The sequence below is a fragment of the Mytilus galloprovincialis genome, chromosome 4 (assembly GCF_965363235.1).
Source record: "Mytilus galloprovincialis chromosome 4, xbMytGall1.hap1.1, whole genome shotgun sequence".
NCBI classification, from domain to species: domain Eukaryota; kingdom Metazoa; phylum Mollusca; class Bivalvia; order Mytilida; family Mytilidae; genus Mytilus; species Mytilus galloprovincialis.
Window position 1 is genome coordinate 14,900,707 of NC_134841.1, and position 125,653 is coordinate 15,026,359.

A 125,653-nucleotide genomic window follows, 5' to 3' on the forward strand; every position below is an offset into this window, starting at 1 on the left:
ACAAAATTTTTAAGAAAAACTTGGAATTGAAGAATATTTTAATATTTTGGACTTCAAAGACGTTGTTGTTTTTTGTCGATTTCAAACGACTAATACTAAGTTGCCGATTTAAACAGGAAGATGGCAAAACGTAATCAGAGAAAACCGCTTTTGCAGTCTATGTAACAATCGACAAATAGGTGACGAATATCATTTTATATTTGAATGCAAATTTTTCAATCAAAAACGAAAAGAGTTTTTAACTGCATATTTTACAAAACGGCAAAATACAGTTAAATTCTCTGAACTTATGTCAAGTACAAGAAAACCAGTTCTGAAGAAGCTTTTTTTTTTTTTATAGAAAATATAAATACTTGTGTTTGTCGGCCCGTGATGTACTCCTGGCTTGTAACTTTTGTAACCTCTCTCGCTTGTTTTGTACATATTGTAAATATTTATTGTTGTATTTGTTATCTCTGTACCGATGTAATGCATTTGCTTTATAAGAATAAAGATATATATAGAAACTTCTTTAAATATACACAAGTCATAATTACATTGGCCAGAGGGTAACTTGATAATTAGAGGATCAAAGGATTTAATTAAGACAATCCAAGACTGCTACCTCTATATTTTATTATACATATCATTATTAGCCTCACTTAGGGTGATACAGCAGTTGCAAAACGGGTAGATACGATCTGTAATCAAATAATTAAACTAACCAAAAGTTTATTTAGAGTAACCAAGGATTTGTATAGTTAACTATACAAATCCTTGGAGTAACCATATGCCGGATGAACAAAAAGTTTGCCATTTATTGAAAAAACATATGGTTTTATATAACAAGAAAACTTCTCTAGTATTCTAAACATTTATCACGTACCCCCTCCCCCAAACCTCCGCTTCAAGCTCTAGATTCGCGCCTGCACATTGTGAATTATATTTCTTACATCAAGATGCTTATTACATTATAAAATAAAATGGTATTCATCTTCAATTGTTGAAATAAAGATGAATTGTTAAAAAAAAAGCATTGACATCAGTTTTAAAGTTATTGTTCATAGGAGACAGTTATGATTTATAGTCTCTTTTTTAAAAAACGTAATATAATTTTACCTCTTGGAGTTTTTCTATATTACTTCTGTAATCGGATTTTGAAGAACCCCACGGACACCACATACACTCATGCATATGTCTTTCATTCAAGGTATAATGATAATATATATGTAAACTCTTGTGTTGTTAACAAGGAAACGAAATCTCAAAAGCATTTTTGTTTCAATTTGTATCTAAAAATAGGGTTCTTTAATTTTAATAAAAGCTTGCATAGCAATTTCCTTAAAAACAAAATATAACAAAGGCAAAGTTTTAAAACACAAAATTCTTTTTTTTTTATTTTTCTTTCATAAACTTGAAATTTAACCACGCTAAACCGTTAGGTTTATTCAACAACAACCATTAATTACTCAATAAGTAACGATAAAAAGACAATTGTGTATTGGATTAGGTTGATTGAACATGATGATTAGTGAATTTGCAATAAGCCGTTGGTCACGTGCCGAGTGGCACGCGTTGATTAAAAAGTCATTTAACTTCAAAATTACAATATCTATTGATACCTAACTTTACAGATATGAGGTATTTAATCATATCCTCCTATATATCCATATTCTCTGTGATCTTAAAACATCGTTTTAGTGTCCTTATTAATGCAAAAACTTTCTTCTTAGTCAGCGCCATTAAGAATTCCTTTGCGGTATTTCTACACACCGAAATATATGGCCTTACTATTGGTAAAATACCACAGTACTTATAGTGTCACTAATAGTCAAAATTTTGTGCCGTGAAAACTGGAAATGAAGTTTAGCGGGACATAGGAAATTACAAAAATATTAGAATTGTTTACTTACATAGTGTAAGCGGGATGCGGGAATCTAAAAAAAAAATAAATAGTAACTATAAAGCGAGACCCAGATCCGTGAACAGAACCCCCAAATGAGACCCCATTAGTTGTGGCTTATTTTTGGTCTTTTTAGCTAGTTTCCTTCCCCTACATTACTTGTAAGTTGATCGTTTTTGTAAAGCAGCACTCGAGGTCTGACAGTATATTACCAAGAAATGCACAAAATATTGAAAAAGGTTTAGAAAATTTAAATAATGGTATGCACACACACTCCCCTGTCAGCACAGACAATTGTATTTTTGTAAACGCGCCAAACTCATTTCTTCCACAGTGAGACAAGCTTTACAATGTTGATGGTGGTGAAAATCTAGTCCAAATAATTATGACGTCTTGCAAGGCTATTTTATTTCTGGAACGCTTTCCTCTGACGAAGCAGAAATGTGAAACCAAATCAACAAGAAGTCTAACATTTATAATAGAACTGAATATAAAATCGAAATGTAAATGGGGAATGTATCAAAAGACCAAAGAGCAGATAACAGCCAAAGGACACCAATGGGTCTTCAATGCAACGAGAATATCCCACAACCCGAGGAGGGGTTCCTAACCAAAGACAAATGGGGGGGGGGGGTCCAACTACATGTCCCCATTCAATACAATACAATACAATCTGCTTTATTTGAAAAACACTCCGTCACATTGACAGGTGAAACAATTAAGAGGTAAATTACAAAATACAATCACATACAATTAAAAAAAATAAATAAAATAACTTAGAAATAAAATATATGGAAAATTAATTTATATTATAATATTTTAACATTATAATATTTTAGTTAACTTTGAAATGAATTATATATAGACACATTTTTAAGTAATAAGTTAATATTTGTCAATGACAGTTAGTCCTTTCATTTTTGCTTAATTCTGATATTTCACATAGTACTCTGGAATATGCTGATTTCTGATATTTTTTAACTAATAAAGAATTGCATTCAAATAAATAATGGAATTCATTGCCAATTGCAGTTAAACACAGATTGCATGTCCTTTCTTCTTTTGGAATATGACTTATACCATCTTCCCAGCTCTACTGGGATTTTACATTGCAGCGTCTTAATTTTGAAATATATTTACGTTCGAATGGTGTCAATTTTAAAATTCAAATGCATTGATCGTTCAATAAAGAACAATGAAGAAAGGGGGTTCCAACATGTCCAACCCTCAGACCGTCCTGGATCCCTGCCTGTGAGGCATGCTTTAGCTTGCCATTAAACAAAAATGTATACTAGTTGAGTGATAATGGACGTCATATTAAACTCTTCGATATAAAAAAAGAAACTAAAATAAAAATCATACAAAGGTCACAAAGGCCATAACTTCTGGCTCCTGACTTGGGAAAAGTGCAAAATGCAGTGGGGATGGAAGCCTTTACTGTAAATCCCTGAAATTACAATTATATAAATCATCTCACATCTTTGCGCATTTCTTGAAATTGGTCATATTAATAAATGCATGCAATATTTTCAGAAAATTTCAATATATAGGCTTTTTTAAAAAAGTCAATCTTGTGCATGATTTATCAATGATTATACTTACACAATTAACGCATGTTGTTCTCAAAACTAAGAGGTGTCTATGCTATTTATGACAATTTTCATGGTTCAGTGGTTATAGTTAAGTTTTTGTGTTTTGGTCTGTTTTTCTCATACTTTATGCAATAGGTCTACTATATTTGTTGTATGAAATGATTGTAAGGTGTACATGTCTAGTGGGATGATGTCATCTGACCTTGACCTCATTTTCATGGTTCAGTGGTCAAAGTTAAGTTTTTGAGTTTTGGTCTTTATCTATTAAATACTATAAGCCATAGGTCAACTGTATTTGGTGTATAGAAATATTTTATGATCTATATGTCAGCATGGTCAGTGGCGCAGGTTTTATTTGACCTTGATCTCATTTTCACGGTTCATTGATCAGTGTTTTTGTGATTTGGTCTATTTTTCTTAAACTATAAGTAATAGGTCAACTATAATTGTTGCATTGAAGCATTGTTAGCTGTATATGTCTGCCTGGCATGGTTCATCTGACATTGACCTCATTCTCATGGTTCATTAGTCTTTATTTATTTATCTTGGTTAATGTTAAGTTTATGTGACAGTTGTGATAAAGCTTTATACTTAGGACTATCAACATATTATCAATGATTAGTAAAAGAAGGCGAGACATTTCAGCGTGTGCACTCTTCTTATTAAACACACATTAATATACATCATGTACATTAAACAGCAAAAAAAATATTGATGCAAGATGCCATTCAATAATAACTTTTACTCTTTTATGTATAGGACAAGAACTATAGAAGATACAGAGAAATTATAAACAGCAGAAATGATAGGCAATTTAAAATTTGCAGAAGCAAACTAAACCTAAATGGTAAGGCCACTTTTATTTTTTTTTTAAAGTTGTTGAACTTGAAAGATGATAATCATGATTACTATAAAAATTAAAAGATGTGGTATATTAAATATGAAAACTATCATGGCTTTAAGAAAGCAATTGTAGGCCTGTGACGACCTTCAATAATGAGAAAATCCATACCCTATAGTCAAAGTAGGCAGCTATAAAAGACCCAAAGATGAAAAATTGAAACAATCCAACATGTCCAAACTGTAAAACTAATTGCCTAGTTTATTACAAAATAAATTACAAAAAATAAATATAACCGGTATGAAACAACAACAACAACCACTAAATTTTAGTGTCAGACTAAACTTACAAAAACTACAGGCTCTGAACTTTGGACAGGCACAATAGGAATATGGCAACCTATGATGTAAATTTCCTGCAAACACAGACTGAACTAATGTAAATCAACTAATTTTTCGCGAATACTTTATTTTGCGTTTTATACTTTCTAGTCTACATCACAGCTAATTATTTTTCCCAAGGTTCAAGTTTACTTTTAAAATGAATTTTAATAAAGAAAGATACATATGAAAAACATTTATTGCTGTTTCTCTCTCCATTTATAACATTTTATTTGTTTATTTTGTGTATTTATAGGTGAACAGACATCTTGGTTTTCATGATCAATAGGTCATTACTGAAGAGGAAACTTAAAGTTGAAATTTATTTACAAAGTGCATAATTGGATTAATTTGAACTGGAATGTGTGCTTTCCTGCAAAAAAGAAACAGGAAATTTCATCATTATCACATGATAATGCCCATAAACAAAATGGAGTTCTATCATAGATACACAAAAACACTATTGCATAAAAGCAACAACATATTATATATATTATTCGAAAGAAAGGAGAATGCAGAACAAATACTATTTTGTTGTTGAAAAAACGAACACCAGTTTTATCCACTCATTTACATCGCTCCCTCATATCAAATATACGGAAGAAGATCATTGAAGAACAATTTGCAAAAATGTTTTCTCTTAGAAGTGAAGGAAAATGTTAAGTGAATGGAATAATGTATTCACTGAATTCTTACTTAGTGGATTGAATAACTGTACACAAGCTGAAACAGAAGACAATTTTAATTTAAAATAACATGAAAAGTGTATATTTTATTATTTAATCTGCAAATATATAAACAAATTCTTTAGAACACCTCAAATGGTATGACATTCAAATTGGTTGCTTATTAATGTATTGCATTGAAACAATTACAAAGAAAACAGAATCATTTGCTACAATTTTTTTTTATAAATCATAGTTAAATTTTATAAAAGTATGAACATGATGAACAATACCTAGATCTAAACAGTCAGACTTTATCAATTTTCAATGTCATTAAAATGTTGAGTCAAACATTTATGAAAGTTTTTAATATCATTTGCATCAACTATATAGTCTTGTAATAATTATATTCATACTGTTTGTATACATGGTATAGCGAAGAAATGTTTAACAAGAACAAATAAGGGAAATTTGATGTTCAGAAATTTCCTTAGAGGAAATTTGAAGAACAATGATTTCCTTAGAGGAAATTTGTTGTCTTGAAGGAAATCTTTTTCCCTTGAATAAACAATTTCCCTTGAGGAAAAAACAATTTCCCTTTGAGGAAAAATCTTTTTCCTTTAGGGAAATTTGATTTCCCTTGAGGAAAACAACTATTCCTCTAAGGAAATTGTTGAAAAAAGGGGCATAACTTTTTTTAACAGTGGTGCTAGAGCCAAAAAATTTTAGGACAAATATCAGGGAACCAATACCAACCAAGTTATCAACTTCATTTTGACGTAACTCCAAAAATTAAGCTGAACAACTTTTGCACTCAGCGGAATTACAAACTTGTCCTGGAGACAAATCTGCTTTTCTGAGATGTTTTACAAGGTTCCAAAAATGTGTTATGCCCTAAAGCTTTCCATCCAGCTAAGGCAGAAGTATATTCTCTTTTAATCTCATATATCCAGTATTTGCAACAAATTGTAATTTTTCTGAAGAAAAAAATTCAAATGGAAAATAATGTTTGTATTGTAATATAGTATGTTCCCATGGGAAGAAAAATTGTTCCTATGTGAAAAAAAATTGTTCCCATGGGAAGAAGATTTGTTCCCATGGTAAGAAAAATTGTTCCCATGGGAAGAAAATTTGTTCCCATGGGAAGAATTAATTCCCATGGGAACTTTTTGTATTCATCTTTTCCCATGGGAACTTTAAAGTTCCTATGGGAACTCTAAACTTCCCATGGGAAAAGTATTTTTTCCCATGGGAACTTCCAATGTTCCCATGGGAAATTCTAATATTCCCATGGGAATTATCAAATTTCCCATGGGAAATGTACTTTTAATCAGCTGCAGTGACAAGAGTGACAACAGTGACAAGTTGGGACATATGGCATTTTTTCAGTTTTTCAATAATCTATCACTGGGCAAATTTTTTTTTTGATATCTTGTAAACCGACAAAGTCAGATTTGCCGATACCGGAATGGCAAATTTGTCCCGCACAGTGTTTGTTTATGCCACTAAAAAACTTCATGTAATAATTTCTGAAAAATAAGGATTTTTTGGGGTTATTTCACTGAATACTTATACAGAGGTACCAAACTATCCGCATCACCTTCTTTGTGTATATATTTAATTTATTACAAAAAATCAAAATCACAAAGAATGAGTAGGCAAGGAGAAAACAAAAATGAAGACCAAAAACAGTTCTCAACAAATTTTTGACAAGGAAAACGAAATCTCTTAAATTTCTCTCTTAAAAATCAACATATCACAAAACTCTACAGAGAAACCAAATCTCTTAAAAATAATCAAATGATCCCCTATAACGTTTTTTTTTTCTAAAATAACACAGTATCTTTCTCATATCTTAATTACAATTGACTACTTGTTGCTCAAATTATAATTGCTGTAATAAGAGTTTATATTAAAGTAGGGTTGTTTAATAAATCTAATGAATTCAAATCTCCATCATACAATAATGATAATAATGATTCATTTCGACAGACAACAACAATATTAATACAAAATTTAGATACATGTAGTTCAGAGGAAACTATAGAAATGATTTGAAATCATTTAGTTTTAACTAAGTACAGGAAAATACTCAAAAGGACTTAAAAACACTGACAACCTGACAACCTTCTGTTCCAATATCACGAAAGTGCTATTATAAGTTTCATAATATATACATATTCCAAAAAAAAAATTAACAAAATAAAAACAATTGTTTGGAATTTACGGTTGTGCGTTTTTTTATTGAGACTACTTATATCTCAAATTTGACACTAACGAAATGTTGATTAAATTATTTCCATTTATCAGAGTATGAAATTGATACATTTTCGTGCAGTATGCTTTACCATGATTTATCGACTTCATATTAGGCTGGAATAAATAATTAATATTCTTTGCATACCAAATGCAGAAAAGAATATATGATCTTTTTGAAATAGGAAGGAAATATTTTACACAAATAATTGATATAACAAAACTGACATAGAAAACACTGGATCACATATTAAATCAGATATGGTTAACATATATTCCTAAATAGATTAGGAGAAACAAAACCTGTAACATTATAAAACGAATCAAGGATAATAAATCATACGTAATAAACAAAATATTCATTTAAATAAGTTACAAACTGTACAATTTGCAATTTCTTTGCAAGATTTGTTATTAAACAGATGTGTTGTCCCCTAGTACTTTATATTTATTATTATATATATATTTTTTTGTATTATTCAAAATTAACTTGTTCAAGATTAACCAATGTTCTATTAAAAAGGCTCAATAATATATTATTCATAGTGTAAAAACAAAATATGTAGATAAAACATTTCAAAATCAAATATGTAGACACTGCTAATTTCACCAAAATCAAAAGTAAATACTTTGTATAAACACATTGAAATAATAACAGATTCAAATAAAAAAATTGAAATAGTAAAAAAATAGCCTATCATAATTGCATGAAATAAAGGTTACTGTTATTCAATATGTACATTTACAGACATTCTTGTTAATTTTTTCCCTAACACTCCAAACTAGTGATAACGTTATGTTCAATGTTCACTGAAAATATAATGCAAACTCAATTTGTCAAAGTCGTCAAACATCAGCCGGATAATTTTCAGTCTTGTATCCTTTTATCTGAAAAGAAATGACAATAAAAACAATTTATCAATATTACACATTTCTGAAGTCTATCAATACAACTACTGATGTGACCATTAATATATTTATTTGGTTACATCAGCTTACAACATACACGTAAGATTAATAATAAACATAGACTTGTCCATTCATGAGGACGGACGCGATTCTTACTAAAACTTTATAATATTTTTGTACTATAATGTACAATGTAGAACTTGGATACGAGACTGAATTTTCTGATTTGTCGGATATGCAACCTGTTTAAAATTGATAACGTGCTTATCAACGAATTTTTACTTGCCACCCGACCGATGTAACATTTGAAAGTGACTCTACATAATCTTTTGGAGCACCGGAGTACCTCATCGTTTTAAGGTTGGATTAAAGTTGCTTGCTGTTCATTTTTTGTGCTCTTCATTGATGTTTTGTATTTTCGTCGTTTCTTTTGGCCAGGACTTATCTGCATTTCTTGCTTTTGAATACCTCATAAGTTCCTTCTCTCCTTTTTATGTCTTAGAAATGTTCAGCTTTGTAAAGCAAACCTCTTTTAAAATATATAAGAAATATGTGTCACTTAAAAATATATGCTTTAAATATTTCAGGGTTTAGAAACAGCAAGTTACTTACTGAAAAAAATCCAATATTGATTAAAAACCACCATCCCCATCCTTTGACATCAAGCCAAACACAATAGTTTTGGTACAAAAAAGATTAAAATGACATTTGTAAACTAAGTAACTATACGAAATGGAGCGAAATATTTACCTCTACAGCAACAGATTATGTCTGCACCGTTATATATGCAAATACCAAAATAACAAGCCTCAAAGTATAATTTACCTGTGAATCAACTTAAAGTTCTATCTGATATAAAGTCCAAAATAGTCTTGGTGACCTCCACGGCTCTTGTAGCAGTATCTTCACTGTACATCTGAGAAGGAATCATGGGTATATTCAGCTTGTCTGGATAAATCATTCTTTCAGGTTTACCGACCAATGTTGCTAGTTTTTCAACAAGTGTTTTTAGATCTCCATCTAGCCTCGCTACAAGTTCACTGATGTTCTTTGTTTCAGGTATATTGTTAGCATCTGTCCGGTAATATACGGCTTTTAGTGCAATTTCAACGGACTGTAATATATACAGAACTCATTGAATATGAATAGAGAACATATAGAGAAAACAATCATGACAAAGAACATAACAACAAGTTGAATGAAGTTAACGGATTCATATTTCCAAACTTCGTATAGCATGATTTTACTCATCGTGTTTCAAGAACACATTAACCTGAGAAGATCAAATACAACTAAATTATTACGTGATACTGCAGCATTATTATCAGCATTGTATGCGCACATACATGGGGTCAATTCAGTTTTCAGCGTTCTCCCGTACCATGAATATAAAAAATAATAGGAAATAGGGTTATACACAGTTGATATCGGATATGTTCCTTATGATGTAGCTATCCAATTCGTTTTTCACGAATATACCCTACCGAATTAGACCAATTACCGGGTTTGTAATAACATGAGCAACACTATGGGTGTCTCATAAAGAGCAAAATCTTCTTACCTTTGCGTAGCACCAGAGATCACCTCCAGTTTTATGGTGGGGTTCGTTTTGCTTAGTCTTTGGTTTTTTATGTTGTGTCGTTTGTACTATTATGTGTCACTTTGTCCTTTTCGTTTTTGGCCATGACAGAGCGTCAGAATATTTTATCTCTAATGAGTTTGAATTTCCCTCTCGTATCTTTCGCCTCTTTTATACCGATGAAACGGATGTAAATCTCTCTTCGAATAGATGAAGCTTTTATCAAGGTCATATACTATAAGAATGCCAAGTTCACTACATCTAACAATTAAAGTCTCGTCAATGAGCTAGATGTCAAACTATTTTAAATCAAAATCCGATAGAATATAGAAGAGTTGATAAAACCCAAATTACCAAAAATATTGCAAAACACAAAGAAAAAATTTCAGCTGTGCTTCTTTCTTTATTTAAAAAGTTTAATAAACGTTTACTTACTTGGTAACATATCATGCATATTGAATTGAAGTTTGGTCCGATGTCAGCTTTAGGCAGGAATTTCATGGCACCAGTAAGGTGAACTTTTGCCTGTCTTATCCATTGCCTTGATTCATGACAGGATGGTACAGGTTCTGATGGTTGTCGTCTGGAATGTCCGGAACCGCCACCGCGTCTACCACGTCGTCGTTTATTTCTGTTTGAATCATGTTTGGCATCTCGATCCCACGTTCTAAAATGTGAGTAGAAATTTGAACCTGTTGATGGTTCAAAGGTGCTAGAACTCTCAGAATCAATGTCTTGTCCACTTTCCAATTTAAACACGATTTGCTGTAAGAATTGACATACCTTCTTTGCAAAATCTTCATTACCAATATTTTTATCAGGATGCCATTTTTTATACAAACGTCTTACAACTTTTCTTCTCTCGTCCTCTGGAAGTGTCCATGCTGCCTTTAATATTTCTTTTACTTCCTTCAAAACGTCATCTAGATTCCTATCATCTTTTGGTGAATCTGCTATATTTAAGAATGGGGCTAATTCTGTTGAGCTCTCTGGAGTGGAACGGTTGAACTTGTAAAGATCATACGCTCTTTTTCTCTCTATTCTCTCACCCACGTCTACCTCATACATACATAGTGTATTGTCGAGCAGGGAAGATGGAGAAGCTTCTTCGATTTTTTTAACAATAATAGCATATATGTACAAAGCGGGTATAAATGTGTCATTCTCCATGGTCTCTTCATTCAAAAGCAAAGCAACATATTCTCCCACTTCAAAATTAGAAAAGCTATTGTCAAGGTAGCAGTGCCAATCTGAATGAACATATGTACCAGCAGGCGGGAAAATTGACGTTCTGCATCTTTGTGTTATTGAATACTGAGAAATTCCTTCTTTATCTAAAGCTTTCGATATGCTATCTGGGTTTTTCAAATGATGTAATACAACAAATAAAAGACCGTCGGTGTCAGTGAACTCGTTGTTGCTACAACTTTGCAGTGCTCTACTTATTGTCCTTGAATTTTCAACGACCCATTTTGTTATTTTCTTATCCTTAAAACAGCACAATAAAATATGTTCTATTTCGTCTTCCATATCGTTTTTTGTGTAATAATAACACGATTCCTCACTGTAACCAACAATTTTGCTTCCAAAAACCAGCTTTAATTGGACCATATCAACCTGCACTATTTGTAACTTTTCAATACTTGTTATTATCTTATCAACATCTATTTCCGTCTCTTTAGCTTGATATGCTCTCTTATCCCTGCAATGGACGGCTATTCTTACTGCAGCTTCTAAAAATTGAGGTGTGACTATGAAATCACGAAATAACCGTCCTTTCTCGTCAAATCGGACGTTCAGCGATTCTGCATTTAGTTCTTTTTCTATCATGTCCGATAAAATATTTGGCTGCAGTTTTAATGGCAATTTTTTGAAATCTAAAACAATGTTTCCAACACCGAATACTTTTAAATCATTTAAATTGATCATGTATGGCATGCCAATATCATTTCCTATTTTCTCCTCATAATCCTTATTGTTCGATAAAACAATGTTTCTCGCATTGGCCAGAAATTTATCCCTTGTTGGCAAAAACAATGTGTCTATATTGGTTAGATCAGTTTTCAGTTCATCATTAAGCGAAGGAAGATGATTGCAGATTCCTTGCATGGCTTTTTTCACAGTTTGTAGTTCGTTAACATGGAGCACATTGTTTCCAATATCTATGTGCAGATTACCTAGGACTTTGACAAAATTACAAATATTTTCACGTGTGTTCATGCCTAAAAGTTCAAATAACTTAAAATAGGCACCATATTGTTCCGGTACTTCCATCAAATATGGCCTGATTTCCTCAATTTGTAAACTTTTCACTACTCGATCGCAGGTGACAAACAACTTTGATTTTGGAAGGAAAATTATCGGTTTCTGCGCAAGGGATGTCTTTAACTTTTCGGAGTTGGAATCTTTATACTTAAGAAGCCATGCGTATACATGAATCAAGACTTGCTCAATCCAAATTACATGTGTAACGTTGATTCCATTTTGATTTGCCAACAACTTCAAAGAATCACAAACATTCTGTGTATGATGAATAACATTGTCCAAAGAAGGTTCTTTCTGCACTTGTAATTGTTGAAGCATCTCATTTTGAATTTTGCGTGATTTTAAATGAAGATTTTGGGGATTGGCAAAATATGGTAGAATTGAACATGTAGTCCAACAAATATCGGAATAATCTTCAGGAACCGAATTTTGAAAGCATATGAGCTTCGACTCTGGTTGTTTAAATATATGACTTTTCCAATCTTCTACAGTATGTGGTACAATGAATTTGATACCTCTTATTTCTCTCAGTACACTTTCTTCTTGTACTTCATTTCTATTTACGATGTACTCAATTAACTTGGCAGATTTGTTTTTTACTTCGTCTGTTACTTGTATTCGACCTAAATGTTCTACAATGTGTGCAAAATCCAATATTAATTCTCTTGTGATTTCGTTCTTGATTCCTGCTGTTTCTAGTAAGTATTTCCAGTATCGTTTGTCAAATGGTTCACCCGGAAAATCATCCCGACCACACATCAGTTTCATCAAATCGTTGAAAGGATTCTTGAAATGAGATGCTTTAAAGAGTACGTTTTGATTGTCTGGCACAAAAGCAACATTTTGTAGAACAGTTATAAGATCTTTTTGATGTTCATCAAATTCAAAAGATTTTGCCAACAGACTCTTTTGAATGTATTCTAGATGCTTCAAATGAACCCGCCTTGGCAAAAATTGAAATTTTGGTAGCAAGTAATTAGTATAAACGTCAATAGGTTTTACATTTTCGTTAGTTAAACCCATCCTAGCGTACAGCTTTTTCAGCTTAGACGATGTTTTAAGCAAGATTGTGCCTGACGAAATAGCCCATTCTTCGATTCCGTCAACAACAATGTCTCGACTTACAGATTCGTCGAGAACTAGTATGCTCGAATGTCCATTAATACTAATGTTATGTCCGTTTACATTCGAATGTAATGGGATTGCCTTTATCTTGTCTATTTTGATTTCTGCATCACTGTTTTCTAGTATTTTGTCCAGATTTTCGCATATGAATCCCATTATCTCATAACAATTTCTAACACTTATGCGTCTATTATAAATATCGGTTTTGTGCTGATAAAGAAAATCTAAAAGGGCTCCAGCATTGCTGTAATTGACAATTATATGATTTAAAATCAGTCTATCACTCGGGGCAACCAAACTGTCAATGCACGGTAGGTTAAGACTCTCTAGAGCTTTCCTAAGGTATCCCGAATAGCTTTCGTTGTTCAATACACACATCGATTTGTCGATTGGAGTCAAAATTGGCTTGTAGTTGTCAAACTTCTCATTTACTGGTTCCTCAATGCAAGGCATAAGACACCATGGAAGTACTGGTCTTAACAATGTTAATATAGTTTCCGATGTGATGACGGGGGCGTCTTGCTTGCAGTTATTTGTATATTCTTTGACTTCGGAGTTCAAAAACATCCAAACCGACTCAATCCAAGATTTATTTGGGATTTGTCCTATTTGTGGATTCCATTTTACATCTTGGTTATGTGTTCTGTACATTTCGGCGGTCAATGTGTTATACAGTAATTCAGAAAAAGAATCAATTGTAAATGATTTTATTCCAGTCGATGTTCTTGAAATAAAATTAACCAATTCCGAGTGTAGAAACAAACTTGAAGATTCGTTTAATATGTAGCAAAACTTTGAACTAAACACTGGATAGTCTGTGCTGAAAACTCACAAGATACAATCGTTGGTCAGACATAGTGGTAAACCTTCAATTTCATCCTCAAAGGTCTGACTCTGTTGGCAATACTTGATACATGTCACAAGATTTTCGACTGATCTTAATGTAGTCCGTTCAATTGCTTCGCGAATATTACCAATATGACATTTGTCTGCATTTTCAGAATCGAAAGATTTCAAAAAATATATGAGAAAATCTGGAGATATTTCGGTTATTTTCACTTCAGATGCCTTCAAACTGTTCAAAATAGCTTTGGGTGAATCGAGAAGTTTAATGCCCAAGTCCTTTAGGAGGCGAACCAAAGTATGCATGCTGGTTTGTCTTTTCGTTTCATCTTCTAATTTCTGAACATTTCTCTGTAGACTAACGACACGTTCCCCTATATTTTGACTGACGTTGGAAATCAATTCTATTGATGCACTGGGCATTGTTCCTTCTGTTAGTGTGTTGAATACACATGGGAAAACCATTTCGCTACATATGAGAGGATAAAACTTTACTTCTACTTCAGCTTCTTTCATATATTTATAACTTAAGAAAAGTGATTCTTCATTTTGAAAGATCCATTGATAAATACTTTCAGCTAGAAATTTAAAGTATTCATTACTGGCTTTGCAAACCTCAGGCCAAAATGTGTGATATACATCGTTCAGTTTTGTCACCTCTTTTTCGGTCATCAATGTCCCTTCTTGTAGGCCTAGGTTATCTTTAACCAAATGTAGAGCACTAGCATAAGCTGGTGCTATTACGTTTTTCAGTAATGTTTTATTCCATGCAGATCGATAACCTTCTTTTTCCTCTGTCCACAAGTTTCGCCTCGCTTCATGATCTAGTACAAAATGTCCATTGATATGAACTGGCATTCCTGTGTCCAATGGGAGAGGTAAAAAGCAGAAAGCACGTCCTTTTGAAGGTATAACTTTGTCCTCGATTGGCAACAGAACAGCCACGCCACCTCTTGGAAGTACTCCTAATTCGTCTTGTCTGTATGCTTCCAGAACACTTTCTGGTGAATGCGTCGGGAATCCTATACGTCGAACAATCATCCAATTCTTCTTTTCCCCAAATGTATCATTTACACTTATTTTGTACTTAACCTCTGACATTTCAATGCAATCGGGATCTTTTGTTTGTCCTATCTTGTAAGAGCAAGAGTGCAGTTCCTTATAAAATCGGCGTCTGTTTGCCTCGTCGGATTCCGTCATTTCTACAGTAACAGCACATTTTTCTTTTAACTTGCCATCAACGATTTCTGATAATCTAACAGTTTTTACGTAATTTACAAACAATAAGATTTCTGACATTTCCTCTTGAAAATTTTCAATTAAATGACGAATAAAACTTTCATTTATGTCTTTTGCAGATATTTTTGACGTTGCAGCAAGTGTACTAGTTCTCAGTGGAAGTCTAAAAATAGTTCCATGTTCTTTCATAATCAAGTCCTCGTAGTAACATTTGAATACATTTGGGTAATCCGTTTTCAATATTTCTGTTTGAAAATATTGCCTTCCAGGACTTTCGGGTGTAGCTTTTGGAACAAATTGACAATGAGGATCCATCATACAAAGGATTTCACCGGTTTCAACATTGTCTCCCTTAGTTAAAAAAGATGGAACATCAGTTAGATGATAAACTGCATTAAACCCAACGCCATATTGTCCCGTTTTCGTTGGATCCTCTCCTTTACTTCCTATGCCAAGTTTCTGTATACCTCTGATGTCAGCTTCCGAGAATGAACTGTCATTATAAATAAGTATGGCTGGGCCTTGTAAGGGCTTCCAAGAATCGGAAAACAAGTTGTCTGTTTCATGATTATTATAGTCTATAACAATATGTACCTCTGATGCTTTAGCGTCATCAGCATTCTGTAGTAACTCTTTGAGAACTCCAGCATCACATGGATATCCAGATAAAATGCGCTTGATCCTTGTTATAAGTTCTTCGTGCTGACCAAAATCTTTCGAAAACATCTCAATTGGTCTTGAGCATTCTTCAATCTTTTGTTCGCGCTTTGAGTTTATTCCTAAGGCAAATGCAATATCAAATGATATACTCGGATGAGTAAACTTCATTCTTCCTAACGATGTGATATTAACCTCATCGACACATAGTTTGCTTACATGAGTCAGGACTCCTTTTGTGTCTGGAATATATAAGCTTTGGAAATGTTGTTTAGGCAGTTGTTCTCGTACGTTCGCTTGAACTAAAACTCTGAGAAGCTTAACATAAACCCTAACTGCATCTTCTGACATGTCGTTTGACTCATTTCGCTCCTGAACTGATGACAACACTTGCATTGTCGCCTCAACAGAGCACTGTTCGTGTATTCCCAGCAAAGTCATAAATCCTTTCAAAGTTCTCAAGTGAACTGCCGTGTTCAAACCATACAAATAAGGACTGCAATCCTCTGATAGGTCAAGGAAAAGCTGACAAGGTTGGATGAATTGTCCATTCAGTAATATAAGTTTCTCTCCGGAATATGCAGCCGCAACTTGCAAAATTTCTTCAAGCTGTTCATCATCGTATGCATTCTGCTTAAATGTTTTATCTAAGTATTTGTATATTTTCATGGTAGTTTTATCGAGAATGTCTAGTTCATCTGCAACTGGACCTTTCTCATCAAAACATTGACAAATAGTCTTCAGATTTTCTAAAATAGTTTTAAGATCTACCCCATCCTCCTCTATAACACCTAATTCTTTAATAAATTTGTTATCTATGCCATATGGAAGACTTGATCTATCTAAAACTGGCTCTAATGAACAAACAAGTTCCAGGATAGACTCTGCATGTAAATTTGTTGGACATTCAAATAGTAAAGGAATGCATTCATTTTCATTTTTAGAACATCCTTGCTCTGTGGAATCAAGTTTTTCCCCTCCCCAGATTATATTCCAGTGTCTCGGCCTTCTCTTGACAGGGAGAAACTTTATTGCTTGAAGTTCGGTCAAAAGTTTTTCATTTGTCATGATGTTTTCACGGTGTTTGTAGATGTAAGAAACAAACTTTCTACTTCGATCTAATGCACGAGTCAAATCTGTATTTGCGAGTGACTGGATTGAATGTGCTCTGTCAATTACCATTTTGTCTGAAAGTTCGCCTGTAATCATACCTAGCTTGTACAATGCATCTAACCGCTCTTGTGTGTCGTATCGCACATATGTTAAATCAACAAATCGTTCATCGTTCACTTCAAATAAAGGCCCTAATAATCCGTGTTTATCAATTGTTTCATTAGGACATCTAAAACGTCTGTTTGGAGCTGTAGGAATGCAACAAGTTGATTTCATTAAGTGAAATAGATCTTCGGATCTTCTACAAACATCTAATGCAAAAAGAATCAACTGGTCATTCGTAGATGAATCCCTGTTACTGGATGTCAGAAATGGAAAAACAACAACAGAATAAAACGAAACTACGCTTAAAATTCGTTCCTTAAATGCACTATCACATCCATAATTCTTGAAACAGTTTCCAATATTTTTTTGTAAACGTATAATTGTAATTTCGTCATTTTCAAAATGTTCAATGCACATTTGAAACGCCTTTTCGGAAAACTCAGCTTCCATCAAAACTGGATCTAAAAATTTAGAGCGATTAAGGCAAACAGATTTGTCGCCTCGTCTGAAAACAACAGGTTGTTTTAATGTATCTGATATGGTTCTATAAAATGATTCCTTAAGTAGTGCAAAAATTCCTTGTTCCATGTCTTCCACAGGCCACTGTTTAAAGTAATGCTCATTAGGATCAATAGTCAGGTTAGGCAAATGTTCCAGGAATGTAATATAAGCACGACAAATAGCATCAGATATAAGTGCTTCATTCCATTCACTGTCGAATGAATCCTTGTCGTCTGTCGTTTTACAAGACAGACGTCGGCGATCTGAACTGACAGCAAATGATCCATTAATATGTACAGGGAATTTACTTTCTACCGGTAATGGAAGGTAACAGAAGAGATGGCTGTTCTGATAAAATCCAAATGGAGATTTCTCCAATGAAGAGGTGCTGTATGTATCTTCATCTTGTTTTTCCAAAAGACAAGCAACACTACCAAGTGGCAATACACCTTTTTTTCTAGAATTCAATGCCATCATTTTGCTCCTTTCAACGCCTGAGGCCCAGGTTACCAGCCATGTTGATTTCGAAGAATAACCAGTTATATCTAATTCTTTTAAATTGTTGTCTGCATTTATAAGTATTTCTTGCAAAATACTCTTTGATATTGTCATTAACTCATGATGTCTGTTTCTTTTGGCTACTCGCAGACTTTCAGCCATGTCTCGTAACACTGTTATTTCATTTCCAGTATATATGCTTTTTCCAAACGGCTTCTCAATCGTATGTTTCAGCTGCCGATGCGCAGAATACAGTAGAACTGCTTCTCTCGGGTCGGTTTTGGTGGCAGGTAAGTGATAAAATTCAATTTCATTTACATTTTGGGTAAACAACAACAAATTTCCACATGCCTTTACAAATATTTCAATAAGCTCCACCATCTCCTTACGATTGTAAACTTTGTCACTTATCTCACTTGGCGCCCTGGCTTGTTCCTCTGTTCTCAACGGAAACCTAAACAAAGTTCCGTTCAACTGCATGTTTCCTTTTTCGGGGTTGAGATTACAACCAAATACCTCATTATATGGTTCAAACTGTGATTTCATTCTTTTTAAAACTGACTGATTTGTCCTTGTGTCAATTTTAATCCCCGGTTGATTCTTATTCCTAAGGGCAGAACCTAGGTATGTGGTATGTGGATCAAATATCACTATCTGGTTACCAGACACAAAGCTTGGTACCTCTGTTAAGTTGTAGACAGAACAAAATCCCAATCCAAATTTTCCTATTTTTGAGCTATCGTCTTCTTTTGTTGCTCCACTTAATTTAGTGATGTTTTCAAAGTCCTTTTGGGAAAAAGTAGCGTCGTTGTATGCCCATAAGGCTGGTCCTTGACATTTTGCCATATTGCAGTCAAGTAGTTTTGTTCTAAATTGTTTATTTTCACGTTCGTCATACATGAAAGTGACCTTCGTAGCACCTGCGTCATCGGCATTTTGCACAATTTCTTTTGGTACTGATAGTCCATCTTTGTAATCCTTTATCAGATTTTTTATCCTTCTTGTTAGAGGTTCAGTTTGTCCCCACTCTTCAATGCCTTCTGTATCCTCAAGTAATTTATCTGTAAGCGACGGTACACCAAGCTTCACTGCCGTGTCATGAGATATATCAGGGTGTACATAATATATCTCGTCGCCATCTTCTTCTGCTGCTCCCTTAAGCCAGTCGTCGTTGCAATAGTTGCATTCGTTTGCTGGTTTTAGTATAACCCTTCCTGCAGTATAAGTATGTACTGGAATCAGGACTTTTTCATCAATATCATCACATTCTTTCAAACTGTTCAATATTTTCATACATAGATGAAGATCACTTTTTGATTCTCGTTCATTCTGGTATCCGCCTTCGTATTTGTCTTGAATCATCTGTAGAACTCTCAATAACAGATCTGTATCTTGACAATTCACACAGTTCATTCGACTGAAAAACTGTATCAGCTTTGGTGTCCTGAATTCTGGAGGCAATGAAAATAGATAAGGTTGTAACAAGATGTCGGAGTCTTTGATTTCTATAACTATATTGCATGATGGTTCAAAGCCGAATCCAGTCCAAATCCATTTTTCTGATTTAAGAGGTGTAACCTCGCTGGCTCTACTATAATTTACAGATAAGAAGTTGTAAATTTGATTAATTAATGGTAGAAGGTGGGGTTTGTACTTGTCCTCGTATAGCCGAATGATGATAAACAGCTGTTCTATTACACTTTTGATGGTTGGTGTTTTTTTCCAACTGAATACTCTACACAATTCAGGTGTGACATCTTTTTGTATTACAGGCTGAACGCTTCCGATGAGAAGAACGAATTGGTGATGGATTAGTTCTGATGGCTTACAAAATGAGAATGAAGATTCAAACCAGGGTAACATATCAGGAAAGTTTTCCATTCTACAGCTCGGTTTTATGAAATGCACGTTCATGAGCTTTTCTGATAGATTAGTCTGTCCTGTAATGCTTCGCAAAAGCTGTGGATTTTTCTGGAGAAAATCAAACAATTGCGACGATCTTCGATCTTGGGCGTCTTCATTTGGTTTTGACTCTATGTATTTTGCACATTCTAAGATGTCATTAGCATTCACCTCACAGCCTGTTTTGAGTCCCAATTTTCGTACTTGTTTCAGAGTGATAGGACATTTTGTCATATTTGGAAAACGGGCTTGATCTATTATGATCCATTTCAAATCAGCATCTTCTGGATCAAACAGTTCTTTAGCTTTTTTCATTTCTCCACGGCCATTTGTAACGAACTTTATGTTTCTTGCGATGTCTAAAATTTGTAGTTGGTTTTCAAATGTTTTAAACTTATTCATTACAAATTTCATCATCAAGTTCATCTCATTGTGAGAATAAATGCTTCCTCTTTGTAAGCGATCCATTATGTCGATAACTACCTCTTCCATACCTCTAGTAGGCACTTGCAGGTTTAACAAAGCTTTGTGAAAATGTCCAGAGTAAACCAACGATTCTTTTTGATATTTGATCGGCAATTCTTCTGTCTCTGCCATGACGTTTACTTCACTTGAGGACACGCTTCGTCCACTATTCTTTTCTTTGAAAATTTGTAGTTTTGATATAAACTTTGTTACATTGGAACTAAAATACGAACTTGTCGCGATGTACTTTGCAAATTCTGTTCGCTCTTTTTCTGTACAGGTTTTATTAAATTTTTGTATAGCTTGGCCGCTATTACGTTGTAGGGTGACATCTTCTAACATGTTGAAAACATTTTCAACTGTTGGAAAATATATAATCTTGTTTATGTCGTCATGGTTTATAATTGACTTTGGTAGTGTGTCCACTGTTACGATGCTAAGGTAACTCAATGCTTTACAAACTGCGTCAGGTAAATCTGTGTAGCCATGATAAGTCTTCAGTAGAACTTTAGTTGATAGTTTGTACAGAAAGTCTTTGCCTTGTGAACAGCTTGGTAGAAGATGTAAATTACAGAAATCGTCTATATCATAAGATTGTAAAAACTTCCAAACATTCGTCAACCATTTCTTACCAGCAACTGTGCTTGTGGATGTTTTCCAGGGTAAAGCATGATCAGTTGTTTTGCCATTGTATTTTCTGATAGTGCCAAGAAGAAGAGTTGCTATGTCATCAGTTGACAGGTCTTGCATTGTACAAAGCTGGTACTCATCTTAAGAAAAGAAAATGAAATCTTGTGACTTTAAGGAAATTATCAAAAAAAAATATGTGTTTTATTCACTTTTGTTCATTTAACTTTGTCTTCCTTGGTGTAATACATTTATTCTGTAATGGTATAGGTTTAAAATGATTGAGAAGAAACAATAATCAAAGCTACTTTTAAACTACTTTCAAAACATATACTCACTATTCTCTGCCATTTGTACGAGTAGTCTGTACAACTCTGTTTGAAGCCCATGTTTGCAGAAAACATCTTCTTGTCCTGGAAAGAGTTCCATTTCTTCTTGACATACTATAATCCGTTTGTCCCGTCCTCTATTTCCAAATAATGTAAAACTGCCATTCTGTAAAGGAAGCAGTTCAAGACCAACTAGACTGAGGCTTTTCCTTGCTGAGAGAATGAAATGAAGTATATCAAGTTTTTCATTAATGGTCATTTTCTTGTATTTAGCATCAGTCTTCAGGAAATTAAGGATAAACTTTGGCGTCAACTTCTGTACTGAGTGATCCCTGTGTCTGATCATAGACGTCACATGTTCTGGTACGTTGACAAGATTGATGTTATATCGGTCAACAAGTCGTACAATTGTTTCCTCCACATCTGTAATGTATATTTAAAATTAGTTTGGTTTGAGAGTTTTGGTTTCACAGAGTGTCATTATACCATGAAATCGTTTTACATTGTACATTTTGGAATCGAATTTATAAAATAATAAAATAATGTTCTGGTACGCTGAGTATCCATTTTAAAAATTTAGATTATCTTTTATATAATTTTTTTTTTAATCATATGTTACTAGTATCTTATTGTGGAATTAACAGTAAATGTTGAAACTCGTACATGTATATGGTTTTTCATCAAATGTTAAGATTTCAGTGTTACTGATGAAGATTAATCTAGAAAAGAAAATGAAATATCATAGTGATTTTGTTAAGTATCATAGTGTGTTTGTTAAGTAATTTATTACAGTAAAGTTCCTATCATTTATTGCGTGTGTAGACATGCTTAGAATTTTGAAGCTACAAACCTTCCGGTGTGTCCTCATTAAAAATGTTATAAACGGCATCTTCTGATTTTATCCAGTTACCGCCATTGTTCTCTGTATACAAGAACGCTGTTTGTAAAAGTCGGCTATATAAGGGATTGAGAATGATTGCCCAGTCGTTGGTTATTCTTCTGTGATCTGGTATACATATGTAAGTAATTTGAAGTTTATCTCTTACATTGTTATTGCTGTTGCTCATTTTTATTGTTTCGTTGATTAACATTTGGTATGCCTCTGCCAACACTTCAATGACTAAGCATTTGTTCCATCTGATCGTTTTATCCATGTGAGCTTTGTTTTTGGTTTGATCTGCAGTTGGCCATTTCACATGACGCCTGTTTTGAGTAAGTGCAAAATATCCATTCACATGTACCGGAAACCCGGTCAAACTTTCATTTTGTAATGGAAGTGGCATCAGGCAAAATACATGACCTTTGAACTCTGGGTCGTGAAATAAAGGCAGACCCAAACTCACGTAAGGGCTATAGGATAACGTCTCGTCTTGGGATAATGTCTTCAATTCTTTTGACATGTCGCCACCTTTATAGAAGTGCATTACGTACCATTCGTTCTCAGTGTGTTGTTCATTTAGTTCTTTCATTTTTATTTTCATATTATAAGAAGTCATGAAACTTTTTTCTGCCAAACTATTCCCAACAGATTTCATAAACTCGTACAATTGTTTTCTCTTCTTGCGGACATCATGTATATAACTGTCCGATATGTTTACCGTGAATATTGGCAAATCTTCACCTGAAGGTAACTCACTGACATTCTTTGTATATAGCTCTATTCTTTCTAAACACTTAAGGAACAATAGTTCAACTGACGCCTCTGATTGAAATGCTCTGAAAAGGTCACCAATCTTCGCTTCATCATAAACATTGTCTGACAACAAAGTTGGCTTTGAACGCAATGGAAACCGAAAAAATGTACCAGTAAACTTCCCAGACTTCAATGTATCTTTTGAAAACCCGAATATTCCCTCTAAAGCTGAAAGGCAGTCTAATATGTCCATCTCTGTATACCTATCTAGCTTTTTCAATTTCATCAGAATACATACACGTTCAGGTGTAGTTTGGTGTGGATCTAATATCAGCATCTTGTTTTTACTAATAATCATTGGATAATCTAATAATAATAAAATACATTAACGTTGTTTATATGAGGCTATATTTTTCACAACAATTTTTTTTAAATGATATACATGTAATTTATAACCTAGGTAATACACGTCTGTTAGTAATATATTTTATTTGCGTGATTGATCAGTGAGTAGTTTGTATCCTTTGCTTGACTTTTATGTGGAATAATTTAAGTCCTTAACTTGATGTTTACCCTTATCATGTATAAATATAAAAAATAAGAAGAGGTGGTATTATTGTCAATGAAACAACTATACGCCAGAGACCAAATAATGTAGAAGTAAGCAAATACAAGTCACCGTACATGCCGTACGGCCTATCGCAATGAGCAAAACCAACACTGCATTCTAGTAGTAAATGGTAACTTTGTATAAAGATCATTAACTTTACAATACACTAAGTATGCTATAAAATGTGATATATAAGCAAAGGTTTGAGTATATATCTAGAAGGCGTTTATAAATTTTCCCTTAATTCTATATTTATTAATTCCGGTGTTTAATTAATAATGACGAGGAACGATGTGGTCTGGACTACTATGTCATATATACCGAATATATATATAATTCGTCTAAATAGCCCAACATGTACAATGTAAGTTCTGTAAATTCTTTCCCTGTCTGGGATTCGAACTCTATCTACTGATATATCGTGGCACCCTTGCACTATGCCGGACGCGCTAGACCACTCGACCACCTAGGCTCTACACACTATATTAACATCTACAATATGACTTTTTCGTTTTCAACTATTCTTTTCACTTTAAATTGACGGATCAATGTACCATTGAGATTCGTCATCAGTCTTTTATTCTACATTCTAACGGGAAAATATACACTTCATTATGACTAAATTTTACATTTGTTTTATATAACGTCATCAGTAAATGATATCCTACCCGTTATATGAAACACAGACTTGAATCCCAGTCCATATCGTCCAATCTTTACTGAATCGAATTCTTTAACACTGCTGTTAATCATCTGAATACCTTCCCAATCTTCCTTGGTAAACTGAGCATTGTTGTACACACATAGGGCTGGACCCTGTAAAAGTAAAGTTGTAGAGAGGATCACAGGAAATGATTTAAAATTTTCATTTCTTCAATTTTGTTATTTCACAAACTGGCGATTCATATTCAAAAAAAAATAATTTTTAAATGAAAAAAAATATATGTCCCAAAATTCATGGTATGATTTTAAAGTCAGTTCATTTATATGTTTTGGAGTTAAGTATGGCCTCCATTATCACTGAACTAGTATACATTATTATTTAGGGGCCAGCTGAAACAAGTATTCGGGTGCGAGATATTTTCGTTACGTTGAAGACCGATTTCAAGCCTTCGGTTGTGGTTTGGTTTTTTTGCTTTTAATAAAAACATTAAAGATCAATTGTACGAACATAGTTATAGTGAATAAGCTCAGCACAAAGAAACGGGATATATTACAAAAGCCGAAACTTTTTTTAGGATAAATCACTACTTTAAGAATCTAGACTGATTGATTGATTGATGTGGTTGCTTTACGCCACATCAGTGAATATATATCATCAGAGAAATACTAGTTTTACCGTTTAAATAACCAGGTTCAAAAAACATGTTACTTAAATATAGATTCTTGCACCATCAACACATGCTTTATCAAAGATTCAGCAGTAGAAATCTCAATGACGTTTATCTCCGATCTGTGGTATTTCAGAAATGTACAAAAAAACAGAGTTTGCGTTCATCTTTTCCGGAAATCGCTTTTTAAAGCTTTAAGTTAGTATATAACTACAGATTCTATGTTACATTTCACTAGGATTAGCTTTACCATTTATTAAATCATTTTACCTTGAAGTATTTGGTGAAGGGTTTTTGTTCTACACTATCATCATTCACAGATCGTCCATCGAACAAAACCTTCATCTCCGATGCTTCGGCGTCCTCCGCATTTTGGATTATTTCCTGAAAATTTAGTTGCTTTAGATCTTATTATCAATATGATGTTACCACAGTTATCTGTCCTATTTATTACTTAATAGAAAATTTAATATGCTTTTATTTTGTATGATTTAAATGATAAATTTGCATTACAAATATTCCTTTTTAGAATTGTATTACCATGGCTACTAAACTAACAATAAGATAGCCAAATATCTTGCACGTAAAAGACGCCCGTGTAGATTTCGAAAAAAAGAGCAGGCTAATGCCGCTACAAGGTATAGCTCGCACGCGCAAGGTGTAAAGGGATTAATATAAGTTTAAATAACTTGTTTCCTAATCCACTTTAAACGAATATGTTTAAATTAAATTAACAATGAATCAGTTTTCTAGTGAAAGTTTATCTTGAATGGTTTGGGCTATACTGTTTCAATAGTTTTAGTTTACATGTCAGCTATATTTTATGATTTTGGGTCCAAATCTTTTGTTCTTGCGTGATCTTGATGGATCTTTTTGGGGTTGAATATAAGTTGTAGTTTGAAAAACATGTATTAATGTAGTTTGTCCTTTATTAAAAAAAGAAAGGAAATAAAACATTTTGTTTTATACCTTGAGTATCTGGCCATCATCAGGATATTCATCAAGAATTTTCTTCAGTTGTTTTATTAGAGGTGGTTGTTTCATTGATGAGTAAATAGGTCCATCATCACCTGACCCGTCACTGCTGTCGTCATCGTCATTCGGTTCCATCTTAATATCTTCTTGTGCCGCCTATAAATGCAAAATAAGAAGATTAAATTATTCATGTAATTATTGTTCTGTGGTTGTTGTTTTTTTGTCTTTCGATGATGTGTTCGAGGCTGCTTAAATTCACCAAGAACGAACGCCTTGTCGCATTCCAATGCTCTTTATTCAAAGTATTGGAAAACAAAGTAGGCGTTTGACAGATCCTAAAAGTAATATTTATTGACAAACAAGAAGCAGGATGCAGGTGTCCTGTAGCTCGGTCAAGACTCTAAAAATGCTTTGCATCAATTAAGCGGCGAGACGAAATGCTAATCTGACTGACATCGATGAATATCAGTTTAAAATCCTGCGTACAAAGAAATCTCTATTAAGCATATACTAGTATGAATCGATTAAAATTATGCCGAAATTAGGTCTTAAAACATCAATAAATTGCAGAACAATGTATTTGCTTGGATCGAAGTACAACATTTAAACATCAAATGTCATTATCAAAAGTATAAATCAATAATACACTGATAATTTCTATATATCGTATGATATGAAAATGAAAGTATGTCTGCATGTACCTCATGATTAATATAAAACTGCTTTTATTTGATAGTGAGTGAAAGGGTTCACTTTCTAAACCTATTTATTTCTAAAAAGTAAATGTCATTTTTTCCCAAATAGCAAAAAGTAAAATCTACAATTTAAATTTTGAAAGAGTTTTAACTGTTTCAGAACTTCATTGTGCAATATTTTTATCTACTCCAATGTTTAAATGTTACTATACATGGGTATGTAAACATAGACAAGTAAACGATCATTTATTTTCTAAATTTAATTTGTTCAATAAATAAAACTATTCTGTATGCCAAAAAAAGAACAGACAAGTAAAATACACTACCCTAGTGCATTAAGGTCTCTCATTTGTTTGTGTCATATGTGAACTCTCATTGCATATTGTTTTTCACACAATTTATGTTTTGGTATCTGTTATAGTGTTTTGAATTTTCCTCGGAGTTCAGTATTTTTGTGATTTTACTTTTGAAATTTCCTATACGTTTAGACTCTGTTTTGCAAAAATGAATTTTAAAAAATGGCCAACCTCCATTGCGAAATCATATATGCAAACTTTTCAAAACCTACATGAAAAGGGGGAGGGGTAGTAATACATGTTTTAAACATGTCTTACGTATATCTAACGAAATAAAGTGTGATTTTTAAAGAGTGTTTGTGTGCTTAGTGCCATTAAACTCGTGTATATCATATAATTACTAATCCACTATTTCTATTAAATGCCTGTACCAAGTTAGGAATATGACAGTTATTATCCATCCGTTTGATGTGTTTGGTCTTTTGATTTAAACATTTGATTACGGACTTTTCGTTTTGAATTTCCTCAGAGTTCTGTGTATTTATCATTTTACTTTTTAATACATAATCATGTATCGCAATCCATTCATTTACATTCGCAGTCTTGTCAATACGCGTTTAACAAGGTCTTACATTTTCGGACTGGTTATAACGTCTTTACATTCGGACCGTTCGTGTTGTACCGATTGAGATTCTAAACTGGGAGTATGATAGGTTATTAAGTCTCCCAAACAAAGTTTGGAGACTTATTGTTTTTGCTTTCTTCTTCTTCTTCTTCTTCTTCTTCTTCTTCTTCTTCCGCCACTTTAAAAAATGAACTTTTCCGCAGCGTTTCCCAAAAACCGCTTGTCAGAATGACTTAGGATTCCATAAAATGGTAGACTAATACGACTAGGTGAGCCATCAATCTTTCGTTTGTGCATTGGGATCTCTTAAGGGGAATTTTGGGGGGGTAGAAAGGAGGGAGGGGTTTACTATAGAACCCTATGGGATTTTATTTTCAAAAATTTTCAAATGAATATAACTTAAAAACTGTAAGTGATAGATACATGCAGTCTTCAGAAATGATTATAGGACAATAAAACAAATCACATGAAATATAGGGGGAATCCCTGGGGAGTCATACCCACCCTTTCAATTTGAGAATATGCTTTTGTCTTGTAAACGGTCCAGATCCCGACCCCTAAACCATATATATTCTTGAATGGGACCATAAAACAAATCAAATGAAATTAAAAGGAGGCCCGGGGGGTCATCCCCACCCCGTTCAATTTGAAAATGTGCTAATATCTTGTAAACGGTCCAGATCCCCACCCCTAAACCATATATATTCTTGTAGGGGACAATAAAACAAATGAAATAAAATAAAAGGGAAGTCCCTAGGGGGTCACCCCACCTCCTCTTGTTTGAAACGTTTTGTAAACGGTCCAGATCCCCACCCTAAACCATAAATATTCTTGAATTGGACCATAAAACAAATCAAATAAAATTAAAAGGAGGTCCCCGGTGGTCATCCCCACCCCGTTCAATTTGAAAATGTGCTATTATCTTGTAAACGGTCCAGATCCCCACCCCTAAACCATATATATTCGTGTATGGGACCATAAAACTATCACATGAAATTAAATGGAAGTTCCTGGGGGTCACCCCCATCCCGTTCAATTTGAGAATGTACTATTATCTTGTAAACAGTCCAAATCCCCACCCCTAAACCATATATATTCTTGTAGGGGACAATAAAACAAATGAAATGAAATAAAAGGGAAGTCCCTAGGGGGTCACCCCACCCCCTCTTGTTTGAAAACTTATAAACGATCAACATCCCCACCCCTAAACTATATATATTCTTGTATGGGACAATAATGCTAATCAAATGAAATTAAAGGGAAGTGCCTGGGGTCGTCCCCACCCCGTTCAATTTTAGAATGTGCTATAATCTTGTAAAGCCATATATATTCTTGTATGGGACAAAAAATCAAATCAAATGAACATGGGACCATATGAATTGGGAGTTATTGGAGCTTTGTTTGGGACACTTCGTAACAGCATCCTGTTACAATTACTTCTTGTTATTAGTTGATATTAAGCTTTTAAATAGCTTTCAGTTACTGTTAGTACTCTCAGATCATCATACTTCGTCTCAAATACATTGTTATTTGATTTTGTCCTCAAAACCATTCTGAAACCTTTTGTGGCTTACTGAGCAGTATGGTATATATATAGATATGAATTTTTCTAGTTATTAAAGGCGAAGACGGACCATTTTGATGATCAACTCTTTGTCCTTAAACTTTGTCTAAATGAATGATTTCCTTATTTGAAATCGTATCAAATTTCCATACTTTAAACTACAATGTTTTTTTGTTTATATCAGTTAATGTCTGACATAAGTATCTACTTTTACATAAAAGATAATAAAAAAATATACAGTTCACAACACAACGAAGGACCTCAAGTGCCCCCTGTTAGAGAAGTTATTTATACTTTTCAGTTAGTGTGTCTAGAATGTAAATGTTAGCGTAAAGAGACAACGGGTCGAGGTAGTTCGCAAAACAAGCTTCGGACTATCATCTGAATCTTTGTGTTGTGTATTTATTCTGGTATAAAATTAAATCGAAAAATTGTAATTAGTTATCTATAAAACCGAAATATATAATTTGTTTTAAATGTTTCTAATTTTATACTTACTTTTTATATAATAGATTCCGTCATTTATCATGCTGCTTACAGCTCTGAAGTCCATAACATAGTACAAATGTATATTTAAATGTCATGCGTATTATCCATTGTGTCATTGTTACACGATAATACTGTGCAGTAATCTAAATATCTGCCAACGCTGCACAATTTCCATGTATACTGAAAATCCCCAGATCAATAATTAACCGCGTAATTTCCCGAAATTTATCAAAGTGAAAGTAAAACTAGAATTCTTAGATGACTTAGATATTTTTTATCATTTGAATGAATTTGATATGACATCATTAAACTTTGCTTATGCAACTTTAATTAATATGATAAATAATAAATGAGACAGGTGTTTCCTGTAACATAATATACGTAGTCCCTTTTATGCTTTTGTATTCCAACATAAAAGTCTCCTTCAAAAAGTAAAATAAAAAAGATATCGAATTCCGAGGAAAATTCAAAACGAAAAGTTCCTTATAAATGAATAAATATCAAAAGCTCAAACACATCAAACGAATGGGTAACAACTGTCATATTCCTGAGTTGACTTGGTTGGAGGACATCTACAAAGTTGAAGAACATTAAAAAAAAAAAAAAGTCTGAAAATTTGTTCGAATTACTGCTAAGGCCGTCAACAGAATAATTCGTAAGCGCGAAGTTTGTATAGATCTAAAAAAAACAAAAAACAAAAAAAACAACAACAAAAAATTTGTAATTCACAAGAATATCGATGCGTATATTAATATCTATATCATTGACGGGAAGCTTAATACTAAAAATCTAAATTTATGATAAAAGAGATGATTTTTCATTTCCTATCGTAAATTATCCATTTTTAGATGGTGACGTTCCCTTGTCACCATCTTACGGTGTTTATATATCCCAACTTGTACGATTCGCTCGTGTATGTAACAACGTTTTAGATTTTAACGAGAGAAATTTATGTATTACTGAAAAATTATTACACCAGGGTTTTCGATATCACAAACTAGTCAAAACATTTACTAAATTTTATCATCGGTACAAGGACATCATTCGTAAATATAACTCTACATGCAGACTTCTTATACGTTCAGGTATTTCACATCCAATCTTTTATGGTAATATTCTTTAAAAATCACAAAAATGTCAGTATTCACCTCAGAAGTTAACAAAACCTTTAAATAGACTTATTAAGAAGGGATATAGTTACAATGCTGATGTCAGGTCATTAAAGATTGCATATTTTGGCTTTAATATTTGTTCACTTATAGGGTCTTTGCATCGGAACTAAACACATTTATTTAAAAACCAGTTGCTGGCATGACACGGGTTGTGTTCTTCTCATATATGTTATCATGATGGTGTGATACTAAACCTCTAACTGGATGGATTGTGCCTGCTATTCATATGATCAAGATATAATCTTTCAATCAGTGTTATTGAAGTTTAGAGCTGGCATGTTAGTTAACTGCTAGTAGTCTGTTGTTATTTATGTATTATTGTCATTTTGTTTAGTTTCTTTTGTTACATCTTCTGATATTAGACTCGGACTTCTCTGAACTGAATTTTAATGTGCGTATTGTTATGCGTTTATTTTTCTACATTGGCTAGAGGTACATTATAGGGGGAGTGTTGAGATATCATAAACATGCTTAACCCCGCCGCATTTTTGCGCCTGTCCCAAGTCCCAAGCCTCTTGCCTTTGTTAATCTTGTATTATTTTCAACTTTAGTTTCTTGTGTATAATTTGGAGTTTAGTATGGCGTTCATTATCACTGAACTAGTACTTACTAGATATATATGTATTTAGGGGCCAGATGAAGGACGTCTCCGGGTGCGGGAATTTCTCGCTGCATTGAAGACCTATTGGTGACCTTCTGCTGTTGTCTGTTATATGGTCGGGTTGTTGTCTTTTTAACACATTCCCCATTTCTAAAGCGTTTTTAAAGCATGAACAGAAATGCAAAATAAATTTAAACCAAAAAATGAAGAATATTTTTATAAGATTCACTTTGGAATAATGGAAATATTAAAAAAGGTAGCAGATCTGTGTTCTATAAAGACTGGGCTGATAACGGTATTTTGTTGATTAATGATCTGGTAGAAAATGAGGGTAAATTAATGTCTTTTGATCAATGCAAAAATATTTATGAAATTAAATCCAACTTTCTAGTTTATAATGGAGTTATATAAGCAATAAAATCATATCAAAATTCTCTTAAACATAATATCTCTATAAAAAATCTTTATAAAGTTCATGGACCACCAATTCTACCAAATAATATTAGAACATTTTTTTTGTCAAATGAAGGGTCAAATGATATGTTTAATGTTTTCTTATAAAAAAGTAGTACAAGGCCTAGTTGTGAAGATAAATGGTGTCTAAGATTAAAAAAAAATTGATTGGAAAAAAGTGCATATGTCTTTCTACACCACAAAAAGCTGTAAATTTCATTGGTTCCAGTACAGAATAGTGCACAGAATCATAGGCACAAATGAATTTTTATTTAATTTAAGATATTGGCCATATGAAAAGGGTTTCTTTTAAAATATATATACATCTGGAAAAAAAATTCATCTGAATAAGAATAAGCTGATTCACTATAAATTGACTGAAACAAGTCTATGACGTATATATATGTAGCGCTATACTACTTAGATCCTTTACTCACAAAGCCCGTCTGCTTTAAACTATAAAGAAACTTACTTGTATATTTATACTCCTTGCATAAAAACTTTCTGTTTCTTCGTTTTTAAGTGGCTGATTTGTTTCTTCACTTTTTTGTAATGCATTTGAACATTGGTCAACTGATTCAGAGGGACCTGGAATTAAAAAGGAATTGTTAATCCAAAGTGAAAATCTTTTCCTGATAATATTTTAAAAATCACAACGTATTTAAGTTAGTTTGGTGAAGGATCATTATTATATAACAGCTTATTCTATAAGGTATATGATGTTTTATCAGCAATTATATTATTCTGCATGCAAATGGAGATTTTAACATAATATTTCTATTTAGTTTAATTCACTTTCAGATTGGACCTCCCTGTGTTTATACATCCGATACGAAGTCCAATCTTGCGCCACAGTCTCTAAACGAGACCTAGAATAGATATCCTCTAACCAACGTTCAATCAATCGTCAAAACAATTATGAAATTTGTTTTTCTCTGGCTGTTTATGACGTCTTGACACTAAATCCATTGGATGTTGGATGTGTACGGATTGAGAGTTAAGTCTTAGATGCATGGTTTTTTTATTAGTTGTTAGTGGCTTTGAACTAGCTGTCAGATAACTGCGAGTATTCTCAGATCTGTTCATTGCTTCTTTTTGTGTCGGGATGTATAAGTACCCGGTCACGTTCACTTGTATGTTTGTCCATCTGATGAGTTAAGCCTTTTTCAACTTATTTTTATAGTTCGTTCTTATGTTATACTGTTATACAACTGTCCCAGGTTAGGGGGAGGGTTAGGATCCCGCTAACATGTTTTACCCCGCCACATATTTTATGTATGTGCCTGTCCCAAGTCAGGAGCCTGTAATTCAGCGGTTGTCGTTTGTTTATGTGTTGTATATTTGTTTTTCGTTCATTTTTTTTTTACATAAATAAGGCCGTTAGTTTTCTCGTTTGAATTGTTTTACATTGTCTTATCGGGGCCTATTATAGCTTACTATGCAGTATGGGTTTTGCTCATTGTTGAAGGCCGTACGGTGACCTATAGTTGTTAATGTCTGTGTCATTTTGGTCTTTTGTGGATAGTTGTCTCATTGGCAATCATACCACATCTTTTTTATATTTGAGATGAAAAACATCAATAAAAACAATGTTCCTCTGCATTTAGTGTTTTTTGCTGTACATATACTGATCGCGTGTTATGGATGGATACCTCGTATCCTTTCTTTTCTTTTACATGAAAATGTACATTTTACAACTGTTATGAAGATAATCATGAGCATGGACGATTGAATAACGGTTGCATGATTACAAAGTGCCGAATAAAAAGAGACGGAGCCAATGTGACAACCAAAACTCAGTCGAAGTTTTGATGCAAAAAAAATCATGGCAAAAAAACGAAAAACGACCAAAAGACAAACATCAGTCCATAAAACACAACATAGAAAAGATTGACAACACGGACCCCACCAAAACCGGGGATGATATCAATGCTCGGCATGTTTATAATAAGATTTTGTGAATTATAAATTTTTATTTACCTTGATTAAATAATGTGAAATTTTTCAGTTTTCTTATGAAATCCATATTAATGATACAAATTCGTGTGTTTTAATTAGACATTTCCGGAAGACATTACCCTTGCAGGCTTCATAGCTTTCTTTAAAAAGTATTATATTATAATTCATTGTTCGTTAGTTTTTTTAAATTTCGATATCTTTTGTGCGATCTGCTAATTTAACTGTCAAATTTGTATACTTGTATATGTGACACTTGAATATTAATATAGTATACACGTATAAAAATTATATTTATTAATTCTATACAAAAATGTAATCGATAATACTCTGATAATTTCACTGTCATGAAAATAACAAACATGGCGGACAAAAAAAACACAACAATAAAAATGGATAAGAACAAGTTTTTAAGGAGACATTCATCTGTAAAAGTTACATCCAAAACATCAAAAAGAAACCTGAAATATGCAAATTATCCAATTTTAAAGAAGCTATCCTTTTCCTCAAAAAATGTTTATCGATCACGGGCTTCTTTCAACATCATAGATATCACATCCCTTAACCTTTTTGCGGCGTAAATCGCATATAACCGAATTATCCATCGCAACAAACGGCATGAACTTCGGTACGAAGAAAGACATTTAAAAAAAGCAATATTCGACACGATTTATTTTCACAGTACTGTTCTCAACCAACTTATCAGTTACACAATATTATAAGAATATGGCATTGTATCTTTTAAAAGTCCATCTTATGATTATTTGTACATGTTATTGTACATGTATAGCTTTTGTTACATCGACTGTTTCAACATATCGATAAAGAAGATGATAATATAACATTTTTCCATAAATTATTCGTTACCTATTCGTTACCTATTCCCTATTCCCTATTCGTTCCCTATTCGTTACCTATTCCCTATTCCCTATTCGTTACCTATTCGTTACCTATATCCTATTCCCTATTCGTTACCTATTCGTTACCTATTCCCTATTCCCTATTCCCTATTCGTTACCTATTCGTTACTTATTCCCTATTCCCTATCGTTACCTATTCGTTACTTATTGCCTATTCCTTATTCGTTACTTATTCGATTTTTATATCCTTCTCCCTTTTTAATTGTTTATACTCTTATGTCTGGTAATAGTTCTAAATTTGTTGAGGTAAAATGATCTTTTTATGACCTATTTATATGTGTTTGTGCTCAACCGATCCTTTTACTTTATGTTCGATACTCATTTGTTCCTTATTTGATTTTTATACGTTCTACCTTTTAACTGCTTTATGTCCGTATGTTTGAAGATGGATCTTGGTTCGAAGCGATGCAATCACCGTGTTAGCGCTTGTATAAAAAAGAAGATGTGGTATGATTGCCAATGAGACAACACCCCACAATAGACCAAAATGACACAGAAATTATCAACTATAGGTCACTGTACGGCCTTCAACAATGAGCATAGCCCAAACCGTGTAGTCACCTATAAAAGGTCCAGACATGACAATCTCAAACAATTCAAACAACAAAACTAACGGCCGCATTTCATATACAAAAAAATAAACGGAAAACAAATATGTAACACAAAAACAAACAATAACTACTTAATTTCAGGCTCTTGTCTAGGGACAGGCACATACTAACATAATGTGGTGGGGTTAAACATGTTAGCAGGGTGTACATCGTTTCGGAGCATGCTATTACCTTGTTTAATTCGTTCCATCACTCGCTAATAATTCGCTTATAATACGTGTATCATACGTTGCACCTTTTAAAACATGATTTTCAATTGTTTTGTTGTCTCTGGTGGTAGATTTGGGTTCTTAGAGGTGATATAACTCTATAAGCGCATATGTACCCGTTCCAGCGCTCGGATAATACCCTGTCAAATATTCGTTACTTATTCGCTTTTAATACGTTTGTTGTACGTTGCACCTTGAAATAAATCGTTTTTTAATTGTGTTCATGTCTCTGGTGGTAACAATGTGTTCTTAGAGATGAAATGACCCTATCAGCGCGCATGCATGTACCCGTTCCAGCGCTCGGTTAATACCCTGTTACCTATTCGTTACCTATTCGTTACCTATTCACTTATAATACGTTTGTTGTACGTTGCACCTTTTAGAAAAGGATTTTCAATTGTGTCCATGTCTCTGATGGTAACAATGAGTTCTACGAGATTAAATGACCCTATTAGCGCGCATGTACCTGTTCCAACGCTCGGTTTATACCCTGTTACCTATTCGTTACCTATTCGTTACTTATTCGCTTTTAATATGTTTGTTGTACGTTGCATCTTTTAGAAAAGGATTTTCAATTGTGTTCATATCTCTGGTGGTAATAATGTGTTCTCATAGATGAAATACCCATATTAGCGCGTATGTACCCGTTCCAGCTCTCGGATAATACCCGGTTACTTTTTCGTTCCTTATTCGCTTTTAATGAGCAGGGTATACGTTGCACCTTGAAATAAATCGTTTTTTAATTGTGTTCATGTCTCTGGTGGTAACAATGTGTTCTTAGAGATGAAATGACCCTATCAGCGCGCATGTACCCGTTACAGCGCTCGGTTTATATCCTGTTACCTATTCGTTACCTATTCGTTACCTGTTCACTTATAATACGTTTGTTGTACATTGCACCTTTTAGAAAAGGATTTTCAATTGTGTCCATGTCTCTGGTGGTAACAATGTGTTCTACGAGATTAAATGACCCTATTAGCGTGCATGTACCTGTTCCAACGCTCAGTTTATACCCTGTTACATATTCGTTACCTATTCGTTACTTATTCGCTTTTCATATGTTTGTTGTACGTTGCACCTTTTAGAAAAGGATTTTCAATTGTGTTCATATCTCTGGTGGTAATAATGTGTTCTCATAGATGAAATACCCCTATTAGCGCGTATGTACCCGTTCCAGCGCTCGGATAATACCCGGTTACTTTTTCGTTCCTTATTCGCTTTTAATGAGCAGGGTATACGTTGCACCTTGAAATAAATCGTTTTTTAATTGTGTTCATGTCTCTGGTGGTAACAATGTGTTCTTAGAGATGAAATGACCCTATTAGCGCGCATGTACCCGTTACAGCGCTCGGTTTATACCCTGTTACCTATTCGTTACCTATTCGTTACCTGTTCACTTATAATACGTTTGTTGTACATTGCACCTTTTAGAAAAGAATTTTCAATTGTGTCCATGTCTCTGGTGGTAACAATGTGTTCTTAGAGATGAAATGACCCTATTAGCGCGCATGTACCCGTTCCAGCGCTCGGTTAATACCCTGTTACCTATTCGTTACCTATTCGTTACCTATTCGTTACTTATTCGCTTTTAATATGTTTGTTGTACGTTGCACCTTTAAGAAAAGGATTTTCAATTGTGTTCATATCTCTGGTGGTAATAATGTGTTCTTATAGATGAAATATCAGCGCGTATGTACCCGTTCCAGCGCTCGGATAATACCCTGTTACTTATTAGTTCCTTATTCGCTTTTAATAAGCGGGGTATACGTTGCACCTTGAAATAAATCGTTTTTAATTGTGTTCATGTCTCTGGTGGTAACAATGTGTTCTAAGAGAAGGAATGACCCTATTAGAGCGCATGTACCCGTTCCAGCGCTCGGTTAATACCCTGTTACCTATTCGTTACCTATTCACTTATAATACGTTTGTTGTACATTGCACCTTTTAGAAAGGGATTTTCAATTGTCCCCATGTCTCTGGTGGTAACAATGTGTTCTTAGACGAATAGGTAACAGGGTATTAACCGAGCACTGGAATGGTTACATGCGCGCTAATAGGGTAATTTCATCTCTAAGAACACATTGTTACCACCAAAGACATGGACACAATTCAAAATCCTTTTCTAAAAGGTGCAACGTACAACAAACGTATTATAAGTGAATAGGTAGCGAATAGGTAACAGGGTATTAACCGAGCGCTGGAACGGGTACATGCACGCTAATATGGTAATTTCATCTCTTAGAACACATTGTTACCACCAGAGACATGGACACAATTTGAAATCCTTTTCTAAAAGATGCAACGTACAACAAACGTATGATAAGTGAATAGGTAACGAATATGTAACGAATAGGTAACAAGGTATCAACCGAGCGCTGGAACGAGTACATGCACGCTAATAGGGTCATTTCATCTCTAAGAACACATTGTTACCACCAGAGACATGGACACAATTGAAAATCCTTTTCTAAAAGGTGCATCGTACAACAAGCGTATTATAAGTGAATATGTAACGAATAGGTAACAAATAGGTAACGAATAGGTAACAGTTTATTAACCGAGCGCTGGAACGGTTACATGCGCGCTAATAGGGTCATTTCATCTCTAAGAACACATTGTTACCACCAGAGACATGGACACAATTGAAAATCCTTTTCTAAAAGATGCAACGTACAACAAACGTATGATAAGTGAATAGGTAACGAATAGGTAACGAATAGGTAACAAGGTATTAACCGAGCGCTGGAACGGGTACATGCACGCTAATAGGGTCATTTCATCTCTAAGAACACATTGTTACCACCAGAGACATGGACACAATTGAAAATCCTTTTCTAAAAGGTGCACCGTACAACAAACGTATTATAAGTGAATAGGTAACGAATAGGTTATAGGGTATTAACCGAGCGCTGGAACGGGTACATGCACGCTGATAGGGTCATTTTATCTCTAAGAACATATTGTTACCACCAGAGACATGGACACAATTGAAAATCCTTTTCTAAAAGGTGCAACGTACAACAAACGTATGATAAGTGAATAGGTAACGAATAGGTAACGAATAGGTAACAGGGTATTAACCGAGCGCTGGAACGGGTAACGCTAATAGGGTCATTTCCTCTCTAAGAACACATTGTTACCACCAGAGACATGGACACAATTGAAAATCCTTTTCTAAAAGGTGCTACGTACAACAAACGTATTATAAGTAAATAGGTAACGAATAGGTAACAGGGTATTAACCGAGCGCTGGAACGGCTACATGCACGCTACTAGGGTCATTTCATCTCTAAGAACACATTGTTACCACCAGAGACATGGACACAATTGAAAATCCTTTTCTAAAAGGTGTATCGTACAACAAACGTATTATAAGTGAACAGGTAACGAATAGGTAACGAATAGGTAACAGGGTATTAACCGAGCGCTGGAACGGGTACATGCACGCTAATAGGGTAATTTCATCTCTAAGAACACATTGTTACCACCAGAGACATGAACACAATTAAAAAACGATTTATTTCAAGGTGCAACGTATACCCCGCTTATTAAAAGCGAATAAGGAACTAATAAGTAAAAGGGTATTATCCGAGGGCTGGAACGGGTATATACGCGATAATAGGGGTATTTCATCTATAAGAACATTATTACCAACAGAGATATTAACACAATTGAAAATCCTTATCTAAAAGGTGAAACGTACAACAAACGTATTAAAAGCGAATAAGTAACAAATATTTAACAGGGTATTATCCGAGCGTTGGAACGGGTACATATGCGCTTATAGAGTTATATCACCTCTAAGAACCCAAATCTACCACCAGAGGCAACAAAACAATTGAAAATCATGTTTTAAAAGGTGCAACGTATGATACACGTATTATAAGCGAATTATAAGCGAGTGATGGAACGAATTAAACAAGGTAATAGCATGCTCCGAAACGATGTACACCCTGCTAACATGCTTAACCCCACCACATTATGTTAGTATGTGCCTGTCCCTAGACAAGAGCCTGAAATTAAGTAGTTATTGTTTGTTTTTGTGTTACATATTTGTTTTCCGTTTATTTTTTTGTATATGAAATACGGCCGTTAGTTTTGTTGTTTGAATTGTTTGAGATTGTAATGTCTGGACCTTTTATATGTGACTACACGGTTTGGGCTATGTTTGGGCTCATTGTTGAAGGCCGTACAGTGACCTATAGTTGATCATTTCTGTGTCATTTTGGTCTAGTGTGGGGTGTTGTCTCATTGGCAATCATACCACATCTTCTTCTTTTTTTATACAAGCGCTAACACGGTGATTTCATCGCTTCGAACCAAGATCCATCTTCAAACATACGGACATAAAGCAGTTAAAAGGTAGAACGTATAAAAATCAAATAAGGAACAAATGAGTATCGAACATAAAGTAAAAGGATCGGTTGAGCACAAACACATATAAATAGGTCATAAAAAGATAATTTTACCTCAACAAATTTAGAACTATTACCAGATATAAGAGTGTAAACAATTAAAAAGGTGGAAGGATATTAAAAATCGAATAAGTAACGAATAAGGAATAGGGAATAAGTAACGAATAGGTAACGATAGGGAATAAGTAACGAATAGGTAACGATAGGGAATAGGGAATAAGTAACGAATAGGTAACGAATAGGGAACAGGGAATAGGTAACGAATAGGTAACAAATAGGGAATAGGGAATAGGTAACGAATAGGTAACGAATATGGAATAGGGAATAGGGAATAGGTAACGAATAGGTAACGAATATGGAATAGGGAATAGGTAACGAATAGGGAATAGGGAATAGGTAACGAATAGGTAACGAATAGGGAATAGGGAATAGGTAACGAATAGGGAATAGGGAATAAGTAACCAACTTGACGTCCATTTTTTCGAACTATTAGTTTCATAAGTTTTCTACTTGTGCTAATATTTGATATTTACGTCATTTTACACCACAAAATCGGCAGACAACATTGAAACATAAAAACTGAGTAATCAGAACCCCACTGAAAGACCGGAGTTGATTGCATGTGTCCGAGAAGGGTAAGCAGATCCTTTTTCGCACGTGAATTGTGGTTATAACGATAATTAATACCCATACAGTCATCTGTGATTCAGATATTCCTATATGGTCAACCAACTCGGGATAGCGTCCGTAATGTTTAAGAAGGGACGGCATTAATTTTTTAAATCATTATAGGAAACGCAAGCTCTAAATTATGGCACAAACTGGGTGATATATACTCTTTATGCTGACACTAAATGAATATTGCTACATATAAATTGGAAGAAAAAACAAAAAATATTGAAGGGTCTAAGTGGTCCATCTACTGTATCACTAGCCTGTCAACACTGATGTTGCGCAATACTATTTATAATTGACTAGAATCCGTTTTCCAGCCGAATGTCGATGTTTCTTTCCGGGTAGTCTGGCTCCTCCACCAATAAAAAACTGAACGCATCGAAATTGAACAAAAATACTAAAAGTGGCGATCAACACCAATTAATCATCAATCAATCAACAAATGAAAATGCGGTGTTGTTCCATTTAGTTGCCTCTTTTTTATATCATGATTTGCATCTTCCTAATTTATTTACAGATTTGAACGTCAGTATAATTCGTGTGCCGTTGACAGTTTGACTAGAATGATAAAGTAGAGTTGTATGTATCTTTGTCAACTTTTCTGAGTTTAAACATTTCTTACTTAGTGTATTTCGAAAAGTAACATTGTTAGTAATTAATCATCACGTAAAAACCTATAAGATTTGTTTAAAATATTACTACAAGCTCCTGTTGGTTATAATTCGTTATATAATTATGATCAAATTACAATAAATACCTGTTGTTCCCTATTCTTGAATCATTAGGTACATATATGTTTTGTTCAGCCTTCGGCTTCTTAAAAAATGGATTTCCTGATCCTGATGAATTATAGCTACCATTATACCCTCTTTTAGATCTGTCAAAATACCAACAATTTGAGAGCTGAGATTCCATATCATTACATTCTATAACATCAATGAAATGAGGAAAGAAAGACACAATATTTATTGTTCAGTTAGAGTAATTTTCAAAAACTTTTATATTCTTCACAATAGGAACACTTTTATACAGGCATAACTCACACGCAATATGAATTTACTGGAAAATATTTATAAACCATTTTCTGTTATACCGAAAATATAAGAAGAGTTCTCCTTTACTGTGCATTCATGAAATAAAGTTAAAATCGGTGTTTGCGGGATTCTTTTTCTTGCTTGACAACAAAATAGGTGAATACAAATTACTATCCTTTAAAAACAATACATGATCTGAGTTCTCTTCTTCTTCTTCTTCCAGTTAAACGGCCGCAATCAACTGTCTGGTTATTCTGCCACTGTGTGTTGCGCATGAAAATCTAAAGAAAAATTTAATTACATCTACATTTTGTGAAAGTTAAAATCCTATATACAGGTGCTCTTTAAAAACAAGTGTTTATGTCTATTTTGTTAGCCAAGCCTTGAAGCATTCCTGTATGGTTTTGGATAGAATGACATTTCTCCATCCTTTTACGGCTGAGTTAAGAAAAACAAGATATTTGCTGTTATTATAACAGTACTAGACGGATTTATAAACCTTTTACAAACATTGGTTTCCTTCATAATTTGGTACTAATGACAGATAGATCTTGTCCGTGTAAAGTTTATTCGTTATTTGTCTAGATTAGGGGTGATACATATGACGAGAAAGACGTATAGATCTCCTTTTCGGGCATTATTTCCATCAACATGAGCACCTAGGCCTAGGGCATGGTTTTCGAACGTATCTTATGACTAAGACATGTCTTATAATGGTCTTAGGACATGCCATAGTCGTAAGATATGTTTTCGAAAGTGTCCCAAGTTACGATTTGTCATAACGTTTGTCGTAAACTTAAAACCCCTCGCGACATGATGGTCTTGTGATTGTCAACTAAAATTTTAATTTCTTTTCATGTATGATTTTGTGTTAATTGCAATAAAAATATTTGTTATGTTTCTCAGTTTAGTTAAAGATTTTATTTTTCTCAACTACGTGAATTGAAATTTGAATCTCTTGCGACATACAATTTGGAATTATTTTCTATCTCATGGTTTTGTATAATAAATATACATATCATTTCGCTCATGGTATATTTAATAACGTATGTGCACGAGCATTTCCTTAAGCGGGTACTCGGTGTTCCGAATCTAAAAAGTATTCACAGTTGAATAACAATGCATGTATGATAATACACGAAAGCGAAGTTCAAAATTTACTATATATATTACAAGTTATATATATAGCAAGCCTTTTATGAATTAACTTATTTAATTCACGAAAAGCGGAGCTTTGAGTGGATTAAATATGTTAATGAGGAAGGCGTGCAGGGGCGTAGCTAGAAAGAAACGATGTGGAAGCAACTAATTTTTTTGGGACCCTATTATGCAGAATTTTTTTTTTCGGTTTTCGGTCATATAGGACGGTTAAAAGAGGAGCTATATGTAGATAAAAATTTAGGAATGTAAAACTATTAATAAATCTTCTGAATATAGTAATACTTAAACAACACATATTTGTGATACAGAATTTACTCAAAATTGTCTAAAATCTGCTCTTCGGGGATGGGCATAAACAAACTTCTCTATTACTTTGTCAACATTCACACTGAAATCCCGATGAATATGCAGTAATGCTATGTAACTTTCGTTGTTTATTGTTGATCGTACATTTTTTTTTTTTCAATTACATACGTAGTACCGTGACTGATAGATCTCAGGGTCATCATGGCATGGTAGCACTCGCGAGATGTTATAAACCAGCGTACGTGTTCGGCATCGAACGACCTCCCAATTGAATTCGTCAAAATTACATGCTAGGTCAGTTTCGTATGTTCAGACAATATTGAGATTTGTTTGTTTGTGATATTCCTACAACACGATGAGCAAAGCAGATACAGCACAAAGAAGCGATTTTCTGATAACTTGACGCGACTCCACTCTCCAGTTGCCTTATCATATGGTCTATGAACGCAAAAAATAATGAGACTTTCCAATACTGTTTTGGCGAGGTTGCAGGGTGATTGGCTCCGGTATAGTCTGTCAACCACATCGCCTCGGCATATTTTCAACGATATCGAAGGGATCTGATAATTCTAATGCCGATTGGTACATCTCATTCCAAACTGATGAACTGTACACTGTAAAATGTGCTCCAAAACTACATATCTTAGACTGAGTATTACAAATTCAAAAGTAAATATCTTGTAAAAGATACAAGTAACCTTCCGATTTTGTCATAATCTCCAAAAAAATTATAATTTTGAAACCAAATGTCGTTATTAATGATATTTCATCAATTAAAAAAAGTGACAATATAGGTGTTTCCTTTAACATTCAATTTATAAAGGAGAAGGTCCGGTAAGACCCCTTTTTGGCCCCAAAATATAGCATTTTTACCAAATTGTTAAAATGTAAACTTTTAGTTATTTATTGGACAGTAGAATGCTTCTGCTACATAAATATGGACTGTTTTTGACAATACAATGCACATATATTGAGTACTAGCACCACTAAGTCATGCAAAATTACTGAAATCTTCACAATTCTATCATTTTAGTTAAATTTTAGACGGTTTTCGCTTAAAACGAAAGTGGCCGCATTCGTGTTCATCCTTAATATTGGAATGAGAGTTATATTTTATGATAATACATATATATAAAGGATTAGGATGAACACGGAAAAGTTACATTTTTTAACAAATTTGGTAGATTTTTCATTTTGAGCTTGAATCGGATCGTTTTTAATGACTAAATCAGTTAAAATCTTTCACAAAAACTAACTGAATCAAATGAAATAGACACTAAAGTGTATAAAAAGAGGTCAAAATCTTTCGTCAGATGAACCTGAAATTTGAGGCCAAAATCGGTCCTGACCGGACCTACTCCTTTTTATTTTGCCATTTCTTTTCAAGTTTGCTTGCCGAATCAATGTGCACGCAACTTCGGAGCTACGATCTTTTTCTGAATGAACAGCTTCATCAACACTTGTAACTAGGTTGTCAAACAAATATCCGGGATAGACGGAAAAGACACCAACAGTTCTTTTTTTTGTGAAAACGACGTGGATGCACGTGCTGTCGTGCCTCCGGGTAGCTACGCCCCTGGCGTGTCTATATATCTTTTGTAACATTAATGGGCTATGACACATGTTAAAGGTTAAACCCTAACCAATAAAACTTTTCTGTACTTTTAGATATGTCAATCAAATAGTGGCGGGATGCTATATCTGATTTCAGAAAATTAATGTCAGTTGGATTTGTTTGTCCGACAAGGGTACGTTTAAAATTCAAAGAATTGTTGCCGTTTGATTCATACTCGATAGTCATTTATTTTTTCTTCCCAAAAATTCTTGAAAAAGGGGGTGTGGTGGGGAGAGAAAAGGGGGAGGCGGGGGTAATGCAAACATTTATTCTATGATTATTTGCCATCAAAACATACATAAAGACTTGTAGTTTCAACGGACGTTGTGATAAAAAGGAAACATATCGCTAATACCAATTATGAAGGTAAATCAAATGTTTTTCATTCCCCAAAACTGGGGAAGATCGGTTAAATGATTGCGTTTTGAATGCATAAATGGTCTCGGGACAAATGTTTGAAGCTTGTTCAATACACGAAAATAGAACTTTATGTGGGGGGGGGGGTATGTTTTCTATTCTTCTAAAGAGATATTCTGATCCCCAATTTGATGAAAAGTTTTTTTTTTTATTCTGGTCAAGCATCAAAAATAAATTCCGAATCCAGATTTTCCCCATACCTTATAGTGTTAAATATTGAAAAAAAAGTAATTTTATTTGATAACGTTGAAAAACTAATTTTTTGAAATTAGATTGATCGTGCTTTGTGCGAAAACAAATTTCCGACTGAGATAAAAAAAAAAAAAACAACAAAAAAACATAGCCATTACTACACCAAGAAGGTGTTAACAACTTTTGATATGGAAGATAATGCACTGGTTTAAGCTCCTCCCATTCTTTGCTTTTTAAAACGAGAAGTTCTCTACGGCGGGATTGGAGAGTGGAATAACTAAAAAAATCATTCAGTAAACGCACTCTACTAAAAATAACCGAGTTAACTCACCAGAAGATCAAAGCAAAAGTTACCATTCATGTTACAAACAAAATTTAAACAAATTATCAACTCATATTTCAATTCCCTTTTGTCTAAAATTTCATGTTCATTATAATAAAAAAAAATATTCGTAAATATTAAGAATGGTAATAATTATTATGTTCATACTTTCCATTTTCATATTTGTATTTATCAATTTTAAATCATTATTTAGAATAATAGAAAATAATGTTCACTTATGACATCATAAGAGCATCATAGCTATGACTTACTTAAGACAGCTTTGATTTACATCCTATGACATATCATATGATAGTCATAAGATGATAATAAAATATGTCCTAAGATATATCTTATGACATATCTTATGATACTTTCGAAAACCAGTCCCATACTTTTCATGCAAAATTTCATGTTCATTACAAAACAAAATAATAGTTGTAATGCTCAGTCCGCTAAATAGGGGGAGAGATCCGTTTGCGCCAAAAATTCGTCCTTTTGCGCCACAACTTTTTTCTCCAATGCTACGTTTGCGCCACCTGTTTTTAAATTACATGGTATCATTTGCGCCAAAAATAAAACATACGATTGCACCAATTAGAAGAATGTACTGGGGATTCATTATTATTCGTTGGATACACATTTTCGTGGATTTCGTGGGTACAAGTGAACCACGAATCAAATGAAATACTACTAGTAAGCAGTATTGACTCTCTTGTAAATGTTTACATTAACATTACTCTGCATTGTACAACATTCATTCGAATGCCCATCTTCGCTAGCCAAGTGTACAGCAGTGTATATAAAAGAATGGCAGCCAGTGCTAATGACCAGGCAATAAAGGCTGATATGATTGCTCAGTCAAGGTATTAATAAAAATCATGTAAAATATGAGCTACCTTTATGTTTTAAAAAATGTATTGTCTCTGCACAGAAAGATTTATACTTCTCCACTTCGCAATTAAAACTTGAATCTCCTGCGACGTAAAATGGACTTCCTTTGATACTCCTGATTTTGAAAAGTAATTATACAGTGTCATGACCAGACACAAGTTGGTTCCTTTTTCCTTTTTCCTTTTTCGATATTCAAATTTTGAAAAATATTACAAGTCCAAACTGAATTTTTTTTTCCTTCAAAATTTTTTTTCCTTCAAAATTTTTTTTCCTTCAAAATTTTTTTTCCTAAAAAATTTTTTTTTCCCTCAAATTTTTTTTTCCTCAAAATTTTTTTTTTCCTCAAAATTTTGTTTCCTCAAAAAAAAATTGTCCTTATTCGATTTTCATTTCCTTATTCGATTTTCTTTTCCTTATTCGGTTTCTTTTTCCTTTTTCAATATTCATTTCCTTTTTCGGTTTCTATTTCCTTATTCGGTTTCTTTTTCCTTATTGGATTTTCATTTCCTTATTCGATTTTCATTTCCTTATTAAATTTTCATTTCCTTATTCGGTTTCTTTTTCCTTTTTCAATATTCATTTCCTTATTCGGTTTCTATTTCCTTATTCAGTTTCTATTTCCTTATTGGATTTTCATTTTCTTATTTGATTTCCATTTCCTTATTCGATTTTCATTTCCTTATTCGGTTTCTTTTTCCTTTTTCAATATTCATTTCCTTATTCGGTTTCTATTTCCTTATTCAGTTTCTATTTCCTTATTGGATTTTCATTTCCTTATTCGATTTTCATTTCCTTATTAAATTTTCATTTCCTTATTCGGTTTCTTTTTCCTTTTTCAATATTCATTTCCTTATTCGGTTTCTATTTCCTTATTCAGTTTCTATTTCCTTATTGGATTTTCATTTTCTTATTTGATTTCCATTTCCTTATTCGATTTTCATTTCCTTATTCGGTTTCTTTTTCCTTTTTCAATATTCATTTCCTTATTCGGTTTCTATTTCCTTATTCAGTTTCTATTTCCTTATTGGATTTTCATTTTCTTATTTGATTTCCATTTCCTTATTCGATTTTCATTTCCTTATTCGGTTTCTTTTTCCTTTTTCAATATTCATTTCCTTTTTCGGTTTCTATTTCCTTATTCAGTTTCTATTTCCTAATTGGATTTTCGTTTCCTTATTCGATTTCCATTTCCTTATTCGATTTTAATTTCCTAATTCGGTTTCTTTTTCCTTTTTCAATATTCATTTCCTTTTTCGGTTTCTAGTTCCTTATTCGGTTTCTAGTTCCTTATTGGATTTTCATTTCCTTATTCAATTTCCATTTCCTTATTCGGTTTCTTTTTCCTTATTCGGTTCCTTTTTCCTTATTCGGTTTCTTTTTCCTTTTTCAATATTCATTACCTTTTTCGGTTTCTATTTCCTTATGCGGTTTCTATTTCCTTTTTCGATTTTCATTTCCTTATTCGGTTTCCATTTCCTTTTTCGATATTCAAATTTTGAAAAATATTACAAGTCCAAACTGAATTTTTTTTTTGCTTCAAATTGTTTTTCCTCAAAAAATTTTTTTCCTCAAAATTTTTTTTCCTCAAATTTTTTTTTTTCCTCAAAATTTTTTTTTCCTCAAAATTTTTTTTCCTCAAAATTTTTTTTTCCTCAAAATTTTTTTTCCTCAAAATTTTTTTTCCTCAATTTTTTTTTCCTCAAAATTTTTTTTCCTCAAATTTTTTTTTTTCCTCAAAATATTTTTCCTCAAAAAGTTTTTCTTCTAATTTTTTTTTCATTTCCTTATTCGTTTTCTTTTTCCTTTTTCGATTATCATCCTTATTCGATTTCCATTTCCTTATTCGATTTTCATTTCCTTATTCGATTTTCTTTTCCTTATTCGGTTTCTTCTTCCTTTTTCAATATTCATTTCCTTTTTCAGTTTCTATTTCCTTATTCGGTTTCTTTTTCCTTATTGGATTTTCATTTCCTTATTCGATTTTCATTTCCTTATTCAATTTTCATTTCCTTATTCGGTTTCTTTTTCCTTTTTCAATATTCATTTCCTTATTCGGTTTCTATTTCCTTATTCAGTTTCTATTTCCTTATTGGATTTTCATTTTCTTATTCGATTTCCATTTCCTTATTCGATTTTCATTTCCTTATTCGGTTTCTTTTTCCTTTTTCAATATTCATTACCTTTTTCAGTTTCTATTTCCTTATTCAGTTTCTATTTCCTAATTGGATTTTCGTTTCCTTATTCGATTTCCATTTCCTTATTCGATTTTAATTTCCTAATTCGGTTTCTTTTTCTTTTTTCAATATTCATTTCCTTTTTCGGTTTCTAGTTCCTTATTCAGTTTCTATTTCCTTATTGGATTTTCATTTCCTTATTCAATTTCCATTTCCTTATTCGGTTTCTTTTTCCTTATTCGGTTCCTTTTTCCTTATTCGGTTTCTTTTTCCTTTTTCAATATTCATTACCTTTTTCGGTTTCTATTTCCTTATGCGGTTTCTATTTCCTTTTTCGATTTTCATTTCCTTATTCGGTTTCCATTTCCTTTTTCGATATTCAAATTTTGAAAAATATTACAAGTCCAAACTGAACTTTTTTTTGCTTCAAATTGTTTTTCCTCAAAAAAAATTTTTCCTCAAAATTTTTTTTCCTCAAATTTTTTTTTTTGCTCAAAATTTTTTTTTCCTCAATTTTTTTTTCCTCAAAATTTTTTTTCCTCAAATTTTTTTTTTCCTCAAAATATTTTTCCTCAAAAAGTTTTTCTTCTAATTTTTTTTTCATTTCCTTATTCGTTTTCTTTTTCCTTTTTCGATTATCATCCTTATTCGATTTCCATTTCCTTATTCGATTTTCATTTCCTTATTCGATTTTCTTTTCCTTATTCGGTTTCTTCTTCCTTTTTCAATATTCATTTCCTTTTTCGGTTTCTATTTCCTTATTCGGTTTCTATTTCCATATTGGATTTTCATTTCCTTATTCGATTTTCATTTCCTTATTCAATTTTCATTTCCTTATTTGGTTTCTTTTTCCTTTTTCAATATTCATTTCCTTATTCGGTTTCTATTTCCTTATTCAGTTTCTATTTCCTTATTGGATTTTCATTTCCTTATTGGATTTCCATTTCCTTATTCGATTTTCATTTCCTTATTCGGTTTCTTTTTCCTTTTTCAATATTCATTTCCTTTTTCGGTTTCTATTTCCTTATTCAGTTTCTATTTCTTAATTGGATTTTCGTTTCCTTATTCGATTTCCATTTCCTTATTCGATTTTCATTTCCTAATTCGGTTTCTTTTGCCTTTTTCAATATTCATTTCCTTTTTTCGGTTTCTTTTTCCTTTTTCAATATTCATTTCCTTTTTCGGTTTCTAGTTCCTTATTCGGTTTCTATTTCCTTATTGGATTTTCATTTCCTTATTCAATTTCCATTTCCTCATTCGGTTTCTTTTTCCTTATTCGGTTCCTTTTTCCTTATTCGGTTTCTTTTTCCTTATTCGGTTCCTTTTTCCTTATTCGGTTTCTTTTTCCTTTTTCAATATTCATTACCTTTTTCGGTTTCTATTTCCTTATTCGGTTTCTATTTCCTTTTTCGATTTTCATTTCCTTATTCGGTTTCCATTTCCTTTTTCGATATTCAAATTTTGAAAAATATTACAAGTCCAAACTGAATTTTTTTTTTCCTTCAAAATTTTTTTCCTCAAATTTTTTTTTTTCCTCAAAATTTTTTTTTCCTCAAATTTTTTTTTCCTCATTTTTTTTTTCCTCAAAATTTTTTTTCCCTCAAAAAGTTTTTCTTCAAAATTTTTTTTCGTTTCCTTATTCGTTTTCTTTTTCCATTTTCGATTATCATTCCTTATTCGGTTTCTTTTTCCTTATTCGATTTTCATTTCCTTATTCGGTTTCTATTTCCTTATTCAGTTTCCTTTTCCTTTTTCGATATTCAAATTTTAAAAAAATATTACAATTCCAAACTGAATATTTTTTTCTTTCAAAATTTTTTTTTTCTCAAAATTTTTTTCAGAAGACTTTTTTTCGTTTCCTTATTCGTTTTCTTTTTCCTTTTTCGATTTTCATTTCTTTATTCGGTTTCGATTTCCTTTTTCGATATTCAAATTTTGAAAAACTGAAGTGGCTGCTATTTTGATCGGCTGCTAATAGGCTTTAATTTGGTGTATAATATGAGCAGATGGGTTAAGGCAGTCCGTTCAATTATTCAAAATAAGCCATTTCTCAAAGTTCATGCGTATTTTGATATTTAAGTCCGTCGGTACTCTTCTACTAGAGGTTTCCCGATTTGCTACGTATCTGGTACGGTTGGTACGTAACTCAACGGTTGGTGCTGTTTTGGAGAAATCATTTAATGAATGAGGTCATTTCATTCATCATGATAACATCAAAAGAATTGAAATGCATATCAGCAAAAAAACTAGCTTCACGTTTTATTTGATAACGATTTCAACGTTTCTAGAACACTTTGTTTATGCTTCCCTATGAAATTATTTAGTGGTACATAAGAGAATGAATCAAACAGACCTTAAACGAACTGAGTTGACATGACTTTAATATTCTAAATATAGATTTGCGTTTGTGATTGGTATTGGTATTATTCTTTTGTTTCTTATCTATATTCGTTAACGTGTCAAATTTGTGTTAATTTCATTGTATAATTATTTCTTGCATGATTTTGAAATTAGACATTAAATATTAAACAATAAATTTCAGTCGTTTCATCAAAAGATTTTGTTTTGATGATTGGAAACCTGAGATTTTGCATTGACTCAGTGAGAAAAGGACACTCTTCTCGTGTTTTTATTTTATCAACAACTTGAGACTTTTTTCTTGAAATGCATTCCAAATAAAAGTAACTGACAATTTATTGATAAATAAGACATATTTGCCTATTCTGTCGTCAATGAAAAACACCAATATAAAAAGGAAGATATGACATAATTGCCAATGAGACAACTCTCCACCACAGGCACTTGTCTGAGGCAAGTGCATGTGTTCTCAACATGAGACCAAATGACACAGAAATAAACAACTATAATAGACCACCGTACGGCCTTCAACATTGAACAAAGCCCATCCCGCATAGTCCGCTTTAAAAGTCTCCGAAATGTCAAGTGCTAACAAATTTCAAACAAGAAAACTGACGGCCTAATTTATGTACAAAATATGAACGAAAAACAAATATGTAACACAGCAACAAACGAGAACCACTGAATTAATTTACAGTTTCCTGACTTGGGATAGGCACATATACATACATAATGTGGCGGCGTTAAACATGTAACTTTGACAGTGGTGTAACAGTACAACATAAGAGCGAACTATAAAAATCAGTTGAAAAAGACTTAAGCCTGACTTAACTCAGATCATGAGATACAAATAGAAATACACCTTGCTAAAACACAGAGTGTACGTGGCCTGGTACATATCTGAGAGCTTTTCCAGTTATTAACAGCTAGTTCAAAGCCAAAAACAAATAATAAACGAAATCATGCATCCTAGACTAAATAATTAATCATCATAGAATTAAAAAGACTAGAATAATTATTAATTAAATTGTACTGACATTGTATTCTTTAAATATCTTATAAACGATCTTTTAATTGAAGCTTTCCTTCCACCTTTATTGGTTAAATATCGCATACGTGTGTATTACGATTTATTTTGAAAATGCTGAAAATATATTGATTGATTGATTGTTGGTTTCTCAACGTTCAGTGGCAAATATTTCATGAATATTCAGGACGAGAACAATTTAACAATAAATACAATAGGTAGGTCTCGTAATAATTGAGGCCATCCGGGATGATGATCAGGGAAATTTTGACTGCCACAGGAAGATGAGGGTATATTGGATAGGGACATGAATTTTGCCTTGCATCAGGTAACCTACGAACCCCTCAAAGAGTTGTTGTAAGGGTTCTTAACGTACAAAGAGCATGACTTTCTCTTAACACGAGGCATCGGACTTCATCTATCTTAAATATGTATTTGTTTCTAATAAAATGCATAGTTTCAGCTTTCGCGTATGCAGTACGCATATGTTGTACTATGTTTAAGTGGAAACTCACAATTGGTTAATTTAATAGACCTTCACAGTCCTTGTTTCACAGTTGTAATACAACAACTAGAAGTTTTCAATGACCTTGACTGGCTATTAAAACATCCAATTGTTGTATTAGAATTGTGAATTTATAAGACCTTCACAGTCCTTGTTACACATTTGTATTAAAAAAAGTTTTGTATTTATGTTTATCATAATATACATTTTCAATAAGGCCGATTTTATATGTTAAAATAGCTCTTATTCTATCATGGTTTTGAAAGTCTACTTCAAAAAATTGCCAACTTATTCAATTTAAACTGTTGTATCTGTATAACAGGCGATTATTTGAAAAAAATATGAAAATATTTTATTTTTAGCTTGTTTATGTCTGTGCAATTTCAAGAGAAATAAATCTTAATCACAAACCGTTCGTTGCAACGGTTACTACTTGCAACGGTTGTTTGAAAGCATAATCGAGTACACACAATGTCGTTTGTTATGAACGTTGCGAAATATATTGATTATATACCTTTTGTTCCTCTCTTAATACGCTTTCGAATGAGGTATAAAGTTTATCTGTAAATACGGGCTGAAGTGTCACAGCAGTCCATTCAATTATTCAAAATATCCATTTCATTATTCAAAATTGGCTATTTCCTAATTTTCACGCGTGTTTTGGTATTTAGGTCCTCCGTAACCCCTCTAATGGTCATTGCCGCACATATTGTTTATTATCAGTGTATTTCTCTATCAATAAGCTTTTTATTGGTGTATAATTTTTATCGTAATTAGGAGCTGACGGGTTGCAGCAGTCCGTTCCATTATACAAAATAAGCTATTTCTCAATGTTCACGCGTATTTCGATATTAAGTCCGTCGGTACTCCTCTTATATGCGTTGCGGAACATATTGACTATATACCTTTTGCTCCTCTCTTAATAAGCTTACGAATGAGTTATAAGGTTTATCTATTATTCGGGGCTGAAGGGTAACAGCAGTCCATTCAATTATTCAAAATATCCATTTCATTATTCAAAATTGGCTATTCCTTAATTTTCACACGTGTTTTGTCATTTAGGTCCTCCGCTGCACAATCAACTTGTTATATCTTTAATCAGAGGATGAAGAATAGCAAAGGTCCAGAGAAAATAAAAAAAGACAACGTAGATAGATATAGGAAGATGTGGTGTGAGTGCCAATGAGACAACTCTCCATACAAATAACAATTTAAAAAGTAAACCATTATAGGTTAAAGTACGGCCTTCAACACGGAGCCTTAGCTCACACCGAACAACAAGCTATAAAGGGCCCCAAAATTACTAGTGTAAAACCATTCAAACGGGAAAACCAACGGTCTAATCTATATAAACAAAACGAGAAACGAGAAACACGTATATATTACATAAACAAACGACAACTACTAGAGTATTTTAATTTTGATATATATATATATGTTTTGGTATTCAGGTTGTTCATACATGGAATTTCTTTTAAAAATAGTTAAGAAAAAGCCATAAGTTTATATCCTCCGAAACTAAATAAATAAATGAAATTAAAGATTTACATCTAGTGTTTTTTTTATAACAATTTGAATGATCGTTTGATAACACTAAAATGACGAATTTAAAAATACGGAATTTAGCTACAGTGTCAGTTATTTTTATTTCACTATTCACCGCTCCAACTTGAATAATGAAACCTAAACTATTTCATCATTCATTACTTAACATTGAATAGTGAATAGTGAACTAGTTCATTATTCATTATTGAATTTTGAATAATGAATAATGAATAATGGACGTACTTCAGCGCGGTAAAAATGACAAGTATGATGGATTTTTTTCTGTGCCCGGTAAAAAGACCACCTACATAATGTAGTGTTCTAGTACTTCCCAGATCTATGGACAAACCGACAGGCAGGACGGAACACTCTTAGTTAATCATATGTACATACCACCTAAAACTTCATTTTTGAGGGATTATATATATACATACAACCTCTAGTAACTTACCCTGTATTTCACTTTAAATGTGTCTCGTTTTATACTAATGTATAAGTGAAATAGTCGGGCAATCCATGACAGATTTTGCCAAGTAGCCTTTGCCAGCTGTTCATATTAAATTGTTCATATTGCCTCGCATATGTGTGTCTTCTATGCCACATACAACTGTGACGATATTGACTTTAGCAAACAATTCTGCTCAAACCGGTGCTAGGGACTGTCTTTCAACTTTCAATGAAACGAGCATGATTTCTCTGTGTAAAAGATCTCAATGTATTTGTCAAGAGAACAGCAATAAAGACGCTGTTTCTTTACTGCAAATGTATTGTGTATATGTCTTGATTTTGATGTCGGGCAAACTTATGAAAGAAAACGGAAACACAAAAATCAGTATTTTTTTTTAATTTGTTAAGGCGCATAACCCTAGAATGGTATAAATGACGCCACCAAAATTCAAATGTGATCTGTATTTTGTTGTAATACGGATTGTGTATAAGTTTCTTAACATTTTGTTGAGGCAAACTCAAGATAAAAGAACAAAAACTATTTTTTGACGTACGGACATACACACAGACAAAGCTGGAAAAACTTAATGCCCCCTCCACTATAAGTCATATTTCATTGAATAACCCGATGTTTTCATCACTTAGTCACGATAATTGCTATCTATATCCTATTCTTTTTTTATTTATATAAAGTTCCGGAAAAAATTTCCCTAACCGATATTAATCAGAGTCTTTTAAATAACTAGAAGGAATTCCGATCTATATATAGAAAATTATTGACCTGGCTACTGAGGTTGTCATTTGTCGCTTCTGTAAAAGGAGTAAAAAACGGGGCATGTAATATCAAACTCGGGAATACGCTGGCATTTCATAATCTATCATGTATTGTTACGTAGGGACATTTGTTCTTACGAAACAGCTTATAAATGCACATCTTATACAGGGGCAGATCCAGCCATTTTAAAAAGGGAGCGGGTTCCAACTATATGTCCCTATTCAAATGCATTGATCGGCCGAAAAAGGGAGGTTCCAGCCCCCGAAACCCCCTTCTGGATCCGCCACTGTTACAACATTTTGATGTCTCATATAGACTTTCCAGTTCGTTTTTCATTGTATACTAGAAAGATCTCATTTTTGTCTGAATTGGTGAACCCTTTTTTAACGATAAAGAGTAATAAGGAAATGAAAATTGAATAAGGAAATAGAAACTGAATAAAGAAATAGAAACCCAATAAGGAAATGGAAATCTAATATTATAACAATGAAATAAAAACCCAATAAGGAAATAGAAACCGAACAAGGAATGAAAATCGAATAAGGAAAAAGTTACCGAATAAGAAAATGAAAATTGAATTAGGAAATAGAAACCGAATAAGGAAATGAAAATTGAATAAGGAAATAGACACCAAATAAGAAAATAGAAACCGAATAAGTAAAAAGTTACCGAATAAGGAAATGAAAATCGAATAAGGAAAAAGAAACCGAATAAGGAATGTTACATTGGTTGCAATGAATTACATTGATTTCCCAGTTAAATAAAAACCGATAATTTCACATGTGAAATAAACGGGGTTATTTCACTCTCTGACGTCATACAATAAGTACCGATTATCAGGTTATCTGCATGTTGATATCGTAAAATATTAGCTGCGAGACATAATATGAAGCTTTTTGTCGAGTGAGCGTACCGAACGAGATCAACTAGCCTTCATATAATGTCAAGCAGCTGATATTTTACAATATCAATATGCAGATAATCTGATAATCGATTTATCGGGCTATATTTGCGTGTTTCGGAAGTGTTTTCTTTGTTTCACCAGCACACAAAAGTTGACTTGATAAGTTTGGGTCAAAGTTATTAACGTCGGTTCAAACATTATGACGTCGCTGATATGTCAGGGTCAAAGTTATTAAGGCCGGGTCAACGTATTTGACGTCACAAAGACATGATACGGAATAATATTATTAATTTGTATATTTTAACAAATTTGATTCGTTTAGGGATAGTCACATGTTAAACTATATTTTCGAAGGTAGAGAGAAAACGTGGATAGCAAAAAGCATATTGTACGGCAAAAAGCATATTGCACGGTTATTTTTAGAAAATATAAAAAACGATAAACTTTGTGACGTCATGTATTGAATTTCAGGATATTGTTAAACGATGATATCTGTGATCGATTATTTGACGGAAAAAATCTTCAAATACTTAAGATGACAAACAAACAAAAAAAAAGCAATTGAAATAACAACTAATATTTTGTATTGTTAAGGAGACAATATGATATCTATAAAATTCCAACAAAATCAAATGACGATTTTGATACAAATATGGTCGGAAATTAATAATATAACAAATGTAGCCTTTGTATGAGGTCAATACAGGATATATCGACCCAAAGAAGTATATCGACCTCGGACTACGTTCTCAGTCAATATACTTCTTTCAGGTCAATATATCCTTTTATCATATGTTTAGTAGTAAATACAGTAGTTTTGCATGTTTGATAAATAGCCTGCTGTTTAATCCGTATCGCGCAACTTTGGTGCGCACCCTTTATCACATACCCTTTATCACACCCTTACCCTTTATCGCATACCCTTTATCACACCCCTACTTTTTTATTTTTTTATTTTTTTACATAAAGTCAGTTTTGGATTTTTTTTTTGCTTATGAAAAATTTTCCTCAAAATTTTGTTTAATGACGTCATTGTTTGGTATGTGACGTCACGAACGTCGTTTTCATATTGTATGTGACGTCACGAACGTCGTTTTCATATTGTATGTGACGTCACGAACGTCAAGTTTTCATATTTTTGGCACACTAAATGCAACTATAAAAAATACAAAAATAAACAAAGTATTTTTAAAACAACAGCACGCAAATTGTTAGGTAACCAAGGTGCTTCGGATTAGTAATTGAGCAGTTCTTTTAAGGCCTTTGAAACAAGACAGAAGTAGAACTGAAGGTAACCCAGTGCTATGGAACAGAAAACAGTTCATATAATACTCTTCTGTTGAAACATATGATAAAGCGTATAATACATGGCAAAATCCGTATCATATTTCGTATCATCCCGAGACATCAATATCAGCTCGTTTAATCCATGCGTCGTTCGGTCACGCGTTGTCTTATTTTTGATATACAAATACGGCGATTAGTTATACTATAAATAATCGAAAAAGGAAAAAGAAAACGAAATTGAGGAAATTTTTTTTTGAGGAAACAAAATTTTGAAGGAGAAAAAAAATCAGTTTGGACTTGTAAAATTTTTCAAAATTTGAATATCGAAAAAGGAAATGGAAACTGAATAAGGAAATGAAAATCGAAAAAGGAAATAGAAACCGAAAAAGGAAATGAATATTGGAAAAGGAAAAAGAAACCGAATAAGGAAATGAAAATCGTATAAGGAAATGAAAATCGAATAAGGAAACGAAAATCCAATAATGAAATAGAAACCAAATAAGGAAATAGAAACCAAATAAGGAAATAGAAACCGAATAAGGAAACAGAAACCGAAAAAGGAAATGAATATTGAAAAAGGAAAAAGAAACCGAATAAGGAAAAAGAAACTGAATAAGGAAAAAGAAACCGAATAAGGAAATTGAAATTGAATAAGGAAATGAAAATCCAATAAGGAAATAGAAACTGAATAAGGAACTAGAAACCGAAAAAGGAAATGAATATTGAAAAAGGAAAAAGAAACCGCATAAGGAAAAAGAAACCGAATAAGGAAAAAGAAACCGAATAAGGAAAATGAAACCGAATAAGGAAATTGAAATTGAATAAGGAAATGAAAATCCAATAAGGAAATAGAAACTGAATAAGGAACTAGAAACTGAATAAGGAACTAGAAACCGAAAAAGGAAATGAATATTGAAAAAGGAAAAAGAAACCGAATTAGGAAATGAAAATCGAATAAGGAAATGGAAATCAAATAAGCAAACGAAAATCCAATTAGGAAATAGAAACCGAATAAGGAAAAAGAAACCGAATAAGGAAATGAAAATCGAATAAGGAAATGGAAATCGAATAAGGAAATGAAAATCCAATAGGAAATAGAAACTGAATAAGGAAATAGAAACCGAATAAGGAAATGAATATTGAAATAGGAAAAAGAAACCGAATAAGGAAATGAAAATTGAATAAGGAAATGGAAATCGAATAAGGAAATGAAAATCCAATAAGGAAATAGAAACCAAATAAGGAAATAGAAACCGAAAAAGGAAATGAATATTGAAAAAGGAAGAAGAAACCGAATAGGGAAAAGAAAATCAAATAAGGAAGTGGAAATCGACTAAGGAAATGGAAATCGAATAAGGATGATTATCGAAAAAGGAAAAAGAAAACGAATAAGGAAATGAATAAAAAATTAGAAGAAAAACTTTTTGAGGGAAAATATTTTGAGGAAAAAAAAATATTTGAGGAAAACAAATTTTGAGGGAAAAAAAATGAGGAAAAAAAATTTTGAGCCAAAAAAATTTTGAGGAAAAAAAAATTTTTGATGAAAAAAAAAAATTTGAGGAAAAAAAAATTTTGAGGAAAAAAAAATTTTGAGGAAAAAAAAGGAAATGGAAACCGAATAAGGAAATGAAAATCGAAAAAGGTTATAGAAACCGAATAAGGAAATAGAAACCGAAAAAGGAAATGAAAATTGAAAAAAGAAAAAGAAACCGAATAAGGAAAAAGAAACCGAATAAGGAAAAAGAAACCGAATAAGGAAATGGAAATTGAATAAGGAAATGAAAATCCAATAAGGAAATAGAAACCGAATAAGGAACTAGAAACCGAAAAAGGAAATGAATATTGAAAAAGGAAAAAGAAACCGAATTAGGAAATGAAAATCGAATAAGGAAATGGAAATCGAATAAGGAAACGAAAATCCAATTAGGAAATAGAACCCAAATAAGGAAATAGAAACCGAAAAAGGAAATGAATATTGAAAAAGGAAAAAGAAACCGAATAAGGAAATGAAAATCGAATAAGGAAATGGAAATCGAATAAGGAAATGAAAATCCAATAAGGAAATAGAAACTGAATAAGGAAACAGAAACCGAATAAGGAAATGAATATTGAAAAAGATAAAAGAAACCGAATAAGGAAATGAAAATTGAATAAGGAAATGGAAATCGAATAAGGAAATGAAAATCCAATAAGGAAATAGAAACCGAATAAGGAAATAGGAACCGAAAAAGGAAATGAATATTGAAAAAGGAAGAAGAAACCGAATAAGGAAAAGAAAATCGAATAAGGAAATGAAAATCGAATAAGGAAATGGAAATCGAATAAGGAAATGAAAATCGAATAAGGAAATGGAAATCAAATAAGGATGATAATCGAAAAAGGAAAAGAAAACGAATAAGGAAATGACAAAAAACTTTGAAGAAAAACTTTTTGAGGAAAAATATTTTGAGGAAAAAATAAAAATTTGAGGAAAAAAAATTTGAGGAAATAAAAATTGATGAAAAAAAAAAGTTGAGGAAAAAAAATTTTGAGGAAAAAAAAATTTTGAGGAAAAAAAAAATTTGAGGAAAACATTTTTTGAGGAAAAAAAAATTTTGAGGAAAAAAAATTTTGAAGGAAAAAAAAAATTCAGTTTGGACTTGTAATATTTTCAAAATTTGAATATCGAAAAAGGAAAAAGGAAAAAGGAACCAACTTGTGTCTGGTAGTGTCATGACATTATTTATTTCTTACATAGTAATGTATTTATGTTTTTGTACGGGCATTTCGTTAAGCGGGTACTCGATGTACCAAATCTTGTGTTTACTACAAATAACACTTCGTGTATGATAATACACAGGCAAAGTTCGAGATTTTTTATATATATATCAACTCAGATTTTAATTCCATTTCATGTATAGTTTCATGCTTATTATAAAGGGAATAAAAATTTGGTAAATAATAAGAATGGTAATAAATCAGTATTATGTTCATCATTACTATTTTTATATTTCTTTTTATCATTTTCAAATCATTATTTAGAATAAAAGAAAACATGTTCACTTATGAAAGTCACAAGAGCATCACAGTTATCACTATCTTAAGACAGCTTTGAATTACATTCTATGACATATATCATATGATAGTCATAAGATGGTAATAAGATTCGTCCTTAGATATATCTTATGACACATCTTACGATACTTTCGAAAACCAGGCCCCTGGCCTCAATGATGTCGACGGGATTAAACTTTAGTGGTTATCATTCGGAATATCTAAAAGTTGTTGTCATTTGAAAATGTTGTGAAGATTGCATATTTTTGTACTGGTGATTTGGAGCTCGATGAACCATATGATAATTATCAGCACGTCTTATTAGAGATAATTCTGGTTTAATTTTTGGGTCGTTACCTTCAATCCTATTCTGACAATAAACTAATGTTGTGTCAACTGCTCTTGTTGCTGATGGACCAGTATGTTTGGTTCGTGATAAATAAGTGAAAGAACTATGAACTACTTTGTAAAGGATCAATATAATTCAAACAAAAAAATCTCTGAAACTGACATTATCAAGATGCTTGATTTTTTGATTGACAAAATATTTGTTACGTTCGGAGGACGTGTTTTTCAACAGACTGTCGGCATTCCAATGGGACCAATTGTGCCCCTCTTATTGTCGACTTGTTTCTTTATTATAATGAGGCTGACGTCATACAGGAACTTCTTATGAAGAAAGATAAGAAGTTAGCAATATCCTTTAACTCCACTTTCCGCTATAGATGATGTACTTTCACTAAATAATTCAATATTTAGTGACTATGTTGAACGCATAAATCCCATCGAACTAGAGATAAAAGATACACCAGATACAGTTAAGTCGGCCTCATATCTTGACTTACATCTAGAAATTGACAATGAGGGTCGGTTGAAAACAAAACTTACGACAAAAGAGATGTTTTCAGCTTTCCAATTGTGAACTTTCCATTTTTAACTAGCAACATTCCAGCAGCACATGCATACGGGGTATATATCTTCCAATTGATACGATATTCCCGTGCTTGCATTTGCTAACATGATTTTCTTGAAAGAGGGTTGCTGCTCACAAGGAAGCTATTAAACCGAGAGTTCCAAATGGTGAAGTTGAAATCATCCCTTCGTAAATTTTACGGACGCCATCACGAGTTGGTTGACCGTTATGGAATAACCGTTTCACAAATGATATCGGATATGTTCCTTACGTCGTAACTACAATCCCCTTCCCTTTCATGAATGTGACCTACCGAATAATATTTACCGGATTTGTTATAACATGAGCAACACGACGGGAGCCACATGTGGAGCAGTATCTACTTACCCATCCGGAGCACCTGCGATCACCCTTAGCTTTTGGTGGGGTTCGTGTTGCTTATTCTTTAGTTTTGAAGGTTGTGTCATGTGTTCTATTGTTTGTCTGTTTGTCTTCTTTCATTTTTAGCCAGGCGTTGTCAGTTTATTTTCGATTTATGAGTTTGACTGTCCCTCTGGTATCTTTCGTCCTTCTCTTATAGTACTGGTAAATCCGTAGGACATATGCTTTGCCTCAGTGTATAAAGGTGAAGTTTAGCCAATCAAATATAATGAAACGAAACAAATCGTAACCATTGGGAGAACAACATACATATTATAAACAACTTTATTTATAATAAATCAAAACATACAATCGATGATTCAAATTTATAGCAGTAAAAGTAAACTATTATTATGTAGGGATTTATTTAAAAAATTGTAACTTTATCATCAATTTGTTGCAAAACAATGAAAACAATATTTAAAAATTAATAAAGACTGAATATTTCCAGGTACAATCAGTGACCCTCGATCTATTTTGCAGAACAGTAAGCACTTGAATATGTGATATCAGCATTTCACTAACGTTAGATATATAACTCGGTGGTAACTATGAAAAACACTATCAAGAATAGCAAATAAAAAAGTGAAGAACTTCAAATTTGACAATGTAATGGTTTCATTAGTTAAACACTTTCATGCCGGTGCTAAATATAAATTAAAAATACATAAAAACACATGAAAACTGTGAAAATATAAGCAATATATACATATATCTACATTTAAATATATATGTATAAATGTGGTAAGAAAATGTAAAAAAAACATTAAAAAAACGTATATCTTTATCTCATGGTGAAGTAAATTTAGAATAATTTCTTTTTAAACTTTGAGTAATGAATTATGATCGTGGTCATTCTTTTTTTATATTGAGGATGCTGTCTTATCTATGTCATTTAGCAACTTTGTGTTGCTTTTACCAACTTGGTCATATTCATTAAAACTGCGTCTACTAGTACGTAAATTTTTGTTTACGTCTTTCTAATTTAAAAAAAAATATATTTGCATTAGATCTTTGTCATTAGTATTTCCCAGAATTGTTATAAAGAAGTACGAACCTAATTCTTCTTCCTTTTCTAAATATATGTATAAATAATTAAATTTTCTAAAAAAAAACCATCTAAATCACAAAGATTGCCAAGACTTAAGAAGAAAAAGGAAAATTTCAGTTCACAACACGTTTAACAACTCAAAAATCTTTAAATATCTGTTTTTAAAAACCAAACAGTTCTTCAATAAACGTTTCACAGAAAAAAAAATCTTTTATTTACTTAAACCAGATTCGCTGTGTGTTGTGGTATCAATTGCTTCTAAAATAATACAGATTATTCCCTAATATCTTGGAATGATTATTTGTTGCTCAAATTATGATTAACATAATCAGAAATTATGCAATATAAATATTATTGTAGTGACTCAAAAACAGATCCAAAGTTTATTAATGGCATATGTTATTACTGAGCCAACTTTAGGATCGATTCATATATTATTTAGTTTAACTAGTATATACAAATATTTGACAAAATCATGAAAATACAACATATAACGTTAATAGTTTCTACCTATCTGCACTTGAACATGATATTGTAAGCTACATAGATATATTCAAAGTAATTCTTTAAAATTTTTGATAGTATGATCTTTCTTGATTTGCAAGTTTATTATGCAGTGTCTACCAACAATCTCTAAAAATCACAAATTTGATGAAGATAGCAGGGACATTGTTTTGATCAGAATTTGAAAAGGCTACATTTTCGTGTAATATGGCTTAATTGATCTACCTTATTCTGGAAACAATTCATATTTATGTGTAATATAACATGTGGAAAGCAAAATTTAAAATTTATAAAAAAAAATCGAGTTTTCACCATTTTACCTGTATTTCATACAAATTGTTTATACAATAATTAACGACATTATAATATTGTTACATTTAAGTCTATTATGATTATACAATACAATATGCTTTATATAAAACACTCCGTCACATTCACATGTGAAACAAGAGGTATATACATACAAAATACAATTACATAAATCATAGAAAAAATAAATCAACTTTGAAATATAATACAATATCAGTAATAATGTAGGTTAAGCAAAATATTTACTTTATTATTAAATGAATCAAATGCATTTAATGGGTAATATACAAAATAGAGAGAAATAAATTATTCATTTAAAACATCTAAACTATTTTTTGTAATGTTTAATTAAGAGAAGTTGTTCTGCATTCAAAGTAGGGTAAACTATCAATTCTGCCTTTACTGTAAACAATTGCTTAAGATTTACCAATATTCTTATTTAGAAACTGCACAATAATATATTTTATTAGATTTATTTTAAACTTAAGGCATACCATGCTATTTTGAAATGAGATTAAACAAAAGTTAGTATATTATAACACGATGAAACCATGATCTCCAAACTAAGGAATTTTTCTGTAAATACCAGATGCATGACATAGATTACATACTAATTATTTGATATGAATATTTAATAACTTTCTAATAAAAAATAAAGGTTTTTTTCTTAATCATCTTTATAACGACATTTGAAAGAACACTACAATATTTGTGTAAAATTCGACAAAAGTTTCTGTAACTGGTTCTTCAAACTTGTTTACCTCATTGACCTGAAAAATATATCACGACGAAGAAAATAGTGAAAACTAAAAACAATGGATACATTATTACAGCTTTCTTTATGTACGATTTCGTATTTAGATAAAGATCGGAAAATTTATCGACTTTTACAATAAAGAAAACTTAACAGCAATGGAAACTTGACTATATACCTGTATCCTTGTTAGTTTCTTTGCACGAGTTATATTTAACTATGAGTAAAGTTGTTACTGGCATAATTTTCGTATTTGCCACTTAATGCTTCTCTCCACAGGTAACAATGCACATTGTCCCTAAAAGGCAAACATTTAAAGCTTTCGTAAGAATCATGTGTCAGTTAATAGCCAAATGTCAGTTAATAGTCAATGTGTTCTCTTCTTCTGCGGTTTTTTTTTAAATATAACTAATAAAATAAGAACTTACATGAAGCAAATTGTAATTATTTGAAAACTAAATACAAATTACCTGTCTTTAATTCAAATTCGGTCTGATATAAACTCCAATATGGTACTGGTGACTTGTACGGCTGTTGCAGCAGTATCGTTACTGTATATCTGAGATGGTATTTGAGGCATCTTCAGTCTGTCTGGATAAATCATTCTTTCCGGTGTACCAACCATTAACACTAGTTTTTGAACAAGTGTATCGAGACCTCTGTCTAGTTTTACCGCCAGTTCAAGGATGTTCTTTGTATCAGGTATACTGTTAGCATCTTTCTGGTAAAACATGGCTTTCAGTGCCATTTCAACTGACTGGAATGTATGTTATGTATTTTTGTTTTTATATATGTATATATATATATATATATATAAGAAAAATGATTTAAGATAGTAAGGTTTCAAGGTTTACTCGCCTTTAAAGATAAAGTAATATTCTTTACGCAAAAGTTACACTTATTCAAATTATGAAGATATTCAATGATCATACAAAGTCAAAGCGACTTAATTCTATGTAGTACTTCTCAAGATGCAACTCTATATTAATTTATGTATTCATTTAGTATCTGAGATATAACATGGGCGTAAAAAGAAGGGAATATTTATTACTTTTTTATATATTGCCGACTACTCCTCAGACACTCCAAATATTTAGACTTATGCTTTACATCATTGAGGAGCTAACAAGATAATTACTTTGATGCTTTTTATTGTTTTGGTCAAGTGTCAATCATTCATGAGTTAAAAGCAATTAAAGAATAACTAAATTTTATTTACGAGGTGAAAAAATATACGATTTGATTATTCAATAATAATCACTTACTTGGTAACATATCATACAAATTATGTTGAAGTTTGGTCCTTTTTCAGCATGAGGTAAGAATTCTACAGCTCCAGTCAGATGAACTTTTGCCTGTTTTATCCATTGCCTTGATTCGTGATGTGATGGAACAGGCTCTTGTGGTTGTCGTTTCGTATTCACAGAACGTCCACCGCGCTTACCACGTCGCTGATTTCGGCTTGAATCATGTCTGGCATCTTCATCCCATGTTCGGAAGTACGAGTAGAAATATGAACTACTAGGTGGCTTGAATGTTTTAGAACTGTCAGAATCTATGTCTTGTCCACTTTCCATTTTTAGCACAATTTGTTGTAAGAACTGAAATACTGTCTTTGCCAGATCCTCATTGCCGTGATTTTTGTCGGGATGCCATTTTTTGTACAATCGCTTAATAATTTTTCTTCTTTCGTCCTCTGGAAGTGACCATGCAGCTTTTACTATTTCTTTTACCTCTTTAAAAATATCATCCAAGTTCCTGTCATCTTTAGGTCCATCAGCAATATCCAAAAAAGGTGACAATTCCTTTGAGCTCTCTTGCTTTTTTCGGTTAAACTTGTACAAATCGTATGCCATTATTTTTTCCGTTTTTTCGCCTACATTTACCTCATATCTACAGAGTATGCTGTCTAGTAAAGTGGAAGTAGACGCTGCTTCACATCTTTGTACAATGATAGCGTATTGGTATAAAGCAGGAATGAATACATTTTTGTCTTTGGTCTCTTCATTCAAAAGCAAAGCAACATATTCTCCAATGTCGAAGTCACTAAAATTATTGTCAAGATAGCAGTGCCAATCTGGATGAACGACAGTACCAGCAGGGGGAAAGATTGACGTACTGCATCCCCGCATGACGGAAAACTGTGAAATACCTGTCCTATCCAAAGCTCTTGAAATATAATCTGGATTGCGAATGTGATGTAAAACAATTAACAGTAAACCCTGAGTATCAATGAACTCGTTATTAGTGCAACTTTGAAGAGTTTGACAAATTGTTCTGCAGTTGAAAACAAGCCAATCGCTCATTTCTCTGTCCTCAAAAGAGCACAGTAAAATATGCTCAATTCCATCAATTTCATTGACTTTTGTATGGTAATAACACGTTTCCTTACATTTACCAACAACTTTGCCATGAAAGACTAAGCTTAAACGAATGTCGTGCACTTGCCTTATCCTTAACTTTTCAATTCCCGCAATTATCTTTTTTACGTCAATGTTTGTATCTGCAAATCCAAAATGAGTTTTTTTCAAGCAATGAACAGTTATTCTAACTGCAGCTTCTAAAAACTCGGGAGAAACTACAAAATCGCGAAACAACCTGCCCTTTTCGTCAAACTTGGCTTCTAGTGACTCTTCCATCAGTTCTTTTGAAATCAAATCGGATAAAATATGTGGCTGAAGTTTCAATGGTAATTTCTTGAAGTCTGAAACAATATCTCCAAGTGTGGAAACCTCAAGCTTTTCAAATTGCATCATGTAAGGCATTCCGATATCACCTCCAATCTTTTCCTCAAAATCGATGTTATCTGAGTAGACAATTGACCTGGCATTAGCTAGCACTGAGTTCCTTGATGGCAGAAATAATGCATCAATTTCTACCAGATCTGTTGTTAGCTGTTCGTCTATCATTTTAAAATTATTGCAAATGCCTTGAAGTGCCTTCTGCACAGTTTGCATTTCGGTAATAAGTAATTCCTTATTTCCAACATCTTTTTTTAAATGCTGGAGTACTCTAATAAAGTTGCATATATTTTCACGTGTGTTCATTCCTAATGCCTCAAAAAGCTTGAAGTATTCTCCGTATTCCTCCGGTACTTCCATAAGGTATGGTTTGATTACATCGGTCTGTAAACTTTTCACTACTCGATTGCAAGTGACTAATATTTTTAGTTTAGGATGGAAAATTATTGGTGTATGAAAAAGAGTTTTCTTGTATTTCACCAAATTAGAATCTTTATACTTAAGCAGACATGCGTAAATTTGTACCATGACAATCTTAATCTTGATTACATTTGCATCGTGAACTTGGCTTTTATCAGCCATCAACTTCAGAGAATCGCAAATATTTTGTGTATGCTGAATAACACTGTCTAACGATGGTTCTTTGCATATGTGCAATTGTTCAATCATCTTGTTTTGAATATTTGTAGATTTCCAGGTCAAATGATGAGGGTGAGCAGCATGTGGAAGAACTGAACATGTCGTCCAACAAATATCAGAATACTCAAGTGGAATGGAGTTCTTGTAACAAATAAGTATTGCATTGGGTTGATTAAAGACATCTGTTTTCCACTTTTCTACCATATATGGAACTATGAATTTGATACCACAAATTCTTCCAAGTACATCTTGTTTCTGTAACTCTGGTCGATTGAAAATATGACGAATCAACATTTCAGATTTTTTAACAACTTCATCTGTCACTTTAGTTCTTCCTAGACCCTCAACATGGTGTGCAAATTGCACAATTAAATCGCTTGTCACTTCACACTCTATTCCAGCAGTCTCTAGTAGGTACCTCCAACATTCTTCTTGAAATGGTTCTCCTGGAAATTCGTCTTTACAGCACATTGCTTTCATTAAGGAATTAAAAGGATTTTTGAAATGTGAAGCTTGATACAAATTTTGCTGATTATCGGGTACAAAACAAACGTTCTTTAGAACACAAATAAGGTCGTTTTGCTTTTCATTAAAACCTAAGGACTTAGCTAACAATTCTTTTTGTACATATGCCAAGTGTTTCAAATGGTGATCTCTTGGAAGGAATCGAAACTTTGGAAGCAGATGATTAGTATATATGTCAATAGCTTCCACTTTTTCATTCGTTATTCCTATAAGTGCATACAGCTTTTTAAGTTTTTCTGATGTTCGCAGTAAAATTGTCCCAGAAGAAGCAGCCCATTGCTCTATTCCATCTTTAATAATGTTACGTGTTACTGAATTGTCGAGAACCAATATACTTGAACAACCAATAATACTAATGTTATGTCCATTCAAATTTACATGCAACGGAATAGATTTGACCTTAGCAATGAAGTTTTCTTTACTATAACTTTTCAGGATTTCTTCGCAATAGTCACCTAAGTATTCCATAATTTCGTAGCAATCTTTTATTTTTATTTGTTTGTTGCTAATTTCGTTTTGGTAATGATGCAAGTATTCGAAAACAGCTCCAGGGTTGCCATGGTTGACAATTAGTTTATTCATAATAAATTTGTCACAAGGGGCAACTAAGTTGTCAATGCAAGGAAGAAAAATACCTTCAAATGCTTTTTTAAGAATTCCCGAAAAACTGCAAATGTCTAATATGAATGATGCTTTGTTAATTGGATACAGGACAGGCTTGTAATTTTTAAAAGTTTCATTGATTGCTTCTTCTGTGCATGGAAGAAGACACCATGGAAGTAGTGGCCTTAACAATTCTTGAACTGCGCTGAGTTTCATTGGTGGTTCTGTGTCAGACTTTATCCGTATTTCAGAATTTAGGAATTTCCATACAGACTCTATCCAACTTCCATTAGGAATGTTCTCACTCCGTGGCATCCATGTGACCGTTCTGTCAAGGGTTCGATATGTTTCTGCTGTCAGCGTGTTAAAAAGCAAATCGGCAAAACTCTCAATATTTAATGGCTTTATTCCAATAGAAGTGGTTGAAAATTGACTAACAAGTTCACAATGTAAAAACAAGTGCGAAGATTCCTTCAAAATATAACAAAACTCCGAGCAAAACACTGGGTTTTCAGAGCTAAACACTCTCAGGATCCCATCATCTGTTAAACGAAGAGGTAAGCCGTCTAGTTGGTCGTCAAAAGACTTGCTTTGTTTGCAATATGTAATACATGATATCAGATTACTTACAGTATTAAATGTTGAATCTTTGATCAAGTGACCAATACTACCGGGAGTACATTTATCACTGTTGTCACTGTTGAAAGATTTCAAAAATGAAATGAGGAAAGTTGGTGACATTTCAGCTGTTTCTATCTCTGATTCGTTGAGACTATGCAAGATAAACTTTGGGGATTCGAGCAACTTAACCCCCAAATTTTTGATAAGGCGAACGAAAATTTTAATCCTACTACGATTTATTGCTTCTGTTTCTGATATAAGAGCACTTTTTTGCAGACTAGCGATGCGTTCTCCAATTCCTTCACTGACGTTAGAAATTACCTCCGTGGACAAAGAATAAGGTATTACTGTTTGATCTAAGTTATTGAAAACACAAGGATATGCCATTGCATGGCTGCTCAAAGGGTAGAATCTGACTTTAACTTCTGTTTCACTTACAAACTTGTAGCTTGGGAACACTGGCTCCTCGTTACGAGATATCCAACGATAAATGATTGCAGCAAGAAACTTGAAGTATTCATTAGTTACCTGGCATATGTCTGGCCAAAACCTGTGGTAGAGGTCCAAAATTTTCTTAACTTTTTTCTCCTCTACTATTGTTTCATCTTTCAGTCCAAGTATTTCTTTTATCAGGTGAAGGGCTGATACATACGCTGGAGCTATTACATTTTTCATAATATGCTTATTCCATGCCGATCGAAATCCGTCTTTATTCTCTGTCCATAAATTTCTCCTTGCCTCATGATCTAATGCAAAGTGTCCATTTATATGAATTGGCATTCCAGTCTCTAGTGGAAGGGGTAGGAAGCAGTATGCAAGTCCTTTGGTTGACAATTCTTCACCATTGTCTGGAAGAGGAAGTGCAACGCCACCTCTAGGTAAAACTCCCAATTCACCATCTTTATACGCTTCAAGTAAATTATCTGGAGAGCGTTGTCCTGCAAATCCTAATCGACTTACAATCAACCAGTTTTTGTTTCTTCCACAACTATCCTTTACGTTGATTTTATATCTTACCTCCGAAGTTGGGAAACTGTCTGGATCTTTTGAAGTTCGAATCTGGCGAGAACAAGATTCTAGTGTTTCGTAAAATTTACACCTCTCAACTTCATCTGATTTCGTCATGTGTATTTCCACCGAATAATTTTCTTTTAACTGTCCATCGACAATTTCTGATACTTTTATGCGTTTTAAGTTGTTTGCAAATAATAAAATATCTAACATTTCTTCCTGAAAACTAGAAATCAAACTGCGAATAAAGTGTCCATTTATCTCTTTTGTTGAAATTTTAGAATATGTTGAAAAAGTGTTTGTTCTTAATGGAAGTCTAAAAATTGTTCCACATTCTTTCATGAGCAAGTGCTCGTAATAGCCTTTGAATACATTTGGATGGTCCTTTTTCAACACCTCTGTATGAAAATATTGTCTTCCAGGACTTTCTGGTGTAGCCTTTGGAACAAAGTTACAATGAGGGTCCATTATACAAAGGATTTCCCCAGTTTCAACATTTTTTCCTTTTGTCAAAAACGACGGAACATCAGTTAGATGATATACTGCATTAAACCCCACTCCATATTGTCCCGTTTTCGTTGGATCATCTCCTTTACTGCCTATACCAAGTCTCTGTATTCCTTTTATGTCAGCTTCCGAGAATGAACTGTCATTATAAACAAGGAGTGATGGACCTTGTAAAGATTTCCAAGAATCGGAAAACAAATTGTCCGCTTCATGATCATTATAATCTAGAACTATATGCATTTCTGATGCCTTAGCGTCATCTGCATTCTGAAGTAACTCTTTCAGAACTCCAACGTCACATGGATAGCCAGACAAAATGCGCCTAATTCTAGTAACAAGTTCCTCGTGCTGTCCGAAATCTTTTGAAAACATCTCGATTGGCTTAGATAATTCATCAACCTTTTGAGCTCGTTTTGTGTTTATTCCTAAACAAAAGGCAATTTCAAATGAGATACTAGGATGTGTAAATTTCATTGTTTCTAGGGATGTAATATTTACTTCATCTATGCATAGCTTGCTAATATGTGTCAAAACTCCTTTTGTGTCTGGAATAAACAAGTTCTTGAAATATTGCTTTGGGAACTTCTCAAATTTATTGGAATCAACCAACATTTTAAGAAGCTTCACGTATATCCTGACTCCATTATCTGACATTTGGATAGTCTCCTGTTGTGTATGAAGTAATTCTAAAATCTCAATTGTCTTTTGAACAGAACACCGATCGGGTATTCTAAGCAGTTTTATTAATCCTTTCAAACCTTTCAAATGAACTGCGGTGTTCAAGCTATAAAGGTGTGGAGTGCAATCCTCTGATAAATTTAAGAAAAGTTGACACGGTTTGACGAAAGTTCCATTAAGTAACACAAGTTTCTCATTAGAATAGTCATTTACGACTTGCATGATCTCTTCAAGCCTTTCCTCATCGTGTGCATTTTTCTTATATATTTGGTCAAAATATTTGTATATTTTCAATGTAGTTCTATCGAGAATGTGCAATTCATCTACAGCTACGATTTCATCAGAGCAGGATTTGCAAATGGTCGTCAGATTGTCTAGAACTAATTTAAAGCTTACATCCTCTTCATCTGCAACACCTAAGCCTTTGATAAATTGAGCATCAATGTCTAAAGGCAGACTAGAGTTGTCTAAAACTGCTTCTAACGAACAAACAAGCTCCAGAATAGTTTCGGAATATAATTTGGAAGGACATTGAAACACTACAGGAACGTTTTCCTTCTCTTGTTTCAAGCTAACATTCTCATATGATTTTGATCCTTCTCCTCCCCAGTCTAATTTCCAATTCATCTGCCTTTTCTTAACCGGAAGAAACTTTATATTTTGAAGTTGTCTCAACAATTTTTCATTTTGCATGATGCTCGTACGTTCTTTGAAGAGATATGCAACAAACTTCTTACAGCGATCCAATGCAAATTGCATGTCTATGGTTGAGAGTTTGCAGACTGAGTGTGCTCTGTCTATAATCATTTCTTCTGACAGTTCACTTGTGATCATTCCAAGTTCGTGTAGTGTGTCCAACCGCCCTTGCGACTCGTATCGTTCGTCTTTGGAATCAATGAATCGTTCGTCGTCTTCTTCATATAGAGACCCTACCATTTTGTGTCTATCAATTAATTCATCAGGGCGCCTATACAGTCTGTTTGGCGCTGTTGGGATACAACAGTTTGTTTTTAGTATAGCAAATAAACCGCCATTGTCTCGACAAGTGTCTAATGCATACAGGATTAGCTGATCATTTGTAGATGAATCCCTTGTTCCAGACGCAAGAAATGGAATCACAACTAAGGAATAAAACGGTACTATATCTATGATTCTTGTGTGTAATGCACCATCAAATCCAAAATTCGTTAAATAGCTTTCTATGCTTTTCGGAAGGCGTATAATTGTGATTTCTTCATTTTCAAAATGTTCAATACACATCTGAAATGCCGTTTCGGCAAATTCAGTTTCCATCAAATGCGGATCTAAAAATTTAGAATGACTAAGGCAAACAGATTTGTCACCTCGCCGGAAAACAACAGATTCTTTTTTTGGATCAGATATGAATCTATAAAATGCTGCAATCAGTGGTTCCAAAATGCCTTGCTCTTTCACTGGCCACCGCTCAAAGTAATGCTCATGCGGATTAATTTTTAGGGCAGGTAAATGTTCCAAGAACACAATATAAGCAAGACAAACAGCATCAGTAATGAGAGCCTCGTTCCATTCACTGTCACTTTTGGAGGATGCCTTATCGTCTGTCGTTTCAAATGAAAGACGTCGGCGATCCGAGCTAACAGCAAATGACCCATTTATATGTACCGAAAATTTACTTTCCACCGGTAATGGAAGGTAACAAAAGAGATGGCTGGTCTGGTAAAATCCATATGGAGATTTTTCTAATGAACAGGTGCTGTATGTATCATCATCATGTTTTTCCAAAAGACAAGCAACACTACCAAGTGGTAGTACACCTTTTTTCTTTGTATTTAATGCCATCATTTTGCTCCTATCTATGCCTGAGGCCCAGGTAACAAGCCAAGTTGATCTCGAAGAAAAACCATTAATACTTAAATCTTTTAAATTGTCATCTGCATTTATGACTATTTCTTGCAAAAAACTCTTTGATATTGTTGTCAAGTTATGAGTTTTTTTTCTTTTGGCAACATTCAGACTTTCAGACATGTCTCTTAACACTGTTATTTTCTTTTCGGTATAACTCCTTTTTCCAAAAGGCTTCTCTATCGTATTTTTAAACTCTCGTTTCACTGAATACAACAGAGATGCTTCCGTTGGATCTGTTTTGTCGGTTGGTAAATGATAAAATTCAATTTCATTTACATTTTGGGTAAACAACAGCAAATTTCCGCACGCCTTTACAAATATTTCTATAAGCTCCTCCATCTCCTTGCGATTGTAAACTTTGTCACTTATTTTACTTGGCGTATTAGCTTGTTGCTCTGTTCTCAGTGGAAACCTAAATAAAGTTCCATCGAATGACTGGTTTCCGTTCCCTGCATTGAGGTTACAACCAAATACTCCATTGTATGGCTCAAATTGGGAGCTCATTCTCTTCAAAACATGCTGATTCTTCCTTGTGTCAATCTTTATTCCTGGTTGATTCTTGTTTTTAAGGGCAGAACCTAGGTATGTGGTATGTGGATCAAATATCACTATCTGGTTACCAGATACAAAGCTTGGTACCTCTGTTAAGTTGTAGACAGAACAGAACCCCAATCCAAATTTTCCTATTTTAGAGCTGTCGTCTTCTTTCGTTGCTCCACTTAATTTTGTGATGTTTTTTAAATCCTTTTGTGAGAACAAAGCGTCATTGTATGCCCATAAGGCTGGTCCTTGGCATTGTGCCATATTTGAGTCTAGTAGTTTTGTTCTAAATTGTTCATTTTCACGTTCGTCATACATGAAACTGACCTTCGTAGCACCTGCATCATCGGCATTTTGTACAATTTCCTTGGGAACGGACAGTCCATCTTTGTAATCTTGAATTAATTTGTTTATCCTTGTTGTGAGTGGTTCATTCTGACCCCATTCTTCAATGCCTTCTGTATCCTGAAGCAATTTATCTGTAAGGGACGGTACACCTAGTTTCACTGCCGTGTCATGAGATATGTCAGGGTGTACGTAATATATCTCATCACCATCGTCTTCTGCTGCTCCTTTAAGCCAGTCGTCGTTACAATAGTTGCATTCATTTGCTAATTTTAAAATAACTTTTCCTGAGGTATTAGTATATACTGGAATCAGGACTCTTTCATCTATATCGTCACATTCTTTCAGGCTATTCAATATTTTCATACATAGATGAAGATCACTTTTTGATTCACGTTCGTTTTGGTATCTGCCTTCGTATTTGTGTTGAATCATTTGTAGAACTCTCAATAACAGATCTGTGTCTTGGCAAATCACACAGTTCATCCGCTTGAAAAACTGTATCAACTTTGGAATCCTTATCTCTGGAGGCAAAGAAAACAGATACGGCTTTAATGAGATGTCGGAGTCTGTTGTTTCTAAAATCATATTGCACGATGGTTCAAAGCCAGATCCGCTCCAAATCCATTTTTCAGTTTCAAGAGGTGTGACTTCGCTGCCTCTATTATGATTTTCAGATAGGAAATTGTAAATGTGATAAATTGATGGCAGGAGGTGGGGTTTGTACTTGTCCTCATATACCCGAATGATGATAAACAACTGTTCAATTATACTTTTGATATTTGGAGTTTTGTTCCAACTGAAAACTCTAGACAGTTCAGATTGAACACTTCTTTGTAAAACAGGTTGAACGCTACCTATGAGAAGAAAGAATTGAGGATCAAAAAGGTCAGCTGGCTTGCAAAATGGGAAAGCAGATTTATACCACGGTAACATATCAGGAAAGTGTTCCATTCTACAGCTTGGCTTTATGAAATGCACGTTTAGCAGCCTTTCGGAAAGATTCGACTGTCGTGTAAGCAGGGGATTTTTTTGCAGAAAATCAAACAATTGTGATGATCTTCGATCTTGTGCTTCTTTGTGTGCGTTTGATTCTATATGTTTTGCACATTTAACGATATCATCAGCATTCACCTCACTGCCTGTTTTCAGTCCCAATTTTCGTACTTGTTTCAAAGTTATAGGACAAGTTTTCATATTTGGAAAACGATCCTGACCTATGACGATCCATTTCAAATCAGAATCTTCTGGATCAAACAATTCATTAGCTTTTTTCATTTCTCCACAGCCATTTGGAACACACTTTATGTTTTTTGCGATGTCTAAAATGCGTTGTTTGTTTTCAAATGTTTTCAACTTATTCATTACAAATTTCATCATCATGTTCATCTGATTGTGAGAATAATGGCTTCCTCTTTGTAAGCAACTCATTATGTCAATAACTACCTCTTCCATATCTATGGTAGGCACTTGTAGGTCTATCAAAGTATTGTGCAAATGTTCAGAGTAAACTAATGAATCCTTGTGATATTTGATTGGTAAGTGTGCTGTCTCTGCAATGATGCTTACTTCACTTGAAGACACGTTTCGTCCAGAATTTTTTTCTTTGAAAATTTGTAGTTTGGATATGAAATTAACTACCTTGGAACTCAAATACGAATTTTTCGCAATATACTTTGCAAATTCTGTTCTCTCTTTTTCTGTACAGGTTTTATTAAATTTCTGAATAGCTTGGCTGCTATTAAGTGGTAAGGTGACATCTTCTAACATTTGTAAAACATTTTCAATTGTTGGAAAATATACAAACTTGTTTATGTCTTCATGGTTCATAATTGCTTTTGGTAGTGTATCGACTATTACGATATTAAGGTAACTCAATGCTTTACAAACTGGGTCAGGCAAATCTTTGTAGCCATGATATGTCTTTAGTAAAACTTTAGTCGATATTTTATACAGAAAGTATTTACTGCCTTGTAAACAGCTTGGAAGGAGATGCAAATGAGTGAAGTCATCTATGTCATAGTCTTGTAAAAATTTCCAAACATTCGTCAACCATTTCTTACCAGCAACTGTACTTGTGGCTGTTTTCCAGCGTAAAGCATGATCAGTTGTTTTGCCGTTGTATTTCCTGATAGTACCAAGAAGAAGAGTTGCTACATCATCTGTTGATAGTTCTTTCATCGTACAAAGCTGGTATTCATCTAAAGAAGAAAAATGAAATATTGTGATTTTAAGGACAATTATTACAAAAAAAATATATAATCTATTCACATTCGTTCATAATATTTTGTCTATCGTGTTATATTATTCAGTTCATTTATTCTGTAATGTCAATAGGCTGAAATTGATTGGGAAAAAATCTTTTCTTTTAATCTTAATCAAAGCTAGTTTTAAACTACTTTCATTTAAAATATACTCACTACTCTCTGCCATTATGACAAGTAGTCTGTACAATTCTGTTTGGAGACCATGTTTGCAGAACACATCTTCTTGTCCCGGAAAGAGTTCCATTTCTTCTTCACATAGTATAATCCGTTTGTCCTGTTCTCTATTTCCAAATAATGTAAAACCTCCATTCTGTAAAGGAAGTAGTTCAATACCAACTAGGCTGGGACTGCTCCAGGATGAAAGAATGAAATGAAGTACATCAAGCTTTTCTTTACTTGTCATTTTCTTGTATTTTGCATCCGACTTCAAAAAATTAAGAATGAGGTCCGGCGTCAACTGTTGTACTGTGTAATCCCGGTATCTTATCATAGATGTCACATGTTCTGGTACATCGACAAGATTGGCGTTATATCGCTGAACAAGTCGTACAATAGTTTCCTTCACATCTGTAATTTATATTTACACTTAGTTCTGTTGATCTTGACTAAAAAGGTGTCATTATAACATTGCATTGCATACAATATATAATCTTATCTGTCATTAAAGTGAGAGGGTTAGCGCTATAGAACCAGGTTTAATCCACCATTTTCTACATTTGAAAATGCCTGTACCAAGTCAGGAATATGACAGTTCTTGTCCATTCGTTTTTGATGCGTTTTGTTATTTGATTTTGCCATGTGATTATGGACTTCCCGAATTGATTTTTCTCTAAGTTCAGTATTTTTGTGATTTTACTTTTTTTTTTATCATACAATAATTAGATAGTTAAAAGTTGGTAACAAATATATGGTTTTCAAATGTTTATTGTCTGAGCGTTACTTATGAAACGCGCTTCGGTCGTACGAAATAAGTGTTTATTTCAAATAAAATGTGTTTAAGAAAAATCATAGATCATCTGTTAAGTATTGAATATTAGTTACGTTCCTAACAATTACTGATCTTATAGACTTGCTCAGAAGTTTGCATACCTTTTGGGATAACCCCATCAAAAATGTTAAATACGGCATCTTCTGATTTTATCCATTTACCGCCGTTGTTCTCTGTATACAAAAAGGCTGTTTGTAAAAGTCGGCTGTATAAAGGATTGAGAATGATTGCCCAGTCGTTGGTTATTCTTCTGTGATCTGGTATACATGTGTAAGTAAGTTGAAGAATGTCTCTTACATTCTTCTTGCTCTTGCTCATTTGTATTGTTTCGTTGATTAACATATGATATGCCTCTGCCAAAACTTCAATGACTAAGCATTTGTTCCATCTGATCGTTTTATCCATGTGAGCCTTGTTTTTTGTTTGATCTGCAGTTGGCCATTTCACATGACGCCTGTTTTGAGTAAGTGCAAAATATCCATTCACATGTACCGGAAATCCGGTCAAACTTTCATTCTGTAGTGGAAGGGGCATCAGGCAAAATACATGACCTTTGAACTCTTGGTCACGAAATAAAGGCAAACCCAAGCTCACGTAAGGGCTGTAGGATAACGTCTCATCTTGGGATAATGTCTTCAATTCTTTAGACATATCCCCACCTTTATAGTAGTGCATTACATACCATTCGTTCTCAGTGTGTTGTTCATTTTGTCCATTCATTTCTATTTTCATATTATAATAAGTCATGAAACTTTTTTCTGCCAAACCTTTTCCCACAGATTTCATATACTCATGCAATTGTTTTCTCTTTTTGCGGGCATCTTGTATACAACTGTCAGATATGTTCACCGTAAATATTGGCAAATCGTCACCTGAATGAAGTTTGCTGACGTTCTTTGTATATAGCTCTATTTTCTCTAAACACTTCAGAAACAGTAGTTCAACTGAAGCCTCTGATTTAAATGCTCTAAAAAGGTCATTAATCTTTGCTTCATCATAAACATTGTCTGACAATAATGTTGGTTTTGAACGCAATGGAAACCGAAAAAATGTACCTTTAAATCTCCCAGACTGTAATGTATCTTGTTTAAAACCGAATATACCTTCTAGAGCTGAAAGGCAGTCTGATGTGCTCATTTCTTTTGTATGCTTCTTTAAATTTTTCAATTTCATCAGGATACATACACGTTCAGGACTAGTTTGGTGCGGATCTAATATTAGCATCTTGTTCTTACTGATAATCATTGGATAATCTAAAAAAATAATTAAAATTAGAGTCATTAGAAACATCCAATTTAGAAAATAAGGACAAGTTTGATTTGCTTATTTGGCAACGTTTTACTATATAACACATGTACGTGAACTTTCTTGTAAAAGAAAATCCTTTACACTATTGAAATATTCATAAAGATTCTGGTGTTGAATTTCCCCTTTAACTCATTCGCCGATATTTTCTAAATTATAATACATATCGTATGATCTGCTTCAGTCAAATACCAGGAAAAACTGATGAAACTCGGAATGTTAACAAATGAGTACTGGAAGGTAATACTCGTTACATAGTGTGCTAGTGACATAATACGGTTTTATGGGGTCAGTAAATTTCACATGGGGTGAAATCGAAGCTCGAATCCCCATATAGAATTTACTCACCCCATATATACCGTATTACGTCACTAGAACACTATAAAACAAATTTATCTTTCATCGTGTGTTGAAACCCTTACATTTTGTTCTCAGTTCCGTTTTGTTTTGATAAAGGGACGTAACACCAGTGCTAACCATGTAATGAAAATAAGCCCCGCCTACCTACTAACCTTATATGAAATATACACGGTCTCCACGAGTTTGCTTTCCTAGAAATGTATAGGAGGTTAGATAAACTAAATGACAACCATGATGGTTTTCGTCTTTGATACAACCCTTCTGTTAAAACTGTAGGTGTCATTAGTCGGTGTCAACAGTTGTTGAAAAGGTCTTTTAATAGATCTTTTGTTTAAGATTCTAAGGTAAAAATATAAGTATCATAATAATGGAGTTTTTAGAATAACACTATCTATGAATAATAATCCTACCTGTTATGTGAAAGACCGACTTGAATCCCAGTCCAAACCGTCCAATCTTTACAGGATCGAATTCTTTAACACTGCTATTTATCATCTGTATTCCTTCCCAATCTTCCTCGGTAAACTGAGCATTGTTATATACACACAGCGCTGGACCCTGTAAAGGTAAACTCCCTGATTGTATTTCATAAAAATCAGTTTTATTACTATAGTTTTGTTGTTTCTAAAACTCATGATTCATATTCCAAAATGGTTATATGATAGTTTCGTACTGAAACCAATGTTTAATAAAATTCCTTACAAATATTTTATAATACACAATGATATATGCCTACTAGTTTTCGACCGTTTTTACGGGTACTTCAAAAGTGGTCACATTCAATATACCCTTAACACAAAATTAAACGGTGAATTTCAATAAGACTTTGACAGATGATGCGTCTTAATGGTGTATGCTGTATGATGAGAAAAAGTAAAAAACAAAAAAAACAAAAAAAAAGAAGACAAGCTGCACTATTTATTATACCTTGAAGTATTTTGTAAAAGGTTTTCCTCCTTTACTATCAACATCATTCACAGATCGTCCGTCAAACATAACCTTCATTTCTGATGCTTCTGCGTCCTCTGCATTTTGTATGATTTCCTGTAAATTCAGTTTCTTTTATTAGTAGCATTCAGAATAACAGAATAACATGAGATTTATTTAACGCATTTGAGAAATTCATTTGGGTTTAAACTGGACATATTCACTCTTAATGGGTTAAATTCCGATTGAGAGTGAATTGGTCCAGTTTATATTCCAATTAATTCCTTAAACGATGCATTTAATCCTGATCATTCTTGAAATTTGCAGATAAAGAATTTAAACTTCCTATTTGCAGTTTTTTGGAAAACGCATAAAGGATGTACGAAATTTGCTATCTGATAAAAAAAAACTACAAAAATATCGTATTGAAGTTCAAATGATTTTTTTGTGTTTATTATCTAACCTAACGCTGAAAGTGAGGTTAAAATAAATATAAACAAGAATATGTCCATGATAACCGGTTGCCCCACTGGCACTATCATTTTCATATGTTCAGTTGACCGTGAATTTAGGGTAACGACTCTAATTTGGCATTAGAATTGGAAAAATCTTATTATAGGAACAATGTGTAAAAAAGTTTCGATTTGATTGGACTTCAACTTCATCAAACTGCCTTGATTGAAAACGTAAACCTGAAGCGGGACAAACGGCCAAATGGGCGAACGGACTGACTGACGAACAAACAATCGTTCGAACACACAGACCGGAAATCATAATGCTAAGAAGTGTGGGATAAAAAGTAGTTTTGTCAAAGTCGTCTGTTTTAAGAAATAATTAACGTCTAGATCCGAGAGCCCTCTCGGTCAATCATGTAAACGTATATGGCACGCCGTTATTATAATTATTCAATTTCGAGATATCTTATTTAGTTAAATAAGATATCTTATAAACTAATTGAGATATCTTAATAACAAAATGATATATCTTATATATTAATTGAGATATCTGATTTATTAAATAAGATATCCTATATATTAAATAAGATATCTTATTAAAATGTTTATAAAGATATCTTATTAAAATGTTTATAAAGATATCTTATTAAAAATATAAGATATCTTATTTAAAATATAAGATATATCTATTAATTTATAAGATATCTTATTAACTATATAAGATATCTTTTATATAGTTAATAATAGAGATATCTTATTTACTTAATAATATATCTCCATAATTTAATAAGATATCTCTATTAGTTTATAAGATATCTCTTTTAATTAATAAGATATCTCTATTAGTTTATAAGATATCTCTATTAATTAATAAGATATCTTATAAAGTATGTATTTAAAAGATATCTTTATAAAGAAGTAAGATATATTATATACTTTATAAGATATCTTATTAATTAATAGAGATATCTTATTAACTTATAGAGATATCTTATAAACTAATAGAGATATCTTATAAACTTTTAGAGATATCTTATTAACTTTTAGAGATATCTTATTAACTTATAGAGATATATTATTAACTTATAGAGATATCTTATAAACTAATAGAGATATCTTATAAACTTTTAGAGATATCTTATTAAAGTATAGAGATATATTATTAACTTATAGAGATATCTTATTAACTTATGGAGATATCTTATAAACTAATAGAGATATCTTATAAACTTTTAGAGATATCTTATTAACTTATAGAGATATCTTTTTTAATTGGTTATAAAGATATCTTTTTTAATTGGTTATAAAAATATCTTTTTTAATTGGTTATAAAGATATCTTATTTAATATATAAGATATCTCCATAAGTTAATAAGATATCTTTATTATTTTATAAGATATCTCTATTAATTAATAAGATATCTTATAAAGTATGTATTTAAAAGATATCTTTATAAAGAAGTAAGATATCTTATATACTTTATAAGATATCTTATTAATTAATAGAGATATCTTAATAACTTATAGAGATAACTTATAAACTAATAGAGATATCTTATAAACTAATAGAGATATCTTATTTACTTTCAAATTAAATAAGATATCTTATAAAAATTAAAGATATCTTAATTCTTAATAAGATATCTTGTTAAATAAATAAGATATCTTCAAATTTGAATAAATATAAAAACGGCGTGCCATAAACGTATTCCTTAAAATGCATTTCATATAAAAAAAATTATCCAATAAAACCTTGAAAGTAAGCAAATGTGCAGAAATATATATTTTTACAAGCAAACACTAAGACAAAATAGATTGATATATTTCACATCTGTTCAATCATACTAGATTGGTTCTAGTCATTTATTTACAGTATCGAAAGAAAATCATTCAGGAAAAGACACCATTTACTATTTATGATAATGTTAGACTATTTTATTTGTTATGTCTGTTTTGTTCACGCATCGTTGGAAATATAACACAATTTGATGACACTGGCGTACAAGTGAGAGGTTTGGCACTATAAAACCAGGTTCAATCCACCATTTTCAGGCTACATTTAAAAATGCCTGTTCCAAGTCAGGAATATTACAGTTGATGTCACGATTAGGGACTTTTCGGTTGAATTTTTTCCGGAGTTCAGTGTTTTTGTGATTTTACTTTTTTCATTACTAATGCATTTGAATGCGATTAACAGTTATAAATATGTTTGTATACCTTAAGTATCTGGCCATCATCAGGGTATTCATCAAGAATTTTCTTGAGTTGATTGATCAGAGGTGGTTGTTTCATGGATGAGTAAACAGGTTCATCATCACCTGATCCGTCACTGCTGTCGTCATCGTCACTCGGTTCCATCCTAATATCTTCTTGCGTCTTAAAAAAAAGTATCGCAAAAATAACTTTTTTATGTTTTAAATATTCTGCAAAATCACAAATTCCCCATGCTATCATATTAAGACCAAAGATACCAGACTTCTAATTAGATACAAAAGACGTGCAATTATCTACATAAACGGCTATCGAATCGAAACAATTAAACGCCTCACCAAACATGAATATAGAAAGTATTATTATATACTAACGAGAAGCTATATAATTACACAAACAAGACCCAAAGACATCTAGAGAGCAATAAACTGTATTCAACAAAAGACATGAGTCTATACAATTTTATGCTCTAAACAGTTGCGTATGGTCTTCGTAAGCTATTCGAAATCAAACTAAGGAAGTAAAAGCCTTTAAAATAGTAAAATTGTAGGTTTGGTCTCCCTTTGTTAACTACGACTACTTTAGGAAAAGAAATTTTGTATTTTGTCTTTTTATTATTTGTTTTTGCGCTTATATCAATCTGATTTGTCAAGCCCTTTTCAAATGATTTATACAGTTTCTATCTTATCTAATAATTTCGCCCTAGACGTAATGTATGGAACGATTTCCCAAACGGCCTTTTTTTTTTTTTTTTTTTTTTATCAAAATCCATGTTTCTGATACATTTGCCGGGGAATTTTCGCCGCAATTTATAGATTTGTCACATTGTATGATGAAACGGTCCTATAGTGTAATCAGATAGTCTCCTGGTATGTATATGACACCTCGTGATATAAGAAATGTTATTTTGATATTGAAATATGTCTTCATAAGATAGTAATATGACATAATAGTATGACAAAATTGTTTCATGTTATATCGTGATGATTATATAGTATACTAAACTATTGTAATGATATACTTCGGTGACAAAATAGTATGAAAACGTTGCTTAATGTTATGTTAAGATGTCTTTTTAGTATAAAATATACCTTTATGACATAGCATCAAAATGTTAGAAAGTAAAACAAGTATAAAGTTAAAGAGTATTTAGAACAAAAAAATCCCCCCAAAATTGTACGGAATACGGCTAAGGTAAACCCTGACTGGTATAGGTGCTCTTTCGTATTTGGAATAATTTACACTATTGCAAAAAGTTAATTTATAAAAATGATTGTCTCATTGGCACTCACACCACATCTTCCTATATCTATATAATAAATATTCATGTCAACACTGAAGTGCTGACTACTGGGCAAGTGATACCATCGGGGACGAAACGTCCACCAGCAGGGTTAAGTTAAGTTAAATGACAGTATGAAATTGTAGCTCCATATTATAGCAATATGTCTTCACATTATGAAATATTATCTTCATAACAAAGATAATGGAAGAATAGTATAAAAAGTAACTCCATGTTGTATCAAAGCGTCTTAATGATACATCAATTTATCTTAGTGATATAGTAAATTGACAGAGTAATATAGTCAAATGTCATTGTAGTATAGAACATCTGCTTCATAATAATCTCTACCCTTAATGATATGGTTATAGCTATCATACGGTAGCTGTGGCGTGCCATACCTATGGGCTAGGCCTGATAATGTGTCTGACATGAAAACGGTTATGTTATAATCTGATAATATTTATCATGTTAAATGTACTTTCTCCTGCAAAAAGATAAGTTAAACAAATGAAAGTGAAAATAAGATTTCATTTCAAAAATGTACAAACGATCGATATTACTTTTTTATTCAAAATGAATATAAGGTATTTTCTGAAATGGTCATTAGAAAATCACATTGGCTTGTTTCAACGCCGTAGACCCTTCGGTCAACTATTCAATATAAAATAAATCTTTCTTAAGCCGTACAATGTTTCCTTGACGGTTAAATAAAGGGGTGTATCACAGTGCTTGTACCTTGAAGATTATATATATTTTATATAGCCTAGTATGTCGAGTTGTTTAGTTATCAAAGGCACCAGAATTATAATTACATACGACACGTTTAAACATAGATTCAAATCCTGTTTTGGAGGCTGGGTGGCATTGCTTTCTATAAACAGTATTCCTCCACAAGCTTTTTATTTTTACATTCGACGTCTTTGTAGTTCGAAATAAGATAAGACCACACGCTACTTTATACATAGACCCATCTTCAAGACTGTATCGATTTAGTATAACTTATTGAATTTAATACCAGAATGTGTGTCTTGACATGTTTATAAGTATTATGTATTCATTAATGTTTTTCAATCTGGTCTTCAATTTGTTATCATTACCAGTTATCATTTCTGTTTATAAGTAGTGAAAATAATTTTGACGTCTTGTAATGCTTTTTTTTTGCTGTGAGGCCTTCCTTGTTAGTAAGCGTCAATGTAAAAATTAAAATAGACTTTCAAGACTTCATAATTATTTTGCCTTATTTGTTACTGAGCCGTTATTATCGTGTCATGAAATCCAAATCTCGACCCGCTTCAGTTGTTTCTACTGTAAAAGTCGAAATTTTTTCTGACCCTTTCGATTTGCTTAAATCAAAATTGTATAGACAAAATTTTCTAATTAAATAGTTTTCATATAAACACTGTGTTGAAATATATAAAAACAATACGTACTTTTTCAGATATTAACTTTCGTATTTATCATGTTGCTAGCAGCTCCGAAGTCATTAAATGTTATATCGTAGCCTTATACAAATGATACTAAATGTCATGCGTAATTGAAATTGTTATTCCTTTGTATCATTGTAAATCAATGATATTGTGCACCAAGTAATCTGGATAGTTGCCAACACTGCATTATTTTCAGGTCAACTGAAAATCCTCATACCATTTTGTCAAACGGTTTTTCTGAAATATGTCTGTCGACGGTTTTCCGGAAAAGTTATTGTGAAAGTAAAAGTAGAATTATTATCTATGATGTTTTAATTTGATTAAAACATTTTTTAATCTTTGTATCTAAAGTTAATTATATAAGTCTATATTTTATTTTTTATGATTATTGTCATTATTATGATAAACATAATCTTACGTCAATTTTAGATTAATTTTGTATTCTAATATTAGAACGTAAAATGCTTTACCGAATCCTTCAACACTATCTATCATCCGATTAATACAAACAAAACTTAATACTTTCAATGCTTTAATGTTGTTTTTCTAAAGCTTTGTTTCTTTTCAAACACTGGAGGGAAAAGAATGAAATTAAAAAGAATAAAAACCATTAAAACGGGGGAAAAGTTATTTTTCCATCATAGTAAATAAGCCCCTTATTGTGGTAAACAGTTTAACCCTTCCAAACAAAAAATGTGTGGAGTGCTTCTCAACGTAGGCCTTTCTTGTGTCATATATTATCACAATTATTTCTTTTAAATTTTTCATTTACTTTTGTTTGGTTTCAGTTTGATTACTTTCAGAAATAGGATAAAATGTACGACCTTACAGAAAGGAAATCCTTTCTGGAGTCAATGAAATGTAAATAAAACATAAAATATCAAATGAACTTAACTATTTTATATAATTTCTGTCAGACACACAACGGGAGTACCCATACATTTGAGGTATGGAGCTGGCATATCAGTTAACTGCTAGTAGTCTGTTGTTATTTATGTATTATTGTCATTTGATTATAATCTTTTGTTACATCTTCTGACATCAGACTCGAACTTCTCTTGAACTGAATTAAATGAGCGTATTTTTATGTATACTTTTCTACATTGGCTACAGGTGTGGGGAAGGTTGACATCTCATAAATGTTTAATCCCGCCACAATGTTGCGCATGTCCCAAGTCAGGAGCCTTAGGCTATTGTTAGTCTTGTAAGATTTTGAATTTTTAGTTTCTTGTGTATAATTCGGAGTTTAGTATGACGTCCTTTAGCACTTAGTTAGTATTCATATTTGTCAAGGGGCCAGCTGAAGGACGCCGCCGGGTGCGGGAGTTTCTCGCTACATTGAAGACTCAATGGTGGCCTTCTGCTGTTGTCTGCTCTATGATCGGGTGGTTGTCGCTTTGACACATTTCCATTTCCTTTCCAAATTTTATTCATTATTTATATAATCATGTTCCTAGGGGTACATCTACTATGCTGACATGCTCACATTAGACTCTGAGACGTTAAATTCTTGTATGTTGGTATCATTGTTTTTGTTGTATTTTTTAGTTTTTGAAAGCTTATAAAAATGGGATAAAAAAACAGACAGAAGTAAAAGGCGAAAAGCATCAAGAATCGTCAAGAGCATAGACAAGGACTTTAAGGTTGAACAAAAGTGTGTAAGGCTATTCTTACACTCAAAAGCAAAATTCGATAGGAGGTATAACTATGTATTGTTTTTCAAGTATCAATACAATCATAAGGTTAAAGTTGGTAAGAGATGTCCTTCGTTGTAAATGTCTAACTTAATATAAAAAACACTATGAAAATCATTAAGCTTCAACATGTTACACAGAATAACATTTCTATTTTGTAGAATTATGTAGAATTTGTTGTTACAAAAAATTGTTGAAAGTGCAGACATTTATACCCTGCTTATTATATTTCTTGGATTTTAATTTGCAAATGACAGGTCGTTATAATATAAACAAAGTCACGATGTCTAACCAATTTATCCTGTTGTCGTTATCTATTATCCAATCTTTCCCAAATTCTGCGGTTTTTCCCAGTAAAGAATTCCGTAGATTATCTATGATATTTGCAATTAAATATTGTATATACTAACTACTTTATCAGGTATAATATGTTATTGCAACTGCATGCGTAAACAACGCAGCATTCAATTCTAAAATTTATCGAATTGCTACATATCCAAATTTCCGCCTCAATTGTGTAATGAGATGAAATCTGTATAATTCTACGTGAAATCAATCATATGTCATAATGAACATGCCTAGTTTTCTTCTGGTAGTCTAACAAATATTTTCTGTTCAATGCGACAAAATTGTGTCTGTAGAGAAGGAATCATGTTTAAAGTTTATTATAGTATTATATGGACCGTTCATGAAAAGACTAGGGGTCGAACCAACGACTTCCCGAAATCGAAGCAATCATGGTCGCACCGAAGCGACGAGGCGTGTACTGTGTACTTCTATATAAGAGAATTACAGTTTGTATCGCTTGTATGAATTTAGACTCAAAACTGAACTTAACAACTTACTTGTTGCATATTATCGTTACTCCCACAAAGTTCATCGAGTCCTTTGTTTTCTATTGGCTGCTGTATACTTTCACAAATTTCATCTACTCTTTCGTTTTCTATTGACTGCTGTGTACTCCCACAAAATCTATCTAATCCTACGTTTTCTGTTGGCTGATGTGTAGGTTCACTTTTTTCAAATGAACACGATTTCTGGTCGATTGATTCTAATGTACCTGATCATATAAATATTTTTGTAGATCTTACTTTGCTGAAGATTTTTGCAGTTTACAGTTTATCTTTATCTTTATCTTCAATGATATTCAAGATAATAACAAAAACTGCAAAGTTTCCTAAAAATAACCAATTTAGTGTCAGCAATCCAACAATGGGTTGTTCGATTTGTCTGGAAATTTTCGGGCTGACAGATCTTGCCCTTTTTAACATTTTTACCCAATGTCAGATTTGCTCTAAATGCCTTAGTTTCTGAGTGAGATATAAGCCAAACACTGCATTTGACCCCTATGTTTTATTTTTAGCCATAGCTGTCATGTTTGTTGATAGATCAGATTCACTTCATAAACTAGATTTCTTAAGGAACATTCGTTTAAAGTTTGAAGGTATAAGGCACAATAGTTGTAGAGGAGAAGATTTTTAAATATAAGCAAACTTGATGAACAAATTGGGTAAATTTGTTTTTAAAGGGCAAAAAAAGCTTAACGGACACATTTGATCATATTGTTTTTTGGTAGATCTTACTTTGATGAACAATATTTATAATTATAATATTCAAGATAATTACAAAAAACTGTAAAATTTCCTTAAAAATAACAATTTAGTGGCAGCAACCCAACAATGGATTGTTCGATTCGTCTAAAAATTTCAGGGCTAAAAGATCTCACCAATTGAACAATTATACCTATGTGTGATTGCTTTAAAAGCTTTAGTTTAATAGATTTAAGCCAAAAACTACACTTGACCTCTATGTTTTATTTTTAGCCATGGTGGTCATGTTTGTCGATGGATCAATAATTCAGATACTATTCATAAAATAACCTAAGGAACATTCGAACGTAAAAAACGGTCATTTTGTAAAACAGTTCAAATTTAATCATACATATATATATTAATTTAATTTAATAAATTACCTGGTGCTATGATGGCAGTAACTTCATTATTTGGAGTTAGCTGTTTTCCATTTGAAGTCTTAACAATATTATTAATGAACTGACGTATGTTTCCTTGAAAATTTGCTTCTGTATCTAATGCATCTCTCCTCATGTTGAAATTCAAGACTAATGATCCTGTATCTGATTCTATTTCCTCCAAACAATCTTCGTCATCCTCACTTACCCAACTACTTTCGTCGGCACAAATTTCATCTATATATTGACAATAAAATCGTACTTACTCTTTATTGTGTATCTTTAAAAATGGTTTATGTAAAAGTAACCATTCGAAACATGAAAGATAATGAAGCTTCTAACCTTGTAGAGTAAAAGGGTTCCAAATAACATGATTACAATACTTAAATTGTTAGTATGTTACATTACGAAATGACAACTGTGTAATTCTTTATTTGTAACAATTCAGCTCTATAATCAAATTCTGAAATTTGCAACTCTGAATTTGCATCTCTGCAATTACTATAATATAATGTCATCAGATCAAATAAAAAACACGTTCGTTAAAAGGCATACGAGTTATAAAAATTAACAATACTTAAAACAAACAAAAATAATAATCTGTCTTTGGATGTATTGGGTGAAATTAAAAAAAATATATAGAATTTAATATTGATACTGTAAGTCAGATGAGCATTTATTTAGTTCAATACCAGAGTAAGCAGAGAATATTGATTATTTGGTTCTAAAATCGAAAGAAAAGAAATCTAGAATCTACTTAAATATTGGAAATTGACCTTGAGCCGTGGAAGTCTTTTATGAAAAGAAAAAAATGAGTTTTATTGGGCAAAATATGTTACTCTGTATCTTAGGAAAAAACCGAGCATCTGTCAAAAACCTAATTACATGCAGTTTTAATTAAAAAAAATATGTGTTACAAATTTTATAAAATTGATAAAGAGAAATGATCAAAATGAAAGACCTTAAAAAATTACACTTTTTTAAATCTGCACTTCGATAATCGGTTTTAATGTCTGTACTTTTTGTCGAGTATTTCTAGCAGATAGTTAGTGATTTTTATTGAGCATCTATTGCTATTAGGCCTGTTTTTAATTAGACAGTTTATTCATATTTTTATATGAACAAAGAAAGGCAAAACTTTCAAACTACAAACCTTCTGGACTTGTTATTATCATACACATGGTTTCCAAGCTTTTGAATTCATCTAGTTTGAATATCCTTTCGATAAATCGCCGTATTTCTTCCTCAAATTCTAACTGATCTTCTAATGACAACTTTTTCACATTCACAAAAAGGATAAGACTCCCTTCTGACGCCTTTGTAAATTCAAATTTAAACTGTCCTCTGTTTATTTCTTCCTTGAAATAATTTAAAAGTTCTGCTTTTTGTTTTGCATCATTGTCACTAATTTCAGGGAATATGCAAAGTAATGGTACAGTTTCTGATGCTGTATAAAATATAGAAAGAAATGTCTAATTTGAGATTATTTGTTTAATGCACCGTATAATGTTTTGTTTGCTTGAGTACACAAAAGTACACATACTCCAAACCACTTAGTTGTTTACGATCATTTATTGGTTTTGTGATAAGTTGTTTTTTTTTTTAATTTCAATTACAAATTACAAAGAGCAATTCTTTAATATACGTATGTGAAAAGTCCAACATCGCTGAATACGACGATAGAAACAGAACCGTTCCAATACAATATAAAACAGTTCTGTTTGGCAGCATTATCCTACGTGAAGAGGAATGTCTTTACTCGTGTTAAAAAAAGGTTCAATTTGGCATATAGCGTCCTTCATGGCTATGATCGTTATTTGAATGAGACAGATTTGACAGAGTTCTGAAAAAACACAATGCCGTCCGTACATATATAAAGAAAATATCTGAAGAAAAAAAATCAGCTTTTTATTTGCAGTTATTTACCATTTACTTTTTTGAAAGGGAGACGAATTGATACAAGGAAAATATTGTTTCCAAATCCCTTGGTATTAATGTATTACTGTATTTATATGTATATGTCATGTACACGATTTTTTGTTAGATCTTATCAATTTTTCTAGACATGTGAAATTGTTGAGTTTTACATTTTGTATAATCACCTCTATATATTGGCGACCGTTCTGACTTTGTTTACATCAAATGTCTTTGATTTAGCTATAAAAAGGTTGTGTGATGTCAATTTTTACTGAACTAGTTCACATTTTGTTTAGGGGCTACGTGATACCCACCCCGGGTGCGGTGTTGTCAATTTGATTATGTTCTGAATAACCTGTACCATTCGAAACTTAGACTGGCGTGTTTAATACGATTTAGTAGTTTTTATACATCCTAGCTCATATAGAGATTTAAATGTATCAAATTGTGTAACATGTACGCAGCATGGTTGTGAAGAGAGTATGACATAGAAATTGACCTTTTTTTAAAATGTAGAGACCTTTACATGCATAAAGGTATAACATTGTGTTGCTCTTTATATTAAAAACAATTGCTGGTCCGCTGGTAATTGGTTGCTGCAGTATACCACTTTTTTCTATACTAGTATTCAGTTACTAATAATATGCAAACTTTGATTGATGCTGTTTGAAACAATAAATAAAGGCTGAAAGCTAGCGTGATCAAAGCAAAATATACGTTTTTTGTATATATAATAGTTATAACACTAACTGAGCAAACAGTGTACTTATTATACATCGCAGGATATCAAGTGCAACGTACGCTTTACTTCATTTTTTTCTATCCAACTTTAATTCCTTGAATAGAAAACAACTATGTTCTTATAAGCATGGCATATACATGTATACTCTGTCAAGTCTCAGAACATAAAGCGACTGACATAGTACAGTTCACCTGTAACGTATTTCTCACTGAATATTTGTTCCGTTTGACACGTGGAAGGTTAACTGTTTGGTTTTTCAAAGAACAACTATTATGTTATTTTCTGTCCATGAAGAAATCTACGGAATTCATTTAGGGCCATGCTAGTTTACTTTTTACAATTTGATATAACAAATTATTAATTTGATATAACAGATTAATAAATAATGTATTTGATATAAATAAACTCATCATAGATACCAGGACTAAATTTTGTATATACGCCAGACGCGCGTTTCGTCTACAAAAGATTCATCAGTGACGCTCGAATCCAAAAATGTTAAAAAGCCCAAATAAAGTTCGAAGTTGAAGAGCATTGAGGACCAAAATGAGTATTTGATCTGAAAATTTATCAATTTGATATAACGAAAAAAGAAATTTGATATGTCAAATAACTTACGCAAGGATTGGGGTTTCCCCCTTCTCTGTACGACATAAGTGAAACGCTTAAACTGTTTAAAGATATAGACCTAATTCATTTTGCATTGCTTATTATCTAAAATCCTTAACCTATATATTTTTACACGTTAGAAAGCTTGTCAGAATATACACATGTGGTCTGTTCAACAGAAATTGAAAGTCCACAATCATTCTAAATATCGCGCATTTCTTTATTTTTGATAAAGCAACATGCCAGGCTCTTTAAAGAAAGTGAAGATTGTTTATCCTTGCATGTTTCTATGTTCCTAGAAACACCAATATCGCAATAGAACTCTTCGTTTCGCTTTAACTTAAAAACTATGCAATGTAAATTAATCATAAAAGCTTCCTTTAATCTCGTATATTTTTTCGTTCTAAGACATCAGGTCCCATATACAAAGTTGAAAATCTAGTCCAAAATACTGTCTCAAATAAAGAGAAAAGGGATTAAGTTTGGTTATAGCAACTTTAAAAACTGTAAATTGAGTTTTGAATATGAATTATATATTTATCACTGAACGTCAGATGAACAATCATTTAATACAAAAAAATGCACCAGTTTGGGTTTTTTAATCTTTTAATCAATCATTATTATGATAAAACCATACTATCAGTAGAGAAATTTACAATTTGTTATAAGAAATTCGCAATTTGTTATAAGAAATTCGCAATTTGTTATAAGAAATTCACAATTTGTTTTATCAAATTGATAATTTATAACAAATTGATAATTGATAATTAATAATTGATAATTGATAATTTGATAATTTGTTATATCAAATTGATAATTTGTTGTATCAAATTATTTTTTTGTCATATCATATTAATAATTTTTTTATATCAAATTAATAATTTGTTATATCAAATTAATAATTTTTTAAATCAAATTAATAATTTGTTATATCAAATTAATAATTTGTTATATCAAAATTAAAAATCTGTTACTATTATATCAAATTGAAAATCTGTTATATCAAATTGACAATCTGTTATATCATATTGTTAATCTGTTATATCAAATTGTTATTCTGTTATATCAAATTAATAATCGGTTATATCAAATTGTTAAAATGAACATGGCCCTTAAAAGCTTCACGGTAGAGAATGTGGTGCAAATGCTTCTTATTTAAAAGTTATGCCTTTGAATTGATAGACAAAAAAACGGCCAATCGTGAGACGTGTATCCAAAATAAATTATTGAAATTTAATCAACGTTTCTCTAACCAAATATGTAATGATCTTACCGTCATTTGATTTTTGTTCCTCCAGATACTCTTTTAAGCCTTTCTGTTGATATATCTTTACTGTATTACTATGGCCCTCCACAGGCAATACTATAAACCCTGATCAGATTATAAATTAATTCAACTTTCAATTTAAGATACAACAATCCGAAAGAATTGTATAATTTGACATACATGTACATGTATTCAAGTTCATGGCACATCAAGCTTTGTAAGATAAAACCCTGATAACATAATGTTTTAATGTATTTATCAGTTGTTATTGACTTCGAGGCAGCTCACAGTTATTTTAAGTAATGTTAGATCGATACTTAGTGCCTTTTGTCTCCTGATTGTTATTTGTTTTTGTGTTTTTTCTATTTGCTTTGTGACAATTTGACGAATCAAGCCATTTCAACACGATTTTATATTCAGTTTGTTCTTATGTTGTGTTGTTAGACCAACACTGTTAAGATAAGAGGAGGATTGAGCGCTCACAAACATGTTCAACCTAATATGTGTTTGTCCCAAGTCGGGAGCCTGTAATTCAGTGGTGACTGTAAATGGCTATCTGTATCATTTGTTTTTTGCATTATCGTTTTGTTATTAAGCAGGTCGTTGGTTTTTATCGTTTGGATTTGTTATTTCTGAGTTTTTTTATTGCTCACTATACGGTATGGGTTTTGTTTATTGTTGAAGATCGTATGATGATATAAAGTTTCTTAGATCGACTATAAGAAAAAATGAAAATAAAACAAATGTGGAAGGAGCTGTGGAAATTTCAGTTAATTTTACATGTTTAGAGAATATGTTGTATATCCAAAACCCTATTGTTGAAAATTCACAATTTTCATGAGATAAAACTTATGCACGTTTATTATATTTGAAGTTTCAAATTTGCAGAAAATTCAAATTCAATGTTATTTAGAGTAAATAATGTCAAAAATGCTTTTATCTTATAATTGAGTAGTCTTGATATCAATCATTCCACCTTTACTAATGTTTTAGAGTTAAGCCTCCTCAAACCGAAGGAATGTTAAAAACATTTTTTACACATGTTATCTGTATCATGTGAATATCCATTATTTTTTTTTATTTTTTTTTTTGCTTTTAAACGGAACTTTCAATGCTCATGTCAAAATTTATTTACTTGATAGTTTACCTTTTCTATCCTCTACAAGAGATGTTGAATCAAGTATTTCATTCGTTCTATCTTCCATTGTCAAAGTCTGACAGTTCTGTATTTGACTTTGGAATGACGATGACAAATCTTTGTTTTTAAGATATTGATCCACTCGTTTACTAACTTCTGTGAACTCAATAAAGAAATCGCGCATCTCTCCTTCTGATATCATTGAAACACCATGCATGTATTTATTTCTGGCATATTTAATTCGTTGTATGTCATCACCTATTGCAATTTCTGTTGGCTGTGGTTTTGCATGCCAGTCACGTGAAGGTGCTATAAATAGTCCAAAGCATTTACCAATTTTCCAACTGAGTGATATGTCAAGTTGTCTGAATCCAATCGCCGGGTCTACCAAAGTTTTCACAATTTTCCATTCTTCTTGGTTCAACTTAAACGATTTTTTGTTTACAATTTTGTCATATACTATTCGAGGTGGCACTCCTGAGTTCTCCAATAATTCGTGCAGCATTTTAGAAAGTACATCTCTTAAAACCAGATTTATTCTGGCATTCCTACATTGTTCAGGTGAAAATGCCATTTTACTGTTTTTGTATGTTTAGATTTTTCTTTTGTTCACAATTGCTTTTCATCTTGCATCTGTTTTCTGATTAATATTACCTGTAAGTACATGTAGAAAACAATAAAATAGTCATTGAGGTGGATAGGAACATTGGTAAACAACAGCTGCCATAATTTAGATTTATGTATTCAACTGTGTCTTGCGTTCAACTGTCAAATTTCGATGTATATATGAATATAAATATAGAAGAAAGTCTGAACTAATGACAACTCTACAACAGATCTTATCCATTCGATCACCAGTGATGCTTTTTCTAACTGGTTCACACGTACTTATAATATCATTATGTCATTATTTCTATGACAGCAGAACTGTAATATTCCATCGTCATGCCTTATGTATCATGTACTGTGTTACGACGTTAGATAAAAACTGACGAGGAAAGGTAACACCCGGCCTCCGAAAACTCGACTTTTTTTCGAACCTAGGTGGTCGAATTGAATGTTTGGCTTTGAACGTTCCTGATAATGGTAAATTCAGGAAAGCTTTTCGGACTCAAGAAATTATTAAACGTGTTGTTTTCAATCTTTTACTTTGTTAGATCCTCTACGATTGATATCTCAGCTGAATTGTAATATTCCATTTTCATGTCTTATATATCATGTACTGTATTACGACGCTAGATAAAAACTGACGAGGAAAGGTACAAACCGGCCACTCTTTTTTTGTCGAACATGGGTTGTCGAGTTGTTTCGTGCGTTGGGCATAGTGCAAGGCGAATCGATACCACGATATCTCAGTAGCATAGGATATAGGTAGCGTTCGAATTCCTGCCAGGGAGGAAACAAATCAAAAATTATTGGGCTGTTATTTAAAACAAATATTTATACAAAATGTGTTTTCAGCCTTGTATCACCATAACTGGTATACGATGGATATAATCTGTCGTAGAGTTGTCACTAGTTCAGACAATGGTATCCTTATGTCTGTGACTGCATCCTACATTAATTTATAAGATCCTCTACGATAGATAACTCAGCGAATCTGTATAATTCAATCTTCATGCCTTAAATATCATTTACGGTGTTACGACTCTTGATAAATACTGACGAAGAAACGTAACATCCGGTCTCCCAAAGCTTATATTTTCCAAGCTTTGAAGGTTCGTGCACAAGGCTTGTCCATTTGGGAATACAAACTAGAAAAAATACGACGTGAAAAAGTGTTTCCTGCAGCTTTGTAAAGGGCAGGGTTATTTTTGTTGAGAGGACACTCTCGCGATTTGCTACACTTTTATGAATCCTTTAAGGGCAACTACACTGGTATGGCACTCTATACATAGATATAAAGGCACTGTTATGTCACCCTATCTAGACACATTACTATGAAGTTAGGGCAACAAGTCTTTACTCTTTTTAAATACCACGTGTGTGGTGGAGAAGCAGGAAATACCAATTTGTAAGTCTTTTGTTTGACCAAGTCAGAACCCAAACCACGATATATTGCTACCACAAGACCCTCAAGTCTGTTTTCAATCAAGAAAACAATGACACGAGTACAAACCCTGTGACTTAGTATCAACTGAAAGATATGTTCCTGAGGGACTGTGCAATATTTATCTGAGTGTGGGGCCGGTGTACAGCAAATATTAAAAAAAAGGTTCTTAAATGAATGAAAAAAATCCTTGCCCTGCTGGAAAAAATGAAACACATACATGGAAACATTATATTTTTAAACTAAAATGCACAAAATTCAATAATACATATATATCAGAATTGATTTTTCAACTCGAATGCATATAATTCAATTTTATAAAGGTTTTATTTTATTTAAGGAAGTCAACTTAGGAGCGCTGTGATTGAATGTAAGGGTTTAATATTTTTTGTGTATTTATCTATGAATAACTGCAGTGAGTATACTTACAATATAAATTTTGAAACCTATTGAAATATTTTCTAGAGAATTATTTGAAAAGACTGCCAAAATTTCATAAAATTGTTGAAAATGACAGTGGACATCAGTATCAGTTATGTTATACTATTTTGAAGCTTTTGATTAGTACATTTGATTTTTATCACAAAGAATAAAACATATTCACTAAAAACAATACTTGTTGAGAAAAGTGCTGATTCATCATCATAAGTCAAATTGATGGGTACTGATATAAAACTTTATGCTGGAAGTCAATATTAACTATTCTGTGTAAGATACACCAAACTATAGTTCTTTTGTATTTCTTTTCACCTTTCGCAATATAGAGTTCAATTAGAAACACCAGAATTCTAGTCGAGACAAATGTTTTTAAACGAGATATTTGCCTTCTTTGCTGTGTAATTCCCTAAATGTAGAATTTGGGTATTTCTCTAGCTATAATCTATTAAAATGGGAAATGTTCTGGTTTATACGTTTGTACTGTTTATGGAATTAGGCAATATTTCGTCATACTAGAAGCATTTTCAGTGTAAAAATTGTCCATTTAAGAAAAAAAAAGAGGCTCGCTTGAGTCCAAATTTAGAAAGAATTTATATTCGCCTGTGTAAAGAATAATTATTGTTCACATTCTTGGCAATTCATGCAGAAAATATTTCAATAGTGCTTGATTTTGTAGTTTCTATCTTTTATCATATCAGGAGTATATTGTTTTTCATTTTCTACTGTTTGCAAGGACTTTTGTTGGAAATTAATACTCCAAAGGGACATAATTTAGCTTTTTCATAGATTAAGTTGTAATTCTTTTAAGGTTTAAGAATTCAATTTTATTATGTTCTAATATTTATTTAAAATACAATTACAGTTGTTTTATGTTGAAGCATTTACTTATCATATGTTATATCATATGTTTAATTTACAAAACATTGCTTATAGTTTTCCAGATATTTTATTTATATAGACAAATGCTTAATAATAATATACTACAACAATTTTTTTTTCTTATTTTAGTTTCAACATTCTTTGTACATACAATGTACAAGTATATTTTAAACATTCTGTTGATCAGAATTTCATTATTTTTTTACAAATGATTATTAAAAGCATGAACACATAAAAATATATTGAAGCACTGTATTAGGTATTTTTTTTTTAGATTCAATTGTACTTTTTCCATAAGAAAGAACTCACAAATATATGTTTTGATAAGAATATTTAGACCTTTGCACATGTTGCACATATTGCACACAAAAAAGCTTTATGCCCCGCTAATTAATTGCATGAAAAACAAGTATTTGCATCGTCCATGTTTGCACCGGCCCCACCCTGAGATAAATATTGCACAGTGCCTAACAAGCAGCTGCTATATGTACACACAGAGGATTTACATCATGCACTCACAATAATGTAGTTCAACATTATACTTGTTAATATTTTTAATCAGCGGTTTGATTTATAAAAAAGAAGATGTGGTCTGATTGCCAATGAGACAACTATCCACAAAAGACCAAATTGACACAAACATTAACAGGCATTTATTATCTAGAAAATGATGGATTAATCCTGGTTTAAAAGCTAGCTATACATCTCACTTGTATGACCTTAGAACGAAACATGCAGTACAGGAGCTGCATAAAGATTATTTTTTCATGTTTACTATAAGATCTCTTCAGCAACATTAAAAATAAAAAGTCTAATGGGACGATTGCAATATCAATTATAAAATTTAAACTTGGTCATATTTTTTAGAGTTATTCAGCTAGTATGTATAAAAGCAGTAAAGCAATCTCTTTTGATTTGCATTTTTAAACAATGAAAAAGTGAAAATAATAGAATGAAAGCTTAGTTCAAATAATGTTTTGTTGTGTACTGCTATTTTTACACGGTTAAACTCCAAGGCTTTGAATTTTTGACTTATCTGATTAAAACCAAATTAGTCAATTCACGTAGTTGTATAATTATGGGTTTGAAATTGAAACCGTATGCACGGTCACAATATCAATATTTTATGTCGTTTTCTTTATTTTAATGCTAGAATTGATATAGGAAATTTTCCATTTGGCGTATGCGCTGGTTAAGGTTGTTTAATGTATTCGTTTTTATTCTGGAGAAAGTTACCACTTCGGTGTTATCATGTATATCTATTATGTACTATAGTCATTTTTATATTTACTGTTTGCAAAAATATGGAATATTCTAAATAATAAGGATGTTCTTATCCCAGGCAGAATATCTAATCCGTATTAGACACAACTTTTTGGAAATTCTGGTCCTCAATGATCTTCAACTTTGTACTTGTTTTGGCTCTTGAACTTTTTTATCTGAGCATTACTGGTTAGTGTTGTGTAGATGAAACGCGCGTCTGGCGAATTGAATTATAAACCTGATATCTTTTGATATCTATTTCGCAGGAAAGACCGTTTTTATATTATAGATTGTTTATTCTGTGTGTTACATTTTAGTATTATGTTTCTGTTGTGTCCTCTTGTGTTTGATGTGTTTCACTCAGTTATAGTTTGTAACCCGGATTTTGTTTTTCTCTCATTCGATTAATGAATTTCGAACATTGGTAAACTACTGTTGCCTTTATTTTGTACATATTTTCCAAAACAGACAAAATATCAAAACATATGCATAGATATGTTGTAATAAATTTGCTGTTGGAATTATTGTAAATATCCATGTAAATCCAATTTTGAGTAGAAATTAGGAACGCTCCGACTGGATGTAAGGGTGCAATTTTTTTTTATTTGTCAATGAATAACTACAGTGTGTATTTTTACATTATAAATTTTGAAACCCCTTGAAATATTTTCTAGAGAATACCTCGAAAAGGCTTCCAAACTTTTACAAACTTTGTGTAAAATAACGATTGGCATGGATACCATTCTACCTCAGGCATAGATTACCTAAGCTGTATTTGGCAAAACTGTTTAGAAATTGTTAGTCCTCAATGCTTTTCAACTTTGTACTTTATTTGGCGTTTTAAACATTTTTTTACTCGAGCGTCATTGATGAGTCTTTTGTAGAAAAAACGCGCGTCTGTCGTTATATAAAATTTTAATCCTGGTATATATGATGAGTTTATTTTTATGTACAAGCTCCGTTGGAAATTGGCCATGAACCTATTTGGCTTAATACAACTCATAACTGTATGTCCATGTTTTTATTGTAAAAAGTGGTAAAGGAGTAGGTCCGGTAAGAGCCGATTTTGGCCTCAAATTTCAGGTTCATCTAACGAAAGACTTTGGACACTTTTTAAACACTTAAGTGTCTATTCCAATTGATTTGATTAGTTTTTGTGAAAGATTTTAACTGATTGAGTCATTAAAACCGCTCCGATTCAAGCGTAAATATGAAAAATCTATCAAATATGCCAAAAAACGTCACTTTTCAGATGGTTTTTGTCAAAAATGAAAGTGGCCGCATCCGTGTTCATCCGCAACCTTTATATATGTTATGTATTATTATGAAATACAACTTACATTTCAATATTATGAATGAACACGAATGCGGCCACTTTTATTTAAGACGGAAACCGTCAAAAATTTAACTAAAATGCTAAAATTGTGAAGATTTCAGTAATTTAGCATGACTTAATGATGCCAGTACCCGGTATATGTACATTGTATTGTCAAAAATAGCCCATGTTTATGTAGCAGAAGCACTCTACTGTTCAATAGATACCTAAAAGTTTACATTTTATCAATTTTGTAAAACTGCTATATTTTGAGGCCAAAAAGGGCTCTTACTGGACCTACTCCTTTATATATTGTTAGTATGGCAGAATAAATAGTACCGTTTTCCCTCTAGTTCACGGTTTACGATAGGAATCATTTACAATGTCAAGGTTGTGCAATAGTAGTCGACGATTACGGGTTTTTAGAAATTTTTATGTTTGAACATTATTGGCCGCAAGTATGGATTTACTGACTCTACTAGTCGTCAGTAAAAATACACGCAAATATAATTATGTCATTCCTTAAATCTGAAGAAGTTGCCTCCAAACTGTGGAAGACATCTTAATATGTCAAGTGAACTTCTCAAATCAGTTTGATTATAATAACAGTAATACAAAGGTTCACTGCCATGTAAATCTGCAAAGATGTTCGTAATATGTAAACACTGTAGGTGTTAATCTTCGAAATATAACTATGTCAACCGTAAGAGTGTTATCAAACAAAAACAAATATTAAAACTTATTTTATGTTCCTACTAAGCGACGATACTAGTTGATGTATGTTCACCTGTATATTATCTTACTTCATATTGGCATATTTCAATATTGATTAGAAAGTGCTCCTAAATCGTTATCATTTTGTCATTATTACATTTCTAGAGTTTGACTATAGAGGTAAAAAATATGTATAGATAACGTTAGACTTGAATTTGGGTTTTCTGATAACAAACACCAGTGAAATATCCACGGCACAAAACAACGATGAGAAAGGAAAATATACCATTGACAACACTATGGATTTATGTCACTCCAGATAATAATACATAATGCTTATCTGGGGTACAGGGTCAAGTAAGCTTATCTGTTGCAGGACTTCTTTTAGGACTTGTTGCCCTTTAATGACAAGTTTTATCATGTATTCATTTGTTCATGTTATCATTAAGATTATAGAAGATACAGAAGATCCTAGAAAAAATAAAAATGGTTGGCATGACAACATCCACAATTAAGGTTCGGCAACTTCCATGATTGAAATCGTCAGTCGACTTCTTATTAAAATTATGGCCTTTAATATCAATTTTATCATTTTTTTTACGTTAAGCTTTATATGATTAAAATCAAAATAGATGAATAGAAACGTTAAATAACAAAATTGATCAGCAAGGCAATCTTTGTATAGTTCGTTCTAATGTTGTACTGTTTTACCACTCCCAGGTTAGGGGAGGGTTGGGATCCCGCTAACATGTTTGACCCGCCACATTATTTATGTATGTGCCTGTCCCAAGTCAGGAGCCTGTAGTTCAGTGGTCGTCGTTTGTTTATGTGTTACATATTTGTTTTTCGTTCATTTTCTATGTAAATGAGGCCGTTATTTTTCTCGTTTAAATTGTTTTACATTGTTTTATCGGGGCTCTTTATAGCTGACTATGCGATATGTGCTTTACTCATTGTTGAAGGCCGTACGGTGACCTAAAGTTGTAAATGTCTGTGTCATTTTGGTCTCTTGTGGACAGTTGTCTCATTGGCAATCATACCACATCTTCTTTTTTTATATATATAAAAGTGATTGTTGACATGGATTCTATTCTCGTCTTCAATTAGAGTGTCCTTTGTTGAATATGAACATAGACCTTGGTGAGCGACACATGCTTTTTAAAACGTCTTAATATTTTAAAAGAAGCTTCATTTCATGTTTTATGACTTACCTTCATTATCGAATACTGAGTGTTGTTTCTTTTCTACATCTCAATTCATTGGTACGCGATTTATTAACTTAAAAGAGTATTGTCTTCATAATGCCCCTACAGTTTTTATTACTTCCTTTCAATTGCGTAATACTGTGTATTTACATTCATAGTACGTTAGGTAGTTTAAATGTATATGCAGAGTATAAAACTATCTTTTGTTCAACTGTCAATATCATGTTAAATTTGAATGTATATGATAATAAATAAAACTTACGTCAGTTAAACAGGGCTGAACCGAAACTTCGTGCACAAAGCTTGTCAAATCATAACGTTATAGGTATAAGAATTAATTTACAGAAATTGTTATACTATTATCATTTATAACTATTTTTAACAAATATCAAATCCATTACTTGGTCGATAGTTTTCTATTACAAGTACGAGGTCAATAAATAAGTATTGATAACCAGAGGTATCATAACAATCACTGAATCGTTAACAAGGTTTGAACATATAAAGCAAATAAAAATAAAATAATAATTACTTGTATTAGCTTGTAGAATTAAAGAAACATTTGTAACTTTGTCCTTCAAAACATTGCATTGCACTTTATGATTTAAACTTTAAATCGCTTGTAAAATGTCAGAAAACCTCTCTGTCGGGTGTATTGTTTAAGTGACAAAGGTAAGAACTAGATAAACCTCTTACTTGAATGACAGTCGCATAAAATTCCTATCCGTTGAAAACGATTTGTGAACAAATAAACAGACATAAAAGGTAAAAATGTCAAAAATAGGGGTTTAGAAGTCAACATTGTGTTATAATCTTCATCACTATAAAGTCAACTAAGAAGACCTTCACCACTATAAAATCAACTAAGAAAACAAAATTTGTATAATGACATAGCACAAAAGCAAAATTGAAGGACAACAATACAAAGAAATGACACAAAACAACAACACATTGGTGGGATACATAATTAATTAGTTACACCAAAAGGATATAACTTGAAATGAACTAAACAGCAAAGTTTAATAATTCAAAAAGAAAAACAAAACAAAAATTTAACACGTAATAAATGGTATCAATGAAAAAAAAAAGTTATAACTTGGAGATGTGCTTAATATTTTGATCTTTATCTAATGACTGATACATTGGGACGACTTCAAACTATGATACAGTTCAATATCATAATAGTCCATTTCAAATTGCTCAGCACAAACGTTCGCTTTATCTCATCGTATGTAGTTTTCGTATCTCAATTAATATGTTAAGACGTTATTATTCTTGCCTTTTCACACTATAATGACTTCATTGACAGAGAGTTCTCCGAACACAAAAAGAACCCTACTTCAACAGAGAGTTGAGGAAAACGACTGTTATCATACGATTTACGATCACAATGACGAAATGGTTGACCGATACAATGTGTCTGTTTCTCAGCACAGTAGCAACATGTTTTGCGGTCTTTGACATTTTTAGACTGTTTGTTAATTTTTATGGCGGATTTAATAGATTTGAATATGATATTGTTAAACTGCTGTTGTCTCAATTATTTACGATTTGACTTGAAGGTGTCAATTGTACATTTTTTGTCTATTTTTCCTTGTTTAGACATTTTTTAATTAAATGTATTACTAAGTAACATAGTTAATTATTTATCATCACTAAACAAGGAAAAAGGTGAGGAACACTTCAAATACTTCAAACTTATTCATGGTTACTTGTTTACGTATATTATGTACCCAAATCCGAACAAAAACCTTCATTAACTATTTAAAATCATCTGACTAAGTATGTGTTTCAGCCCTGTGTATATTTCTGATTTTTTCCGTGGATACCCTGATATTAACCGACCACTATACCAAGTTGATGTTTTAGTTATTCTGTCAAAATATCTGTAATGTGAGAATTGTAGCGCTGGGAAAACAGTTTTATTTCATTTTATTACAACAACGACATGAGGAAAGAAAGTAACAAATTGAATACGATAAAGTTTTTTTGTTAACTTTAATTTGCTTCACAATAGCAACACTTTCAAAATCAGGATTTGTTTTCCTGACTTGGTACAGACATTTTCTAATGCAGGAAATGATGAATTAAAACTGGTTGTATAGCTACTTAAACCTCTCATTTGTGTGAGTCATATAAAAGTTCATTATATTGCCACCAATGTGTGAACAAAACAAACAGACTCAATAGGCAAAAATTAGGGATAAAGCAGTCAACATTGTGTAATAATCTTAACATCTTTAAAAAAAAAACTGAAGCATCGTTTAAAATATAACTTTGATGTGTGCGTTTCTTCGTGTTGTTTCACAAGCCTCTCTCAGAGTCTTAACATGGGAAAGTTACGGATGCATTAGTTCGAAAGTAGCAAATCATGTATTTTTTATTGTAAGCGCTCTTTAACAGATCATTTGGTGATCAACAAGTAGAAGTTGAGCATAATATGCGAGTTTAAGTTAGATTGTTGTTCAAAAGTTAAAAAAAGATAAAACATGTTCATTGAATTGCATATACATGTTGACATTTGTGGTTTATATTTATACGATTGCAAATAAATCGGCATAAAAACATGAAAATATGTGTATTATATTGTAAGTTTTATAGTATGTTCAATTGTTGTTTGTGTGATCTTCACGTCCTCCATGGGCAAGCACTACCAACTTAACAATCGTGTCCATTATACCGCATTTCCCTATTGAGAATCTCTAAAAAAACAAAAATGAGAGAGAGAGATAAAAAAAAACATATTAGTTAATAAAGATTTGCATTTACAATGAAACAACTAAAGCATTGATAGGATGCGAAATTCGTTATACAATGACAACTTTCTCAGCATTGTGTCGCTTAACCCATTATTCATCTAAGAATTTGAAATATAAGTGGACACCAATTTTATTCCTGGTCATGTTAGAATAATTTGTTACCGACAATTTGTTTTCAAGACAATTGACAATTCGTAACGAGCAAACATAATCTTCTTTCAAAATATCTGTGGGAGAAAAGTGATGAATTATGATAATCCTAAATGACATTAAAACAGTGTGATAACACAATGAATCAACTTGATATAAATGCATACAAACATAAGAGCACGTGCTTGTTGAGTCAAACATTGTCTTTAACTCTTTGCTTATTTATGTAACGTAAACGATACTTTATGTCTGCTTTAAGTTATACGGAAAAGGGGGGGGGCGGGGGGTATTAAAAACGATATAATGTTTTTTTTAATATTTTGCATAAATTTAGTTAACATCATGATATTGTCAAATATATGGGTCACAGTTATAAGATGATAAGTGGTATAAGTGGCAATGAAACAACTCTCCATCCAAGTCACAATTTATAAAGAAGTGAACCTATATAGATAAAAGTACGGCCTTTAACACGGAGCCTTGATTCACACCGAACAGCATGCTATAAAGGGCCCCAAAATGACTAGTATATACGTAAAACCATTCAAACAGGAAATCCAACGGTCTGATCAATATTAAAAAAAAAACAGAAACGAGTAACCCTTATGAACCACATCAACAAACGACAACCACTGAACAACAGGTTCGTGACATAGAACAGATGAAAACAAATGCAGCGGTTTTGAACGTTCTCACAGGCGCCAATTCAACATAATATCCAACCTGACACGACTGAATCAAGAAATATTGAACGAAACAGGATAGTTGCTGCTATTACATCAGTACTTGACGGACTTCTGGTCCTTTCACAAATACTGTTTTCCTGTATTTTGTACTTATGGCAGATATCTATTGTCGTTGTAAAACATAGTCATACCTTGTCTAGACCATTTGAAATAAACAACTCGAAATACGACAAAGACACATTCCAAGGTGTTGGTTCGTTGATATAAATGAAAACTTACCTTTTGCCGTAATCAAAAGGATCCCACCTGCAAAAGAACAACATAGTAAATAGTCCCCGTCATATGGAGTTTACACATCTGATTGAATACGATAACAAATAACGCTCGTGCGTGTTAACACTATACAATCTTATTTAATAGGCGTGTACCCCTTACAAAATTCCTACTAAAACAGAATTAAGAGGGAACCAAATCGACACTTTATAAATTTTACAATGACAATATCGAATTGATTGACCGATACAATCTGTTTGTGTCTCGACTCAGTTGCGATATGTTTTCGCGGTCTTATATCTTTTTAGTTAGATACTGGAAGATACGTGTGATATATAGCAGTTATTAACATATCGTTTTTTTTTTATCGATTGTGGATTCTCATGGCCGTTAGTTGATGCAAAGCAAACAATGCTAACCCTGTCGACAACGCATTCTTGTTCCTGACAGAGTTCATTCAGTTGTCTTCCTTTGACATCATGTTTTCTGTTTTCTTAATTTAATTACAATTGAACATCTGTAAAAAAATAGTTTGCCTAAAATTCATTACAGTTTGACTAAAATAATAAAGTAACAGCTGTATATCTTGTTTATCGAATGGTCTATGATTAAACATTTCCAAACTTAGTGTATTGTGATAGAAAAGAAACATTGCTAATAAATAATCTTTACTGAAAAAGTTATATGATTGCTTAAGATACTGTTGGTTACCTGTAGCTTTTTATATATCTAAATATCAGCCATTTGAGAGGTGAATTAAATCTCTAATCTGTCCCTGATGGCTATAATTCTTAATGTAATTTTGATTAATTTATTAATAATAAATACCTGTCAGAAAATCTAGTATCATTAATTAAAACTACGGGCTGTTTAGGTTTCTTCTTCTTAAAAAATGGATATCCTGACCCTGACCCTGACGTAGAGTAACTAGTATACCATGAAGCTCTTTTAGGTCTGTTAAAATACCAACAGTTTGAGAGGTGTATTACTTTATCATTACATACTATTATATCAATGAAATGAGGAAAAAAAGGAACAATAACAATACCTTTATATCTCTTCAGTCAGAGTAATTTTTCAGAAACTTTAATATTCTTTTCAAAGGGAACACTTGCTACATTTGAAAATGCCTATACCAAGTCAGAAATATGACATATTGATTTATGTACATTATTCGATATCATCTCATCTACATGAACGTTGCTTGTGCGTTTGTTTAGGCCCAAGACCACAATTAATGACCCTACTGTTCGTTGTTCACGAATATAGTTCCCTTTAATTAAAGTGTATTTTTTCTTTATTTTTTTTGTTTGCCTTTTACGTTCATTTCTTAGTTTTTAGGGGGTGGAAATGAAAGAAGAGAGGTGAAATCAATTTTTGTTGAATGTATTTTAACTGATTTTAATATGGAAAGAGTGATTAGGCCAAGTGCAAAAAGGTAATATTTACAGTTTTCGGAACATCTCTTGACTTGTCCATAGGGGTATGGATGTGTATTGGCTAAATTTGTAAGTTGTGTGAAAGCAATCTTTCTGAATTTTGGATATATTTTTGGACTAGTACTATACATTACACACACAAAAAATTTGACAAAAAGATTCGGTGCAATTTTTTTAATAAGACAAAAAGTTATAAAGAACTAATAGAGGAATTAATTGTGGTCTGTGGCCTTTACTTGTAACCGGATGTCTGTAAGGTAGATATTTGTAGTACGCATGCGTGAATTTGGTATCGGTTCGACTCGGCCTGTTTACATGTGCGCCCTTGATCTGTTCGTCCTGAGTTCTTTCGACCATATTATAGTACGTTCGCCCTGTGCTCATTCTCTTTACTCTTATCAAGGACGTTTTATAATACGTCCTTGCATTCATTAAGAAATATTAATATTAAGGGTATCGTTAAAAAAACCTCTAAAATACGATTTAGTGAAAATCATCAGTTCCTTATTTTGTTCCCAAGGTAAAACAATCGTGTTCAGCCTATCAAATTCTGTGTTTCTCATGATCAAATTAATAAGCCAATCAAAAACGTTTTTCTCTGAAGAATATTCTAACATGCTAGATTTTGAACTTTGTTGTTTTTATCTAGTTGTAAAATCGTGAACATTGCACGGTCGCAGGTGAATTTTCATCTGCAAAGGGGGTTCTTACACAGCTTAAGGGTAAAAGCATGGCTGATTGACAAAATTAAATGATGCAGTACTACCATAAAGATAATACTGAATAGTAGTTTTTTTGCGTAAACCCCTGAGGGTTTACGCAGTATATATTGGACGAGTGATGTAGTCTTTCGGAACACCGGATGTTAATCGGAACACTTCTGGTCTTTCTATGACCACCTTTCAAATACATGCGCAATAGCTATGACCACCTTTCAAATGCATGCGCAATAGCTTACAAATCTGTTGAATATGCATTAGCATCTTAAGTTGCTATAGAGATATTTTACGTATGATCTGAAATTTATTATGATATAATATTTTCTTGCACACGATTACAAGCTGCTAATATTAACCTACATGCGTAGTATTTTAATTAGTCAAACGACGTAACCAGCTGTGTTTAGATATGAGATAAGATTTCATGTAAACAATGCGCTTTATATTCTGAACGAGAATAATTAAAAATAAAATCTTTAGAAAGAGTTTTAGTAGCATTTTATTTTAGATTTTACGTTTAGTGAAGATGTACATGTTGTAAAAAGCAAGCTATTTATTTTTTTATACTGAAATTAAAGGGAAGTCTTTCTTGCATATGATTAAATTACAGTTATTTTTTTTTTTTTTTGGTTAAAAATTGCAACTTTAATATAAAAAAAATGGTTATTAAAAATAAAATTAAATAGATATTGAATATAAAAAATAAAATATTTTGAACGAGAACAATTAAAAATAATATCTTTAAAAAAAGTATTAGCACTTTTTGAAATTTTACGTCTAGGATAGACCAAGGACATGGAAATATAATCATAAATACGTGCCTCAAATAGTTGTAAAAACGAGGATTTAAAAAAAAATCGTTTATTGAAAATAACGTTAAAATTAATTATGAAAGCTATGTCCGTATTTATTTTCATTAATATTGCAAATTTAAAGTTATTTTCTTTGTTTAAATATTGCAACATTATTTACTTTTTTTAATAACCTCTGAATCCTTTTCGTCATTAAAATGCGACTGATAAGTATAGATATTCAATATGAAGGGGGAAAAAATAACCGTGACTGAAATCTAAATCTAAAATTTATTTTAAAAAAATACACCTTTGACCATGCAGATGTAAGAAATGATACTCCAAGCAATGAAACAACGAATTAAATGTGCCACTTTAATTACGACTGATAACCTAAAAATGAATCATGCATGCATTTTTAGCAGACTTAACCAGGTCGGCGATAAGATATCGAATATAAAAAAAGAAGATATCGGGTTTGGTGTCAATGAGACAACTATCTGCAAGAAACCAAAATAACACAGAAATACAAACTATGGGTCACCGTACGGCCTTCAACAACAGGCAAAGCACGTACCGCATAGTCGGCTATAAAAGGCCCCGAAATGACAATGTAAAACAATCGGTCAAAAAAGAAAATTATCAAAGTCCGTATCATCGTATGCGTAACTTAGTTGCTCACCAGAGGAACTTTACGCAAGCGTTTAAACATGCGGCGTTCCATAAGTTTGAAGTACGTCGAAATGCAAAGGTATACGCTTGGTGAACGCTTTTACTTCAGGAAAATTTTAATGGAACATAAAAAAAATCATTCAGCTCAAGCGTTTATCAAACGTATATACATGTACCTGTAAACTGCACGCACATAATATACACGCTACACGAGCGTTGAAAACGCTACAGATAAGTTTTAGACACGTTAAGGGCACATTGCATACAAAAATACTCGTCGCCTTAAAGCTTTCATTTAGGAAAAGAAGTCCGATACGGGTGAAACTTCATCAAACCTACAGCAGATATTACACCCTCTCTAACCATGCAACATGGGACTAGACATAGAAGTACAGGAACTACTCACATTAGTTTGAGCTGTACAAGATCTACAAAAATATCCCGCCTGCCTCAAAGGTGCATATAGGATCGACCATGGTCCAGCACTAATGATACAAATACCAACCAGAGTTACAATGACGTGGTAGTAAGTCTTTAAAGGCCACCGAGCGGCCTCCAAAAATGAAAATAAAACTACTATTTAGTCGGCTATTAAATGCCCCGACCATTAAGATTTAAAAACAAAAATCAAACAAAACTAAACAGCCTTATTGATAACAAAATAATTTACGAAAACAACTTGACCGACATGAATTATGAACAACAACCACTGTACTACATGTTTCTGGCTTTAGAATGGACATTGGCACATAAACAATGTGGTGGCCATAAAACCAACCCTCCAAAATGAACAAAACCTTAAGGACAACACATCGCAAGAAAAAACTGTAAAATATCAGTTGCAATTCGCGTCCCTAAAATTATGGGTACGGTGCACAATAATCACTTACATAAAAACAATAGACACAAATCACTGAAATAATCGCACTTACCGAAAGCTATTTCAAAGCTAGTGAACATGTAGACGAACCAGTGGACATAGACGGACTGGTAAACATGTAAACAGACGGGCGAATGTGACAGACTTATTGACAAACATTCACATATAGACAGACCTGCAGTTGGGAATGTAGGAAGACCAGGAGAAACGCTAAGGTACGCTTTACGCACACCCAATACACGCTTTAAGCTCGTTGTGCACACGATACAGATATGATTGACAGGTTGAATGCATCAAAATTACTAGCGTTTTGGTAGCGTGCATGATTTTTTTTACCTCGGCCGACGTACGTCGGATCTATACGTTGATGTGTGAAGCCGGTATTACATTATTTAAACCACTAAACAGGCAATGTCAGTTTCTAATTCTTATGCACAGCAAAAGTAATATAAGACAATACATCTTTATTAAACAATTATCTAATATATATATAATGCCAAACAAGCATTTGGGTTTACGATTGCATTTCTTTTTTTAAAGAAAGCAACTTGTCACTAATTTATTGACATAATACGTTATTTTTGTATTCAGTTAAAGCACAATGTACAATATTTTTTTCACAAAGACCAAAAAACAGGTGGGTAAAAGGTCCATCTTTGTGCATAATTCAAAATTGGAAATTTCAACAAGCATCATATCTTCTTACACAAAAAAATAAACCCTGGTCTGCTAGCTACATGTCCATCTTTTCTACTGATTTAATAACTAGAATCATGCAAACAGACTTAAGAAAAAGGCACATAAGCTCATCATACAAATATGACATTTTTTCTAGACAATCAAGATCGTGCAAAATACTTCGCTAAAAAATGTAACCTTTAAAATTGTTGTCGCGCACTTAAAACCCCCATGGGAACATTCAAAAGTTGGCAAGTCTTACTATTTTTATGTCCCATTTATGGACATTATATTTGCTGGTCTGTCAGTCTGTCCTGCTTCAGGATAAAGTTAATGGTGGAGGTAGTTTTTGATGAAGTTGAAATCCATTCAACTCTAACTTAGTACACATGTTTTCCTTATGATATATATGATCTTTCTAATTTTACTGCCAAATTAAAGATTTTACTTAATTTTCACGGTCCATTGAACATAGAAAATGCTTGTACGGATGGAAATCCATGTACTTATGACACATTCTTATTTGAAGAAAAAAAAATATGTATAACGATAATGGAACAAATCAGGCTGGGTTATTGGGGCTGCTTTTATGGTAACTAGAACACACCCGCGAAATCGCGGGCATATACAGCTTGTGAACTGGTGTAGGATGCTTTTTTTGTAAAAGATATTATGTAAGGATAATTTCATAAAAGGTATCAAAAGCCCTCTCTCTTTTTCCAAAGTCCGATATTTGTTTCCTTTCTGTTAAATTCAATTATTTTCGTGTTTCTGGCCTCAGACCACAATTATTCTTCTCCTTTGCTACAATGCTTCTTTTTGTAAAAGTCAAATCAAATTAAAAATTTGCACCGTTTCAAACATGAAATAAATATAACTGCTTATATATAGACCATTATTTGTCTAATAAAATATGCTTCTAGGACAATCCATCAGTGCCTCTTCTTTTGAGAGCCTTATTAACATACAAATGATAGGATATGAATCATGTATAAATGACTAAGACCGACTTAGGCTAATTTGAGGGGTGGTCGGAGGGGTCCTGACCCCGAAATCCCGGGCTTAAAATCCCGAGATGCAGAATTTAAATAAATTCATATCCCGAAATCGAAAAATATATTCCCGGATTCCGTAAGGATCAATCCCCAAATCCCGTGCGTTCGTTCGATCGTTCGGTTGTCCGTCCTTCCGTCTGTCCCGCTTCAGGTTAAAGTTTTTGGTCGAGGTAGTTTTAGATGAAGTTGAGCATGTTTTACTTATTAAATATAGACAGAATCAAGGATTGTCTATACTAACATAGAAAGTCCCTGACAGAATACAAAGAGTTTCTATATATTAAAGTAGTATAATGATCGTAGTTTACATGTAGATAAATGCCGAAAATAATTCTCTCTAAGGAGGTAAATAATTGTGGTTCTTGCGATCTAAACACCATGATATGAAACGCGAAAAATAATTGTCCTCTCTAAGGAGGTATAATAGTTGTGATTCTTGCGATCTAAACACCATGATATGGAGAACGCTCTGAATGGCTTATTTATTTTTCATTTTTGTTATCTATCATACGATTGGTTGTACTACTTCTTTTTATATATATGCAACTGGTATGACCCAGGCTTAGATAGTAAATGTTAACATTTCAAAGAAAACAGTAGACAGAATACAGAGAGTCTCTATATATCAAAGTAGTATAATCGTAGTTTAAATGTTGATAAACGCGAAAAATAATTGTCCTCTATAAGGAGGTATAATAGTAACTGTTGTGGTTCTTGCGATTTAAACACCATGATATTGAGAACGCTCTGATTGGCTTATCTATTTTTCATTTTTGTTATCTATCATACGATTGGTTGTATTTGTGCATGTTTCAAACCGGAAGTCTGGTCTATATGACTAAAGTTCAGTCTGATGACGGAATCATATCCGGACTCCTTTTTTGTTGTTTTTCTCCCAAAATAACCCAATCTGAATAATCATAAGAATGGATGACAAATGCGACTATACATGTTATCTATAGGACACAGATGCATGATGATTGATTTATTGTGGAAGGAAGAGAAGCAACACACAAAATGAGGTCTTCTCGTCTAATAGTATAGATTCAAGTAACCTTTTATTCACCTTCTTCCAGCTCAGAGCTATCAGCTCTTTGATTTAACCATATGATAAAGTTACAACTACTTAAAGTCATATGAAACCAGTGAGTTGTGAAAAATAATGTTTATCCAATTCTTGAACGAATGCATGTATATATCATAAACTTAGAACTCTGTGCACGATTTTGTCATTTTTTACGCAAATATATCGTATAATAGTCAATTTTTTTTTCTCTCTGTCTGTTATGATTTAACAAATATGGCTGCTCATTAAATGCCGTGTTTTAAAGCCGAAGTTTACCGATTGTCACCTTATAGTAAATAAATAACAAAAAGCATGGGTATTGAGCACGTGTTTAAGATGTACAATCAGATAATTGTTTATTTTAATGACAGATCTGTGCGTATTGCGATCGCCGGATTTTTACGAGGTGGGTTGCGCTCAGGTCACTATGCATACGGAAAATATGTCGGCGAATTGCTTCCTGGAAGCAAGCAATTAAAAACAAATAAACTTCTTCTAAATGTGGACAAATTAAAGAATTTTCCTCAAAAAAGGTATATGTACATAAGTTGTATACTGAAAACTATCCATTAAGTTAACAAGAGTGCACACGCTGAAATGTCTCGCCTTCTATACTAATCATTGATATTATGTTGATAGTCCTAGGCGTAAAGCTAAGCTTTATTACAACTGTCACATAAACTTAACATTAACCAAGATAACTAAACAAAGACCAATGAACCTTGAAAATGAGGTCAAGGTCAGATGAAACATGCCAGGCAGACATATTCAGCTAACAATGCTTCTATACAACATACATAGTTGACCCATTACTTATAGTTTAAGAAAAATAGACCAAAACACAAAAACTTAACACTGTGCAATGAACCGTGAAAATGAGGTCAGGGTCAAATAAAACCTGCGTGACTGACATAAAGATCATAAAATATTTCTATACACCAAATATAGTTGACCTATGGCATATAGTATTAGATAAAAAGACCAAAACTCAAAAACTTAACTTTGACCACTGAACCATGAAAATGAGGTCAGGGTCACATGACATCTGCCCGCTAGATATGTACACCTTACAATCATTCCATACAACAAATATAGTAGACCTATTGCATATAGTATGAGAAAAACAGACCAAAACACAAAAATTTAACTATAACCACTGAACCATGAAAATGAGGTCAAGGTCAGATGACACCTGCCAGTTGGGCATGTACACCTTACAGTCCTTCCATACACCGAATATACTAGCCCTATTGCTTATAGTATCTGAGATATGGACTTGACCACCAAAACTTAACCTTGTTCACTGATCCATGAAATGAGGTCGAGGTCAAGTGAAAACTGTCTGACAGACATGAGGACCTTGCAAGGTACGCACATATCAAATATAGTTATCCTATTACTTATAATAAGAGAGAATTCAACATTACAAAAAATTTGAACTTTTTTTTCAAGTGGTCACTGAACCATGAAAATGAGGTCAAGGACATTGGACATGTGACTGACGGAAACTTCGTAACATGAAGCATCTATATATGAAGTTTGAAGTATCCAGGTCTTCTACCTTCTAAAATATAAAGCTTTTAAGAAGTGAGCTAACGCCGCCGCCGTAGCCGCCGCCGCCGGATCACTATCCCTATGTCGAGCTTTCTGCAACAAAAGTTGCAGGCTCGACAATAAAAACATATGAATGATTTTTTTTTTCAATTTGAGGTTTCTTATGACTTTAAGGTAATAGATAAAATTTGCAATGAAAAAAAAATGTTTGATTTTTTTCTAAAAATCTTATACCCGCTACCCTCCTTAATTACGTTTTCTACGTACCCTTTTTCGTTGGAGTTTTGTACTTCATTTTTCGAGTCTCTTCTCTGAAATAAACAAAGAAATGAAGAACACATTCATTGTTAACAAAAATGTTCAAAACATCTGTAATAGAGAGGCGAAAGATATTCAATGCCAACAAATTGACTATAGACAAAGATAAAGACATATGGTACAGATTTCTGTGCGCATGCACAACATGTATTTCCGGAATAGCATTCAGCATATGTGCTGATGACCAAAGGTTTTGAAAACCTAAAATATCAAACGTTGAAGAGCATAAAAACCAAAATGGTCTTTACAGAACTTTGAAAACCTTCTTAGCTCTACTTTGATTTTGAGGGTTGCAACCTAAGTCTTGTACAATTATATAATTCACAAAGTATTGGCTGATCGGCGGTCGAACGTGACCTTCGGGACAGCCACTAGTGTTTGGAAAAATTGTATGATAAAGATTGCTGTGCCCATGACAAGTTTTACGCGGAAATCATACAATAGATACGGTATTACCCTCGCGGCCAAATGTCGGGAACGCTCAAAATTAAAACGTTTCACAGTATGAAAACAAAAAGAACATAAACTGATGCCAATAACCGGGTAAAGTTAACTTTTTCTGACGAAGCTGAAATCTTATTTTTAGTGCATGTACATCATACATGAATTGGCAATTTACACTCAACTTGAACGTTGATTCCATGTTAATGCAACGGGTACATAAAAGATTATACTTTCAATGATTTAACAAGGGTGGTAATAGTTATCAAAGCTTATAATTTGATAGGCCAGACGCGCGTTTCGTCTACATATGACTCTACAGTAACGCTTAGATAAAAAAAAAAAGTTAGAAAGCCAAACAAATATTGAAGTGAAAAGCATTGAGAACCCGAAATTAAAAAAAGAATGGGCCAAATACGTTTAAGGTAATCTATGCCTCGGAAAAAAATCCTATAAGTATTTCGAATAATTCATTCTTTTGCAAACAGTAAATTTCATAAAAAATTACCATATAATTGATATTGATGTCAACACCGAAGTGCTGACTGGTGTTTTCTACGTATTTTTTTCCATACCTTTCATTATAGACCCAATAAGTTTGGAAAGCCGAAATTTAAGAAACATTGGGGAGAGAAAAAATTTAAATGATGAAAATAAGTAAAAGTAAAAAATGCATACCTCTTGGTCATTATTCATCGGCCTGCATTGAATGGCAGCTACCAAGAGCACAAGTGCCAGTACTAGCCTCATTTTTCTGAAAAGAAAGTAATAAAAAAATGAACATGTTTCCTTATAACGTCACTTTGTATTTTTGTATTCTAACTATGACTTTTATCGCTGACTATGCGGCATGGGCTTTGCTCATTGTTAAGGCCGTGCGGTGACCTATAGTTGTTTGACTTGTTTATTTCTGTGTCATTGGTCTCTTGTGAAGAGTTGTCTCATTGGCAATCATACCTCAGCATCTTTCTTTTATGTGTCTATAGAACTCATTCAATTTATTAACGGAACTTTTTACCATCACAGCTAAACCATAAAAAAAAATACAGGACGATAATAAAGAAGGCGTGCAACACGAATAAATAAACGCCATTTTGCATATATATATATATCAGTTATGGGTAAAGGAGAGTGATCATTATCATTGTGAATGAAATATAAAGACTCGACTATTCAAATTCTAGCAATGAAGATCGTAAAAAAATTAAGAAAACTTTTCTGATTTGTAAAGGAGTAGGTTCAGTAAGACCCCTTTTTGGCTCCAAATTATAGCAGTTGTAGAAAATTGTGCACTGTAATCGTTGAGATATTTATTGAAAAGTAGATTGCTTCTGCTACATAAATATGGGCTATTTTTTGACAATACAATGCACATATAACGGGTAATAGCATCATTAAGTCATGCTAAATTACTGAAATATTCACAAGTTTAGCATTTTTGTTAAATTTTAGACGGTTTCCGTCTTCAATAAAAGTGGCCGCATTCGTGTCCATTCATAATATTGAAATGTAACTTGTATTTGATGATAATACATAATATATATAAAGGTTGAGGATGAACACGGATGCGGCCACTTTCATTTTTGACAAAAACCATCTAAAAAGTGACGATTTTTGGCATATTTGATAGATTTTTCATATTTAAACTTGAAACGCAGCGTTTTTAATAACTTAATCAGTTAAAATCTTTCACATAAACTAATTGGATCAATTGAAATAGACACTTAATTGTTTAAAAAGTGACTAAAATCTTCCGTTAGATGAACTTGAAAATTGAGGCCGAAATCGGCCCTTACCGGACTTACTCCTTTGTTCAATTTATAATTTGTTGGTTTAAATTTAATTTTATGATCGGTACGGAAGTTCAAATGAATAATTAAGCGCGATGTTTATCCACCCGGGGAACATCCAATTGATAGGGCATTCGTGGTACAAGTACAAGTTACATGATTGTCTGCTTAATCGTATCACATTCATGATTTCAAATAAAAAAATATGAAAGTGTAGTTAAAAGATGCGTCATGCTAGATAAAAATCATAATTCTATTGTAAATGTATTCAAAAACCTTCGGCAGATTTCAGCAGCATCATCAAATGTTTCAAATCGGATGTGAAAAATGCTCACTTTCGATACATATCAAAATATAACGTACATTATAATGTGTCAGATTAAACAACATGAAAAATGTAGAAATATTACTGTGAATTAAAACGGTTAAAGTGAAACGTCACACAACTTGATTTAACCGTGGCTTCTTACCTTGTTGCTTGGTGTCCACACACTTGTGCTGACTCTGAGACCTGACGGTTTTTATACTGGCCTTTACCATACTCCCTGACACGTTGCAAATTCGATTTTAATTGAGGTTTGAAATTAACTATAATTACTGTGGTACGACATACTTTTGACTTTTTGCATAGATAATAATCGTGAGAAGAGTGACTCAAATGCAGATTAAACGACACTTTACTCTTTCAAATTTCTTCATATATACCTTCACATCTTCCGTTCAAATACTTTTCATTGATTCTATTTTAATTGTATAATTTATGTAATAAAAAGCAACCATTCAAATAAGGGACAATATATATTTACGTGATGAAGACAGATGGCCACAGGTACGTGTCTCGGAAACAGAGACTAGTGCATATGTAGATGCCTGAGGGGGAAACCAGTTGTAAATACTATGTTGTACTATTAGATATTTGACGCCCCTCAACTCTTGTTTTGCTGGATTGATTGATTGTTGGTTGCTTTACGCCGCATTAGCACAACAAGGCTATAAGGACTATAAGAGTCAAGGGTATCACTTATATATCACCGTAATTTTTAAATCGTATTGAAATGACCATAAAAAAACCACTGCTAACATCAATCCATTTTTTAAAAGGGGCAGGCCACAAGCGCTTGCGATTCATTACATAGAACATTATTAATTGGCGATCCTCGTGTATATTATACGTCATTCAAGATCATGATCAAAAGATAAAAAAAACCAGTATCACTGTTGGATGCTTCATATATTACACATGCTATTTTATGTTTGAAAAAACAATTTTACCCAATACAGGATCTTATGTAAATTTCATTTAAGGCTCGTAGTGAGATTTGAAATTGAAATAAACCTTTCGCCAAATTTCCATAAAATAGACTCCCAAAGGTTAACACACATGGTCAGAACACTTACATATCCTTCATCATTGAAAGTAATGTTAATTTAAGTTTAACTATTTTGAAATTGCTTATAATCGTTCATCATGATATTTATTATTTCAGAGTCGACATGTAATAGGTGATAATAATACACTTATTATCACTTATCACTGTATCAGTATGACACTTTTATCTCTTTCAAGGTTGAAACGGTGCTTTAACATTTAACAATTAATTTTTTACTTCCGCTGTTATGCAAATACAAAAACTGTCAATACCTATATGAAGAAGGCAACAAATTGACTAGCTTTCGGTAACTAAAGTCGTAAAGAGCACTCGTAATCGGTTGAGTGTGCTTGTTGCCTTGTTATTCAGGTTTTTGAAATGCACGAAACCATGGTATGAAAAGCCTAGTTTATAGATTTGATAAAGATAACACGTGAATAACAAGCTTAAGATGATTGGTATACTCATTGATGTTGGTTCCAATCTGAAATCCAAAATGGCTGCCACTGTGCAACATGCATGGTGTCAAATAAGGCTCTATAGCAAAAAAAACTTACAGTATTTTCTTGGTAACCGCTGTAATAGCATGAATTAAAACACAAAAGGTTACTAAGAAAACACTTCAAATATATTATTGTTGTAAATATATTATTGTTGTGTTGTACTAATGTTTATATGATAAGCAAGAAGAATAATATGGTCGCCCTTTTTCAAAATTGTTTTTTCGGTACCGATTTATGGCCGAAGATGACCTCCGCCAAATGAAATATAACCCATTTTAGCATGCATTCAAATTAATAATAGTTCAATGAAATTTATCTCTTCTTTGACATGAAGATTGATTATTTTGTATGGTTTTAACGTCACTTTTAGTACCTTTGGCTATTTTGCATGATGCTGCATTACATGTAAGTCACAGTGTGTAATAGAAAATATCAAAGTTAATATTTTAACTTATAAGAATTTATTTGTATTAATTCAACGGAAAGAATATAAATTCGCTTGAATCTTTTAATGTAGAGGAAATTAGGGTTATATGCCGATGAGGCAGCAACCCAGCAACAAGAAAAGCGAAGACATTATCAGGTGACAAAATATGGTCTTCAAAAAAACTGGTGCCTACAGTTTGTAAAAGAGTTGTAGTAAATAAATTAAACATGGGCTTTCAGTTATGACTTATCATCAACGTTAATTTCTGAAAGGAAAAAAAAACATTAAAATAGTATATAACTATATCGTCGAGTTGCAAGTTGCGAGTAAAGAAAGTCGAGGAGCGAGTTACAAAAGTCGAGTTGCGAGTTACAAAAGTCGATTTGCGAGTTAAAAAAAGTCGAGTTTCGAGTTAAGAAAGTCGAGTTGTGAGTTAAGAAAGTCGAGTTGCGAGTTACAAAAGTCGAGTTGCGAGTTAAGAAAGACGAGTTGCAAGTTACGAAAGTCGAGTTGCGAGTTACGAAAGTCGAGTTGCGAGTTAAGAAAGTCGAGTTGCGAGTTACGAAAGTCGAGTTGCGAGTTACGAAAGTCGAGTTGCGAGTTAAGATAGTCGAGTTGCGAGTTAAAAAAGTCGAGTTGCGAGTTAAGACAGTCGAGTTGCGAGTTAAGAAAGTCGAGTTGCGAGTTACGAAAGTCGAGTTGCGAGTTACGAAAGTCGAGTTGCCGAGCCTGGCAATAATCGTTAGGGACCGCAAAATTTATCCTTTGTCAGTGACACTCAAAATTGTGGACTATAACACACTGCAAAATCAAAGAGAAAATAGTTTGTTCATTGGAATTTCGTATGGATTAATTACTAATTGGTTTTGGTTTTAGGATAAAAAAAATTTGGTTCTGCATTTTTTTTAGTTGTAATCTCTGTCCTGCCTTTTTATTTTTCACTCTGTTCGGTCCTTCCTTTTTTTTTTTTTAGTCTATCCTGACTTTTTTTTTTGCAAGTGTCTCATCCTGCCTTTTTTTTACTCAAAACTCCTGTCCTGCTTATTTTTTTTTTAATTTCATCCTAGCGCTCCACCCCCCCCCCCCCCCATAAAAATCAAAGGGTAGCTCCCTTATGTACCATTGTAGTTGGAGTTCTATTTATCTGTGTAACTTGTGGCATCCCACTTTCAATTGTGGTTAATCTTTAGTTCATTCCAACCATAAGTTGATACATGTTTTCAAGTGTTACACATTCCTTAATTTCGCCATACAATATTTCTCTACTTTTATTGCTCAATTTCGCTACTGTTTTTGTAATATCCATTGTCGCACTCGTATAGAGCCTCAAATCGACTCAAATATGGATTGTATTGTTTATGTATTGTAAATACCCCTGGGCTCAGGTGGTATAAGGTATACAATTCAGGTATATAAACAAGCACTTTCGCAGGCGACGCAACATGAAATTTGGTCAAATCGTGGGTCATCTGTGATCGTTGCAAGACAGTCGCACGATATTTTCAGCATCGTGTGTCATCTGTGATCGTCGTACGACAGTCGCATGCTATTTTCAGCATCGTGGCGTTGTCGTGTGTCGTGGGACGAAAATTGAACATGCACCTGTTTTACTCTACTATATTTTGTCGTGTGAGTGTCTTACCACAGGCGTGCGACTGTCGTGCGATAAACACATAGTCTTGGGTACCAAAATAAACCATTAAAATAAAAACAATCGTACGACTTTCGCATGACTGTCGTACGACAATCTCACGACTGTCGCAAGACACTCGTAATACATTCGCACGATTGTCTCAAGATTACCAAATTTCGTACGATGCTCGCACAACATTGATTGTCTGTCGTACGACAGTAGTACGTTCGTCGGGCAACATATTTTCGTTTTATTTAGAAAAAATACAATCCGACGGGAATGTCCGTAGATTATTCCACGTCTCCCGTCACATTGACGATATTATGAGCAGTTTCCGAATAGTTATATGTTTCAGCTTGTGGTAGCGGGTCCTCCGTCTGGACAATATCACCCACGTTTACTGCCACATTTCTTTTGTTACTTTTTCTTTTCGGGGGCATCCTTGTTAAAATTCGCTGAACAATTATAATATAAACTAAGTATGTTATTTACGTATACACATTCATGGATCTACAATCTGTCGATACTTGTAACTTGGCATTGCACAAGGTCATGTTTTTCTCTGACTGTTTATGACGTCTTTTCACTAAATCCATTGGATGCTGGATGTGTACGGATTGATAATTTAGTCTTAGATGCATGATTTTTTTATTAGTTGTTAGTGGCTAACATGTTTAACCCCGCCACATTATGTATGTATGTGCCTGTCCCAAGTCAGGTGCATTTTTTTTTATATATAAATAAGGCCGTTAGTTTTATCGTTTGATTTGTTTTACATTGTCATATCAGGGCCTTTTATAGCTGACTATGCGGTATGGGTTTTGCTCATTTATGAAGGCCATATGGTGATCTATAGTTGTTAATTTCTGTGTCAGTTTGGTCTCTTGTGGACAGTTGTCTCATTGGCAATCATACCACATCTCCTTTTTCGTATAATACGAATAACATCGTTTATATGGACCAACTTAACAATATTGAAAGCAAATGGCAAATAGCACGCTATAAATTGGGCCTTCTTTATATACTAGCAGTTCGGAGTCAAACGTACGAGTGACACACGACTGTTGTGCGACAGTCGTTCGACAGTGGCACGACAGTGACACGACGGTAACACGCATATTTCCATGACATGAAAATCGATTGTCGCGATTCAACGATATATATTGTTCAACTAGATAGATTCATAGATAACTAGATTCATAGATGTATAGATCATTTTTTTGTGACCTCTGGCAACCTACAGATAACTAGATAGATATATATAAATAGGTAGATGTATGATCCTGGGATACAGCGATCAACTAACTTAGCTGTTGGATCCTGGGATACAGCGATCCACAAAATGTACTTTTAATATCACTAAAATATAGACAACTGTAACTGTAGTTTATCACACGCAGCGAAGTTGCCAAACAAATTTTTCACTTTTTAACGATCAAATGTTTCTATACAACCAACATCTAACTGACTACTGCAATTTTTGACATCACATGGCAAATCGTCAATGGAGAAGAATTTTTCATACTGGAACTCTAACTACTCGTATATACATGTACCTGAAAATAAAAAGAACAAAAGAGCAGTACCCAAACAAAACTACATGGTTTAACTATACATAGTGGAGGGAGGGTGGGTATTTTCAAACTACTTCTCTCTGTAATTATACACGTCTATTCACTTGCAGCTCAAAGTTAAAAAGAACGCTAACGTCAAATTGACGTCACCACTATACATCTTATCGACTACATATGAATTTATAAAGGAAAGCACTGCAACGGCCGAGATTAAAACTTTCCACTAGAATAACCGAATTTATGTATATTACATAAATTCTATTATTCGAGATGGCTTGTAAAACTAAGATTTATTGGCAGTATTGACCACAGCTTTTTATTATTAAACACAAATTTAAATATGTACACATATAGATTCAACGATATATATTGTTCAACTAGATAGATTCATAGATAACTAGATTCATAGATGTATAGATCATTTTTTGGTTAGGGAGCTACCATTTGATTTTTATGGGGGGGCTAGGATGAAATTTGAAAAAAATAGGCAGGACAGGAGTTTTGAGTAAAAAAAAGGCAGGATGTGACACTTGCAAAAAAAAAGTCAGGACGACAATTTAGGTAAAAAAAAAGTCAGGATAAACTAAAAAAAAAAAAGGCAGGACCGATTAGAGTGAAAAATAAAAAGGCAGGACAGAGATAACAGCTAAAAAAAAATGCAGGACAAAATTTTTCATCCTAGCCCCCCCCCCCCCCCCCATAAAAATCAAATGGTAGCTCCCTTACCTCTGGCAACCTACAGATAACTAGATAGATATATATAGATAGATAGATGTATGATCCTGGGATACAGCGATCAACTAACTTAGCTGTTGGATCCTGGGATACAGCGATCCACAAAATGTACTTTTAATATCACTAAAATATAGACAACTGTAACTGTAGTTTATCACACGCAGCGAAGTTGCCAAATTGATTAGGTACGGTATATGTCAAACTCAACCGTACCGGATCAACCGCCACTAAAGTGGGGATGAAGCTGCGATAGGACTGTGGCCAATACTGTTTTAAAATTACTTAAGATATACACATACTAGTACCAAATGTATCTGGATATGAACAAATAAACATTTCAAGCGCACCTTGCAAATTATTCAGAAATATGTCATTTCCTAGATCAGTCAAATGAACACCATCTTCCTTTAAAAAATTGTACAATTAAATGAGACTTACCTTAAGTCGAAATTTGATTGTAATTTTGTTGAACCTATTTATGCTGAGAGTTAACATGAGTGTGCATGCCGGTCATAGAGGTCAGTGGCGGATGCAGGAATTTTCGAAAGGGGGGGGGTGCTAGCCCAGGGCAAAGGGGGGGGGTGCAGGGGGGGTGCAAACATATGTCCCGATTCAAATGCATTGATCGGCCAAAATAAAGGGGGGTGCGGACCCCCGGAACCCCCCCTCTG

General features: G+C 32.7%; 1 protein-coding gene and 1 long non-coding RNA gene across 3 annotated transcripts; both read right to left on the reverse strand.

Moving 5' to 3' along the window:
* Window positions 1–13,967: 13,967 nt before the first annotated feature.
* On the reverse strand, window positions 13,968–103,649 carry LOC143071437 (sacsin-like). Of its 2 annotated transcripts, XM_076245704.1 has the most exons (12): window positions 103,476–103,649; window positions 95,615–96,259; window positions 94,474–94,572; window positions 91,082–91,379; window positions 89,936–90,169; window positions 32,690–32,805; window positions 26,317–26,478; window positions 25,618–25,731; window positions 24,685–24,832; window positions 22,624–23,772; window positions 21,783–22,196; window positions 13,968–21,587 (listed from the first exon to the last, which is right to left on the reverse strand). In XM_076245704.1, exons 5-12 carry the CDS (start codon window positions 90,066–90,068, stop codon window positions 14,323–14,325), a joined length of 9,501 nt encoding a protein of 3,166 aa, XP_076101819.1. In that variant the 5' UTR covers window positions 90,069–90,169; window positions 91,082–91,379; window positions 94,474–94,572; window positions 95,615–96,259; window positions 103,476–103,649; the 3' UTR covers window positions 13,968–14,322. The 2 variants fall into 2 exon arrangements, with proteins under 2 accessions (XP_076101819.1, XP_076101820.1); XM_076245705.1 differs by lacking the exons at window positions 32,690–32,805; window positions 89,936–90,169; window positions 91,082–91,379; ... (1 more) ...; window positions 95,615–96,259; window positions 103,476–103,649 and adding an exon at window positions 30,001–30,130.
* On the reverse strand, window positions 76,740–78,764 carry LOC143071438 (uncharacterized). Its single transcript, XR_012976904.1, has 3 exons — window positions 78,401–78,764; window positions 77,465–77,878; window positions 76,740–77,245 (listed from the first exon to the last, which is right to left on the reverse strand). It is a non-coding gene; the product is annotated as an uncharacterized LOC143071438 (long non-coding RNA).
* Window positions 103,650–125,653: the final 22,004 nt, after the last annotated feature.

Bases quoted from the DNA above. Each gene is read 5' to 3' on its own strand.
- LOC143071437 (XM_076245704.1), bottom strand. From the start codon at position 90,068: ATGAGGAGAGATGCATTAGATACAGAAGCAAATTTTCAAGGAAACATA. The intron at 32,806-89,935 runs GTAATTTATTAA...TTTTAATTCCAG, and splicing joins TACTGCCATCATAGCACCAG to GTCCCTCTGAATCAGTTGAC. The intron at 22,197-22,623 runs GTTTGTAGCTTC...TATACATTACAG, and splicing joins TAATGAGGACACACCGGAAG to ATGTGGAGGAAACAATTGTA.